Raw genomic sequence first — 143,012 nt, 5'->3', positions numbered from 1 at the left:
GTATCTTCTACAAAACACTGAATACCATTTCCTGGTTCTTCCCTCCCTCGCTCTAAGCAGGGATATAACCTCCAGAAACATTCTTAGAAAGAGAATGGTGAAGATGGGTTTAAAGTTGAAAAAAAGCAGTTATATTGATAAAGTTTCCTGAACTGGGGGGGGGCCTCCTCCTTGCTGTGCCCCATTTAAATGCTCCCTTTCTCTGCATAAACACCTGCATTGCACACAGAACTCGAATAACAAGAGTTGGAAGGGACCTTGTAGGTCATCTAGTCCAACACATGCATCCCGCCCAAGCAGGAGACCCTACATTTCTGACAGATGGCAGTCCAGTCTCTTCTTGAAAACTTCCAGTGATGAAACCCCAACATCTGAAGGCAATCTGTTCCATGGGTTGTTTTGTCAGAAACTTTCTCATTATTTCTAGGTTGAATCTTTCCTTGATCAGTTTCCATCCATTGTTCCTTGTCTGGCCTTCAGGTGCTTTGGAAAATAGGCTGATCCCTTCCTCTGTGACAGCCCCTGAAATACATGACTCCCCTGGTACTTGTCTTCACTATACTAGCAATGCCCAGTTCCTGCAACTGTTCTTCGTATATTTTAGCCTCCAGTCCCTTGATCATCTTTGTTGCTCTTCTCTGCACACTGCACAGCATCCACTTGGGTGAAGAAAAGGGAAGACCAGATGCTTCCAGTTGCCTTAAAATTCTATAATGATCTTAAGTTTCCAATTCATATTTCCCTATGAGGTAAATTCCATACTCAAAAGTAAAATAATTTTTGTTCTTTTTTCCCCTCATGGATTTGATGTTTATATTCCTTTTTCACTACTTGACCTCCTTCATTTTGAATTTCCACCTTTTCTCCAGTCACAGACCAGACGCCATTTGCCTTCTCTTCATTTCTCCAAGGAGCCTCTTTGTGAGGTAAAACTTCTGGAACATTCACCAGTTCCAGCTTTTCCCCCATTTTGGAACTGATTTTATTTTGATATTTGTTTTCCTTCAGCATTATTTCATCACAAGCTGCCATTCGGTCTTTCCAATTCTTCTTAGGCACAGAGCTGAGAATTGGACAACGGCAGCTGTATAATCAAGGCTATGGTCTTCCCATTTGCAATGTATAGCTGTGAAAGTTGGACCATAAGAAAGGCTGAGTGCCAAAGAATTGAGGCCTTTGAACTCTGGTGCTGGAGAAGAATCCTGTGAGTCTCTTGGACTGCAATGCGATCAAACCGGTCAATCCTAGAGATCAACCCTGACTGCTCTTTAGAAGGCCAGATCCTGAAGTTGAAACTCAAATACTTTGGCCACCTAATGAGAAAGAGGGACTCACTGGAGAAGAGCCTAATGTTGGGAAAGGTTGAGGGCAAGAGAAGAAAGGGACGACAGAGAATGAGGTGGCTGGATGGAGTCACTGAAGCAGTAGGCATGAGCCTAAATGGACTCCAGAAGATAGTAGAGGACAGGAAGTCCTGGAGGAACGTCGTCCATAGGGCCGCGATGGGCCGGACACGACTTCGCAGCTAACAACAGTTGTATATATTGAAGAAATAAAAACCGTCAGAAACCTTAATTTTCCTGATCGGAAATTTTTCCTCCCTCATGAGACACCGCAACCTTTCTCAGACAGGCAACCATTGAGAAATCTCTTTCTTCCCACTCTCATCATCCCTGCCCTGTCCCTTCCCCTCAGACGCTCTCCCCTTTCCCGCCCTTTCGGGGAATCTTGGAACCTTGCGCAGAATCCGACAGGCGGCTTCCTCTGCCAAAGAAAGGGAACACCAGGTGCTTCTCCATTGGGCAAGCAATTTTAAATGGCTTTCCCATTGGTCCACAGGAGGGCAAATGTCACAGGTACCCTGACAGAGGAGGCGTGGCCCCACAAACGCTTGCCTCTCTAGGACTCCGCACTCGCTCTCCTCAATCCCTGGAGCTCCACGGAAGGCGAAGAGGCTGCGAGACAGTCTCGCGGGGGAAGAGAGCCACACGTGTCTTAGGTGGGCGGGGGCTCTTCCCGAGCAAAGGGAGGCGGAGGAGGGTAGATCCGGGTCTGGCCCTCCTCCGGATCCGATCCCGGGCCCCATCTTCCCCAGCCGCCCCTTGCATAAAGCGGGGGAAGCGGAGCTCCAGAGCAGCAATAGCTGCAAAAGAAGAACCGGGGATCCCAGAAAGACAGCTAGGATCTGGGAGTTTCTTCCCGCCCCGTGTCCGGGGAAGAAGAACCCAAGTGAGAGGAGGGGAGAGTCCGCCTTGGGCAGGCCCAGCAGGAGAGGAGAAAGGCCGGGCGAGGAGGAGGCAACATTGTGTGAATCTGCCTGCCTCTCAGAAGGAGACTCGGATCTCCAAAGGCCACTCTGAAAAAGGGAAAGGGGGCAACTTCAGTCATTTCCTCAGTTTGTTCACCTGTTTAGTGTTCGGCAGGTTGTATGAATACTCTTCGGAAGTAAATGTAGATACACAAATACACACGTACATGCCCAAAAAAGGATCTATTTGCTCAACGCCATTGCAATCCTATTCCAGTTTAGAAAAATACTTCCTTCCGCAGAGATGACTTGTTCAATGGTTAAAGTCTCGGCTTTCTTATTCTTGGAGTTTATTTGCTTATTTTCTTTTCCATCTCATATAGAAACTGAAAGCCATTTGAACTTCTTGGCATGTAAAATTATCCCTTGAGAAAAGATAGCTGAATTTCCTTCTGTGGTTATTTCAGTGGCTATAGAAATGGTCCTATGAATGAAAAGGCATTTGCAGATCTACAAGATTCCTTGGGCACATTTGTTGTTGTGTTACAGGACAGAGAAAGAATGGAGACACAACCTTTAGGAAGTGAGAGAACTGGAAAAGGTCTTTCAGCTGCTCAGCCTAGGTGCTGTGAGAAGATCTGGGCAAGAACTGGGCAGAAGATCTTGGAGAAGGAAGCCATAATCTGTTCAGAATTTCAGCCCTGGAACTTCAGGAGCCTCCAATACCAGGAGGCTGAGGGTCCCCGAGGACTTTGCAGCCGACTCTACAAGTTTTGTAGACAATGGCTGAGACCAGAAAGACACACGAAAGCGCAGATGCTGGACTTGCTAGTTTTGGAGCAGATGCTGGTCCTTCTTTCCCCAGAGATGGAGAACTGGGTGCGAGAGTGTGGAGCAGAGACCAGCTCCCAGGCAGTGGCCCTGGCTGAAGGCTTCCTCTTGAGCCAGGTGGAAGAGCAGAAGGAGCAGGATGAGTTGCAGGTGAGAGAACTTCATCTTGGGAATGAATAAAGAATTGTTTGATTTCTCTTTCCATTCCAGACATCTCTTGCACTCATAAAATGTGGATATATCACACTAATTCATGAAGGACATAGTTCCATTATCTGTTGTACTAGATAAATTACCAATAAAGAAGAATATTTGTAGCTCAGGGTTGAAATGAGTCATTTGTGCTTCCTGAGCTTGCTTGTTTTCTTGCTGTTGTTTCATTACACAAACTAGATATCAATTGGGATAGCAGTTCCTTTCTTTACTGCCTCCTTGTTGATGTTGGGGACTTGTTGTGTTCAGAGAACAATAATCCACTTCATGGTGTGGCATGTCCATTAATTCTGCTTCTTTTCTCTTACCTCCTATTTCAAGTCCTTTGCGGTGGAGATCAGAGATCGTGAGAGAAGGAATCCATCAACTCCTTCTCAGGAGGTGCTTTTCAGCCGGATCCCTAAGGAAAATCCAAGTCAGGACATCTCAGGAGGTAATCCAAGGTCTTCCCGTTACCCAGAGACATTCCAGCTGTCTCATCTTCTTTATGTCTTCTATCATATAGAAGATCTCATCCTATTCCTTTAGTTAAATATTTTAAAATTCTGTATCTCTTACAGGGAAGAGTCAGATGAAGTTGTCTGCTTTTTATCATGGAGATGAAACAGTGGTTGAACCTCCAAATCAAGTAAGAGGGGAAAATTAATTTTTTAGATTTGTTTATTTATTTATTTTTGGGACTTATATGCCACCGTATCTCCCGAAGGACTCAGGGCGGCTAACAACAATAAAAACAAGAATACAAAAGTTAAAAGAAATTAAATAAACAGCCCCAAAATAAATTAACTAAACAATTAAAAATTAAAACATTTTAAAAACCTGTTGTCAATCCAGGTCAGCCTGATGAAAAAGGAAAGTTTTGAGGTCGTGGCGAAAGGACCGGAGATCCGGGGCCATCTGGAGCTCAAGGGGGAGTTGGTTCCACAGGGCTGGCGCTCCCACAGAGAAGGCTCTCCCCTGGGGGTTGCCAGCCGACATTGTCTAGCCGACGGCACCCTGAGGAGGCCCTCTCTGTGTGAGTGCACTAGGCGATGGGAAGTCGTCCCCGGCAGCAGACGGTCCTGCAAATATCCCGGGCCTAAGCCATGTAGGGCTTTAAAGGTAAGTACCAGCACCTTAAATCTCACCCGGAAGACAACCGGTAACCAATGCAGCTCACGCAGGAGGGGTGTAATATGGGAGTATCGGGATGCTCCCATCACTAGCTGTGCGGCCGCATTCTGCACCAGCTGGAGCCTCCGGGTGGTCTTCAAGGGCAGCCCCATGTAGAGAGCATTGCAGTAATCTATCCGAGAGGTAACAAGTGCATGAGTGACCGTACGTAGGGCATCTCGGTCCAGATAGGGGCGCAACTGGCACACCAGGCGAACCTGGGCAAATGCCCCCCTGGCCACGACTCCAATATGATCTTCAAAACAGTTGTGAGTCCAGGAGGACGCCTAAATTGCGTGCCCTATCTACGGGAGGTAACACCTCTCCTCCCATAACCAAAGATGGAACCTCTTGGACAAGTCGAGATGCCGGTACGTAAAGCCACTCAGTCTTGGCCGGGTTGAGCTAGAGCCTGTTCTTCCCCATCCAAATCTGTACTGCTTCCAGGCAACGGGACATCACATTGAGGGCATCACTGGGTTGGTTGGGGTGGAGATGAAAAGCTGGGTATCATCAGTATATTGATGATACCTCACCCCGAAACCATGGATGATCTCACCCAGCGGCTTCATATAGATGTTGAACAGGAGGGGAGAGAGTACCGACCCCTGAGGCACCCCACGACTAAGGGGCCTGCCCTCCTGCCAACACCGTCTGCGAACGGCCCGAGAGGTAGGAGGAGAACCAACATAAAACGGTGCCTCCCACTCCCAGCCCCTCAAGACGTCGCAGCAAGATACCATGGTCGATGGTATCAAAAGCCACTGAGAGGTCTAAAAGGACCAGGACAGAGGAATAACCCCTGTCTCGGGCCCGCCAGAGATCATCCACCAGTGCGACCAATGCCGTCTCCGTGCTGTACCCGGGCCTGAAACCCGATTGGTATGGATCCAGATACTCAGTTTCCTCCAGGACCAAAGGGAGCTGCCGTGCCACCATGCTCTCAACAACCTTCGCAAGGAAGCGAAGGTTGGAGACAGGACGAAAGTTATTTAAAATAGCTGGATCCAAGGCAGGTTTCTTGAGGAGGGGCCTTACCACCGCCTCTTTCAAGGCGGCAGGGAAGCACCCCTCACTCAAGGAAGCATTGATAACTGCCAGGAGCCAGCCTCGTGTAACCTCCCGAGCCGCATAAACCAGCCAGGAGGGACACGGGTCCAACAAACACGTGGCGGCACTTAATTTCCCCATGATCCTGTCCACTTCATCCGGAGTCACAGGATCAAACTCTTCCCAAATATTATCGGCCAAACCCATCGTTTCCCCTTCTTCAGATACTGCCCAGTCGGAGTCCAAGCCAGCCTCAATCTGAGCGATTTTATCCACCAGATACTCACTAAACTCCTCGGTCCGTCCCTGCAAGGGGTCCTCTCCCGTCCCCTGATTTAAAAGGGAACGGGTCACCCTAAACAGGGCGGCTGGGCGGTTATCTGCAGATGCAATGAGGGTGGCGAAGTGAGCACGCTTCGCCACCTCCATTGCCACAAGATAAGATCTAGAAAAGGATCTTAACTGTGTTCGGTCAGACTCGGACCGACTGGACCTCCAAATACTCTCTAGGCCCCTTATCCAGCGCTTCATCTCCCGCAGGTCCGCAGAGAACCAAGGAGCGAGCCGGGATCTGCGTCGGGTCAGAGGCCGCAAAGGCACAACACGGTCGAGAGCCTTCCCTTTTTTTCAGGAAGTGAAAGTGATGTACAAAGCATTTTCTCCTTACAGTTGTCCCTCTTGTTCGGTCTGGATTATTTTTGTTTTCCTGAGCAAATGGAAAGGGGAATAGAAGATTTAAGTTGCTATCAGTCAGCTTAGTTTTCTTTGAAGTTGTTTGTTTGGATCTGGTGGTTTGAAATTTCTATTCTTAGATTATTACTAGGAAATATTTTTAAAGGCTAGCTCTTAAATATCATTTTTCTAGTTACTCTTTCTACTATTAAAATTTATAATAATTTAATATATAATTTTATTATAGCCGTACATCTACTGAATAGAGTCCTTTTTGTTCTTTAGTTTGATATTGGTCAAGATTTCTGAGAAATAACTACAATTTTTAAAAAGCCTTTTTTATCACCAGTGAGACCAAAAATAAGTGCATCAAACTGAAAAATAAAGCAGACTATTAAAAATCTATAAAGGTGGCCAGGTGGAATTGAAGTAGAAAAATTAACAGAGACCAGGCCAAGCTCTTCAGTGTAGGAAGTTTATTTGTGCAGGTTCAAAGTGCACTTAGCATGAAAGAGTCTGAACCCCGAAAGGTCCAAATCAACATACATTTATACAGTTACGTTCATCTGGTATTCATTCGTCATATTATAGGTGTCACAAAGGGAGGAATAATATATGGTAATGTAAGTAACATCATATAGAGAAGTGAAATATGCCTAGTACAGATTAGCAACAGAAGAAAAGGAGTTGTCAGCAAAAGGGAGTATACATATGATAAATGTCAGCCTTGGAAGAACACAACAGGATGCATATGTCTGGGTCAAGATAAAAATACTAACGGCTTAGCACAGCTGTTTAATTGCTTGCTTGTGAGCTAAGGGGAAGTAGGACATAGGTCAGAGGCCTTAGCTTTGAGAGCTCTGCCTCAGCCTGAACCAAAGTTACAATCCTTCAGGCCATCAGACCTTCGGTCCCACCCTTGGGTTGCCTGGATTTGAAGGCCAAACAATCCAGCTTTGCAAAGCCTGAAAATTATCCTTTCCACAAAATTTTCCCCACTATCTTATCTCCCATTCAGCTGTGATGGCTTAGACTAGTAGTAATGGCTTCCTTATAATAAACGAGGAGAAGAATATAGAATTGTGTGGCTCTAAATATTGAAGAAACCCTACTTAAAAAACTGGCTAAGTTTTCCCAGCACTTTCATGAAGGTGTTGAGCATGGACAAGATTGTTCCTTCTGGAGACACCATAAGCCTTTTTCTGAAATTCTAGAAAGTATCTTGCTAATATATCAGTTTGAAAGCATGCAAATGCAAGTAGATAAATAGTGGGAAGGTAACAGTGTTCTATGTGCTTTGGCATATAGTCACACTGCCCACTTGACTATCTCTTTATGAATTTGCTGGTCTCCAGTGTTGTGGTATGTGTTAACGAAATGCCAAAGAGCAAAAACAGCAGTTATCTTAGAAGAGAAATTGTTGCTGCCCATCAATCTGGGAAGGGTTGTAAGGCTATTTCCAAACAATTTAAAGTCCATCATACTACAGTGAGGGAGGTTATTCATCAATATAAAACTTTCAAGACATTTGCCAATCTTCCCAGGAGTGGACATCTCAGCAAATTCACCCCAAGGTCAGACCGTGCAATGCTCAGAGAAATTTGGGCTTGTTTTGCAGCCTTGCAGTCATTGAGTTGCCTATGAACTCCTCTGTATGCCAAAGTATTCTAGAGTCAAATGGGAGGCCATCTATTTGACAGCTAAAGCTTGGTTGACATTGGGTCATGCAACAGGACAACGATCGCAAGTCCACCAGCAAATCTAAAGCAGAATGGCTGAAAAAGAATCAAGGTGTTGCAATGGCCCAGTTAAAGTCCAGACCACAACTAAATTGAAATGCTGTGGCAGAACCTCAAGAGAGCTGTGCAGAAACAGATGCCCATAAACCTCAATGAACTGTAACAGTATTGTAAAGAAGAGTGGGCCAAAATTCCTCCACTATGGTGTGAGAGACTGATAAAGTCATACAGAAAATGATTACTTGGGGCAAGAACTCAGCAGAATAGGCTGTAGGCTCACTTTTTCAGAGGTCTTACCAGTGTATAAGGAGCAAAATGGAAAAGGCCAGCGTATAGCTCAGGGGTGTCAAACTCAATTTCATTGAGGGCCGCATCAGCATTGCGGTTGCCCTCAGGGGGCCGGGTGGGTATGGCCTGGGTGGGCGTGGCCTACTGGGTGGGTGTGGCTAGAGTGTGTATGGCCTGCTGGGTGGGCGTGGCCAGCTCTACATCGTTCGCATCAAAGGTGCCTATGGGGGCCTGGGCAGGAGTGGGACAGATCTGAGGGTCTCTGGCAGGAGGAGGGTCTCTGGGCCAGGGCCAAGGCAGTGGGGGCCGTTCCCTCACTGTTTCCAGGATGGCTTCATGGGCCGCATGAAACCACTTCACGGGCCGGATCCGGCCCCCGGGCCTTGTGTTTGACATGTCTGGTATAGCTGAATTTAATATGTGGCTAAAGGAGTGGTGTAAAGGAGAAGGCTTTGGTTATATTAGTCACGATGTCTGTAGCTGGTGCAATGAAAAAATGTACAAAAGAGATGGTCTGCATCCATCCAAGAAAGGGACTGAGTTACTTAGCAATAAATTCACAGCTTTTCTGAAGGAATATTTAAACTAAACAACGGGGAAAATGAGTTAATTGATACAGAACATCACTGTATCCGGCAATCTAAGAAGATAGGGGAACTTAGGCACCACACAAGTTATGTACCAAGTAAACACAGGGTCAGTCATAAAGGACTCAAATGTCTGTACACCAATGCGCAGAGTATGAACAGTAAGCAGGGTGAACTAGAAATTCAGGTAAATGAGGGCGGATATGATATTGTTGCCATTACAGAAACATGGTGGGACGAAACCCACAAATGGAACACACAGCTAGAGGGATTTAAATTATTTAAAAGAAATAGACTAAACAAAAGAGGAGGTGGAGTTGCTCTATATATAAGAAATAACTTTATCTCTACAGAAATAGAGCACAACAATGATGAAAACTATAAACTTGAATGTATTTGGGTCAATATAAAAGGGGAAAAATGACATTGCCATAGGTGTATACTATAGGCCGCCCAACCAAACAGAGGAAATAGATGAACTTTTTGCTAGTCAGTTAACTAAGGTATGTAGGAAGCGCATCACAATAGTAATGGGGGACTTTAATTACCCTGATATCAACTGGGAGACAAATTCTGCACCAAGTGGAAGATCTAACAGATTCCTGACAAACCTAGCAGACAACTTTCTCTCCCAAAAAGTAGAGAAGGGAACTAGGGGATTAGCCATATTGGATTTAATTCTCACTAACAGAGATGAAATGATAGAAAGTGTCAAAGCCACAGGAACCTTGGGGGGAAGTGATCATGCAATATTGAAGGGAGGAATAATATATGGTAATGTAAGTAACATCATATAGAGAAGTGAAATATGCCTAGTACAGATTAGCAACAGAAGAAAAGGAGTTGTCAGCAAAAGGGAGTATACATGTGATAAATGTCAGCCTTGGAAGAACACAACAGGATGCATATGTCTGGGTCAAGATAAAAATACTAACGGCTTACCACAGCTGTTGCTTGCTTGCTTGTGAGCTAAGGGGAAGTAGGACATAGGTCAGAGGCCTTAGCTTTGAGAGCTCTGCCTCAGCCTGAACCAAAGTTACAATCCTTCAGGCCATCAGACCTTCGGTCCCACCCTTGGGTTGACAGGTCACACCTGAGTTAGTCCCTGATTCTGCATTGTCTCATAATTGGAATTCAACATTATGGAAGCACAAGCAATAGAATACAGCCAAACTAGAGTCTTGGACTTTAAAAGAGCTAATTTCAATAAACTTAGAGAGACCTTGGGAAGAATTCCATGGATAAGAATCCTAAAGGGGAAAACAACTCAAGAAGCTTGGGAAATTCTGAAAAGTGAGATAATAAAGGCCCAGTCTACCAACAAAGAAGAAAAATAACAGCTTTCAAAGGAAACCAGCATGGCTGCATAAAGAACTCTGATAAACTGAAAGATAAAAAGGACAAGTATAGGAAGTGGAAAGAGGGGCACATAACTAAGGCAGAATATCACCAAACAGCCCATGCCTGCAAAGATGAAGTGAGGGAAGCTAAGGCTCAAAATGAACTAAGGCTTGCGACCAAAATGAAAAATAACCAAAAAAGTTTCTTTCAACATATAAGAAACAAGAAAAAAGTTAAGGAAATGATTGGTCCATTAGTGGGGGAAAGTGGCAAGAAGGTGACAAGCAACAGGGAGAAAGCAGAACTATTTAACTCATTTTTTGCATCTGTCTTTACACAAAGGGAAAAAACAGTTCAACCTACCAAAACCAGTGCCATAAAAAACAGAATAGAAACACAAGTTAAGATAGGCAAGAAAATGGTAAGTGAGCACCTGTCCAGCCTAGACGAGTTCAAATCACCAGGACCAGATGGATTACACCCCAAGGTTCTCAAGGAACTGGCAGACGTGATCTCAGAACCACTGAACTATATTTTTCAAAGATCCTGGAGCACTGGGGAACTACCAGAGGACTGGAAGAGAGCTGATGTAGTTCCCATCTTCAAAAAAGGGAAAAAAACATCCAGGAAACTACAGACCTATCAGCCTGACCTCAATACCTGGGAAGATTCTGGAAAAGATAATCAAACAGCGAACACCTTGATGAGAACAAAGTTATCGCTAAAAGCCAACATGGGTTTGTCAAAAACAGATCATGCCAGACAAGCCTTATTGCATTCTTTGACCAAGTGACAAAACTACTGGACCAGAGGAATGCTGTAGATTTAATTTACTTGGATTTCAGTAAGGCATTTGATAAAGTAGATCACAACCTACTACTTGATAAGATAGAAAAATGTGGGTTAGATAGCATCACCACCAGATGGATTCGTAGCTGGCTGACAGGCCATACTCAGCGTGTGGTCCTCAATGGAACTGCATCTACATGGAAGGAAGTGTGTAGTGGGGTGCCCCAGGGCTCTGTCCTGGGCCCAGTGCTCTTCAACATCTTCATCAACGATTTGGATGAGGGGATAGATGGGGAACTCATCAAATTTGCAGATGACACCAAGCTGGCAGGAATAGCCAATACTCCAGAAGATAGGCTTAAGATACAGGAGGATCTGGACAGACTCGAACACTGGGCACTATCTAACAAAATGAAATTCGATTGTGAAAAAAGTAAGGTTCTGCATTTAGGCAGGAAAAATCAAATGCACAGGTATAGCATAGGTAGTACCTTGCTCGGTAGTAGTAACTGAGAGGGATCTCGGAGTCCTAGTGGACAATCACTTAAATATGAGCCAGCAGTGTGCTGCAGCTGCCAAAAAAGCCAACACAGTGCTAGGCTGCATTAACAGAGGAATAGAATCAAGATCACGTGAAGTACTAATACCACTTTACAATGCCTTGGTAAGGCCACACCTGGAATACTGCATCCAGTTTTGGTCACCACGATGTAAAAAAGATGTCGAGATTCTAGAAAGAGTACAGAGAAGAGCAACAAAGATGATTGGGGGACTGGAGGCTAAAACATATAGGGAACGGTTGCTGGAATTGGGTATGTGTAGTTTAATGAAGAGAAGGTTGAGGGGTGACATGATAGTAGTGTTCCAATATCTCAGGGGCCGCCACAAAGAAGAGGGAGCCAAGCTATTCTCCAAAGCACCTGAAAGCAGGACAAGAAGCAATGGATGGAAACTAGTCAAGGAGAGAAGCAACCTAGAACTAAGGAGAAACTTCCTGACAGTTAGAACAATTAACCAGTGGAACAACCTGCCTCCAGAAGTGGTGAATGCTCCAACGCTGGAGGTTTTTAAGAAGAGACTGGACAGCCATTTGTCTGAAATGGTATAGGGTTTCCTGCCTTAGCAGGGGTTGGACTACATGACCTCCAAGGTCCCTTCCAACTTTTATTATTATTATTATTATTATTATTATTATTATTATTATTATTATTATTATTTTTATTTTTATTTTTATTATTATTATTATTACTTCAGGTTATTGCTGCTAAAGGTGGTTCTACATTCTATTGAATCATAGAATGTACTTTTTTCACACATGATTTCTCCGTTTTGGCTTTTTTGTGTGTGTAAAATAAATGATGGCATGGTGTAATATGCCATGTGATATTCATCTGAGACTATTTAACTACTTTTAAGAACTGCTTAGGACCAGATGATTTTTATTATGTCCTGGTAGGTAAAAGCAGGATTCATACATAGAAATAATAATAATAATAATAATAATAATAATAATAATAATAATAATAATAATAATAATAATAATAATAAGTTGGAAGGGACCTTGGAGGTCATCTAGTCCAACCCCCTGCTCAGGCAGGAAACCCTATACCATTTCAGACAAGTGGCTGGCCAGTCTTCTTAAAAACTTCCAGTGTTGGAGCATTCACCACTTCTGGAGGCAGGTTGTTCCACTGGTTAATTGTTCTAACTGTCAGGAAGTTTCTCCTTAGTTCTAGGTTGCTTCTCTCCTTGGTTAGTTTCCATCCGTTGCTTCTTGTCCTGCTTTCAGGTGCTCTGGAGAATAGCTTGGCTCCCTCTTCTTTGTGGCAGCCCCTGAGATATTGAAACACTGCTATCACGTCACCCCTCACCCTTCTCTTCGTTAAACTACACATACCCAATTCCAGCAACCGTTCCCTATATATTTTAGCCTCCAGTCCCCCAATCATCTTTGTTGATAGATAGATGACAGACAGACAGATTGACAGATAGATACAGAAGGAAACTAGGCAATAGATTGGTATTAAAAATCCTGCAGAATCTATATTATGTTGATAAAATCTTTGTTACCTTTGCTTTAGGAATTTCTACAAAATAGGGCAGGTCTTGTAAATCTTCCTGGGTCTTTTTTGTTCTTTTTGTCTTTGTTCAGGAGGGTCTAGTGTCCTATGAAGAGGTGGCTGTGTATTTCTCCGAGGAGGAGTGGTCTCGGCTGGATGCTCACCAAAAAGTTCTGCATTGGGAAGTCATGCTGGAAAATCAAAGGAATGTGGCCTCTCTGTGTATGGGTTTGCTATTCTCCTATCATAGAGATTAAGAATACATTTTGAAGTCCCATCAGATATTGTTTATTAAAACTCTCCAACCATATATTATCTCTTGTGAGGGAGAAGTAAAAAGATCTGGTATAAGACTGCCGACGGATAACACCCAGGGGGAGGGCCTTCTCAGTGGGTGCACCTGCCTTTTGGAACCAACTGCCCGTGGACCTTAGGACTGCCCCCGACCTTCGGTCATTCCGCCGGGACCTGAAGACCTGGCTCTTTGAGCTTTCCGGCCCAGGCTGAGAGTTTTTAATTGGGGTTTTATATTTTTCAGGGATCAAATTTAATTATTTTTAATTGTTTTTAACTTTTGTATTGTATTGACGTTTTTAAATTCCTTGTAAACCGCCCTGAGTCCTACGGGAAAAGGGCGGTATATAAATTCAATAAACTTAAACTTAACTTAAACTTCTTCTCCGAGGAAGGGAAAAGGTCAGTGGCTTCTGGCTTAGCTGAATTCTGTACCATTTCTCATCTGGTGATTTGTTTTCACTTCTATTTCAGCATGTCAGTAAGAAACTAACCTTTGGGTTTAGATGATGTTCCACTCCATCACTTGACAAATGGGCAGCAAATGAATCTATAAATAAAAATCACACCTATATTATGAAGGATTATCATTTCTTTAGGCTCTTGGTATCTAGAGAGATTCTCAGTCATCCAGGTAATGGTTGTCCCAAAGGTTCTTTTTCAAGAGGCAACTGGACTTTCTTTGTTTTTCCTTGAAGACATTTCATTTCTCATCCAAGAAGCTTCTGACTGAATGGTGGGGAATAAAAAGATTTGTATTCCTTGCAGTCATCTGATCGTTAGCACTCTCTCTGAGAGTTGTTGAGCCTCTTGGAAGTTTATCTGGGCCCCCAGGGTCACCTGAATGGTGCAAATGGGTGTTCTTTTTGAACTGCTGAAAGGACTGTGTTGTAAACAGGAGATAGGTAATTATTATTATTATTATTATTATTATTAATTTGATTTCTATACCGCCCTTCTCCCGAAGGACTCAGGGCGGTGAACAGGGCAATACACAGTAAAAATCGAATACAAAAATTAAAAAGCCATTAAACATCATGCCCATAAAATCAATCCATATTAAAATTAAAACTAGTTTTAAAAACCCAACCCCATCCCGTCAGACCAGGCCAGCTTGTTCAAAAAAGAATGTTTTGAGATCGCGCCGGAAGGCGCGAAGGTCGGGGGCCATCCGGAGCTCAACCGGTAAGCGGTTCCAAAGGTCTGGCGCGCCCACAGAGAACGCTCTCCCCCTGGGGGTCACCAATCGGCATTCTTTGATCGGCGGCACCCTGAGGAGGCCCTCTCTGTGGGAGCGCACTGGACGGAGGGAAGTTGACGCCGGCCGCAGGTGTTGCCGTTTAGGCTCTTCCAATTTATCCTGAGCCTTGGGATTAAGGGCGAAATGGGCCAGTTTTCTATTGCAAATGTGCTTCTTAGGGTTAATTGAAGAACTTTTTTTTTCTGCAACCATATGATTTTGCTCAGAGAAAAATGAATAGTAAAGGCAAAGTAGTTTTTACAACTCCCTGCTGAAATTGGCTTCCCTCCAGTAAGTGTTACATTTTCTAATACTTGGTTGGATGTTTCCCCTGAGTCTTGCTTCATTCAAAGCTAACTCACTTTGATAATTACAGAGAGGTTTGACAATAAAAGATTGGATACCCGTTTATCCGGAATGGCTTAAGGTTCCTGCCACAGGATAAGAAGACTTCCAAGGTCCCTTCCAGCCCTATTCTATATTCTGTGTGACTTTTTATAATTCGATATTTTTCTCATCTTTCATTGCCATTTCTCTTTTCCTTTGAAGGTAATAATGGGGAGGAGAATAAAGATTTTGGGGAACCATTCCAAATGGTGAGCTCTGGAGACAGCACACAGAAGCCTGCGATACAAATGCAACTAGAAAGCCATGAGAAAAAACAACTAAAGAATTGGAAACATGAAAGCTTATCTTCGATTGAGACTCTGATGAGAGACTTTCTTGCCCAACAAGGGAAAATGAAGAAAAAATATTTTGAGAAACATATACAATTCAATAACGAGTTAGATGTAAATGAATACTATCCAATCCAAACCAAAGGAGAAGATCATATGTATAGGGACAATGGGGAAAAAATCACTTGGACTTGGAGTTTTTGTCATAAAAATAGATCTGGTACATCTCAAAAAAATATTTACCCAGGAGAGAAGCCATATAAATGCATGGACTGTGGGAAAAGCTTCTGTGAAAATGGGTCTCTTACTATCCATAAAAGGATCCACACAGGAGAGAAGCCATATAAATGTATGGAATGTGGGAAGAGTTTCAGAAGAAGCAGTCAATTTATTTCCCATAAGTGGATCCATACAGGGGAAAAGCCATATAAATGCAGTGGGTGTGGAAAGGGCTTCTGTGAAAATGCATCTCTTCTGAAACATGAAAGGATCCACACAGGGGAAAAGCCATATAAATGCAGAGAGTGTGGAAAGACGTTCATTCAGAGCAGTCATCTTACTTCCCATAAAAGGATCCACACAGGGGAGAAGCCATATAAATGTAGTGTGTGTGGAGTGAGTTTCAGTAGGTGTGGTTCCCTTACGTTCCATAAAAGGATCCACACAGGGGAGAAGCCATATAAATGCATGGAGTGTGGAAAGAACTTTACTAAAAAGAGTGTACTTATTTCCCATAAAAGGATTCATACAGGAGAGAAGCCATATCAATGTGTGGAGTGTGGAAAGGCCTTCAGCCAACAGGGTAATCTTACTTCTCATGAAAGGATGCACAGTGGGGAGAGGCCTTACAAATGTCGAGAGTGTGGAAAGAGCTTCTCTGAAAATGCATCGCTTACAAAGCACAAAAGGACCCACACAGGAGAAAAACCATATAATTGTTTTGAGTGTGGAAAAGGCTTTGGTACTAGTAGTAATCTTAATTCCCATAAAAGAATCCATGCGGGGGAAAAGCCATATAAATGCATGGAGTGTGGAAAGAGCTTCACTAATAGCAGCCAACTTACTTCCCATAACTGGATCCACACGGGAGAGAAGCCATATAAATGTGTGAAGTGTGGAAAGGCCTTCAGTCAACAGGGTAATCTTACCTCCCATGAAAGGATGCACAGTGGGGAGAGACCTTATAAATGCCCAGACTGTGGAAAGAGCTTTTCCGAAAATGCATCCCTTAGAAAACATATAAGGATCCACACTGGGGAAAAACCATATAACTGCCTGGAGTGCGGAAAGGGTTTTAGTACTAGTAGTAATCTTAATTCCCATAAAAGAATCCATGCAGGGGAGAAGCCATATAAATGCATGGAATGTGGAAAGACTTTTACTCAAAGCAGTAATCTTACTTCCCATAAAAGAATCCACACAGCCGATAAACCATATAAATGCATGGAGTGTGGAAAGGGCTTCTGTGAAAATGCACCTCTTATGAGACATAAAAGGATCCATACAGAAGAGAAGCCATATAAATGCATGGAGTGTGAAAAGGGTTTCTGTCAAAAGTCATCTCTTATGAGACATAAAAGGATTCACACGGAGGACAAGCAATATAAATGTGAAGCGTGTGGAAAGAGTTTCACGTCAAGAAATGACCTAATTTCCCATACACAGATCCATTTGGGTGAGAATCTATGCAAAGTTTTGATTTGATTAAATCTGCATTTCAAATTGGTGTATTCTGAACTAATGAAGCTATGGTTTTAAGTCTGACCTTCACAGCTGATGGTACCAGGGAGATGAATTAACAAATGGGAAAAAATGCAAGGGTGTGTCTGTTTTAATTATGTTAACTTTTAAATAATTATGCTTAGTTGAGTGTATCCAACCCTCTTTATGCTAGTCTTTGTAAGAAAGAGTTGATTTCCTAATTATGAACAGTGGATTTTTGAAAGTACTGCCATTGGAAAGTGGCTGTTGCTATTGAACATCAATTTTTTAAAAGTTTACATTTATCCTAGTTTCCGGTTGATCAAGGTTCTTGAGAGATAGATTTATAATAGGTGCTGCTTCCTCAGGCAGCAGAAGGAACTGCATTTCTTGGATGCATCTCTTGAAGACAAAGCTCAATTAGTCCTTCTGCCACTATAGCAGATACGCAGGTAGAAATTCAACTGATCCACAGACACTTCCCATGGTTTAAACTTTCCTTCTTTTTCATAATCTTACAATTCTTTCCTTTTTTTGTTTTTCTTTTGTTCCCAAGCTAGGGATACTCAAGAGGATGAGAATGAAAACAACTCCAGTGTGCTGACATTACAAGTGATCAAGGAAGAAGAAAGATCTTTGGAAATCTGTGGGGACCAAGATAAAACAGTATGAAAATAATAAAAATTACTTCAGTCCTTCCTGACCAAAGAATAATGGATGGAAATGGATCAAGAAGAGATTCAGCCTAGAAATAAGAAATGTTCTGACAGAACAATCAACCAGTGGAACAGATTGCCTACAGAAGTTGTGGGAGCTTCATCACTGGAAGCTTCCAAGAAGAGACTGGACAGCCATCTGTCAGAAATGGTGTAGAGTCTCCTGCTTGGGCGGGGGTTGAACTAGATCAGTGGCCCCCAACCTTTTGGGCACCAGGGATCGGTTCCATGGAGAGACTTTCTCCACGGACTGGAGGGGGCATGGTTTCATGTGCTGCTTGCATCCCACGGATGGGGCTTCACTTGTTTGCATACCCCAGTTGCTTACATGCAGCAGACCGGTGCCAGTCCACAGACCAGGGGTTGGGGACTCCTGGACTAGCTGACCTACAAAGTCCCAACTCTTGTTATTCTATTCTAAGATACAATAAACTAGTCCAACTTGCTTCTGTGAAGAACTGAGACCTGAGTCAACCAGTATGAATGCAGAATCAGGGAAACTTTCTTGGTCAAAGGACTCTCATGAAGTTAAGACAATAATCAAATGGAAGTCAATGTCGTATGTGAAAAGTTTCAGGATGAAAATTCCTCTCTCAAAAAAGGAGCCAGAATGATGAAAAGCCCCTGAAATAGATGTGCAAAAGAATTTTTTTTTCTCAAGCGTTGGGGCTCATTTTCCTTTCTGTGGTGTGACAAGGGCTAAGAAAAAGTCTACATTTGATGCTGTGGGTAAATAAACATAACCTTATCTTTCTCTTGGTTGTCTTAAAAATTGACACAATATGTTTGAAAGTTTTGATTGGGAGGCATACTTTAGACTTTCAGAGGCTCCTGCTGGGTTGAAAATGTCTATTCAAATATTGCTCATTAATGGTTCCACGTCAAACTGAAGAACAAAATAATAAAGATAATAAAATAATTTAACTAAAAAAAATTAACTCCATTCTTTCAAAACTGCTTTTTAAACACTTCCCCTCCATTTAGTTTTTCACTCATTATGATTAATCTCCCTCGCCACACGTTGTGAGCTCCAAATGCAAACAAATCTTTTCAACTAGTATCTTCAAGTCTTATACCTAAAATCAGTTTTTGTTTTTTAATTTTTTTCCTGCTTACTCATGATCTAAATATTTTCCCCTTGCTTTAAATTCTTACGCTTCTTTGTCACATTTCCTGAGGTGAATTCCCTACTCAGCCCATGAATAAAACAATTTCTTTTTTCCCCCTCAGTATTTGAGCTTTATGTTCCTTTTCATTTTTTTCCCTCCTTCATTTTGCGATTCCACTTTCTGCTGTCACAGATGAGGCACCATTCCCTACCCCTCTTCATTTGTCCTCCAAGGATCTTTGTTATAAGGTAAAATTTCTGCAACATCCACCAGTTTGAGCTTTTTCTCTTTTTGGAACTGGTTTTCTTTCTTTTTTTTTCAGGATTAATTTCTTGGTCACAACCTGCCACTCGGTCTTTCCAATTATTCTTAGGTCCCCAGAGCCAAGAATTTGAGAAAGGCAGCTGTATATATATTGAAAGAAAGAAAGAAAAATCACTAGAAATCTCCCATTTTCCTGGTTGTGGCTTCCCTGCCTCTGTCCCATCTTCCTCCACTTCAGGCCAGAGTTTGCAACAACTGTAAAGCACAAATTGTGTTTCCACAGAGAGGCTCCTGGTCCTCGTTTTCTGACCGCCTGGCCGTTTCTGACAGGATTTAGCCTCTTTTGAGGTTTCCTCCAATCTGTGGAGCTGTCAGGGCAGCTGTTCTTGACCGAAACAAGTTCAAATCCTCCAGAGAAATCTCTCCCATCTCCCTTCTTCCCCCGTTGTGGCACGCCAAAGCTTTTGCGAGAGGCGCAGGAAGCCTTGCGGCGATGCGGACGCTGATGAAACTCCCGAGTTCCGTGAGTGGCGGGTGGCGTGCAAAGAGGTCCCGCGCTGGAGCCGATCCTGGAGACGGGCCAAGTCTTCCCCCGGGGTGGGAGACCGGATCCCATGTTCCCTTGCCGCCCTTTTCCATGCAGGGGCCAGGCAAAGGGGTGGAATGGAGCCAAGGAGAGAAATGGGGGTCACCCGAAGGGTGGGTGCGTTTCTCCCATTTCCTGGGGGAGCCTCTGCGTATTGGGGGAGGGGAGGCTGGCCAGAAGTCCTCCTGCCGGCTCTGGGTGCAAGGTCGGGACCACGTATGCGAGGACCGGGACTGGGGTGCTGCTTCCCAACCTTTCCCCCCAACCGCAAAATGCCTCTGCCGGCAGACAAAAGAGGGAGAGGCTGCAGGGACGAAAGTGTAAATGGGGCTGATTTCGCAGCATTTGCACCCTGTGCCCGATTATGCCGGTGTTTCTCAAACTTGGCTATTTTCAAGTCTGGGAGTTGAAGTCCAAGCCTCTTTATTGGTCTATGTTTGAAAAATTGTGGATTAAGCTAAGATGTGGGAAATTGTTTATTTTATTTATTTTTTTATTTTAATTCCATTTATATCCCGCCCTTCTCCGAAGACTCAGGGCGGCTTACAAGCTTAGTAGTAGCCTTCATTCTATGTATATGCCTGCTTATAGGAGTTGCATGAATCACAAGGTAACGTTAGGGTTACAACAGGGGTAGGGTTCATGGACTTCAACTTCCAGAATTCCTGAGTCAGTAAGCTGCCCTGAGTCTTTGGAGAAGGTGGGATATAAATGGGATTAAAAAAAAACCTCCCATAATTCCTGAGTCAGCATAGCATAGCATAGCATAGCATAGCATAGCATAGCATAGCACAGCACAGCATAGCATAGCACAGCACAGCACAGCACAGCACAGCACAGCACAGCACAGCAGACTCAGGAATTATGGGAGTTTTTTTTTAATCACAAATCAATGTGCTTAGCAATAGCCTTCATTCTATGTATATGCCTGCTTATTAGGGCTTTTGCCCCCCCCCCCAAGCAGCACTATTACAAAGTCAGCTTATTGCCCCCAACAATCTGGGTCCTCATTTTACCTACCTCGGAAGGATGGAAGGCTGAGTCAACCTTGAGCCTGGTGGGATGCGAACCTGCACTAATTGCAGGCAGCTGGTGTTACTTAAGGAGGCATTAGCCCACTGCTCCACCAAGGCTCTTGAGGAGGGGATGGTACATTACACCTAATGCTACCACCTGAATCACTCCATTGAGGAGGAGATAATACAGGAGGTGAAATGTCCGTCTTTCCTGTAGACACAGCTCCACGTGAGTCTTTGTGTTGAGCTGCTGTGTTAAACATACCTTGGTGATGGTAATGAAGCAGGCACACTGGATTCAGGGTAGTTGAAGCTGGGGTCATTGTTCGTCCAGGCATGGCGACTTATGAGCCTGCAAAAATATGAGAATGGGGGGAAGGAAAAGAGTAGATCGAGTTCCTCTCTGATGTTGAAGTTACTTAAGGAGGCATTAGCCCACTGCTCCACCAAGCAGCAGTTGCAGTCCATGAGTCAAGAGCCGAGGTTGCCTGCCCCGGGTCAGAAGATCATTAGGTTAATTCATTAGGGTGTTAGCCCTATATGATTGGATGGCAGCTTGAGTTCTTGACAGAAGTTCATTGAGGCTTCTCCTGAATATCCCCCGGTGCAGAGAAGTCAACCTACCTAATAAGATCCTCCACTTTCTTCCCTGACCTTCGTGTTTTCATGAGATTTTCTTCTTGATATTTTTTTTTCCTTTCGGAATGGATTCTCAGTTAAATTAGTCACTCTGTTTTTCTGGATCTTTCTTTGGGTTTTTTAAATTATTATTTTTGATATATAAGTTGCAAATCTTTTGTGTTTCCTTTGGAGACAAAGACAAAACTAGGGTCAGATCCTCCCCAGTTCAACCTGCCTTAGGAAAGTGAGTTAACCAGGTCATCATCTTAAAGGTGCATTCTTTGCCCGTATGGTTGGGCATCAGGGCAAATTGTGTGGAGCTGCCTTTGTGTTATCCTGTTCCTCAAAAGCAAACCTTGAAAAACAGAAAGTCAACATCCTAGGCTAGGTTCATTTCATTAGCATTTCATTTGATGTGAACTCAACCTTTAGGACACAATTAAAATGTTCCTTTCCAGGATCATTTCACTCAGTATTATTTCATGTTGGGCTCTTCTTCCTTTTCATCATTAAGACCCCTAACAAAAAGTAAACTTTTCTTTCTTGGGATATGCCATTTTTGGAACTTCCTCCTTTTCTCTTCCCTATGGCTCCAGTTACTTACACACGAGTAAGGAACATCCTTAATATTCAAGGAAACCCAAAATATGTTAAACTGTCCTTCTGTTTCTTTCCTTCCCAAAAATTGTGTTAATGAGTCCTCTCTAAGCTCTGCTGATCAGCTTGTCCTGGATTGCTTTGCCACAAAACGGAACGGTTTGCAAGTTACAGTTGTGAGATTTAAAAACCCAAAATTTGATACTCACAACTCGAAGACAAGTCTGGTTAACAAAAACAAAGATTTATTGAAAAGAAATTGAAAATAATAAAGCAAGTGTTTGCAAACGCAGCCTCTTAGACCCTTCCCAAATTGGATTGGGTTCAAAGAGCGCACTGAGCAAGTTTCAAACCAGGCATTTATACTTTTTTTTCTCGATACATGCCCCCCTAAGAAACTTAAGTTAGTCTTTGAAGTCATTTACATTTCTAAAAGATCTTCTTTGAACTTTTACATCCAAAAGACTTATTGTAGCAACTTCCTTACATCCCTCTCTACACTATCTTGTTTTACTGGCAACCTTGAGATGTTCCTATCCTTTTTAACATTTCAAAAGAACTTTGTTGATTACCATTTGTGAGTTCTCTGTCTAAGCAGGAAATAGATAGCCCCACATCTTGGGGAGCCTTGGTGGAGCAGTGGGCTAATGCCCCCTTAAGTAACACCAGCTGCCTGCAATTAGTGCAGGTTCGCATCCCACCCGGCTCAAGGTTGACTCAGCCTTCCATCCTTCCGAGGTAGGCAAAATGAGGACCCAGATTGTTGGGGGCAATAAGCTGACTTTGTAATAATGCCGCTTTGGGGGGGGCGAAAGCCCTAATAAGCAGGCATATACATAGAATGAAGGCTATTGCTAAACACATTGATTTGTGTTTTAGATTGTAAGCCGCCCTGAGTCTTCGGAGAAGGGCGGGATATAAATGGGATTAAAATAATAATAAAAAAAATCTTAGTGTTACATTTGATACAATTCATTGGTGTTACATTTTATACAATTTATAAAAGAATAACCTTTATTTATTTTCCTTTAATTCCATCCTTTTTCTCTTCTACCTGAATTATTCTTTTGCACTTTTAGGAATTCATCATTCCCTAAATTTTCTTTAAATTCCTGTGGAAGCAAGTTATTATATTCTGAGTCTTCTTTCCCCAACCCGTTTTCCTACCTTCATTGTCAACATTGTTTCTTTCTTCCCACTCTTTTGTTGTTATTAAAGTCATGCTCTTTTCATATAAGCAATCAGCTGTACCTAAAGCATGAAACATTTGCTTTTATATAACTAATTTCCCAATATAAAGCACCTACAAAGTTGCTTGCACATAAACAAAGATACATATACATGATTACAAGCTTTCACATTTCTGACAGTGACTTCTTTGACATATTCCTTATATGTAATATCGGACTGGGGTCTAATATACAGTTTAGGGCCACAATGACAAAATAGAGAACCCATTTGGTTGGACAGTCCTTTTCTTTCTAAGTCAAAGTAAAATAAGAAGTGATGTTCTCTCAAACTTCACATTTGAAAATGAAACAATTGTTTGGGCCAGATCAATAAAAAAAAATGTCTTTGATACTGAAGGAATCTCAAATGTGCTTTCCAGTTCAGGAAGATCAACTTGAACACATATTTGTATCTGGTTCAATTGATAGCAAGTTCAAATGATACTGAAAAATCCATTGGTCTGGTTATCTTGAACCACACTGGGTTTTAGGAATCCTTTGATTATGCCAGGTTGGGTAGGATGTGCAAACATATTTGGCATTTAATGAGTATGCCTGTCTCCACACTTAGTCCATTTAGCTTGATTACAGTCAATAGCTTTACATGCATCTCGGCCTATTTGAAAGATCATTCGCAAGAACGCTATATTATGGAGTGGAGAAAATGGATTGAGTATATCCAGAACAAATACGGGACTAAGAAGTTTCATGTAGCATTTGAATAAGTCTTCCTTTCTTTTTCCCTTTCTTTTTATATATATTTTTATATATTCTATATTAATAGTGCTTGTAGTTATCCTATATGAGCTAGAGAGTGATAGATTTTAGAGTTTGCGGTTGTTAGCATATGGTTGTTTATGATTCTTTTTTTGTTTTTTATACCTTGTACTTAGCTCTGGGAAGTCGGGGGGGGGAGGGGGGGAGGGGTAAGGAGGGAGGGATAGGGGAGGGGTAGGGGGGTTTGTTAAAGATAAAATGTATGATAAAAATAGCTTTACATGCATCAAAAAAAGTTTCTGGCACTTTTCCATAAGTCTAGTGCAGGGTAGGCAACCTTGGCTCTTTTATGACTCAAGGACTTCAACTCTCAGAATTCCTGAGCCAGCATGGCTCAGCTTGGAAATCTCTCTCTTTACCCTCAGCCTGGCTGGCTCAGGATTTCTGGGAGTTGAAGTCCATGAGTCATAAAAAAGAGCCAAGATTGCCTACCACTGCAATAGCCTTTCGAAAGCCAATAGAGCAGGGGTGTGAAGCTGCCAGCCCGCAGGCCGGAGCGTCACGGAGAAACCGCGCCCATCCCATTGCCGGCAATGGGAAAAAGTTCCGATACGTTGCGCGACGTCACGTGACGTCGCGAGTTTGACATGTCTGCAATAGAGGGAGCTTTTTTTTCCAAAAAAAGGTGCCAGAACACCATTCTGAGTGTTCTATGAGAAAAAAGCCCTGATCTCACTGGATGCCACAGGTCCAGGTGCAGCCATGGGTCCTGTTTTCTTGTAACCCATTTGCATAGGCATAAGAATGTTCAAACTATCGCACTATTGCACTCATTTCTCATGCTAGTAAAGTTATGCTTAAAATCCTACAAGCTAGACTTCAGCAGTATGTGGATCGAGAACTATCAGAAATACTGGCAGGATTTCGCAGAGGCAGAGGCACTAGAGATCAAATTGCCAACATACGCTGGATCATGGAGAAAGCTAGAGAGTTCCAGAAAAAACATCTACTTCTGCTCAGAGCTCATAAGTTACATTTCTGTGTTTTGCTACTTTTGGAGACTATATATGCAGAGCTTTTTTTCTCATAGAACGCTCAGAACGGAGTTCCGGCACCTTTTTTGGATGGAACCTTGTAGGGGAGGCAAGGCGGGTTGTATGACATGTGTAAGTTCCGGCACCTTTTTCTTTTACAAAAAAAACACTGTATATATGTACTTGCTTTTCCATGACAAGGTGTTCAGACATTGCCTTTGCTTTCTAATCTGAACCTTTTGCGCACAAAATAAAACAAACTTCTTTTGATTCTGAGGTTTGAGTCTCTTGATTCTGCAACAATAGAAGAAGGGGACGACAGAGAATGAGGTGGCTGGATGGAGTCACTGAAGCAGTAGGCGTGAGCTTTAATGGACTCCAGAAGATGGTAGAGGTCAGGAAGGCCTGGAGGAACGTTGTCCATAGGGTCGCAATAGGTCGGACACGACTTCGCAACTAACAACAACAAGAAACTGAAATAAGCATTTAGTTTCTTTATCGTGTGCAAACTTGTTTGGTTAAAACTGTCAGCTAGCTTGCTTCTATAAACTGTCTTGGCTTTAGTGAGGCAGGCCATAAAGAAAGATACAAAGAATACATAAGAATGCTGCATGTCATAAATGTGAGGTAGGACACAAAAGTGAGAAGATACGTGTGTTAGTTAGAAGAAAAACAAGGAAATGGAAAATATCAAACCACAAGTTCACCTGTGGGTCACATCTAGTAAGCTGGCACAGAATTTAGTTGCAGCTAACCACATATGTCTCACTTGTAGCTAACCACAAACTTGGTACAGGAAACATAGATGCTAGCAAAAAGAGAAAGTTGCAAGACATTTAGCTACAATTTAGCAATGCAAAGGGGGGCTAGAAATGAGCTAGAAGGGGGCCTAGAACTCATGTAACCAATCAGAGTTCATAAGTTACATTTCCGTGTTTTGCTACTTTTGGAGACCATATATGTACTTGCTTTTTCATGACAAGGTGTTCAGACATTGACATTGCTTTTTGTTCTGAACCTTTTGCGCAAAATAAACCAAACTTCTTTTGATTCCGGGGTCTGAGTCTTTTGATTCTGCAACATTAGAACTGCAGACACTTACTGTTTTTCTTGCCTTTGCTTTTTCTTGTTATTCTAAATCACACTCATTTTGCAAGTATTTTCTCTTAAAAGGGGTTAAACATGGGCTGACGCAGAAACAATATTTTAAGCTTCCTAGTCACATTGCACAAGGTGAATCCCCGATCCCGCTTATAAAAAAATAAATTGCATTTTGAGCTTTGTCTTCCCTTTCCGCTGCTTCCTTTCCATCCTTTTGCAGTTTCGCCTTTTCTGCAGTCGCGGGTTTCCCCCATTTCTTCATTTCTCCACCCAGGAGCCTCGTTGTGAGGTAAAATTTCTGGAACACCCACCCGTTTCACCTTGTACTGCATTTTGGAATGGGTTTTCCATTCATATTTCTTTTCCTTCAGCATTATTTTCTTCATCATGAGCTGTCCCTTGGTGTTTCAAGTGGTTCTTAGGCATCTAAAGCCAAGAGATTTGAGAGGGACAGCTGAATGCATAAAACTGCCATCTGTGGAGACGCGGAAACCTTTCTTGGACAGAGAACCAGTGAAAGGGGCCTTCCCTCCTACTCCCATAACCATCACCCCTGCCTTCCCATTCCCCTCAGACGCTCTTTCTCTTTCCCGCCCTTTCGGAGAATCCAGGCACTTTCGTGCACAGTCCACCAGGGGGTTGCTCTCAATCTTAGAAAGGGACTGAGCATGCGCCGGATCTTCTGCTAGAATGCTAGATTAGAGCAAGGCACGTGTTGGCCGGGGCGTCCGTGGGAAGAGGCTGCTCTTTCTTTTCCTCATCTCCCTCCGCTGTGAGCCTAGATCGGGAGGCGCAGAGGCTGCCGGAAAGCCTTGCGGGGACGCGGATCCCGACGAGACTTCCGAGTTCCGTGAGTGGCGTCTGTCTCTACCCGTGCAAAGGGGTCCGACGTTGGAGGCATGCGTGGAGAAGGGGAGTCCGGGGTCCCATGTTCCCCTGCCGCCCTTTCCCATGCAGGGGCCAGGCAAGGGGACGAGGGGAGCAAAGGAGAGAAATAGGGGTCGCCCAAAGGAAGGGGCCGTTTCCCACCATTTCCTGGGGAAAGCCTCTGCATGGTGGGGGGAGGAGGAGGAGGCTGGCCCGAAGTCCCCCTGCCGGCTCTGGGTGCAAGTGCGGGGCTCCGGGTGCGAGGACTGGGACTGGGGTGCTGCTTCCCCGCCTTTCCCCACGACCTCAAAGTGCCTCTGCCGGCAGAGAAAGGAGGGAGAGGCTGTAGGGAAGGAGAGGTAAGTGGGGCTGAGACGCAGCATTCGCACCCAGTGCCCGATTGGGCCGGTGTTTCCCAAACCACTTTGAAGCCTGGGTGTTGAAGTCCATGTTTGTCTTCATTTGTCCATCTTTGGAAAAAGCGTGGATTAGGCTAAGAAGTGGGGGGACGTGTTTGTCGGAGTTGCAGGAATGGGAAGCTGATGTTAGTTAGGCTGTCAATGGTTCATTCATTCGGGTGCTCGTCCTCTGGTGTTAGATTCTGGCTAGTTAAATTAGTTACCCTGTTTTCCTGATTATATATGGATATATATTTGGATATGTAAGCTGCAAATCACTGTATTCAAGAAGAATAGAGCTGGAAGATCCCCAAACAAGCAAACTCAATTGGGATTCCAGAAGCAAAGCTTTATTTGAAAAGAAGCATTTGCAAAGCCTTGGTGGGGTGAAGCTCACAAAGGAGTCATCAAGCCACCACATCAAAGAGATGTCAGACACACTTTTTAAAAATATCGTACACCCCCTCCAGTTTTCCTCCTCCCCTAATCTGTCTCAACACCCCTTGTTTAAACATCCGATAAACAAACTCGAAGCGCCCATTCCCCCCCCTTCCATGTTCCCAGAAACCTTTGTGCACGTATCTATCACCATCTACTTTTCTGTTAACAAAGTTCAATTCTTATAATTATTCCTATATTTACTCTGTTTGAGGTTATACCTTTGCTAGCTTAAGCTCTAAGCGTTATCTTCAGGTTTTTTTTATGTTTCCTCTGTTTGCGGTTTCAGTTAGCCAGCAGCTTCTGCTTTTCTCTATTTCTATATGGTTAACTTGCCTGAGTTTATGGCTGCTCCTACGGAACCTTAAAGGGACGCGGTGGCTCAGTGGGTTAGAACCCTGAGCTTGTGGATCAGATGGTCGGCAGTTTGGCGGGTCGAATCCCGAGTGCCGCGTAACAGAGTGAGCGCCTGTTACTCATCCCAGCTTCTGCCAACCTAGCAGTTCGAAAGCACGTAAAAATGCAAGTCGAAAAATAGGGACCACTACAGTGGGAAGGGAACAGCGTTCCGTGCGCCTTTGGCGTCTAGTCATGCCGGCCACATGACCATGGAGACGTCCTCGGACAAGCGCTGGCTCTTCGGCTTTGAAACGGAGATGAGCACCGGCCCCTAGAGTTGGAAACGACTAGCACGCACATGTGGGGGAACCTTTACCTTTCAGAACCTTAAGAGTCATTAGCAATTTCTGATTAATAATCTCCTGTCAGGCTGTCAGTGGTTCATTCATTCGGGTGTTAGATTCTTGCTAGTTTAATTAGTCACCCTGTTTTCCTGATATTTTGGGGGGGGGTGTTTTTTTTTTCATTTTGGGTATGTAAGCTGCAAATTGTTCCTGTTTCTTCTGGAGACAAAGAATAAAGTAGAATCAGATCCTCCAAGCTTAAGAGGGTGGGTGAGCATCATTTTAAGGTGTGTTCTTGCAACCCTGTATTTCATGTGCCTGTAGGGTTGGTTAACCAGCTTAGGGTCAGGGCAAATGGTGTGAAGCAGCCTTCGTGTTGTAGTATCACTTTGTTCCCAAAAAGAATCAGAATCAAAAAGAATAGAGCTGGAGGAGACCTCTAGTCCAGCCCTCTGCTCAGGCAGGAGATCCTGTACCATTTCAGACAAGCAAGAGGCTGTCCAGTCTCTTCTTAAAAACCTCCAGTGATGAAATGCCCACAACGTCTGAAGGCAAGCTGTTCCAGTGGTTAATTGTCCTCACTGTTAGGAAGTCTCTCCTTAATTCCAGGTTGCTTCTCTGCTTGATTAGCTTCCATCTACTGTTTCTTGTCTTGCCTTCTGGTGCTTTGGGAAATAAATTGATCCCCTCCTCCTTGTGGCAGCCTCTTAAATACTAGATTACTGCTATCAAGTCCCCCACGAGTCCTAGACTGACCATTCCCAAATCCTGCAACTGTTCTTCATATGTTTTAGTCTCCAGCCTTTATTCATCTTAGTTGCTCTTCTGTGCACTTTTTCCAAAGTCTCAGTATCTTTTTTTGTAATGTGGTGACCAAAACTGGATGCAGTATTCCAGGTGTGGCCTTACTAAGGCTTTATAAAGCAGTACTAATACTTCACGTGATTTTAATTCTATGAGTCTGTTTATACAACCAAGGATTGTATTAGCTTTTTTGGCTGCTGCAGCGCATTGGTCACTCATGTTTAAGTGATCGTTCACTTGGACTCCAAGATCCCTTCACAGTGACTGTTTTTTTTAGATAGATAGATAGATAGATAGATAGATAGATAGATAGATAGATAGATAGATAGATTGATTTTATTAGTTTTTATAGAGTTAGGGATAAGGTGGGCTTGGGATTTGGGTTAGGTTTGGGGTTTTTCCAAATAACATTTTCAATATTTAGCAAACAGCATAATGTCTGGGTACATGTATTTAACTAACAATAATAGATATAGTTAATTATTATAAACAACATGTTAATCATTCAATAGCCTTCTTGCTAATATATATTCAAATTACATATTACGCCCCTTTCTCTCTGACTCGTTTTTTCTAGCCATTGATAGAAATTATCCGATGTTCTAAAGTACCGAGACTTCTTTCTCTTTAATCTTTAAAGTCAATCTATCCATTCCTGCACACTCTAGAATTTTCTTAATTAGTACTTCTTCAGTTGGTAAGTTTTCATTTTTCCAATGTTGGGCAAATGCAGTTCTTGCTGCCGTTAATACATGTAGTATTGGATATCTGCAATCTCTCTCATAATTAGCTCCTATTATTCCTAACAAAAATAATTCTGGTTTAAAGTCTATTGATGACCCGAACTTAGGGGACAGTATCAATTGTGAAAACGTGCAGATGGCCGCTCTCTGTCTCTGGCCACTTGCAGGCCCATGAATGCAGGATCATGAAAGGACAGCAAAGGAAACACCCAAAATTCTAACCCACCTGGGAACATCTGGTATCTTGGGGAAAAACCCAAAAGTGAACATCTGGTGACTTGGAGGAAACACCCCTAACGGAACATTTTAGCTACTTCTGCTTTCTTCTTATCTTATGCAGAATTGACTTGGGAGACTGGTGTGTGGTGTAGTTGGTTCACATGGTGTGGTAGGATGGAGGGTTTGTTGTCACTGTGTGTTGGGGGGAGAGAGCAGGGGGGAGGCTCAGTTAATCTCAATGTACACATGTTGTACTTTGACAATAAAGGTTTTATTATTTTTTATTATTTATTATCTACAGTGTCCCAGCCTTAAAAAGCGAAGTCTTTATCTTATGTGTGTCAGCTTCGCTGGTCGAATTGCTTATGTAATCAAAGTGATATGCAGGTTCTGAGGTTTTTGCTTGATAAAAAATAAAGGAAACCAGAAGTTGCCTTTTAAGTTTTTACATTTTTATTCGGCTGAACAAAGACGGGCTCCTCTAAACGAGAGAAACCCCGAATGACAAAAAATTCTTGTATTTATTCTTTCTGGTTACATTAAAGTGGAAAAATACTAGGGTGTCTGCGAAATGAGAAAAACAAGCTGGACACTTGAAAATGCTGAATGTGCATAAGATATTCCTGTCCTTCAGACAGATGCTGAGCCAGATAACTATATCCTGTATTTCCAAATGCATGTACTCCTCTGTAACCATTGTGTAACTATATCCTGTTTTTCAACCGTGGTTTGTGCACTGTATATATAGGATATAACCAAATGTTTCTCATTTCTTTCCTGTTACCTTTGATTTCATTGTAGAGATGTTAACATAGGAAATAGATTATTTTGTTATCTAATTTTACCTTCCAAAAGACAGAAGCAGATGAAAACTGTGAGGTTCTTTCCTCTTGGCTTTTCTGAATTAGCTCTTTTAGATTCTAAAAGTTTAGTTCCTAAAGAGGTAATCCTGTAAATAATTTTAATGTCCTCCTCTAGTGCAGGCTCTTTTATGACTCAAGGACTTCAATTCCCATAATTCCTGAGCCTTGGTGGAGCAGTGGGCTAATGCCTCCTTAAGTAACACCAGCTGCCTGCAATTAGTGCAGGTTCGCATCCCACCAGGCTCAAGGTTGACTCAGCCTTCCATCCTTCCCAGGTAGGTAAAATGAGGACCCAGATTGTTGAGGGCAATAAGCTGACTTTGTAATAATGCCGCTTGGGGGGGCAAAAGCCCTACTAAGCAGGCATATACATAGAATGAAGGCTATTGCTAAGCACATTGATTTGTGCTTAGAATGTAAGCTGCCCTGAGTCTTCAGAGAAGGGCGGGATATAGATGGGATTAAAATAATAAAAAAAGGAACAATGTAGAGCCAGGACATGAGGGGTATAAATATGCAGGGCTTTTTTTTCTCATAGAACGCTCAGAACGGTGTTCCGGAACCTTTTTTTTTTGCAAAACAAAGAAACAAAAACAACCCAGCTCCCTTATTGGTTTTCCTAAGGCTATTGCAGGGCTAGCAGTCTTGGCTCTTTTTTATGACTCGTGGACTTCAACTCCCAGAAATCCTGAGCCAGCCATGCTGAGGGGAAAGGGAGAGGTTTCCAAGCTGAGCCATGCTGGCTCAGGAATTCTGGGAATTGAAGTCCTTGAGTCATAAAAGAGCCTGCACTAGAGGAGGACATTAAAATTATTTACAGGATTACCTCTTTAGGAACTAAACTTTTAGAATCTAAAACAGCTAATTCAGAAAAGCCAAGAGGAAAGAACCTCACAGTTTTCATCTGCTTCTGTCTTTTGGAAGGTAAAATTAGATAACAAAATAATCTATTTCCTATGTTAACATCTCTACAATGAAATCAAAGGTAACAGGAAAGAAATGAGAAACATTTTTCTCAATGTAATATGTCTAATTTAGCTGATTCTAGAAAAAATAGTATCTTTTGTACACTCTTGAAAACTATTTTGAATCTAAACAATTCTTAAGAATGAAATATTCTTAATTTGGACTGTTGTGTGTTTTGAAAAATAGATTATTTAGAATCTAGTTATGTTGCACTTCAGTCTTTAAATAATTAACCTAGTATATACATAACAATATATGATGTTTTCCCTGGTGAGCTTAACATCAATAACAACAGTTATTAAAAAGGCTAAAATAATTTCTGGGGGTATTATCTGTATAGTAAACTTTTGGACAAGCAGTGATCATGTTACATATGTGCATAAGCGTAGTCAGTAGCCTTTTTAAAAATATCAAACATGCAAAGAAACAAAAATAAGTCCCAAATATCTGTATTACGTCCAGAAATGCCAACTTTGCAAACAATATTTCTCATCCATAATTATGGCACCCTAAGGATACCTGCATACATGCAAATGTTTTTCTGGGATCAGTAACGCAACAGGGATTGCTTTTTCCTTCCAGTAACATATACCTAAAACCAGTTTATTGCATTTGGCAATTGTACTAAAAAAAATCTCATTCATTTAATTTGAAATCAAGTGAAAAATTGATTAAAATTATTTTATTAAAACAAATTAATGGCAATTCTTTTATAAAAAGTTGCCTCAAACAAAATGAGTTTGACATGCCTGCTCTAGATAGTTGAATGCTCCAAAATAAATTCTAGACCAGGCCTGTACATGCAGCCTACCAAGCACCCTTGGACAGAGCACAGACTTTTGTTTTAAAGTAATAAAATCACCACCACTGCCCTGAAAGTCATGTTGCCTAGTGCCTCCATGGCTTACCATGACCACAAGCTCCAAAACTGTAGATGCTCCTCTAGTCACCAAATCATTGATTAGCCCACCAGCATTCCTTTGTAGACCACAAAGATTTTTAATTTATCAGTGTGGGCCTTTCCCTTCTACAAGTTGCACAGATCTCTTCTAGATTTTCCTCTTACCTTTCCAAGTTAACTGCTTGGTCTGTCATTGAGCAAGAATTGACTTTGTAGGGAAGCATATTATCATTTGATGTATATTTAACATATGTTCTACCTTTATTTACCAATTATATATTTGTATGCAATCCACATGGTGAGGTATAATAACAACAACAACAGTAATAATAATAATAATAATAATAATAATAATAATAATAATAATAATAATAATAATAATAATAATAATAAGTTGGAAGGGACCTTGGAGGTCATCTAGTCCAACCCCCTGCTCAGGCAGGAAACCCTATACCATTTCAGACAAATGGCCGGCCAGTCTCTTCTTAAAAACTTCCAGTGTTGGAGCATTCACCACTTCTGGAGGCAGATTGTTCCACTGGTTAGTTGTTCTAACTGTCAGGAAATTTCTCCTTAGTTCTAGGTTGCTTCTCTCCTTGATTAATTTCCATCCATTGCTTCTTGTCCTGCTTTCACGTGCTTTGGAGAATAGCTTGACTCCCTCTTCTTTGTGGCAGCCGCTGAGATATTGGAACACTGCTATCATGTCACCCCTCATCCTTATCTTCATTAAACTACACATACCCAATTCCAGCAACCGTTCCCTATATGTTTTAGCCTCCAGTCCCCCAATCATCTTTGTTGCTCTTCTCTGTACTCTTTTTAGAGTCTCGACATCTTTTTTACATCGTGGTGACCAAAACTGGATGCAGTATTCCAGGTGTGGCCTTACCAAGGCATTGTAAAGTGGTATTAGTACTTCACGTGATCTTGTTTCTATCCCTCTGTTAATGCAGCCTAGCACTGTGTTGGCTTTTTTGGCAGCTGCAGCACACTGCTGGCTCATATTTAAGTGATTGTCCACTAGGACTCCGAGATCTCTCTCACAGTTACTACTATTGAGCAAGGCACCACCTATACCAGGGGTCAGCAACCTGAAACAGTGAAAGAGCCACTCGGAACCGGTTCCCTCACAAAAGGAAAAACTGGGAGCCGCAAAAAATGTGTGCGCATGCGCGTACATGCGCACATGCGCAGAACAGGGTTTCACTGAAGAGTGGAGCCAAGGCGAGATATGCACCTACCCTGCATATTTGAATTGATTGGTAGAAATTTTTTAGTCCCACTTTTTTTTTGGGGGGGGGACTGCACATGGCAGAGGACTGGGAGCTGCAGGAGATGGCTGAAAGAGCCGCATGCGCCTCCACAGCCGCGGGTTGCAGACCTGTGACCTATACTATACCTGTGCATTTGATTTTTCCTGCCTAAATGTAGAATCTTTCTTTCTTTCTTTCTTTCTTTCTTTCTTTCTTTCTTTCTTTCTTTCTTTCTTTCTTTCTTTCTTTCTTTCTTTCTTTCTTTCGAGACTTTTATGCCGCCCTATCTCCCGAAGGACTCAGGGCGGCTAACAACAATAAAATACAAATGAATACAAATATTAAAAAGAATTAAATTGTGTCAAAGTCCCACTAAAACCAATAAAAACATTTAAAATCATAATTAAAAACCCCATTATCATCAGTCCAGGTCGGCCTGTTGGAAAAGATATGTCTTAAGGTCACGGCAAAAGGACCGAAGGTCTGGGGCCATCCGGAGCTCCAGGGGGAGTTGATTCCACCAAGCAGGTGCCCCAACAGAGAAGGCCCTCCCCCTGGGGGTCGCCAGCCGACATTGTCTGGCCGACGGCACCCTGAGGAGGCCCTCTCTGTGTGAGCGCACAGGGCGATGGGAAAACGTTCCTGGCAGCAGACGGTCCTGCAAATATCCCGGGCCTAAGCCATGTAGGGCTTTATAGGTAAGAACGAGAACCTTACTTTTTCACAACTGAATTTCATTTTGTTAGATATTGCCCAGTGTTCAAGTCTGTCCAGATCCTCCTGTATCTTAAGCCTATCTTCTGGAGTATTGGCTATTCCTGCCAGCTTGGTGTTGTCTGCAAATTTGATGAGTTCCCCATCTATCCCCTCATCCAAATCATTGATGAAGATGTTGAAGAGCTGCACAGACCTCTTCTAGATTTTCCTCTTGCCTTTCCGAGTTAACTTCTTGGTCTGTCATTGAGCAAGAATTGACTTTGTAGGGAAGCATATTATCATTTGATGTATATTTAACATATGTTCTACCTTTATTTACCAATTATATAATATTTGTATGCAATCCACATGGCGAGGTTTGGGGAAACTTACAATAGGAAAAATATATTTTTAAAATCATAAGATTAAAACATTGCCTGGCCCACACCGCCTCCGCTGCCCGCATTGCGCAGCCCTGCCATATATTTATTTTTTATTTATTTTATTTTTATTACATTTATATCCCGCCCTTCTCCGAAGACTCAAGGCGGCTTACAAGCTTAGTGGGCTCTGCTGCTCCCACAGCACCAGCCGCCCCGGCCCCAGGGAGGGGAGCCCGCCGCCAACACCCTTCGCACCTGTGGCTGCAGCAGCACCGCCCCCCACCCCCCCGCCTCCTGCGCCCGCCAAGATGAGAGTTCCGGCACCTTTTTTTTTTTTTTTTAGAAAAAAAGCACTGTAAATATGTATGGTCACGAGCCCCTCGGGGTTCAGACCCTTGTACTCACTTTGTTACTCTCTGAACCTGCGCATTAAACTTTCCTTCTCTGAAGAGCTGGCATGAGTCTCTTCTTTCCACAACAGTTTCATGGCGACCATGAAGGGACTACATTGCGAGGCGATGTTTCGCTGAGGGCAGCCTGACCCCTTGGACCCGATGAGAGGCCACTCCTGAAACATTCTCCAGGTGCCACGGGGGTAATACCTCCGGGAGACAGCAGTGACACCTCTGCGGGGCCGACGGTGCTGACGGCTAGTCCAAGATCCCTTGAGAGAAGGAAAGGAGGTCTGAACTGAATCCTGGCCAGGACGTGGGTGAAGACGCCTCAGGCGAGTATGTGTTAAGAGTGGAAAGTACCTATCTCGCTTGAAGATAGAAGAGGGGGCCTGATCACCCTCCTGGACTCGGGACGTTGGTCCTAAAGCAGTCCGTGTTAGGCTGTGTGGGAGGTTAAGCCATTGCACTTCCTATTGGTGACCGTTGGAACGTCCGGCATCGTAGGTCAGTGGCAGTGTTCTAGAATGGGGGGGCGTAGTAGTGTTCCCAGCATACCGCTGGAATGCATGTTGAAAGGTTTTGATGAATATTTCAATCATACCCAGTACACGATCCCCTATCCTAGGGTAACAAAGGAAAGGTTGAGGTATCTGTGTGAGGAACAGTGGCCACATATGGGTGTCGGGTGGCCACCAGAGGGGACCTTTAAAAACCAGATCATCAATGACCTTTTTGCTGTGGTAGCTGCAAATGGGGAAAAGTACCCTAACCAATACCAGTATATAGATCAGTGGGGAGATGCTGTGGCTGAACAGGCAGATGATTTGTTACAATGCCAGGCTGAAATGGTTCGTCTTTGCGTAGCCAGGCCTCCGGGGAAAAAGCTGAGGGTTGTGTCAAAACATTTTAAGGATGTGAAAATATCTGAGACCAAGTTGTCTGATACCAAGAAAGAGGTGTTGGTTGCAGAGGAGGAAGTAGTGCTTAGACCCCATCCCTATGTACCGCATCCACCCCCACTGCCTCAACCAGCAGCTGCGGCTGCAGCGCCTGGAGAGACACAGCCTATGGTAAGGAGAAAGCAGAAAGGAAAGGTGCCGACGGCTCCCAAGGATGAGGAGGAGTGTTCAGAAACTGAAAGTGGCGAACCGAGCGAAGGTGAGGAGTTAGCGGCTGGGGTAGATGTTTCAGTAGGAGTAATGACAAGGTCGGCCACAGCTAAGGCAGAGGCTGCAAAGCGGGAGTTTTTGGCTCCCCTACAACAAACTGACCAACAAGTAATAGATCAACATGGTCAGGCAGAGTTTCTACCTATGTTCCAGTATGTTCCCTTTACCACCACGGATCTTTTCAACTGGAAGCAGCATTATGGTCCTATATCTACTAAACCAACGGAAATGGCAGACTTGTTCCAGACCATTATGCAAACCCACAACCCCACTTGGCAGGATGTTCAGCAGTTATCAAACACTTTATTGACTCCTGAGGAGAAGGAAAAGTGGAGGGCTGCTGTGAGAAAGTGTGTCAGAGATAGATATCCTACTGTACAGGACATCCAGGCAGAATTGTTGATTAGGGCACCGGAGCAGGATCCAGGTTGGGATATCAGGAATGCAGCACAAATGACATTGTTGAGGGAATACCAGAATTTGACAGTAGAGGCCCTTCGGAAGGCAGGTAAACCCCCGGTGAATATGTCCAAGCCATCTTTGGTGGAACTCAGATCCAACATGAGTTTCTTTATATCCCTGAGTGCCCGATACCTTTGCTGGGCAGGGATCTGCTTAGCAAACTGGGGGCCACCATCACTTTTGATGAAGGCCAGCAAAGGATCAAAGTAAAGCATCAACCAGAGGTAATGTGGAGACTTATGGTAGCTAGGACCTCGGTGAGGGAGGATCAGGAGGAGAAATGGAGGGAATTTGGGGTACCAGGCATATGGGCAGAGGACAGCGGTCATGCTCCACTGAAGCGATAGTATCAATATATGACAGTATCCAGCGATACTTGAGAGCAGGGATTTTGGTGCCTATTCAATCACCCTGGAATACACCGATACTGCCAATTAAAAAGCCAGATGGTTCCTACCACCCCGTGGAAGATTTTAGGGTTATTAATTCAATGACGGTGACTATTCACCCTGTGGTACCAAACCCATATACGCTTCTAAGTTTAATTCCACCTACTGCTAAATGGTTTTCTGTGATAGACTTGAAGAATGCCTTTTTCACAATCCCAGTGCACCAAGTCAGCCAGCCACTGTTTGCCTTTGAGTGGGAAAGCCCAGAGACAGGACAGAAAAGGCAATACACATGGACTCGGCTTCCCCAGGGGTTTAAAAATTCACCTACTTTGTTTGGTACTGCTTTAGGCAAGGACTTGCAATATTATGTACCTCAACAGCCTGGAGATACTATATTGCAATATGTGGATGATGTCTTGATAGCAGGCAGGATGGAAGACGCCTGTTGGAACAACACTAGGGCTCTTTTGCATCTGCTTTTAAGATGTGGTTATCGAGTGTCTAGAAAGAAGGCACAGCTGGTGAAACAGAGGGTGAGATATTTAGGATATGATGTTGAGCATGGTTGTAGGACTCTGGGGCATGAAAGGAAGCAAGCAGTTCTGGCCATCATGGAACCGACAAATAGAAGACAATTGAGAGGGTTTTTAGGATTGGCAAGTTTTTGTAGGATCTGGATTCCTAATTTTGCACTGTTGGCTGCCCCACTCTATAAAGCTACAAAGGGGGGTGATACTGAGCCCTTTCTGTGGGAAGGGGAGCAGAAGAGGGCCTTTAAGGATGTCAAACTTGCTCTTACGGCAGCCCCAGCGTTGGCTTTACCCAACCTAGAAAAAGCCTTTAATTTGTATGTGGATACAAAAAAGAACATCGCATTAGGAGTGTTGACCCAGCAATTGGGACAGTGGCAACGACCGATGGCGTATCTTTCGAAGCAGTTGGATGGAGTGGCACAAGGGTGGCCGCATTGCTTGAAGGTTTTAGCTGCTATAGCACTCCTGTTGCAGGACTGTGACAAATTAACCTTCTCATGTCCCATAAAGGTGCACAGTCCGCATGCAGTTCAATCAATCCTAGGCAGCAAGGGACATCTGTGGCTTAGCAATCAAAGGCTCTTTAAATACCAGGCAATGATGATTGAAAATCCACAGGTTAAATTGGTGGTGTCTAACCGACTGAACCCAGCCACCCGTATGCCAACAGATAATGAACTAGAACATAACTGTCTGCAAGTTTTAGATAGTGTATATGCTAGTCGGCCAGACCTGTCTGACATACCTCTTCATGAGGCTGAACTCAGTTGGTATACTGATGGTTCAAGTTACGTGCATGGGGGACAGCGAGTGGCAGGCTATGCTATTGTAGATGATGATGGGATCGTGGAAAGTGGACCGTTAGGGGCTGGGCATAGTGCACAGGTGGCAGAATTATGGGCACTTATTTAGGGCATTGGAATTGGCAGAGGAAAGGATGTTGAACGTGTGGACAGACAGCAAGTATGCCTTTTTGACGTTGCATGCGCATGGTGCAGTGTATAAAGAAAGAGGGTTCAGAGACTCAGCTGGTAAATATGTGCAACATGGGCATCTGATTCAGTGTCTCATAGATGCAGTTCAAAAACCAAGTAAGGTGTCAGTAATGCATTGCAAGGGACACCAGAAGGGAAGTGATAAGGTGTCAACTGGAAATAGAAGGGCAGATTTGGAAGCCAAACGTGCGGCTAGAAGGACGGGAGTCACACCTGACTTATCAATACATATAACTATGGATCTGGGAGTATTGCCCACAGGTGTAAAACCAACATATTCCCAGCAGGAATGTATAAAGGCAGGGAATGACCTCAAAGCCACTGTGAGTGAGGGTTGGTATTTGTTACCAGACAAACGCATCTTCGTGCCAGCCTCTGTGGCATGGACGTTGGTTCAGGCATCTCATGAAGCCACACATATGGGAAAAACAGGGTTGGAAGCTGCATTGGGAAGAGAGTATTTTATCGATGGGCTTGCAGGCATAGCAACACGCGTCGTGTCTCAGTGTATGACTTGTGCAAAGGTTAATCCCCGGCAGGGGCCCCTTGTGCCTCCAGGGACTCTACCTATGTCATATTTCCCAATGGACTCTGTAATGATAGATTTCACGGATATGCCTCGGTGCAGTTTATATAAGGCTATGTTGGTAATAGTGGACATGTATACGGGGTGGCCTGAAGCATTTCCTACAAAGACCAAGCAAGCGAGAGAGGTTGTAAGAATACTCCTGAAAGAATTAATTCCCAGGTTTGGGAATCCTTCCATCTCATCAGATAATGGTCCTGAATTTGTTCAGCAAATCAATCAAACTTTGGCCCAAGTGGTGGGGTCTAAATGGAAGTTTCACAGTGCGTTCCATCCTCTGGGGGCAAGGTGGAACGGATGAACCGTACCTTAAAAGAGAAAATCACTAAGATATGCGCTGAGAGTCACCTGAAGTGGCCAGATGCTCTCCCCTTGGCCTTGTACGCTGTAAGGTGTGCCCCACGGAGGCAATATAAGCTGTCCCCTTTTGAGTTGATGTTTGGCCGTCCCCCTACTTTAGTGAGATGAAACCTGTCAGGATGGCCAGACCTCGGACATAAGGGGGGAGTTTAGAATCTTGAAATGCTACAAGAGCTAAACAAACAGGTCGAGAGGCTGCGAAATTATGTGATTGAGCAAACTCCTCCTAGGTTGGTGACAAAATGCCATCCCTTCAAACCAGGAGACAGGGTTTGGGTAAAACATTGGAAGCGGGAGCCATTGAAGGGCAGATGGAAAGGGCCGTATGTTGTTATTATGTCTTCCCCTCTTGCTATTAAGATTGCAGAATCTAACTCGTGGATCCACTGGACACGAATCAAAGCAGCAGCCGAACCTGCATGGGTGGCATCTATTGATCCAGTGGTTCCCACAAAAGTAACCCTCAAATACCAGAAACCAGTGCCTTCATAGAGTAAAATATGGCTTATTCTTACATAAATGCTTATTATGCTTGCTAAAGGATTTAAAAGGCTACTCTGCTGGAACCTTACCGGCAATAGGCTCCTCTACGCACAGTAGTGAAGACCCCTGCTAAGCCACTCCGGACGCTGGCTTTCTACGCACGGGAGAAAAATGGAAAGGCGGTTTTTGCTTTGCTGGCTTTGTATTGCTTTTATTTCATGTAATGGTAATAATGTGTGTATCTATAACCATGGGCAATGGAGCAGACCAGAGGAGGCACCCCGTATCATCCAGTCATATGCTATAGGTAATGGCGATTGTAATGGTAGCCGCCCCCTCAGTTTTACACCGGAATGTTGGAATGGTATATTACCCCATCCTTGTCAATACCCACAAGGGTTTGACAGGATAGTCAAGGAGGCATGCCAGGCCAGGCAACCAGCTAACCCTGAGGCATGTAAGTATGTGGGCTATGCGTACAGAAAAGGAATGTGTATGAAAGCATTATACAAAGGAACACCCCCTCCGGTGACCCTAGATTGTGGAAACCCTTTGTTCTGGGGATGGGAACGTATACGAACAATCCAACAACTGAAACCTGGATGGCGGGGGACCTGCATCCTACACATGAACCCAGTAGAGTTTGGGGTGACAACCAGGAGGAAGCAAGGATGGAAAAAAAGAGTGAGGCGCTTTGTGGGGGAATATACTTTGACTGTTGGTTTGGGTCGGGGAAAACGAGCCATAAGTCACCATGGGTGTGAACCCTGTGTACAAGGGCAATCTCTGACAGTTAGTAGGTCAGTGCCAGTAACCTGTACCCAATTCGGCCTATCAAACTGTATCTTTAATCAGGTACCATATAAGAAATGTAATGGGACAAAAGGAATCAAATGTTACAGAGATAGCTACAAGCCTCAACAGGCAAGGCCACAAACCCCTCCAGTCACAACGCACAGACAGAAGAGGGTCACAAGTAGCCAAAAGAATAGAGCTCCAACAGATGCTTGTGAAGCTTGTATAACCAAAGCAAGGCATGGTACCCATATAATGAATACTTTAGTATATCACACACAGCTACCAAAAGGATGTGTCCCCACGGGAAGGACTTGTTTGTCCAACCATACCATGTATAGCTTGTGTAATCAGATTGAAAAAGGAAAAATCAATCAGATTTGTTATAAGCCTGAGATACCCATACGCTTGAACTATACTGTTTATGCAGGGTTTTTTAAAAACCCTACTCCATATTCACACCAGCGATATATTTTAAACTCTACCATAATGTTGGCTACAGGAGAAAGGGATAAGGCTGACATAGTAATAGACGGATGTCAAGCTATTGATAAGAGCCCCAATATCAAGGGGAGGGTATCATGTGGATCAGAGGCTTGGAAGAATGCATATAAGAACAATCATAAGTACCTGTGTGACGCCCAAAAGCATAAAGGTTGTAGGGCTTGGGTTACGGAAAATTCATATCACCCCTGTGCCATGTATGCCAAAACTGATGGAACAGGAAGCAAAGATTGCTGTTCAGGATGGGATTGTGTATGTGATCATACCGGAGGAGGATATAGTGGATGTGACTATATCACACAACTTACCCGAGTACATGGAACCAATAGAATACGGTTTGAAATAAGCCGACAGATACCAAGTGTACACAGCCTAGCCCTTGGGATAGATGGCACAGGTGGTGATCCGCTTTCTTATATTACAATCACCAAGGAAAAAGTTTATGATGGAAAGGTAAAGAGCCTTGGATGGTCGGTATATGATAATTTGAGGGAATTAGAACGAACCTTGCCCATCAACTTAAAGGCTAAAAATCTGTTCATAGAAATGGCTGAGGAAATAGCTAAAACATTAACCGTTAAAAATTGTTTTGTGTGTGGAGGGACTAACATGGGAGAACGATGGCCATGGGAAGCTCTGGAAGCTGACCCGGAAGTTTTTAACAATATGTCTCGTAGTGGAAATATTACCAGCCAGAAGAAGAATATGGGAATAACGTGGACCCTATCCACTAATTTAGTAGGGAAGAACTGTTTTGTTAGGAAAGGTACTGTCAATGTAGGAGATCTAATCTGCTTAGGAACCTGGGATGAGACCTATAACAACTGGACCTCACCAGGAAACTTTCCAGAACCAGAAAAACTTAATATGACTATCCTTGCATATCTCAACCAGTCCAGTGGTTCTAGCTGGAAGGCCCCTGAAAACATGTATTGGATCTGTGGCAGACTAGCATATGAGGAACTACCAGCGAATTGGTCTGGCTCATGTGTGCTGGGGTGGATAAAACCATCCTTTTTCCTTTTACCAATACAGACTAAGCAAGTCCTTGGGGTCCCAGTGTATGACCCACTTGGATCCGCAAGGCGAAAGAGAAGTGTGGATAATGCTTTCTCCAATTTTCCTTGTAAGGAATTGGCAGAATATGAGAAGACAAATGTATGGGATTCTGAAAGGATAGTGTGTACGTATGGGAGTGCTACATGGGCAGAAGATAGTTCCTATGGATATCCAACGCCAATATACATGTTGAATAGGATTATAAGATTACAGGCAGTGTTGGATTTGGCAGGACAACAGACTGATAAGGCTCTGAATATATTAGCCAAAACGGCAGACAAAATCCGAACAACCGTATATCAAAACCAGTTGGCTTTGGACTACATTCTAGCAAAAGAAGGAGGGGTGTGTGGAAAATTTAATCTTACTAACTGTTGCCTCCAAATAGATGAAACTGGGCAGGTAATCAACTAACAATTGAAATGAGGCAACTGACCCATAATGCAGACCAGACTTGGAAAGGGCTCAACTTCCAGGAAATTTTTAGTGGATGGTTTCCTAAACTCCCTGGGTTACAGGCCATTGTAGCCCTCATAGGACTAATTGCTGCGGGTTGTGTAATCCTACCTTGTGTCCTACCTATTTTTCATACGTACAATTTCCAATGCCGCTGGGGTGTGTGTGAAAGCCCTAATAAGCAGGCATGTACATAGAATGAAGGCTACTGCTAAGCTTGTAAGCCGCCCTGAGTCTCCGGAGGAGGGAGGGATATAAATGGAATAAAAATAAAAATAAAATAAATAGCTTGGCTTTGCTTGCTGAAAGAAAGGCTACAGCACAAGTAATGGCAATGTGGGAATATGAAGAGTTACAAACCAAAGAAAAAGAATATGAATCCTTACAAACCGAAGAAACTCAATGTTGAGACCCATCGTCATAAATTGAGATGAGTCTCAAAAGGGGGGAATAAAGTGGGAAAATACTAGGGTGTCTGCAAAATGAGAAAAACAAGCTGGACACTTGAAAATGTGCTGAATGTGCATAAGATATTCCTGTCCTTCAGACAGATGCTGAGCCAGATAACTATATCCTGTTTTTCCAAATGCATGTACTCCTCTGCAACCATTGTGTAACTATATCCTGTTTTTCAACCATGGTCTGTGCACTGTATAGGATATAACCAAATAAGGAACAATGTACAGCCAGGACATGAGGGGTATAAATATGTATGGTCACGAGCCCCTCGGGGTTCAGACCCTTGTACTCATTTTGTTACTCTCTGAACCTGCGCATTAAACTTTCCTTCTCTGAAGAGCTGGCGTGAGTCTCTTCTTTCCACAACACTTCCATGTAGATGCAGTTCCATTGAGGACCACACGCTGAGTATGGCCTGTCAGCCAGCTACGAATCCATCTGGTGGTGATGCTATCTAACCCACATTTTTCTATCTTATCAAGTAGTAGGTTGTGATCTACTTTATCAAATGCCTTACTGAAGTCCAAGTAAATTATATCTACAGCATTACTCTGGTCCACTAGTTTTGTCACTTGGTCAAAGAATGCAATAAGATTTGTCTGGCATGATCTGTTTTTGACAAACCCATGTTGGCTTCTAGTGATAACTTTGTTCGCATCAAGGTGTTCGCTGATTTGTTGTTTGATTATCTTTTCCAGAATCTTCCCAGGTATTGAGGTCAGGCTGATAGGTCTGTAGTTTCCTGGATCTATTTTTTCCCCTTTTTTGAAGATGGGAAGTACATGAGCTCTCTTCCGGTCCTCTGGTAGTTCCCCAGTGCTCCAGGATCTTTGAAAAATATAGTTCAGTGGTTCTGAGATCACGTTTGCCAGTTCCTTGAGAACCTTGGAGAGTAATCCGTCTGGTCCTGGTCATTTGAACTCGTCTAGGATGGACAGGTGCTCACCATTTTCTTGCCTATCTTAACTTGTGTTTCTATTCTGTTTTTTATGGCACTGTTTTTGGTAGGTTGGACTGGACTAGAGCCTTCTCTATGACTGCAGGTATTTACAAACATACAAACTTAAAGACAGGAGTGAGGAACATCCTGAATGAATACCTAATGCCTAAATGTCTCAATAGGAAGCACAAAAAACGTGTCAAAATTTTTATTCCATTCTAATTTCTTAAGCTCCTTGAGTTTTGGCATCTTGTGTCAAAGCTAAGGGTAGGGTAAATGTAGATCTTAAATTTGAAAAAAAAATTAGTCTTCCCTTTGAGGAAAAAAGAAATAGAAAATCCTCTAAATGTAAAACATTTGGTTTTTTTATTCCAAGTTCGATGGAAACTAGGACCATATTTAGCAACACACTTGATGAACAGACAGACAAGCAAACACCCATAGGATCCATTGGTCTGATGCCACTGCAATCCTTTACCAGCTCAGGAAAAGACTCTTCCATGAGGATGAATAATTTTTTAGTGGTTTACTCCAACACCTTCTCATTCTTTCATTTTATTTTATTTTCCATTTCAGAGGCAGAAACTAGAGTCATCTCAACAACCTTCCTAACAATGAAAAATTAGCTCTTAAGTGAAGAGGCATGGATAGCCTTTGAGGTCAATCCTGCAGCTACAAGAATAGTCCTATGAACTGAAGGCTGTTTGGAGATCCACAAGATTTTTTCCAACCTATCTGGAATTTCCTTCCAGGACAAAGGATGCAGAAACAACCATTAACAAGTGGGAGAACTGGAAAAGGACCCCCTGCTGTTGAGCCTGGCTGCTATGGCAAGAACTGGGCAAGAACTGGGCAGAAGATGCTGGAGAACAAAACCTTCATCGGTTCAGAGATTCAGCCCTGGAACTTCAGAGACATCCAATACCAGGAGACTGAAGGTCCCCGAGGACTTTGCAGCCGACTCTACAACTTTTATAGTCAGTGGCTGAGGTTAGAAAAGCACACTAAAGCCCAAATGTTGGACCTGGTTGTTCTGGAGCAGCTCCTGGCCCTTCTGCCCCCACAGGTGGAAAACTGGTTGCGGGAGTGTGGAGCAGAGACCAGCTGCCAAGCGGTGGCCCTGGCGGAAGGCTTCCTCCTGAGTCAGGCAGTGGACCAGGTTGAATTGCAGGTGAGAGACCTTCATCTTGGAAGTCCAGAAGGGAATAAAGAATGCGCTCGAATTCTTTACCTCTACTTTCTATACTTCTCTCGTCTTCATAATGTTTGGAGATGTTTCGCTAGTTTTTGCAGGACATCGTTCCATTATCCATTCTAGAATATGCAGGTGATCCTCGGCTTATTCCAGTTCATTTAGTGACTGTTCAAAGTTACTACAGCGCTGCAAAAAAAAGTGAATTATGGCTATTTTTCACATTTGCAACCGTTGGTCACATGATCAGAATTCAGATGCTTGGCACCTGGTTCATATTTATGACGGTTGCACTGTCCTTTGGCCATCTCAGCTTTTGTGACCTGACAAGCAAAGTCAATAGGGAAGTTGTATGACTAACTTAACAATTGAAATGATTCACTTAAAAACTGTTGGTAGAGAGGTCATAAAATGAGGGAAAGCTCATTTAACAAATGTCTCGCTTAACAACATAAATTTTAGGCTCAATTGTGGTCGTAAATGAGTGAAGACAGATGTTCCTTTCTTACATTCTAGGCTCACTGAGAGATATTGGGGCAACGAAAATGTTTTTAGAGAACAAGAATCCACCTCATGTTGTGTGATATATCTTATTTATTTTTCTTTCTCCTGCCTCCTATTTCAAGTACTTCACTCTGGAGACAGATCCTATGAGAATCAGGAATCCATCAAATCTCCCTCCGGAGCTTCTTTTCAGGAGGATCTCTCAGGAAGCCGCAAGTCAGGACACCTCAGATGGTAATCAAAGGTTCTCCCATTCCCAAAAGAGGTCCCAGGTGTCTTACTTTCTCCATGTCTTCTCTTCTCTAGAATGCCTCCTTCCATTTTGTTTATTATTCACTGAAAAATTCTGTCCCCCTCACAGGGAAGAATAGAACGAATTTGACGCCTTTTTATGGTGGTGCTGAAAGGGTGCTCGGAGCTCCAACTCAAGTAAGAGATGATGATAAAAAGTAAAGTTTTCAGTCTTAGTGTTTGCTGAGTAACGATCCTGAACAGTAGAATTGTGCAAGGCTACTCAATAATAACTGAAGGAATCACATTGGCACCTTACAGCTTCTAAAACGCCTTGTTTATAGCCAGCGATAAGAAAAATAATGTTGTTGTTGTTAGTTGCGAAGTCGTGTCCGACCCATCGCGACCCTATGGACAATGTTCCTCCAGGCTTTCCTGTCCTCTGTCATCTTCTGGGCTCCATTTAAGCTCACGCCTACTGCTTCAGTGACTCCATCCAGCCACCTCATTCTCTGTCGTCCCCTTCTTCTATTGCCCTCAATCTTTCCCAGCATTAGGCTCTTCTCCAGTGAGTCCTTCCTCCTCATTAGGTGGCCAAAGTATTTGAGTTTTAGCTTCAGGATCTGGCCTTCTAAAGAGCAGTCAGGGTTGATCTCCTCTAGGACTGACCGGTTTGATCGCCTTGCAGTCCAAGGGACTCGCAGGAGTCTTCTCCAGCACCAGAGTTCAAAGGCCTCAATTCTTTTGCGCTCAGCCTTTCTTATGGTCCAACTTTCACTGCCATACATTGCAACTGGGAAGACCATAGCCTTGACTATACGCACTTTTGTTGACAGGGTGATGTCTCTGCTTTTTAGTGTGCTGTCTAGATTTGCCATGGCTTTCCTCCCCAGGAGCAAGCGTCTTTTAATTTCTTGGCTGCAGTCCCCATCTGCAGTGATCTTGGAGCCCAGGAAAATAAAATCTGTCACTACCTCCATTTCTTCCCCATCTATTTGCCAGGAATTGAGAGGGCCGGATGCCATGATCTTGGTTTTCTTAATGTTTAGTTTCAACCCAACTTTTGCACTCTCCTTCTTCACTCGCAACAAGAGACTCTTCAGTTCCTCTTCACTTTCTGCCATTAGAGTGGTATCATCTGCGTATCTTAGGTTGTTGATATTTCTTCCAGCAATCTTAATTCCATCTTTTGATTCATCTAGCCCTGCCTTTCTCATGATGTGCTCTGCATATAAGTTAAATAGGCAAGGCGACAGTATACAGCCTTGCCGGACTCCTTTCCCAATTTGGAACCAATCAGTGGTTCCGTGTCCAGTTCTCACTGTTGCTTCTTGGCCCGCATATAGGTTTCTCAAGAGACAAATAAGATGTTCTGGTACTCCCATCTCTTTAAGAACTTGCCACAGTTTGTTATGATCCACACAATCAAAGGCTTTAGCATAGTCAATGAAGCAGAAGTAGATGTTTTTCTGGAACTCTCTAGCTTTCTCCATGATCCAGCGTATGTTGGCTATTTGATCTCTAGTTCCTCTGCCTCTTCGAAATCCTGCCTGTACTTCTGGTAGTTCTCGATCCACATACTGCTGGAGTCTAGCTTGTAGGATTTTAAGCATAACTTTACTAGCATGAGAAATGAGTGCAATGGTGCGATAGTTTGAACATTCTTTGGCACTGCCTTTCTTTGGAATTGGAATGTAAACTGATCTTTTCCAATCCTGTGGCCACTGTTGAGTTTTCCAAATTTGCTGGCAAATTGAGTGTAGCACTTTTACTGCATCGTCTTTTAAGATTTTGAATAGCTCAGCTGGAATACTGTCACCTCCACTAGCTTTGTTGTTGCTCAGCTTTTCTAAGGCCCACTTCACTTCACATTCTAGGATGTCTGGCTCGAGGTCAGTGACCACCTCATTGTGATTATCAGGGACGTTAAGCTCATTCTTGTATAGTTCTTCTGTGTAATTTTGCCATCTCTTCTTAATCTCTTCTGCCTCTGTTAGGTCCCTGCCATTTTGGTCCTTTATCATGCCCATTTTTGCATTGAACGTTCCCTTCATCTCTCCAATTTTCTTGAAAAGATCTCTGGTCCTCCCTATTCTATTGTTTTCTTCTATTTCTTTGCACTGTTCATTTAAGAAGGCATTCTTATCTCTTCTAGCTATTCTCTGGAATTCTGCATTTAATTGGGCGTATCTTTCTTTTTCTCCCTTGCCTTTTGCTTCCCTCCTTTCCTCAGCTATTTGCAAAGCTTCAAGAAAAATAATGGCACCAGGTTAAAAGATGAAGCAGACTGTTACAATCCAAAGAGAGTGGGCAGATCAAGGCCCTTCAGACTTTAAAGGAATTTCTAATACTCCGATTTGTGCCTGAAATTTGGGGCCAAACAATCCAGCTTTAGAAAGGATGAGAAATGTTCTTCCCAAGCAGGTTTGTCTTCTTCAACCATTGGGTCGGGGTACAAGCAGTGGATTCCTTCTAATCTGAGGAGCAGCAGAAACAGGGCTTGTGTGCCTTTGTCTATTGATGACACCCATGTAAATCCTTGGGTGCCTCTCAAACAATTTCAATGAAGGTTTTGAGCATGGATAAGATTGTTTGTTCTGGAGACAACACAAGCCTTTCACTTACATGGTAAAAAGAACCCCTCCACCTGTATTTTCTTCTTCAAATTCTGGGTGTATGGGAGCGAGTGAGAGATGGAGTTTCCAAGATGTGGAAAGTCTTGTTGAAGGATGAGGATAGATAGACAGACAGATCCAGCCGAAAAGTGGGATTTCTTTCAATGAATGGCCTGAAATGTATATCTTTGTTTGGAATCACTTAAACAATAGGACAGATCTTGAAAATCCTCCTGATTTTTGTTCTGTTTTCTTCTCGTTCAGGAGAGTCTTGTGTCCTTTAAGGAGGTGGCTGTGTATTTCTCCGAGGAGGAGTGGTCTCTGCTGGATGCTGACCAAAAAGCACTGCACCGGGAAGTCATGCTGGAAAATCATAGGAACGTGGCCTCTTTGGGTAAGAATGAGCAAGACATTTTATTAGAATAAAAACTACAAATTTTGAAGACATAAAGAAGATAGAATAAAGTGATCAATGAATAAGAAAAAAGTATGGTAAGATTAAAAGAAAAGACAAAGTAGTAAATAAGTTATAATTGGTCTCATCTTTTCTGCTTTACATAATTTATCCTTTCTAATATTCAAACACAAGTTTGATTACAAGTTCATTTTTTCTTTTTTCCAGCAAAAAGTCCGTCGGGGTTTTCAATCGCTAATAAATATAGATACTATCCTTTGCCTAATCAGTGTCAATTTAGTCATCATTGAGAATTCTATCATCTTCCCCAACCATTCCACCATTCTAGTTATGTAGAGCCGTTCCAACTTTTTGTGTATAACAGTCTCACTACTGTTATCATATTTGGAAACAATCTTCTATGACTGTTGATTAGTGCCAAAATAAAGTGTTCTGATTTCAGTTGGATATTAATGTTTAAAGTTCTCTGTACCACTGAATATCTTTGAATTCGAACTTTTCTAGCTTTTTTACAAGTCCACCAGAGCACAACAAAATGATCCTTTATCTTGTCTATATTTCCAATATTAGTTTGATGTACATTTATTCACTTTTGAATATTTTTCTGTTCATGTTCCTCAGCCTGTTTAGAGGTTTTTAACAATTACATATCTTTTGTACACAACTGAGATTCAAATTCTGCTTCATGTTGTTGAGCACTATTGTTCCCTTTATCTACCTGGAATCTTTCTGACAATATGAAAACTACTGACAGTTATATCCTTTAGCCATTCTTGACTTAATTTGGTATTCCCGCAGCTCAAATTATAATGGCTCTTGACATGTGATCCATTGTCTTTTCCTGCTGTTTTTTTTCTGCTGAGAGTCATTAAGATGTTTTGGGGCACAGCCAGATTTTATATCTGTTTCATATTCTCAACTTGGTACTCCTAACATTATGGTTTTAAACTCTAGATCAGGGGGGGTCAAACTCGCAACATCACGTGACGTGTCTTATTTTGACTTATTTGCTGTTGCCGGCAATGGAGTGGGTGCGGTTTTGCCATGACGCATCTGGCCTATGGGCTGGCAGTTTGACACCCCTGCTGTAGATTGAGCTTAAATTAATCGTATCACAAAAATCGATGACAGGCAAACCTCTGTCATGCCCTTCTAGTTATAACATTCTCTTAATTCTGAGCAAGTCCTGTTCCTCATCCAAACGACACAGCAGACTACAAAGTCTAATTTCAAATTGGGCAAAACAAATCTTCCCCTTTCCTTCAAATTTTGGAGAATTTGATATTTAATCTATGGTTTTGCCCTTGCCATACAAATCTAGATTTATCTTCCAAAATTTTAAGCAGGAAAGTCCAGATCAAATTCTTCTGCATCTAAGAAGACTGAAGCAGTTTGTTTTTTCATTATATTCAAACTTTCTAAAACTTGCTCTTTTCCCCTCAAGTTATTTTTATTTTTATTTCCCTGTGAAGGTAATGGGGAGGAATATGAAGATTCCTGGAAACTATTCCAAATGATCACTCGTGGGTACAGTACGAAGAACCCTGCAGTTCTAATGGAAGAAGAAAGCCATGAGAGAAACCAGGCAAATAATTGTAATCGGGAAAATTCATCTTCTGTTGATGCACCAACTAAAGCCTGTGTGGCCCAACAAGGAAAAATAAAAAGCAAATATATTGGAAAACATATAAAGCTATTCACAAACAAATTAGATGTAAATAAATGCTATAAAACTCAAAACAAAGGAGAAGATTATACATCTAGAGACAGTGGAAAAAATTACAAATGGACTGTGTCTCCTCCTCGTAAAAATGGGTCTGGTACATCTCAGAAAAGGACCCATGTAGGACAGAAGCCCTATAAATGCATGGAGTGTGGAAAGAGCTTCACTTGTAGTAATTCTCTTACTTCGCATTACCGGATCCATACAGGGGAGAAGCCCTATAAATGCATCGAATGTGGAAAGACCTTTACTCACAGCAACCGTCTTACTTCTCATAAAAGGATCCACACAGGGGAGAAACCCTATAAATGCACTCAGTGTGGAAAAAACTTTACTCAGAGGAGCCATCTTAATTCCCATAAAGGGATCCACACAAGGGAGAAGCCCTATAAATGCATGGAGTGTGGAAAGAGCTTTATTTCTAGAAGTTCTCTTAGGTCACATGCAAAGATCCACACAGGAAAGAAGCCCTATAAATGCATGGAGTGTGGAAAGAGTTTCGCTCGTAGTAATTCTCTTACTTCGCATTACCGGATCCATACAGGGGAGAAGCCCTATAAATGCATCGAATGTGGAAAGACCTTTACTCACAGCAAACGTCTTACTTATCATAAAAGGATCCACACAGGGGAGAAACCCTATAAATGCATGGAGTGTGGAAAGAACTTCCTTTTTAGATATAGGCTTACTTCACATTACCGGATTCATACAGGGGAGAAGCCCTACAAATGCATGGAGTGTGGAAAGAGCTTCTTACATGGCAATTCCCTTGCCTCCCATTTCTGGATCCATACAGGGGAGAAGCCATATAAGTGCACAGAGTGTGGAAAGAGCTTCTGTGAAAATTCTTCTCTTACTGTTCATAAACGAATCCACACAGGAGAGAAGCCGTATAAATGCATGGAATGTGGAAAGAGCTTCCCTAAGAGCAGTGAACTTCTTTTCCATAGAAAGATCCACACAGGGGAGAAGCCATATAAATGCATGGAGTGTGGAAAGAGCTTTATTAAGAACTGCCAACTTATTTACCATAGTCGGATACATACAGGGGAGAAGCCTTATAAATGCATGGAGTGTGGAAAGAATTTTTCGACGAACAGTTCTCTTTACACCCATAAAAAGATCCACACAGGGGAGAAGCCATATAAATGTATGGTGTGTGGAAAAGATTTTGCTACAAACAGTTATCTTAACACCCATAAAAGGACCCACACAGTGTAGAAACCCTATAAATCTATGAAATAAAGAAAAGGCTTCAAGAGGACCAATGGCTGAATGTTCCATATACATACACATTTGGGTGAGAATCTGTGCAACTGTTAGGTTTCATTGTTGAAATATATGCATTTCCTAATTCCATTTACTGAATTAGGAAAGGGGTTTTTGAGTCTAACCTTCACAACTGGAAGCCCCAGAGAGATGAATTTACTAATGGAAACCAAACGCTAGGCATGTGGTGTTTAAATTAATAACAGTATAGCTACTGTCATTTGAAGGCCACCAATGTAGCAAAGTAGCTGAGCCCCTGCTGATTGGACCTCCATTGCATTTAAATTGCCTAGAGGTTCTTCGGAAGAGCTACAATCTGTGGGTTGATAAGGAGGGTGGAGCAGCAAAGTAGGGGTCCGTGCATCTGAGATTTCTTTTATCTCAGAATGTCTGGCTTAGTTTAGTGCAAAACATGTTTTGCGGCTGTCTTTCGCAGTACTCTTTTCAAACTTGGAAACTGTCCTATCTGTAAACAAATCACTAGAATACAAGGACAGATTATTTATCTAGGGTCTGTAATATGTGCTCTTCAGGCAGAAATTAGGTGTCCAGCTATCAGCCCTCTCTACCACAAAGATTCTGCAGGAGAAGGGCAGTGTGGACAACCATGGGATCTGGCAGGGTGAGAGCTGTGAACCATAAACACAAAACTTTCACTGTGTCCCTGCATGACAGATACAGTGCCCTTGCTGACCTCAGTAGGGACATTAAGGAGACATTAAGGTAGTTGTGATGATAACTCAAATAAGCAGGGGATCGTGGTCTGAGATGAAGAACTTGTTTTTGACAGGGAGAAGTGCAAATCAGGTATTACACATCAGTCATGGAAGAACAGAAAGGCATCCAAAAAGAGAAGCCACCTTCTAGTTTGTGATTCAATTATAAGGGATGTAAATTTAGGAAAGGACACAGAGGTTTCGAAAGAGGTCAGGTATCTTCCAGGTGCTACTGCCAGTATGGACAAGAAACGTATTTCTAAAATAATCAAGAATGCCAGCAAGGACTATGATGGAAGTGTGTAGTGAGGTGCCCCAGGGCTCTGTTCTAGGCCCAGAGGTCTTCAACATCTTCATCAACGATTTGGATGAGGGGATAGATGGGGAACTCATCAAATGTGCAGACGACACCATGCTGGCAGGAATAGCCAACACTCCAGAAGATAGGCTTAAGATACAGGAGGATCTGGACAGACTTGAACACTGGGCGCTATGTAACAAAATGAAATTCAATGGTGAAAAAGTAAGGTTCTACACTTAGGAAAGAAAAACCAAATACACAGGTATAGTATAGGTCAGGGGTCGGCAAGCTGAAACAGTGAAAGAGCCACTTGGAACCGGTTCCCTCGCAAAAGAAAAAACTGGGAGCCACAAAAAAGAGTGCGCATGCACATGCATGCACAAAACAAGGGGCTGATCAGCGGCTGGGTGTATGCATCCTCCCAGGAGCTCTGAAAACTCCGTAAGGTCAGCCCCGAACTTCACAAGTGGAAATTGAGGGAGATTGCCAGGAACACGAGATCAGCGTCTCTCAGCCTGCACTGATCTCGCCCTTCTTGCACTCTCCTTCTCTCTGTTTCAGCTTGCTTTCGGCTACTTTTCTTTCGGGGGATCCAGCCTCTGCCGCCCCCTTCTCTGAACAGCTGGATGCCCCGAAAGAAAAGCAGCTGAAGGTAGCAGCTCTGCAAGTCTCCGCCAAGAGAATGGGGCGGCGTAGGCTGGATCCCCCGAAAGAAGTCTCTGCTGAGATGAGAGAACGGGGTGGCAAGCTGCCGAGAGAATGGGGCAGTGGAGTGCTCCGCCAAGAGAATGGGGCAGTGGAGGCTTGCCGCCCATTGTCTTCTTTCAGGAGATCCAGCCTCTGCCGTGCCGCACCAAGAGAACAGCAAGCTGACCCATTCTCTCGGAGACATCTTTTGGGGGATCCAGCCTCTGTCGCCCCCTTCTCTCAGCTGGGCTCTGCCGAGATGAGAGAATGGGGTGGCAAACCGCCGAGAGAATGGGGCGGTGGAGCGCTCCGCTGAGAAAATGGGGCGGTGGAGCGCTCCACCGAGAGAATGGGGCGGTGGACGCTTGCTGCCCATTCTCTCGGCAGAGACTTCTTTTGGGGGATCCAGCCTCTGCCGCGCTGAGAGAACAACAAGCCGCCCCATTCTCGGCGGAGTGCTCCACCGCCCCATTCTCTCGGCGGCTTGCCGCCCCGAAAGAAGTCTCCGCCAAGAAGAGAGAATGGGGCGGTGGAGTGCTCCGCCAAGAGAATGGGGTGGCTTGCTGTTCTCTCGACACGGCAGAGGTTGGATCCCCCAAAAGAAGTCTCTGCCGAAAGAATGGGCAGCAAGCGTCCACCACCCCATTCTCTCGTTTCGGCGGAGACTTCTTTCGGGGGATCCAGACTCTGCCACCCCCTAGCTGAGAGAAGGGGGCAGCAGAGGCTGGATCTCTGCCGAAAGAATGGGCGGCAAGCCTCCACCGCCCCATTCTCTCAGTGGAGCGCTCCACCGGCCCATTCTCTCGGCGGCTTGCCGCCCCATTGTCTTGTCTCGGCAGAGCCCAACTGAGAGAAGGGGGCGGCAGAGGCTGGATCCCCCGAAAGAAGTCTCCGCCGAGAGAATGGGCAGCAAGCCTCCACCGCCCCATTCTCTTGGTGGAGGCTTGCAGAGGTGGCAGCAGAGCTGCGCGCGCAGCTCTCCAAACCGCTGCCGACCGTTTGGAGAGCTGCTGCCTTGTCAAACATGGACGAAGGCAGGAGTTATGCAAATGGGGCGGTGGAGGTTTGGAGAGCTGCGCGCACAGCTCTCCAAAGTGCCACCGCCCGTTTGGAGAGCTGCTGCCTTCGTCAAACATGGACGAAGGCAGCAGCTCTCCAAACAGGGTGGTGGAGGTTTGGAGAGCTGCGCACGCAGCGCCCCAAACCTCCACCACCCCATTCTCTCAATGGGACTTTTTTACTTCCACTTTTTTCCAGAATGGCAGAGGAGGACTGGGAGTCGCAGGAGATGGCTAAAAGAGCCACATGCGGCTCCGGAGCCGCGGGTTGCTAACCCGTGGTATAGGTGGTATGTAGCTCAATAGTGGACAATCACTTAAATATGAGCCAGCAATGTGCTGCAGCTGCCAAAAAAGCCAACACAGTGTTAGGCTGCATTAACAGAGGGATAGAATCAAGATCATGTGAGGTATTAATACCACTTTACTATGCCTTGGTAAGGCCACACCTGGAATACTGCATCCAGTTTTGGTCACCACGATGTGAAAAAGATATTGAGACTCTAGAAAGGGTACAGAGAAGAGCAACAAAGATGATTGGGGGACTGGAGGCTAAAATATATAAGAACGGTTGCTGGAATTGGGTATGTGTAGTTTAACGAAGAGAAGGGTGAGGGGTGACGTGATAGCAGTGTTTCAATATCTCAGGGGCTGCCACAAAGAAGAGGGAGCCAAGCTATTCTCCAGAGCGCCTGAAAGCAGGACAAGAAGCAACGGATAGAAACTAATCAAGGAGAGAAGCAACCAGGAACTAAGGAGAAACTTCCTGACTTTTAAAATAGTTAACCAGTGGAACAATCTGCCTCCAGAAGTGGTGAATGCTCGAATACTGGAAGTTTTTAAGAAGAGACTGTCCAGCCACTTGTCTGAAATGGTATAGGGTTTCCTGCCTGAGCAGGGGGTTGGACTAGATGACCTCCAAGGTCCCTTCCAACTTTTTTATTATGCCATTTCACATAAAAAAGAGACCATCTTTTTTTCTTCGTGTTTATCCCATTTCCAATTGGATCATAATAAAGAAAGACCAAATCCCCAATAAAAGTTCTATAAAAGTTTAAGTTTTAAGAGCAAGGATGGGGCTTAGGTAGCAAAATGTCATGTCATTCCAGGAATGGCATGGAAAATGCATAAATCAGGAAAGATTCAAATTCCTATCTTGCTTTCTTTGAAGCTCGCTATAACTGCCATAATTAGGGGGAAGGGGATATTTTGCAGGGGAAGAGCAGTCAAGGTGTGAAAGAATGAGAATTTGAGGAGTATGGACATTAACAGGAACCAGAGATGCCAAACCAAGCCTTCTGACTGCCCTCAAGGAAGCTGGCCCTGCGAAAGGAATTTATAACCGCTCCTGATGCACCAGGTTCCCAAAACATTGGACCAGGATTCGATTGGACTGTTCTGCCAGGGGTTTTGGACATTGGGGATTGCTTTCAATATACAGTTTTCACGCCGTTTTTCTTCAGAGCTTGCTTCGCTCACGCTGCACTCAGTATCTCTAGTAAAAGTACCTTTTCTCTAACATCCGTGGAGTCAAGGGTCATTCATCATCAAATGCCTTTTGAGCATCTATAAATATTAATGCCATTTGTTTCCCTGGATGCAGTTCATAGTATTCCAGTACATCTATTATCATTCTTAAGTTGTTTTTAATTTGTCTCTTTGGTAAAAAAAACATTTTTATCCAGGTGTATAAATTCAACCAAATATTTTTTCAGTCTCTCCATTATTGAAATAAAAATTTTATAATCCACATTAAGCAATGAGATTGGTCTATAATTCTTAATCTGGGTCAAATCTGAGGCATCTTTTAGTATTAAGGTAATACTTGCTTCAATCCACGTCATCGGCATTTTAGCTTCTAATAAAAGTCCATTACAAACATCTTTCAATGGGTCACTTAATATCTCTTGTAAACTTTTGTATAACTGCCGGAAGTCCATCTGGACCAGGAGTTTTACCATTTTTTTGTCTCTTTATAGCCTCTGTTATTTCCATCATTGTAACTCCATCTAACATATTTTAAAATGTCTCTGAGATCTTTGGAAGGTTACTATCTTTCAAGTATTTTAGTTTTCTCTCTTGAAGTCTCCTTTTTATCATACAGTTCCTTATAAAATTCTTTAACCAGCTTTTTAATTTCTTCATTTTTATATTGTAAATAACTTTTCCCATCCAGTAGATTATATATCATTTGTTTTCTTTCTGTTTTTTAAGTTTATAAGCTAACCATCTTCCCGGTTTGTTGGCATTTTCAAAAAAATTCTGTTTTGCTCTTTTTATCTGTTCTGCCATTTTTTCTGAATCTAACAAATTTAATTTATGTTTTATCATATCCATATCTCTTTTTAAGGTCTTTCTTTGCGGGTTCCTTTGCAATTCTGATTCTAATTTTCCAAATTCTTTTTTTAATAATACACATTGTTGTTTTCTCTGTTTATTTTTCCTTGCCATATACGATATAGCTATACCTCTAAAGTATGCTTTAGCTGTATCCCATAGATTTTGTATCGTAGTATCTTCTTTCTTGTTTTCTTTAAAAAAAGTTCCTATGGCCAGAGATGTAAAACAGCCTTTTCCATCGTTTTCCAGAGGGTCCTACAGTTCGCTCTGATTGGGTGCCCCCTGATCTGAGCTCCTGAAGTATCCCTCCTCCTTCATTGCCCCTCCAGGGAAACTTCCCGAGCCTTTAAGGGTCGCTAGCCGAAGAAAAACCAAGCTGGAAAGCCGAGCACTGACTTTCCCAACTTGTCTCGACGGCTGCCAAACAGGAAGTCGTGTTTTCTCTTTTCTGTGGTGCAGTCTCTTGGACTGCAAGGTGATCAAACTGGTCAGTCCTAGAGGAGATCAACCCTGAGTGCTCTTTAGAAGGCCAGATCCTGAAGTTGAAACTCAAATACTTTGGCCACCTAATGAGAAGGAAAGACTCACTGGAGAAGAGCCTAATGCTGGGAAAGGTTGAGGGCAAGAGGAGAAGGGGACGACAGAGAATGAGGTGGCTGGATGGAGTCACTGAAGCAGTAGGCATGAGCTTAAATGGACTCCAGAAGATAGTAGAGGACAGGAAGGCCTGGAGGAACGTTATCCATAGGGTCGCGATGGGTCAGACACGACTTCACAGCTAACAATAACGGTGCAATGAGGGCTAAGAAAAAGTTTACATTTAACATAAAGGAAAATGTGTATCAATGGGGTTGTATACAACAGCTGCCACTCCTCCTTTAGTGGAGAATTTGTACAGAAGGGGAAAGCTGGCAATTGAGGGAAAAATGCAATTTGTGGGGCTCCAAGAGTGGCTAAGAGAACTGAAAGAACTGCAAGTAAAGAATGAAACCTCCCCATCTGAAAATCTAGGGAAACGCCCTTCATGCAGCCGGCCTGGTTGCAGAATTCCCCAAAGCAGCTCCAGTAATAGAGGATTATGCATGGGGAAGGGTGAGGAAAACCCCTTGACAAATGTCTGTGGAGATTCTCAGTCATCCAGGTCATCCCAAAGGTACTAGACTTTTTCCGCATTTTCTTGAAAACGTTTAGTTTCTCATCTAAGAAGCAACTTTTGTTCCAAAGAAGCTTCTTGGAAATGTCAAGAAAATTGAAAAAGTCTAGGTGCCTTTTAAAAATGTACGTTTGGAACCGCCTGACAAATGTACAGAGAGCGATAAGGGTTTTCATATGCAAACAGAGAAAGAAGATATAGAAATAGATATTTCAAGTAAGATAAAATTAGTTGCTAACCCATGGTGATAGGAAGAGAATAAAATAAGAAAGTTAAGGTTAGATTCAGTTTGCAAGTAAGGAGTTGGAGTTTAAGTGTGTCTAATAATTTTTTTGTGGGGAAAAATGCTGCCTTTACATCTGCTTATTATACCATAATAAGAAAAGCCCTAACAAAACTAGTGGACCAGAGGAATGCTGTAGATATAATTTACTTGGACTTCAGTACGGCATTTGATAAAGTAGATCACAACCTACTATTTGATAAGATAGAAAAATGTGGGTTAGATAGCATCACCACCAGATGGATTCGTAGCTGGCTGACAGGCCGTACTCAGCATGTGGTCCTCAATGGAACTGCATCTACATGGAAGGAAGTGTGTAGTGGGGTGCCCCAGGGCTCTGTTCTGGGCCCAGTGCTCTTCAGCATCTTCATCAACGATTTGGATGAGGGGATAGATGGGGAACTCATTAAATTTCCAGATGACACCAAGCTGGCAGCAATAGCCAATACTCCAGAAGATAGGCTTAAGATACAGGAGGATCTGGACAGACTCAAACATTGGGCACTATCTAACAAAATGAAATTTAACTTTTGTATTTTTGTATTTTATACATTTGCCCTGTTCACCGCCCTGAGTCCTTCGGGAGAAGGGTGGTATATAAATAAAATTATTATTATTATTATTATTAATATTATTATTATTATTATTATTATTATTATTATTATTATTATTATTATTATTATTATTATTATTATTAGCAACTGTGAGAGACATCTTGGAGTCCTAGTGGACAATCACTTAAATATGAGCCAGCAGTGTGCTGCAGCTGCCAAAAAAGCCAACACAGTGCTAGGCTGCAATAACAGAGGGATAGAATCAAGATCATGTGAAGTACTAATACCACTTTACAATGCCTTCGTAAGGCCACACCTGGAATACTGCATCCAGTTTTTGTCACCACGATGTAAAAAAATGTCGAGACTCTAGAAAGAGTACAGAGAAGAGCAACAAAGATGATTGGGGGACTGGAGGCTAAAACATATAGGGAACGGTTGCTGGAATTGGGTATGTGTAGTTTAATGAAGAGAAGGGTGAGGGGTGACATGATAGCAGTGTTCCAATATCTCAGGGGCTGCCCCAAAGAAGAGGGAGTCAAGCTATTCTCCAAAGTACCTGAAAACAGGACAAGAAGCAACGGATGGAAACTAGTCAAGGAGAGAAGCAACCTAGAACTAAGGAGAAACTTCCTGACAGTTAGAACAATTAACCAATGGAACAACCTGCTTCCAGAAGCGGTGAATGCTCCAACACTGGAAGTTTTTAAGAAGAAACTGTCCAGCCACTTGTCTGAAATGGTATAGGGTTTCCTGCCTGAGCAGGGGGTTGGACTAGATGACCTCCAAGGTCCCTTCCAACTTCTTCTTCTTCTTCTTCTTTCTTCTTCTTCTTCTTCTTCTTCTTCTTCTTCTTCTTCTTCTTCTTCTTCTTCTTCTTCTTCTTCTTCTTCTTCTTCTTATTATTATTATTATTATTATTATTATTATTATTATTATTATTGCAAATAGACAAAAAAAATTGGGAGGATTTGAATGAGAAACAAACTTCTGAGTTTCAGAGGCTCCTGCTGGGTTGAAGCTGTTTATTCAAATAGTACCCCTGGATGATTCAAAATGGAGAAAAGGCACCAATTCCTTTTTCTGCCAGTTATTGTCCAATTTTTCATTAGATAAAGTGCAATCATAAAAAATTAGAGAATTGTACTTTTCTTTTTATTCATCATCTAGAGATATCCCAGTTGTCTTAAATTCTACAAAGGTCTTAAGTTTCCTACTCGTATTTCCTGAGGTGTTTGGTATTCAACCCCTAAATAAAAATAATTTTTCCTCTTAGTTTCCCCCCCATGTTGTTTTAATTTTGTATTCTCTCTTCCATAGTTGCTTTTCATCCTTTTGCAATTCCACCTTTTCTTCATTCACAGATGAGATGCCCTTTCCTCCCCGCCCCCTCTCTTCATTTCTCCTCCAAGGAGCCTCTATCAACACTGCTAACATTGGATGTTCTTGCTTTGACAACAGATGAAAATGCAGCCATTTTCTCTATTGCTTTTAGAATTAGTTGCTGCTGGGAGTGATATGCAGGTTCTGAGGTTTTGCTTGTAAAAAATACAGGAAACCAGAAGTTTCCTTCAAGCTTTATGTTTTTATTCAGCTGAACGAAAAGATGGGCTCCTCTAAATGAGAGCAGCCCTGAAAGAAAGAAATCCTTGTATTTATTCTTTCTGGTTACATAAGCAAGCCATTCAGCAAAGCTGACACGCATACGATAAAGATTTTACCCAGTAAATCTGACATACTGTAGATAAGAAGGGAGAAAGAAGAAGTAGCTAAACGTTCCCTTTTGGGTGTTTCCCTAAAGATATCATATGTTCTTGGGTGGGTTAGGACATTGGGTATTTTACTTGCTGGCCTTTCATGACCCTGCATCTAGGACTTTGCAAGAGCCCAAAGACAGTAGGGCCATCTGCACATTCACAATTGATATTTCCTATACTGTCCCCTAGTTCCAGGTCAACATAATGGGGAATAGAGATGAGAGTCCTGATAGTCATAACAATAATAACTTAATCGTGGGAACCCAAGGACATTGGGCCCACAGCTGATAGTGTTTTGGTGGACTGGAGAGAAAGCCATGCTTCAAGCTAATTGGGGAATGTGATTTATGACCATTTATTGAAGGAGGGAATTGCACTTTGTTATTTTGTAGGGGAGGGAATTTAGTTTCTGGTTTCAACTACTTTGTTTCTCGAATTAAAGATTCTTTAAGGTAAACAATGCCTCAAGTTCTTTTGAAGAGTTTCATCTATCGGAACCATGACAGCCTCATTGTGAGGTAAAATTTCTGGAACATCCATTAGTTTCAGTTTCCCCCCCCCCCTTTGGAGCAGATTTTTCTTTCCCTTCACCATCCTTTCCTTGGTCACAAGCAGCTGCTTGGCCTTCCTGGTGATTCTGAGCCAAGAATTGGACAAGGGCAGCTGCGGATGCAGAACCAGAGCAATAGAAACACGGGAGAAATCTCCATTTTCCCGATTGTGGCTTTCCTGCCAGCATCCCATCTTCTTCCCCTTCAGGCTGGAGTTCGCAACAACTGCAAGACACAAGTTGTGTTTCCCAGAGAGGCTCCTGGTCCTCGTCTTCTGACCGCCTGGCTGTTTCTGATAGGATTGGGCCTTTTTGAGGCCTCTTCCAATTTCTGCGGAGCCTTCATGCCGGCTGTTCATGAGGGAAGTGGGCTCAAATCCTCCTGGGAGATTTTTTTCATCTTCAAAGACAGTACCTGGACAGGACGATAGAGAAACTGTTATGTCCGGATCGACGAGCAGAGACAGCGAGGTTTAGCAAAGAACATTTATTGAACTCACATATGTCAACTGACTAACAACGGTTAAACACTACCTTATATACTAACTGTTATTCAAAACGTAACCAATCCCCGGCCTTGAATCTCCCGCCGAGAAGTAACAGCCAATGGCTGCACTGGGTTTTCCCGCCAAAGGAGAACCCTCCCGTAACTAAGGACACAACACCCCTTCCCCCCTGGATGAAATTTACCATTGGATATAGTCCTTCAAGTACCCAGGAGGCTTATGCTTCCTGACTGGGTATCTGCTGACCATACTAGCTGCTGAAGGGGTTTCAGTTCCACCATTGCCAATTGCCTCTGACACAGGTGTGTGTATTGGTGTTTCAGATGGTGAATCCCACTCGGGCTGTTGTTGTTGATGCTGTTGTTGGGGTTCACTGGACTGACTGGACGACTCTGTTGGGCTGTCAGGGAACGCAATTTCTGTTTCAGCATTGCGAAACTGGGGGGTTGCTTCTATTGACCTGAATTGTATTTCCCTCCCATTACCCCCTGGTGCTGTGTTTACCCTGGCTGGGGAAGGAACAGTGTCTGCTGTGGTGTTCTCACCTACTTTGTTGGCTAGTACACATTCTGGGGCCCTTTTCCTTAACTGATCAATGTGTCTCCTAAGCAGTTGCCTCCCTTCCCCCTCAATTAAATACGACAGTGGTCCAGTTTTGTCAATTACTACCCCAGGAACCCATTTGTCCCCTTGTCCATAATTCCTAGCCCACACCATATCCCCAATGTTCAGAGACCGGGTTGAAGCGTCCAGCTCTTGTTCAGCAGGTAGCCTGTCAGGGTGCAGCCTGTCCAGTTTTGTTGTTAAACGTCTGCCCCACCTCATTTCGGCTGGGCTCTTTCCTGTGGCCGTGCAGGGTGTGGTATGTTGGGCCAACAGGAACTGAGCCAGTCTCTGATGCCAGTTGCCATGGATGAGTCTTCGAAGGGCGTCCTTGGCTGTCCTGACGTTTCGTTCTGCCAATCTGTTGGAGGAGGGGTGGAAGGGTGCCGATGTCGCGTGCCTAATCCAGTTGGCCTTGAGGAAGTCCTGAAATTCATTAGATGTGAATTGGGGCCCATTGTCAGAAACAATCACGTCAGGTAGCCCATGAGTGGCAAAGAGTCCCCTTAAGACCTGTATGGTTTTGGCTGATGTCATGGACTTAACAGGCACGACCTCCAACCAGCAGGAGTAGCTGTCCACTACTACAAGGAATGTGAGGCCCTGGAATGGGCCAGCAAAGCCAATATGGATCCTAGACCACGGGTTTCTTGCCTCTTCCCATTTATGTACTGTTGTGTGTGCTTGCTCTGGTCTGGATCTCTGGCACTGATAGCACCCCGCAACCATGACCTCAATGGCGTTGTCCAACCCTGGCCACCATAAATGGCTTCTAGCAAGAGCTTTCATACGCACAATACCTGGGTGCCCTTCATGAAGTTCCCCAATCACTGTGTTCCTATGATACTCTGGAATCACAACCCTGTTTCCCCATAAGATACACCCTAAGTGAGATGACAATTCATCCTTCCTTCTAAAGTACGGTGTGAACTTGGGGTCAGGATTTTTGTTGGGCCATCCCCCTTGTACCCATGCTGCTATCCTGCTGAGTATGGGGTCTCTTCTGGTAGCTGCTGCAATGTCTCTAGCCGTCAGGGGGCACTCAGGAAGTTCTTGTAGGGACATGATCTGTCCCACAGGTGCAGGGTCTGTGTCACTGTCCTCTAATGGTAGCCTGCTGAGGGCATCAGCGTGCCCCATCTCTTTGCCTGGCCTGTGTTTAATTGAGAATGTGTAAGCCGATAGGAAGATTGACCATCTGAGCATCCTTGGAGACATAATTTGTGGTGTTTGTCTATCAGTAGTGAATAATCCTAGCAGAGGTTTATGGTCAGTGTAAATGGTGAAGTCCCTACCGTACAGGTAATCGTGGAACTTTTTTACGCCTGCCACGATGGCCAATGCTTCCCGGTCAATCTGTGCATAATTCCGTTCTGCCTTTGTTAAGGTTCGGGAATAGTAATGGCTGCACTGGGTTTTCCCGCCAAAGGAGAACCCTCCCGTAACTAAGGACACAACAGAAACTGCCATCCCTGAAGATGACTCCTTTATAACTGTGGTTTAGAACTGCAACCAAACAAGACAGACATAGACTTCAAAAATAGTTAGAACTGCAGAAAAAACAATTGCTACCTGCCTTCCATTGAGAACCTGTATATTTCACAAGCAAGAAAGAGAGCTGTGAAAATATCTACAGGCCCCTCACATCCTGCACATAAACTATTTCAACTTCTTCCATCAAGATGACGCTATAATGCATTGCACACCAGAACTACTACATAAGGAGTTTTTTTCCCCATGCAGTCCCTCTGCTTAACAACTAATTCCTGCAACGCTGTGAAAATACTTAATAAAGCTATATTACTACGATACTCATCTTTCTATTACCTATCCTTATCTTTTTATGACTGTAACTTTGCTGCTTGCATCTTACAATTTATATATATATATTTGTACCCTAGCATGATTTATGTTGTTTGCTTAGCTAGTACTCTATGATGATCAGTGAGTGTTGCATCTTATGATTTATGATGAAGTGTTGTATTTCACGACTTAGGATGAATGTATTTTCACGTTGTATATGATCGTGATTATTGCTATTACTTGTATGCGACCGGTGTCAACTTCCCTCCGTCCAGTGCGCTCCCACAGAGAGGGCCTCCTCAGGGTGCTGCTGATCAAAGAATGCCGATTGGTGACCCCCAGGGGGAGAGCGTTCTCTGTGGGCGCGCCAGACCTCTGGAACCACTTACCGGTTGAGCTCCGGACGGCCCCCGACCTTCGCTCCTTCCTGCACGATCTTAAAACATTCTTTTTTGAACAAGCTGGCCTGGTCTGATGGGATGGGGTTGGGTTTTTAAAATTAGTTTTTAACTTAATATGTATTGATTTTATGGGCATGATGTTTAATGGTTTTTTAATGGCTTTTTAATTTTTGTATTTGATTTTTATTGTGTATTGCCCTGTTCACCGCCCTGAGTCCTTCGGGAGAAGGGCGGTATAGAAATCAAATTATTAAATTAAATTAAATTAAATGTACACTGAGAGCTTATGCACCGGCAGCCAGTTCCTGGTGTGCCCAACTACACTTCGCCAATAAAGAATTCTATTCTATTCTATTCCATTTCTTGGGCAGGGAACCTTTCCTCCTATTCCCATGCCCATCATCCTTGCCCTCCCCATCCCCTCAGAAACGCTTTCCCTTTCCCGCCATTTCGGGGAATCCTGGCATCTCGGGCGCCGTCCACCAGGGGACGCCGTCAGCCTAAGGAGGAAACTGAGTATGCGCCGCGTTCCTCCTCTGGCCCAAGGAACGATCCTAGCAAGAGGCTACTCCGCTGTGAGGCGAGGGCGGGGGGGCGGGGGGGCTGTGCGGGAGGCGCAGAGGCTGCCGGGAAGTCTTGAGCGGACAAGGCTTCCGGGTTCGGGGAGTGGCGGCTCTGCCCTTGCAAAGGAGTCCCGGGCTGGAGGGGAGCGTGGAGACGGGGCAAGTCATCCCCCCGGGGTGAGATTCCCGGGTCCCATGTTCCACTGCCGCCCTTTCCCATGCAGGGGCCAGGCTGGAGGGAGGGGCCGTTTCTCCCCATTTCCTGGGGGAGCCTCTGCACGTGGGGGAGGGGGAAAGCTGGCTGAAAGCCCCCCCCCTGCCGGCTCTGGGTGCAAGTCCGGGGCCCCGGGTGGGAGAACCGGGACTGGGGTGCTGCTTGACCTCCTTTCCCACCCACCCCGTCCTGAAAGGCTCTCTGCCGGCAGACAAAGGAGGAAAACGCTGCAGGGAGGGAGGCGCAGCATTCGCACCCGGTGCCCAAACCTCTTGAAGTCCGGGGGGGGGGGTTTGAAGTCCATTGTTTGTCTTCATTTGTCCGTATTTGGAAAAGCGTGGATTGAGGCTAAGAAGTGGGGAAGGCGTTTGGCGGAGTGGCAGGAATCAAAAAAGGTCATGTTAGGCTCTCAGTGGTTCATTCATTGGGATGGTGGCTTGTTAATTCAGGCATCTCAAGTTTAATAATTTAATAATAATTTAATAATTTGATTTCTATACCGCCCTTCTCCCGAGGGACTCAGGGCGGTGAACAGGGCAATACACAATAAAAATCGAATACAAAAATTAAAAAGCCATTAAACATCATGCCCATAAAATCAATCAATATTAAAGTTAAAACTAGTTTTAAAAACCCAACCCCATCCCATCAGACCAGGCCAGCTTGTTCGAAAAAGAATGTTTTGAGATCGCGCCGGAAGGAGCGAAGGTCGGGGGGCCATCTGGAGCTCAACCGGTAGGAGGTTCCAAAGGTCTGGCGCGCCCACAGAGAACGCTCTCCCCCTGGGGGGTCACCAATCGGCATTCTTTGATTGGCGGCACCCTGAGGAGGCCCTCTCTGTGGGAGCGCACTGGAGTTCCCAAAGGAGTTCTGGGCCAGAACGATTAATGGGGGTTCTGCTGTCTAAAGTGTTACTATAAGTTCTAAGGTTGATGTATTTTCTCATGAAATCGATTCGTAGAGATCTCATCTCTATGAGGCCGCGCGAGTTGTGATGGGGGTCTCCCGATACTCCCATGTAACACCTCTTCTCCGCGAGCTGCATTGGCTTCCAGTTGCCCTCCGGGTGAGATTCAAGGTGCTGGTGATGACCTATAAAGCCCTAAATGGCATGGGTCCGGATTACTTACTGGAGCACCTAGTTCCCATCGCCCTGTGCGCTCCCACAGAGAAGGCCTCCTCAGGGTGCCGTCGTCGGTCAGAGAGTGTGGGCTGGCGGCCCCCAGGGGGAGAGCATTCTTTGTGGGCGCGCCAGCCCTTCGGAATCAATTACCGGTTGAGCTCCGGATGGCTCCCTACCTTCGCTCTGAAAACCTATTTATTTGAACAGGCCGGCCTGGTTTAAGGGTTTGGGATATTTTTTATTATTTATTGTTAGGGCTTAATTAATTTAATCTTACTTTTAACTTTTGTATGTAGTGCTTTTATTGCCCTGTACACCGCCCTGAGTCCTTCGGGAGAAGGGCGGTATAGAAATTCAAACAAACAAACAAACAAATCAATCAATCAATCTCAATTGCTGCTGTTTTCTGACCTGGGACATTTATTGTTTGTAGGATTGTTCTTAGCTCTCTTGAAATTATTTTAGAATAAATAACTAGGAAATAGAAATCCAAAACATGTTTTAAATGTAATTTGTCCAGCCTTTTGAGTCTTGGATAGAAGTTGATCAAGAAGGATTTGTCGGAATATGCCCCACCTGCAGAGAAGTGAAATTACCTAATAGGATTCCCCACTTTCTTCCCTGACTTTAGTGGATATATAAGATTTTCTTGTTATTTTCTCTTTAGGAAAGGATTTTTTGCTAGTTGAATTAGACATCCCGATTGCCTGGTACTTTCTTTGGTTTTCCATTTTGGAATTGCAAGCTGCAAATCTTTCCTGCTGCTTCTGGAGACAAAGAATAAACCACGATTAGATCCACCACACTTAAGAGGATGGGTAAACAACATTTTAAGGTGTGTTTCATGTGAACTTTGCCTTTATTGTTAGTTAGCCAGTATGGGGTCAGGGCAAATTGTGTGAAGCAGACTTTGTGTTATAGTAAGACTTTGTTCACCAAAATCAAGCACTGAAAAATAGAAAGTGAGCATCCTACGCCAGGGTCATTTCCTTGACATTTCATTTGCTGTAAACTCAACGTTCCTGCCATTGTTAGAACATTATTCCTTCCTAGGATCATTTCACTCAGTATTATTCCATGTTAGGGGTCTTCTTCCTTTTCCTCACTAAGACCCCTGACAAAAAGTAAACTTTTTTTCTTCGGATGAGCCATTTTTGGAACTTCCTCCTTCTCTCTTCTCTATGGCTCCAGTTATTTACAACCACACAAAATTAAAAACAAAAGTGGGGAACATCCTTAATGACTGTCTAATGACTAAATAACATGAAGCACAAGAAACGTCAAAATTTTGCATTCCATTTCAGTTTCTTAACTGCCTTGAGTTCTGGCATCTTTATGAACCATCAGTGTAGAGTACAGTGAGAGAGAAAAGTATTTGATCCCCATCTGATTTTGTATATTTGCCCACTGACAAAGAAATGATCAGTCTGGTATGTTTATTTTAACAGTGAGAGACAGAATAACAAAACAAAAAAAATATATCCAGAAAAATGCATTTCAAAAAAGTTATATACATTGATTTGCATTTTAATGAGTGAAATAAGTATTTGATCCCTTCACAAAAGATGACTTAGTGCCTGGTGGCCAACCCATTATTATTTATTTATTTATTTTATTGCATTTATATACCGCCCTTTCCCTGAGGACTCAGGGCGGTTTACAGGGAGTTATTATTATTATTGTTATTAGTGATGATGATGATGATGATGATGTTGCAAGGGAGCTTGGAGGTCATCTAGTAGCCCAATCCCTTGCTCAGGCAGGAAATCTATATCATTTCAGACAAATGGCTGTCCAGTCTCTTCTTAAAAACTTCCAGTGTTGAAGCCATTCACAACTTCTGGAGGCAGGTTGTTCCACTGGTTAATTGTTCTATCAAGAAACGTTCCCTTAGTTCTAGGTTGCTTCTCTCTCTGATTAGTTTCTATCCATATCTTCTTGACCTTTCTTGAGTGCTTTGGAGAATAGCTTGACTCCCTCTTCACTTTACAATGTCTTGGTAAGGCCACACTTGGAATACTACATCTAGTTTTGGTCACCATGATGTAAAAAAGACGTTGAGACTCTAGAAAGAGTACAGAGAAGAGCAACAAATATGATTAGGGGACTGGAGGCTAAAACAAGGAACGGTTGCTGGAATTGGGTGTGCCTAGTTTAATGAAGAGAAGGGCGAGGAGTGACATGATTGCAGACTTCCAACAAAGAAGAGGGAGTCAAGCTATTCTCCAAAGCACCTGAAGACAGGACAAGAAGCAACAGATGAAAACTAGTGAAGGAGAAAAGCAACCTAGAACTAAGGAGAAACTTCCTGACAGTTAGAACAGACATGTCAAACACAAGGCCCGGGGGCCAGATCCGGCCCGCGAGGCCATCCTGGAAACAGTGAGGGAGCGGCCCCCACTACCTTGGCCCTGGCCCAGAGACCCTCAGATCTGTCCCACTCCTGCCCAGGCCCCCATAGGCACCCTTGATGAGAACAATGTAGAGCTGGCCACGCCCACCCAGTAGGCCATATGCACTCTAGCCATGCCCACCCAGTAGACCATGCCCACCCAGGCCACACCCACCCGGCCCCCTGAGGGCAACCACAATGCTGATGCGGCCCTCAATGAAATTGAGTTTGACACCCCTGAGTTAGAATAATTAACCAGTGGAACAACCTGCCTCCAGAAATTGTGAATGTTCCAACACTGGATATTTTTAAGAAGAGACTGGCCAGCCATTTGTCCAAGGCCCCTTCCATCATCATCATCATCATTATTATTGGCAGCCCCTGAGATATTGGAACCCTGCTATCATGACACCCCTAGTCCTTCTCTTCATTAAACTAAACATACCTTTAATGTGCTTCTTCTTGAGCCACTCCTTTGTTGCCTTGGCTGTGTGTTTTGGGTCGTTGTCATGCTCGAATATCCATCCATGATCCATTTTTATTTATTTATTTAGTTAGTTTTCTATACCGCCCTATTCCCGAAGGACTCAGGGCGGTTTACAGGGCAATATTTAAAAGACAGTATAAAATTAAGATAAAAAATAGAATTAAAAAGAATTAAATTAATTAATAGCCCAACAATAAAACAATGTTAAAATCTTGAAACTAAAAACCCCCTCAGTCCAGGCCAGATAGATCGAAAAGCCAGGTTTTCAGGTCCCGGCGAAACGAGCACAGGTTGGGGGCAGTCCGGAGTTCCACAGGTAAATCATTCCAAAGGGTAGGCACGCCCACAGAGAATGCCCTCCCTCTGGGGATCACCCGCCGGCATTCCCTGACTGGCGGCACCCTAAGGAGGCCCTCCCTATGGGAGCGCACAGGACGATGGGAAATTGATGCTGGCAGCAGGTGCTCCCTAAGATATTCCGGGCCCATGCCAGGGCATTTTCAATGCCCTGGCTGAGGGAAGGAAGTTCTCACCGACGATTTGATGGTACATGGCCCTGTCCATCGTCCCTTTGATGCCATGAAGTTGTCCTGTCCCCTTAGCAAAAAGACACCCCCAAAACAGAATCTTTCCACCTCCATGTTTGACTATGGGGATGGTGTTCTTCGGGTGAGTTGAGTTGATGTCAAAGAGCTCGATTTTGGTCTCACCAGACCACAACACTTTTACCCAGTTGTCCTCTGAATCATTCAGATGTTCATTGGCAAACTTCAGATGGGCCTGTACATGTGCTTTCTTGAGCAGGGGGACCTTGTATTACCAGTTGTTTTCTTGGTGACTATGGTCCCAGCTGCCTTGAGATCATTGACAAGATCTTGCCGTGTAGTTCTCGGCTGATTCCTGACCGTTCTTATGATCATTGAAACTCCACGAAGTGAGATCTTGCATGGAGCCCCAGACCGAGGGAGAACGTCAGTTATTTTGTGTTTCTTCCATTTATGAATAATCGCACCAACTGTTGTCACCTTTTCATCAGGCTGCTTGGCGATAGTCTTGTAGCCCATTCCAGCCTCGTGTAGGCCTACAGTCTTGTCCCTGACATTCTTGGACAGCTCTTTGGTCTTGGCCATGGGGGAGAGTTTGGAATCTGATTGATTGATTGCTTCTCTGGACAGGTGTCTGTTATACAGGTAAAAAGCTGAGATTAGGAGCACTCCATTTAAGAGAGTGCTTCTAATCTCAGCTTGTTATCTGTATAAAAGACACCTGGGAGCCAAGAATCTTGCTGATTGATAGGGGATCAAATACTTATTTCACTCATTAAAATGAAAATTATCACTTTTTTGAAATGCATTATTCTGGATTTTTTGTTCTTATTCTGTCTCTCACGGTTACAATAAACCTACCATTAAAATCATAGACTGATCATTTCTTTGTCAGTGGACAAACATACAGAAATCAGCAGGGGATCAAATACCATTTTTCCTCACTGTATGGACTTGTGCAAGGCTGCTCAATAATAATAGAAAGAACCACATTGGCACTTTACAATTTCTAAAACACCTTGTTTATGATCAGCGATAAGAAAAATAACAGCACCAGGTTAAAGATGAAGCAGACTGTTCAAATCCAAAGAGGGTGGGCAGATTAATGTCCTTCACCCTTTAGGGCAGGCATGTCAAACTCGCGACATCGCGTGACGTATCAGAACTTTTTCCCATTGCCGAAAATGGAATGGGCGTGGTTTCTCCATGATGCTCCGGCCCGTGGGCCGGCAATTTGACATCCCTGCTTTAGAGGAATTTCTAATACTTCGATTTGTGCCTGGAATTTGGGGCCAAACAATCCAGCTTTGCAAAGGATGAGAAATGCTCTTCCCAAGGAGCTTTCTCTTCTTCAGCCATTGGCTTGGGGTACAAGCAGTGGATTCCTTGTAATCTGTGGAGCAGCCAAAACAGGGCTTGTGTGCCTTTGTCTATTGATGACACCCATGTAAGTCCCTGGATGCCTCTCAAACAACTTTAATGAAGGTTTGGGGCATGGATAGGATTGTTTGCTCTGGGGACACCACAAGCCTTTTACTTAAATTGTAAAAAGAACCCCTCCACCTGTATTTTCTTCTGCAAACGCTGGGTGTATGGGAGCGAGTGATAGATGGGATTTCCAAGGCCCATTCCAGTTGATGCTCTCCAGATGCTGAAAGTCTTGCTGAGGGATGGGGATGGATAGTTAGACAGATCCAGATGAAAAGTGGGATAGCTTTTCCTGAATGGCCTGAAATGTATGTCTTTGCTTGGAATCACTTAAATAATAGGACAGTTTTTGAAAATCCTCTGTTTTCTTCTCATTCCGGAGGGTCTCGTGTCCTTTAAGGAGGTGGCTGTGTTTTTCTCTCTTTTTTTTTATTGAAAAGTTTTAAAATACAGTTTTCCTTTAAAAAGCCCCCCTTCCCCCTCCCCCCTCCCCCCCACCTCTCCCCCTCCCCCCTACCTCCTCCCCCTCCTACCTCCCCCCCTCCCCCCCTCCCCCCCTCCCCCCCCGACTTCCCAGAGCTAAATACAAGGTATATATATATAAAAAAGCAATCATAAACAACCATATACTAACAACTATAAATTCTAAAATCCATCACTCTCTAACTTATATAGGATAAAACAAACCTTAGCAATATTAAATATATATAAAAAACTAAAATAGAAAAAGAAAAAAGAAAACGAAAGAAGACTTATTCGAATGCTACATAAAACTTCTTAACCCTATACTTGTTCTGGATAAACTCAATCCATTTTCTCCATTCCATAATGTAACGTTCTTGCGAATGATCTTTCAAATAGGCCGAAATCTTCGCCATCTCTGCCAGGTCGGAAACCTTTAAAGTCCACTCTTCTATAGTCGGCAGTTCCTCTTTCTTCCAATATTGACCTATCAAAAGTCTTGCTGCCGTAACTAAGTTCAACATCAATTTGGTGTCCACAACTGTAGCGTCTGCAATTATTCCCAACAAAAAAAATTCCGGACAAAACTTTATCCTCCGTTTAAAAATCTTCTGCATATTCCACCAGACTTTTATCCAAAAAACCTTAACCATCTTACATGTCCACCATATATGAAAATATGTTGCATCTTCATCACCGCACCTCCAACATTTAGGCTGGTAATTCGGATACATACTTGCAAGCTTTTTAGGATCTAAATGCCATCTATAAAACATTTTGTAAAAGTTCTCTCTTAGATTTTGAGCTTGAGTAAATTTTACGTTCCTCACCCAAATCTTTTCCCACGTGTCCATTGTAATAACTTCCTGAATGTTTTGGGCCCATTTTATCATACAATCCTTAACAAGCTCTGTTTCTGAATCGATCTCTATCAATGCAAGATATATCCGTTTAATATGTGCTGGTCCCTGATTTCTAATTTGCTTTATCAAATTTTCATCAGTCATTGCAAATCCATTTTTCTGGTCTTCTTTCCACCTGGCCCGTAACTGAATATATTGAAACCAAGTTTGAACAACCTTCTCTTCTCGCAAGAGGCTATATGATTTCAAACACCAAACATTCCTTTCCAAGCTTAAAATTTCCTTGTATGTAGTCACATCATGTTTGAAACCAGCATGTATATTTTCTATTGCGTGTTTTGGAATTGCCCACAATGGTATCTTGCAGCTTAACTTATGTCTATACTTCTTCCAAACTCTCAGCAATGCCTGTCTTAAAATATGCATCCTAAACACAGTATCTACCTTCTTATCATACAACAAATATGCATGCCAGCCAAACAACAAATCATGGCCCTCAAGATTTAATAACCTCGGTTGCATCAAATTAATCCAATCACTTATTCCTACTAATGCAGCAGCTTCATAATATAATTTAAAATTAGGCAATTTAAGGCCACCTCTCTCACGAGTATCCTGCATAATCTTAAGTTTAACTCGTGGCTTTTTCCCTGCCCACACAAATTTATTGATACCACGCTGCCATTCCTCCAAGTTAGAAGCTTTCTTAAGAATCGGTATCATTTGAAATAAAAATAAAAATTTGGGCAGGACATTCATTTTCACTGCTGCAATCCGTCCCAACAAAGACAATTGCAATTTTTCCCAACTCTCCAATTCTTTTCGAATTTTCCCCCATAATTTTTCATAATTATTTTTATATAACTTTGTATTAGAGGGTGATAAAATCACCCCCAAATATTTAACCCTTTTAACAATCTCAAATCCAGTTAATCCTTCTAAAAGAACCTTCTGTGAAACTGTCATATTTCTAGCCAAAATTTTGGTTTTCTGTATATTTACTTTAAATCCAGAAACCTTCCCATATTGTGTTATTATCTCCATCAGGTCCACAACAGAGTTCTCTGGCTGGGTCACTTTAACAACCAGATCATCTGCAAATGCTCTCAATCTATAGTCCTGATCTCCAACTTGTATCCCCTTAATTTTTTCCGAATTCCGAATTTTAACCAATAATATCTCTAAAGTTAACACAAATAACAAGGGCGATAACGGACACCCTTGCCTTGTGCCCTTCTCAATATTACATGCTGCTGTCAGGCTATTATTAACTATAATTCGGGCAGTTTGTTTTTGATATAATGCCCTAATCGGTTGTAAAAATTTTTCCCCAAAATCCATTTTGTCTAAAACTTTCAACAAAAATTGCCAATTCAATTGATCAAAAGCCTTTTCAGCATCTAAAAAGATTAGCGCTGCAGAGATCTGGTTGTTCCTTTCCAAAAACTCTAACACATCAACTATATGTCTCACATTATTTTTCATTTGCCTACCACTAATAAACCCCGTTTGATCCCCATGAATCACCTGTTGCAGAACCCTCATCAGTCTATTAGCCAAAACCTTAGCAAATATCTTATAATCTGTATTTAAAAGCGATATCGGTCTGTAATTTTTAACTTGAGTAGCATCCTGGTCTTCCTTCGGAATCAAAGAGATAAAAGCTGTTCTCCAAGACGGTGGCACCTTTCCCCCCCTCTGGATTGTCTGGAACAGTTCCTTTAACGGTTTTATCATCTCTAATTGCTCGGGGGTCGCATAACTAGCCTTTGTCTATTGATGACACCCATGTAAGTCCCTGGATGCCTCTCAAACAACTTTAATGAAGGTTTGGGGCATGGATAGGATTGTTTGCTCTGGGGACACCACAAGCCTTTTACTTAAATTGTAAAAAGAACCCCTCCACCTGTATTTTCTTCTGCAAACGCTGGGTGTATGGGAGCGAGTGATAGATGGGATTTCCAAGGCCCATTCCAGTTGATGCTCTCCAGATGCTGAAAGTCTTGCTGAGGGATGGGGATGGATAGTTAGACAGATCCAGATGAAAAGTGGGATAGCTTTTCCTGAATGGCCTGAAATGTATGTCTTTGCTTGGAATCACTTAAATAATAGGACAGTTTTTGAAAATCCTCTGTTTTCTTCTCATTCCGGAGGGTCTCGTGTCCTTTAAGGAGGTGGCTGTGTTTTTCTCTGATGAGGAGTGGTCTCTGTTGGATGCTGACCAAAAAGCATTACATCGGGAAGTCATGCTGGAAAATCATCGGAACGTGGCCTCTTTGGGTAAGAATATGCAAGAAATTTTATCAAAATAAAAACTACAAATTTTGAAGAGGAAATAAAGAAGATAGAATAATGTGATTAATGAATAAGAAAAAAGTATTAAAAAAATGAAAGAGGAGACAAAGTAATAAGTTATAATTGCTCTCCACTTTCTAAGGTTACATTGTTGTTGCTTCTTTACATAAATTATCCTTTCTAATCTTCAAACACAAGTTTGATCACAAGTTCATTTTTTCTTTTTTCCAGCAAAAAGTCCATTGGGTTTACAATCACTAATAAAGATAAATATGATCCCTTGCCTAATCAGAGTCAATTTAGTCATCATTGAGAATTCTATCATCTTCCCTAGCCATTCCACCATTCTAGAGCAGGGGTGTCAAATTCACAACATCACGTGGCGTGTCGCAACGTATCATGACTTTTTTTGCCAATGGCGGCAATGGGATGGGTGCAGTTCCACTATGATGCATCCGGCCTGCGGCCTGGCAGTTTGACACCCCTGTTGTAGAGCCTTTCCAGCTCTTTGTGTATAATAGTCTCACTACGGTTATCATACTTGGAAACAATCTTCTGACTGTTGATTAGTGGCAAAAGAGTGCTGTGATTTTAGTTGGATGTTAATCTTTAAATTCTCTGTATCACTGAATGTCTTTGAATCCAAGTTTTTCTAACTTTTTTACATGTGCACCAAAGCATGACAAAAGGCTCCTTTATGAGTTTTTATTGATGTTTTGGTACAATTAAACAGTGCTTATTCAACAAACATGTTGTCTGAATTTATCATTCGCTAATACAAATTAAATTCCTAATCTCTCGCTCGTTTCTCCAGCCATTGATAAAACAAGTCCATTTCTGCACTTAGTATTTTAAAAGATATTTCTTCCTCCTTTGGGAGATAGGGTGGCATATAAGTCCCATAATAAATAAAATAATAAATACATTTCTTCATTTTTCCAATGTTGTGCAAATATAAGTCTTGCTGCTGTTGTCACATTCAAAATGGTTTGTCAAGCTCTTCTGGGATTATTTATTTATTTATTTATTTTATTAAATTTATATACCGCCCTAGGACTCAGGGCGGTTTACAGGGAAAATTAAAAGCATAACATACAAAAATTAAAATCAGTTAAAACAATTAATTCAAGTCCCTGAAATTTAAAACTAAAACCCAATTAAAAATTAAAAACCCTCAGTCTGGCTAGACAGCTCAAAGAGCCAAGTTTTCAGGTCCCGGCAAAATGAACGAAGGTCAGGGGCAGTCCTAAGTTCCGTGGGAAGTTGGTTCCATAGGGCCGGTGCACCCACAGAGAACGCTCTTCCCCTGGGAATAACCCACCGGCATTCCTTAACCGGCGGTACCCTGAGAAGGCCCTCCCTGTGGGAGCGCACAGGACGATGGGAAGTTGATGCCGGCAGCAGGTGTTCCCTTAGATAATCCGGACCCAAGCCATTTAGGGCTTTATAGGTCATTACCAGCACCTTGAATCTCACCCGGAGGGCAACCGGAAGCCAATGCAGCTCACGGAGAAGAGATGTTACACGGGAGTATCGGGAAACTCCCATCACAACTTGCGCGGCTGCATTCTGCACCAGTTGAAGCCTCCAAGTGGTCCTCAAGGGCAGCCCCATGTAGAGAGCATTTTTTATTATACCTAGTAAAAAAAAGTTTAGGTTTAAAATCTACATGTTTCCCCAGCATCTTTTCTAGCCAAGTATGTATTTTTGTCCAAAATCTATTTGCTTTAACACATCTCCACCATACATGATAATAAGTACTTGGTTTATGATTACATTTCCAACATTTATCCAACATACCTTTAAACATTTTTCCTAATCTTTCTGGTGGCAAGTGCCATCTATAAAACATTTTGTGTAAGTTTTCTTTATAAAAGGTTGACATTGTCAATTTATGATTTCTTTCACACAAGCTTTGCCATTTCTCTAAATCAGGGGTGTCAAACTCAATTTCATTGAGGGCCGCATCAGCATTGCGGTTGCTCTCAAGGGGCCGGGTGGGTATGGCCAGGGTGGGTGTGGCCTACTGGGTGGGAGTGGCTAGAGTGTGTATGGCCTACTGGGTGGGCGTGGCCAGCTCTACATCGTTCCCATCAAGGGTGCCTATGGGGGCCTGGACAGGAGTGGGACAGTTCTGAGGGTCTGTGGCACAAAGAGGGTCTCTGGGCCAGGGCCAAGGCAGTGGGGGCCGTTCCCTCACTGTTTCCAGGATGGCTTTGCGGGCCACATGAAACCACTTTGCGGGCCGGATCTGCCCCCCCCCCCCCAGGCCTTGTGTTTGACATGTCTGCTCTAAATCTATATCCAAAATTCTTTGCCCTTGTTATCAAGCACATAGACATATATCTTTATATGTCTATATTTTCTTAATGTACAAATACTTCCATTGCTGAAAGCCATCCTGGAATTTTCAAATATATTTTGCATTTTAGTTTTTCCCACCTTAGTAATAATGTATTTCTAATATAGAGGTTTGAAAATATTTATAAATTTTATTTTTCCCATGCCACAAAAAAGCATGCCAACCAAGTTGAAAGACATGTCCTCATAACAGTCTTTTATTTCTGAGGGTTATCCATTCTTTTACCCATGTTAACACCGACACTTGATAATGTAAAACCCAATCTGGCAAACCAAAACCTCCATTTCCCTTAGCTTCTTGTAGCATTTTCAATTTAATTCTAGCTTTCTTTCCTTGCCAGAGAAATTTTAAAATTAAGAAATTCAGATCCTTTATCTTGTCCCAGGGTGGATTTGTTCCACCCTGATTTAAATCATTAGTAAAAAGACTTTAAGAAAACCAAGATCATGGCATCCGGCCCTCTCATTTCCTGGCAAATAGATGGGGAAGAAATGGAGGTAGTGACAGATTTTATTTCCCTGGGCTCCAAGATCACTGCAGATGGGGATTGTAGCCAAGAAATTAAAAGACACTTGCTCCTCTGGAGGAAAGCCATGGCAAATCTAGACAGCACACTAAACAGCAGAGACATCACCCTGTCAACAAAAGTGCGTATAGTCAAGGCTATGGTCTTCCCAGTTGCAATGTATGGCAGTGAAAGCTGGACCATAAAAAAGGCTGAGCGCCAAAGAATTGAGGCCTTTGAACTCTGGTGCTGGAGAAGACTCCTGCGAGTCCCTTGGACTGCAAGGCGATCAAACTGGTCAGTCCTAGAGGAGATCAACCCTGACTGCTCTTTAGAAGGCCAGATCTTGAAGCTAAAACTCAAATACTTTGGCCACCTAATGAGAAGGAAAGACTCACCGGAGAAGAGCCTAATGTTGGGAAAGATTGAGGGCAATAGAAGAAGGGGACGACAGAGAATGAGGTGGCTGGATGGGAGTCACTGAAGCAGTAGGTGTGAGCTTAAACGGACTCCAGAAGATGGTAGAGGGCAGGAAGGCCTGGAGGAACGTTGTCCATAGGGTCGTGATGGGTCGGATACGACTTCGCAGCTAACAACAACCAAAAGACTTCATTTAAATCAACTTGTTTTAAATCATATTTTTAAAGCAACTGTCATCTCTGTCCAACAGTGGCTCTTCCTCTGACCCGCTGTTAACTCACCGACAGTCCCATTCACTTTAATGGGACAGCTGGTGATGCGGCAGTGACACAAGGTGAGGGACATGGCTGGCAGCAGGTGAATGGATGCCCGCTATCAGGCGTTGCCCTGATGGGTCTGAAAGGACAGGTGCTCTTTAAATGTAAGGACTCATTTTTGCTGGTAGTTAGAATCTTTAATATTATTTGCAAACAAAATGAAGGTTTCCTATTTAGAATAATAAGATGTCAGGTTAGTAAACCAGCGATATCAGAACTGATTTTAGGTGAATAGGTTAATCACAGATAGTTGGAAAAATGCTCAAATTCTTTTATTTAATTAAAACACTTAGACCCTAGTACAGATACATTTCTCTTCAAACAATCATAGAGTTTCTAGTGTGCATAGATTTGCAAAACAATGGGATAAAGGAATAGTCCTGAACTTTGTTTTATGATTTATCTCATGGTTACTGTGAAATTGTGTGAATGCGTCAATGCAGTGCAAGTTATCTCAGCTTGAATGAGTTTGCCAACAATGTAAATATTGCAGAATATGCAGCCTCATGCCAAATAACTAAGGTCCATTTTATGCTGAGCAAACTAAATTATTAATGTGTCTTAAATGGGAAACTATATTTAGATAGATTTTTACTCCGAAAGCCCTTTATTAAAATAAGTTTGAGAAAAATAAAAAATCCAATATACATAAAAAAATCCGATTTACATTAAAAAAATCATTTTTTGATTTTTTTTAAAAAATCAATTATTATCCACCCTGTCTTGTCCACATTTCCAATATACGTTTGAGGTACATTTGTATACTTTTATTTATTATTTATTATTTGGATTTATATACCGCCCCTCTCCGAAGGGACTCCGGGTGGTGTACAGGGCAACCAAAACACTATAAAGAACACATAATGTATAAAAATTAAAATGAGATTAAATCAAATAGCCCTAAACAATAAACACATTCTAAAATTTAAAATTTTTAAAAATTTAAGATCTAAAATCCCAATCCCTCAGTCCAGGCCGGCAAGTTCAAATAGCCAAGTCTTCAGGTTGCGGCGAAACGAGCGAAGGTCGGGAGCCATCCGGAGCTCAACCAGAAGCTGATTCCAGAGGGCAGGCGCGCCCAAAGAGAATGCTCTCCCCCTGGGAGCCACCAGTCGACATTCCCTGACCGACGGCACCCTGAGGAGGCCCTCTCTGTGGGAGCGCACAGGGCGATGGGAAGTTAACGCCGGCAAGAGGTGCTCCTGTAAATAACCCGTAAATGAGTCTTTTTCTGTTGATTTCATATTCTTCAGCCTGTTTAGAGCTTTTAGCAATTGCATATTCATCTTTTCTACGCAGGTAAGGGTCAAATTCTTCTTTCTGCTGTTGAATACTGTAGTTCCCTTTATCAGGCTCAAGTTCTAATGGCTCTCGACATCTTATCCGTTGTCTTTCCTTGCTGCCCTTTTTCTGCTGAGAGCCATTAGAATTATTTGGGGCAGAGCCTGAGTTTATATCTCTATCATATTCTCAACACGGCATTTCTAACATTCTGCTTTTAAAATCTAGATTGATCCTAAATTTACTGTACCACAAACACCCATGACCTCCAGACCACTGTCATGCCTTTCTTGTTCTAAATTATTCTTATTTTTGATCAACTCCCATTTCTTATCCAAACCGCAGAGTAGACTACAAAGTCAGTTTCAAATTGGGCAAAGCAAATCTTCCCGTTTCCTTGGAAACTTGAAGAATGTGATATTTAATCCATGTTTTTCCCTTGCTATACAAACCTATATTTATCTTCCAAAATTTGAATCAAATTCTTGAATGTCTTCTCTACATCTTAGAAGATTGAAGAAGTTTGCTTTTCATTATATTCATGCTTACTATGGTTTCCTGTTTTTCCTTAAAGTTATTTTCATTTTTCTTTCTTCTAAAGGTAATAATGGGGAAGAATATGAAAATTCCTGGAAACTATTCCAAATGATCACTCATGGATACAATATGAAGAACCCTACAATTCAAATGGAAGTAGAAAGCCATGAGAAAAACCAGTCAAATTGCAATCAGGAAAGTTCATCTTTTGTTCATGCACCAATGAAAGGCTCTGTGGCCCAACAAGGAAAAATAGAAAACAAATACACTGTGAAATGTATAAAACTATTCACAAAGAAATTAGATGTAAATAAACACGATCAAATCCAAATCAAAGATTTTGTATGTAGAGATGATGGAAAAAATTACAAAAGGACCTTATCTCTTCCTCATAAAAATGGCTCCCGTACATCTCAAAAGAGGACCCCCGAAGGAGAGAAGCCACATAAATGCATGGAGCGTGGAAAGAACTTTATTAAGAACAGTCAACTTATCTACCATAAAATGATCCACAAAGCAGAGAAAACGTATAAATGCACAGAGTGTGGGAAATGCTTTACTAAGAACAGTCAACTTACATGTCATAAAATGATCCACATAGGAGAAAAGCCCTATAAATGTACAGAATGTCGAAAGAGTTTCAGTGAAAAGAGAAAACTTACTATTCATGAAAGGATCCACACAGGAGAAAGGCCTTATAAATGCCTGGAGTGTGGAAAGACCTTTATTAGTACAAGTCATCTTAGTTCACATACAAGGATCCACACAGGAGAGAAGCCCTATAAATGCATGGAGTGTGGAAAGAGCTTTATTTCTTGTAGTTCCCTTACTTTGCATTACCGGATCCATATGGGGAAGAAGCCATATAAATGCATGGAGTGTGGAAAGAGCTTTACTCGGAGCCGCACTCTTACTTCCCATCAAAGGATCCACACAGGAGAGAAACCCTATAAATGCATGGAATGTGGAAAGAGATTCAGAGAACAGAGAAAGCTTACTTTCCATAAAATGGTCCACACAGGGGAAAGGCCTTATAAATGCGTGGACTGCGGAAAGACTTTTATTCAGAGAACTCATCTTAATTTACATAAAAGGATCCACACAGGAGAGAAGCTGTATAAATGCATGGAGTGTGGAAAGAGCTTCTTACATGGTAATTCTCTTGCTTCCCATTTCTGGATCCATACAGGGGAGAAGCCATATAAGTGCACAGAGTGTGGAAAGAGCTTCTGTGAAAATTCTTCTCTTACTGTTCATAAACGAATCCACACAGGAGAGAAGCCGTATAAATGCATGGAATGTGGAAAGAGCTTCCCTAAGAGCGGTGAACTTGTTTTCCATAGAAAGATCCACACAGGGGAGAAGCCATATAAATGTATGGAGTGTGGAAAGAGCTTTATTAAGAACTGCCTACTTATTTACCATAGTCGGATACATACAGGAGAGAAGCCTTATAAATGCATGGAGTGTGGAAGATGCTTTTCTCTCTCTGGTAACCTTAGCCACCATAAAAGGACCCACACAGGGGAGAAGCCTTATAAATGCACTGAATGTGGAAAGAGTTTTTCTACGAACAGTTATCTTAACACCCATAAAAGGACCCACACAATGTCAGAAGCCTTATAAATGTATGGTGTGCAGAAAAGGTTTTATGCGGAGCAGTTATCTTAACTCCCATGAAAGGACCCACAGTGTAGAAGCCCTATAAGTGTGAAATAAGGAAAAGGCTTAAAGAGGACCAGTGGCCGAATGTTTCATATACATCTGTTTAAATGTTAGGTTAATTGTTGAAATATATGCATTTCCTAATTACATTTACTGAATTAGGAAAGGGTTTTTCTGAGTCTGACCTTCACAACAGGAAGCCCCAGACAGATGAATTTACTAATGGAAACCAAATGCTAGGTATGTGGCGTTGTAATTATGAACAATGGATTTTTGTAGGTACTGTCATTCAAATGTCACCAATACCAATACACATGAATAAGAACATTTTTTGACGCGGTGGCTCATTGGGTTAGGACGCTGAGCTTGTTGATCAGAAGGTCGGTAGTTTGGCAGGTCGAATTCTGAGTGCCGTATAACAGTGAGCGCCTGTTACTCGTCCCAGCTTCTGCCAACCTAGCAGTTCGAAAGCACGTAAAAATGCAAGTAGAAAAATAGGGACCACTACGGTGGGAAAGTAACAGCGTTTCTTGCGCCTATGGCGTTTAGTGATGCCGGCCACATGACCACGGAGACGTTCTCGGACAAGTGCTGTCTCTTCGGCTTTGAAACGGAGATGAGCACCAGCCCCTAGAGTTGGAAACGACTAGCACGCATGTGCGGGGGAACTTTTACCTTTACCTTTATCCCATTTTTGATTGGATCCTAATAAAGCCCAAATCCACAATAAACGTAGGGCTTTGTTAGCAAAATGTCATTCCAGGCGTACTATGGGAAAGGCATAAATCAGGAAAAACTTGCAGAATTTATAGCTAAATATAAATGACCAAATTAAGTGTAATGCTAATGAAGATACCTTATGAATAGAATAGTTGTAAGCAGTGCTTTTTTTGTAAAAGAAAAAGGTGCCGGAACTCACACGTCATACAGCCCGCCTTGCCTATCCTACAAGGTTCCATCCAAAAAAGGTGCCGGAACTCCGTTCTGAGCGTTCTATTAGAAAAAAAGCCCTGGTTGTAAGTAGCAATTATTTTGCAGTTATGTTTTGTATAGGTGTCAATAGAAGTTATATCATGAATCACAAGATGTTGAAACTGGAAACATCTTGGGATATTGTGCTAAATTAAAAGAATGTTCAAAAAGGCAACATATGCTGACAGTGTAACATCAGATCCTCTATACTACAAAAGCTTCACTGGATTTACAGTCTACTTTGGTGTATTCAATTTGGGCAAGGGGCTGACTTGAGAATGTATCCCAATATTGAGCTGGAAAATGATTGCTTTAAGAGGGATGTAATCAGGCAGACATTTAAAAGGTGTTGCTTCTGCAAGAAGTAGAAGGAGCTGCATCTCCCTGATGCATCTCTTCAAGACAAAAACTTTTTAAATCTATCTTCCTCTGTAGCAGAAATGAGAATGGGAACTTCCTGTGGAGTGAGAGGAGGAATATGGAAAGATAATCCAACTCTTCTATTGAAAAACAGACCTAAGTCAGCCGGTATGAATGCAGAAGGAGGGAACTTTTTTCGGTCACTCACGATGTCAGAGAATAATCACATAAATATTGGATGTGAAGAAAGTTTCAGGATGAAGAGTTCCTCTCACAGAAAATGGAGCCAGAATAACGAGAAGCCTCTGAAATGCATGTGCAAAAGACTTTCCTAGGATTAGACCATATTTTACCTTTCTGTGGTAAGATAAGGACTAATAAAAGCTCTACATTTAATGGAAATGAAAATGTATATCAATGGGGCTGTATACAACAGTTGCAGCCCCTCCTTCACTGGAGAGTTTGTTGTACAGAAGGGGACAGCTGGATGAACCGTAAGAAAAAAAATGAGATCTCCTGGTCAGAAAATCCAGGGAAGTCTGCTTCATGCAGCCAGCCATGGAGCAGAATTCCCTAAAGCAGCTCCAGTATTAGAGAATTATGCATTGGGAAGAAGGAAAGCCCCTTGACAAATGCCTATTGAGATTCTCAAACATCTCAGATAATGGTTTTCCAAAAGATTCTTTTCCAAAAGGCAACTGGACTTTTGTGTTTTCTTGAAAAAGTTTCGCTTCTCATGCCAAAAGTATCTTCTCTTCTGAAGAAGCATCTTTAGAAGTGAAGATACTTCCTGGATAAGAAGCAAAACATCTTCAAGAAAATAGTCCAGTTGCTTTTGAAGAAGTACCTTTGGACCCTTTGTCAAATCTAGAGGAGCGAAAAGGGTTTTCATATACAAAGAAAGAAGACAGAGATGGAAATAGATCGAATAACAGAAATAGTTGCTAACCTGTGGTAATAGGAAGAGAGTAAAATAAGCAAGGTAAGGTTAGATTCAGTTTACAAGTAAGGAGTGGGAGTTTTAAGTTTGTCTAATAAAAGTTCTGCTAACTATACCATAATATGAAAAGCCCTAAGAATTGCTAAAAGGCAAATTTTGGGAGGAGGATTTGGGTGAGGGAGAAACTTCTGAAATTCAGAGGCTCCTGCTGGGTTGCAGCTCTTTATTCAAATATCACAGCTGGATGATTCTCAAAATGGAGAAAAGGCACCAACAGCCTCTTGGCCTTCCAGGTGATTCTGAGGCACCGGGAGCTAAGATTTGCAGAAGGGCAGCTGCGGATACAGAAACAGAACCAGAAACACAGGAGAAATCTCCCATTTTCCCAGTTGCGGCTTCCCAGGCACAAATTGTGTTTCCCATAGAGGTTCCTGGTCCTCGTCTTCTGACCGCCTGGCCATTTTTGACAGGATTTGGCCCTTTTTGAGGCTTTTCCAATCTGCAGAGCCTTCAGAGCAGTTGTTCTTGAGGTAAAATGGATTCAGATCCTCCAGGGAGATTTCTCTCCATCTCCACAGACGGTTCCTGGACAGGGAGATGGAGAAGCTGCCGCCTCTGTAAACGCCGACGCCTTTCTAGGGCAGGGAACCTTTCCTCCTACTCCCGTACCCAACCCCTTCCCTCAGGCGCTCTCCTCTTCCCGCCCTTTCGGATAATTGCGCCAGTTCGCACAGAGTGATCTCAGCCTCATGAAGTAACTGAGCATGCGCGGGGCTCTTTCCCGGGAACAAGGCACCCATAGGAAGAGGCTGCTCTTCCTGTTCACCCCCTCCCTCCGCTTTGAGGCGGGGTCGGGGCCTTTGCGGGAGGCGCAGAGGCTGCCGGGAAGCCTTGCGGGAACCCGGACATCGACGGGACTCCCGAGTTCCGGGAGCGGCGGCGCTGCTCGTGCAAAGGGGTCAGTCGCTGGAGGCGAGCGTGGAGACGGATCCAGTCTTCCCCCGGGGTGGGAGTCCGGGGTCCCATGTTCCACGGCCGCCCTTTCCCATGCAGGGTCCAAGGGGAGGCAAAGGAGAGAAATTGGGGTCGCCAGAAGGGAGGGGCCGTTTCCCCCCATTTCCCGGGGGAGGCTGACCGGAAGCCCCCCTGCCGGCCCTGGGTGCAAGTACGGGGTCCCGGGTGCGAGGACCAGGACTGGGGTTGCTGCTTTCCCCGCCTCTCCCCTCGACCTGAAAGGGGCTCTGCCGGCAGACAAAGGAGGGAAGCGCTGCAGGGAGGGAGGCGCAAGTGGGGCTGAGAGGCAGCATTCGCACCCTGTGCCCGATTGGGCCGTTGTTTCCCAAACCTCTTGGAAGTCTGGGAATTGAAGTACATATTGGTCTTCATTTGTCCGTATTTGGAAAAATGTGGATTAAGGCTAAGAAGTGGGGAAAGTGTCGGAGTGGGATGAATCAAAAGGTCATGTTAGGCTCTCAGTGGTTCATTCATTCGGGGGGTTCGTCCTCTGTATCGGATGATTAATGGGGTTCTCCTGCCTAAAGTTTCACTATAAGTTCAAATGTTGATTTATTTTGTCATGAATCGATTTATATAGCTCTCATCTCAATTGCTGCTGTTTTCTGACCTGAGACATTTATTGTTTGTAGGATTGTTCTTAGCTCACTTTTTTGAAATCATTGGAATAACTAGGAAATAGAAATCCAAAAGGTGTTTTTTAATTGTGCTTCTCAAGTATTTTGAGGCTTTGGTAGAAGTTGATCAAGGATTTATCAGAAGATGCCCCAGCTGAAGAGAAATTAAAGTACCTAATAGGATTCTTCATTTTCTTGCCTGACACTAGTGGTTTTGTAAGATTTGATTCTAATTATATTTGGGGGGGGGATGGATTGACGCTTGTTAACTTAGTCTCCCAGATTTCCTTGTACATACTTTGGTTTTCCATTTTGATATAGAAGCTGCAAACATTTAGTGTAGTATAGATACAATATAAGTCATATCTTGCTCAATAGTAGTAACTGAGAGGGATCCTAGTGCTAGTGGACAATCACTTAAATATGAGCCAGCAGTGTGCTGCAGCTGCCAAAACAGACAGCACAGTGCTAGGCTATATTAACAGAGGGATAGAATCAAGATCATTTACAGTGTTAATATCACTTGGTAAGGCCACACTTGGAATACTTCATTCAGTTTTGGTCACCACTATGTAAAACAGCTTCTGCCAACCTAGCAGTTCGAAAGCACGTAAAAATGCAAGTAGAAAAATAGGAACCACTACGGTGGGAAGGTAACAGCGTTCCGTGCGCCTTTGGCATCTAGTCATGCCAGCCACATGACCACGGAGACGTCCTCGGACAAGGGCTGGCTCTTCGGCTTTGAAATGGAGATGAGCACCGGCCCCTAGAGTTGGAAACGACTAGCACGCATGTGCGGGGGAACCTTTACCTTTTACCTCATGTAAAACAGATGTTGAAGCTCTAGAAAGAGTATAGAGAAGAGCAACAAAGATGATCAGGGGACTGGAGGCTAACATTTAAAGAACAGTTGCTGGAATTTGGTATATCTAGTTTAAAGAAGAGAAGGAGTAGGGGTGACATAATAGCAGTGTTCCAATATTTCAGGGGTTGCCACAAAGAAGGAATCAAGCTATTCTCAATAGGACCTGAGGCAGGACAAGAAGCAATGGATGGAAACTAATCAAAGAGAGAAGCAACCTAGAACTAAGGAGAAATTTCCTGACAGAACAATTAATCAGTGGAACAACTTGCCTCCAGAAGTTGTGAATGCTCCAAAACTGGAAATTTTTAACAAGACACTGGACTACCATTTGTCCAAAATGGTGTAGGGCACAGGTCGGCAACCTGCGGCTCCAGAGCCGCATGCGGCTCTTTGAGCCGTCTCTTGCAGCTCCCAGCCGCCCGGTGCGCGCGCACCTCTTCCAACGGGCAGTGGTGCGCGCGCACCTCTCCAAATGGAGAGTGGCACCGCCCGTTTGGAGAGGTGCACGCGCACCTCCCTGAATGGGCGGAGGTGCGCGCGCACCTCCCCAAACCTTTGGAGAGGTGCGCGCGTACCTCCGCGCGAATGGGCAGCGGTGCCGCTCTTTGAGGAAGCTGCCGCGGCCCGTCTGTGAAGCTGCCGAAAGCGGCAGCTTAGCAGACGGGCCGCGGCAGCTTCCGCAAAGAGCGACGCCCCTGCCCATTCCGAGAGGTGCGCGCGCACCTCTCTGAACGACCGGAGGTGCGCGCGTACCTCCGCGCGAATGGGCAGCGGTGCCGCTCTTTCAGGAAGCCCGCCGCGGCCCGTCTGTGAAGCTGCCGAAAGCGGCAGCTTAGCAGACGGGCCGCGGCAGCTTCCGCAAAGAGCGGCGCCCCTGCCCATTCCGAGAGGTGCGCGTGCACCTCTCCGAACGACCGGAGGTGCGCGCGTACCTCCGCGCGAATGGGCAGCGGTGCCGCTCTTTCAGGAAGCCCGCCGCGGCCCGTCTGTGAAGCTGCCGAAAGCGGCAGCTTAGCAGACGGGCCGCGGCAGCTTCCGCAAAGAGCGGCGCCCCTGCCCATTCCGAGAGGTGCGCGCGCACCTCTCCGAACGACCGGAGGTGCGCGCGCACCTCCCCAAACCTTTGGGGAGGTGCGCGCGTACCTCCGCGCGAAGGGGCAACGGCGCCGCTCTTTGAGGAAGCGGCAGCTTCCTGAAAGAGCGGCACCGCTGCCCGTTCGCGCGGAGGTACGCGCGCACCTCCGGTCGTTCGGAGAGGTGCGCGCGCACCTCTCGGAATGGGCAGGGGCGCCGCTCTTTGCGGAAGCTGCCGCGGCCCGTCTGCTAAGCTGCCGAAAGCGGCAGCTTTGCAGACGGGCCGTCGCCATCGGGCAACCAGGAACCGGTTCCATCTCATTTTTAAAAAAATGGCAGCCGCGTGCGTCCGCGCATGCGCAAAAAACCTTTTTGCGCATGCGCGTGCATGGACACACGCACGCGGGTCCCTCTTTTTTTAATTTGTGATGGAACCGGTTCCCAGTGGCTCTTTTTCTTTTTTAGGTTGCCGACCCCTGGTGTAGGGTTTGCTGCCTGAGCAGGAAGTTGGAGTAGAAGACCTCCAAGGTCCATTCCAACTCTATTATTATTGTTGTTAAGAGGGTGGGTGAACATCAGTTTAAGCTGTGTTGTTTCAAGCGCTGTGTGCAATGTGAACTTTACCCTTATGGTCGGTTAAGTTTGGGGGTCAGGGCAAATTGTGTGAAGCAGCCTTCCTGTTATAGCAGACATGTAAAACTCATGATGTTGTGTGACGTATCGGAGGTTTTTCCACACTGCCAGCAATAGGTTGGGCGCGGTTTCCTGGTGATGCATCTGACATCTTGTATGATCCCTAAATGTATGGTATATATGATCTTAAATGTGAAATAAGTAACTTGCCCTTCGGAGGAAAAAGATATTGAAAATCCACCAAATATAAAACATTTGTTTTATAATCCAATATAAAATATTCCATGTCTTGATGTAATCTAGGACAATATTTTACACCACACTTGTTGGACAGACGGACACACAAATACCCAGAATATCCATGTGCTCAACCATTGCAATCCTTTACCAGCTTCCCTTTCATGAGGAGCAATGTGGTTCAGTGGTTAAATACCACCACCTCATTCTTTGAATTTTTCTTTTCCATCTCAAATGCAGAAACTAGAGTCCTCTCAACAACTTTCCTAACAGCAAAAAGTCAACTCTTGGGTAAAGAGCTTGGATAGCCTTTGTGGTCAGTTCTGCAGCTACCAGAATAGTCCTATGAATTGAAAGGTTCTTGGAGATCCACAAGATTCCTTCGGCCTGTATGGAATTTCCTTACAGGACAGACAAAGGATGCAGAAACTACCATTAGCAAGTGAGGGAACTGGAAAAGGCCCCTCTGCTGTTGAGCCTGGCATCTATGGAAAGATCTGGGCAAGACCTGGGTAGAAAGTCCGGGAGAAGAAAACCATCATCCGTTCAGTCAGCCCTGGAACTTCAGAAACATCCAATACCAGGAGACTGAAGGTCCCCAAGGACTCTGTAGCTGACTGCACAACATTTATAGTCAATGGCTGAGATTAGAAAACCATAGTAATTCCCAAATGTTGGACCTGGTTGTTCTGGAGCAGCTGCTGGTCCTTCTGCCCCCACAGATGACAAACTGGTTACGGGAGTATGGAGCAGAGACCAGCTCCCAAGTGGCCCTGGCCGAAAGCTTCCTCATGAGTCAGGCAGAGGAGCAAAAGGAGCAAGTCGAATTGCAGGTAAAAAAACCTTCCCTACTTCTTTGGTCTTCATAATATGTGGAAATGTTTCACTAGTTCTTGAAGGACATTGTTCCATTATCCATTCTAGAAGATAGAGTGGAGACAGCTGTTCCTTTGTTACATTCTAGGCTCATTGATTGATATTGTGGGATTGAAGTTGTTTTTAGAGAACAAGAATTCACTTCGTGTTGTGTGATGTCTTATTCAAGTCTTTCCCTCTGCAGACCAGAGATCCTATGAGAACCAGGAATTCTTCAAATCCCCCTCAAGAGCTGTTTTCCAGGAGAGTCTATCAGCAATCCGCAAGTCAGGATATCTCAGATGGTAATGAAAACCCACCCATTCCTAAGAGAGCTCCCAGCTATCTTACCTTCTCTACATCTCTTCTGTAGAATGCCTCCTGCCATTTTATTAATTTTCGTTTTAAAAATTCTGTCTCCCTCACAGGGAAGAACAGAATGAATTTGACTCCTTTTTATGATGGTGCTGAAAGAGTGATTGAAGCTGCAACTCAAGTAAGAGAGGTATAATAAAACCAAAAAATGTTCTTAATGTCAGCATTTACTGAATAGCGATCCTATTAGTAATTCTTTGAAGGCTTCTCAATAGTAACTCAAATAATCACATTAACAGTTTCTAAACTGCCTTATTTATAAGAAAAATAATGTCAACAGGTTAAAAGATGAAGCAGACTGTTAAAATCCAAAGAGGATGCTCAGATCAAGGCCCTTCAACCTTTAAAGGAATTTCTAATACTCCCAATTTGTGCCTGGAATTTGGGGCCAATAATTCCAGCTTTGGAAAGGATGAGAAATGCTCTTCCCAGGTAGCTTTCTCTTCTTCAGCCATTGGATTGGAATACAAGCAGTGGGTTCCTTGTAGTCTGAGGAGCAGCCGAAACAGGGTTTGTCTTTGTCTATTGATGACACCCATGAAAATCCCTGGGCGCCTCCTCATACAATTTTAATGAAGGTTTTGGGCATGGATAGGATTGTTTGCTCTGGGGACACCACAAGCCTTTTACTTAAATTGTTGAAAGCACCATCACCACAATCCCCGCATTTTCTTCTGCAAACACTGGTTTGATTGTAATGAGAGATAGGTGGGGATTCCAGTAGATGCTCTCCAGATGCCGAAAGCCTTTCTGATGAATGGGAATAGAGAGGCAGACTGTTCTGTTCCAGCCTATGACCGGCCCTGTTGGAATGTCAGGGACAACCCCTTTTTATAAACAATAGGCTGGAACTATTCCAACCAAATTTATTTGCAAAAACTAAACAAAAAAGTTCAAACAAAAGTTAAACAAATACAGACCAAGACTTTATCAGACACTCTTCAAATTGTTGCCTTCAGCAACCAGCACCTCCCATACATTCCCCTTTTAAACAGCAGTCTCAAGGTGTGACTTCTCAATTGCCTACTCCTGAGTTGCCTCATTGCTTTCCTTTGCTCAGTTCTGCTGGATTGCCTCCTGCTCCTAGCGTCCTTGAACAGAGTCAGTTGTGGATCGGCTTCTTCCAATCTCAGGCTCGCACAGCTGGGTCTAGGAGGAACAAGATGGGAGGGGCCTGGCTGAGAGTTCTGCGGTGCATCTGAACCTTCCTCTGACACCAAAGGCTCTCCAAACCCCTCCTCCTCCTCTTCAGAATTGTCCGACTCAGCTGCCAAATCCACAGGCTGACGCTGAATCACAACACAGACAGACCCAGATGAAAAGTGGGGTTCCTTTCACTGAATGGCCTGAAATGTACATCTTTGCTTATAATCACTTAAAGAATAGGACAGATCTTGAAAATTTTATTGATTTTTCTTCTGTTTTCTTCTCATTCAGGAGGGTCTTGTGTCCTTTAAGGAGGTGGCTGTGTATTTCTCCAATGAGGAGTGGTCTCTGCTGGATGCTGACCAAAAAGCACTATATTGGGAAGTCATGCTGGAAAATCATCGGAACGTGGCCTCTTTGGGTAAGAATATGCTACTCCCCAGTCAGTGTGTTTGGGACGTCTTTCTGTAATCAGACATATTAGCTTGTTTTATTATTATTTTATAAAAGGAATTTTATCAGAATAAAAACAATACAAACTTTGAAGTGTAAGTAAAGAAAATAATTGAGTAATAAGAAAAAAATACGATAAAATTAAGAGAAGAAAGAGAAAAGACGAAGGGATAAGTTAAAATTTGTCCCGTTTCTAAGGTTACATCATTGTTTCCCTTATCCATTCTAACCTTTGAACACACGTTTGATGATAAGATCATTTTTTTCTATTTTTCAGCAAAGTCCATTGGGGGTTTCCAATCACTAATAAATATAGACACTATCCTTATCTTAATCAGAGTCAATTTAGTCATCACTGAGAATTCTATCATCTTCCTCAACCATTCCACAATTCTACTTATTGTAGAACCCTTGTGTATAATAATCTCACTGTGGCTGTCATACTCAGAAACTATCTTCTAGGACTTTTCATTAGTCCCAGTTGGATATTAATCTTTAAAGTTCTCTGTATCACTGAATGTCTTTGAATTCAAAGTTTTCTAGCTTTTTTACAAGTCCACTAAAGCATGACAAAACGATCCTTTGTCTTGTGTACATTTCCAGTATAAGTTTGAGTTACATTTATACATTTTTGAATATTTTTCTGCTAAGTTTTTTATTTTTTGTATTCTTAATTTTATCTTTGGGGTTTTATAATTGGATAGTAATTGTTTTAAACTTGGGCAATTATTTAATTTCTTTTTAATGTTTGTATTTTGTATTCTACTTTTGCCCTGTGAACCGCCCTGAGTCCTCAGGGAGAAGGGCGGTATAGAAATATTATTAAATTAAATTAAATTAAAATTAAGTTTCAAATTTCTCAGCCTGTTTAGACTTTTAGCAATTACATATTCATCATTTCTATGCAATTGAGATTCAAATTCTGCTTTATGTTGTTAAATACTATAGTTCCCTTTATCTACCTAGAGTCTTTTTGATATGAAAAATACTGACAGTTACATATCTATGGAGATTCTCAGTCATCCAGGTCATAGTTGTCCCATAGGTACTTTTTCAAGAGGTAACTGGACTTTCTTGTGAACAGAACAGAATAGAATAGAATATGGAAGGGACCTTGGAAGTCAGTAAAATGTTTTGGGGCACAGCCTAAGTTTATATCTGTTTCACAATCTCAATGTGGCATTTCTGACATTACAGTTTTCAAATCTAGATTGATCCTAAATTTATCGTACCACAAATATACACGACACCCAAACCTTTATAAAGCCTTTCTAGTTCTAATATTCTCTTATATCTGAGCAACTACCATTTCTTATCCAAACCACACAGCACACTACAAAGTACCATTTGAAATCAGGCAAACCAAATCTTCCCCTTTCTTTTGAACCTTGGAGAATTTGATACTTAAATTTATGGTTTTTCCCTTCCTGTACAATTCTACATTCATCTTTCAAAACTTTCATTTTTCTTTTCTGTGAAGGTAATAATGGGGAGGAAAATGAAGATTCCAGGAAACTGTTCCAACTGATCAGTCATGGATACAATACGAAGAACCCTACAATTCTAATGGAAGTAGAAAGCCATGAGAGAAACCAGTCAAATAATTGGAATCGGAAAAGTTCATCATCTGTTCATCCATCAATAAAAGCCTCTGTGACCCAACAAGAAAAAATAAAGAAGAAATATATTGGAAAATGTATAAAACTATTCAAAGACAAATTTGATGTAAATGAACACTGTCAAATCGAAATGAAAGGAGAAGATTATATATCTAGAGACAATGGGAAAAATTACAAATGGACCTTCTCCCATACATCTCAAAAAAGAACCCAGGCAGAAGAGAAGCCACACAAATGCATGGAATGCGGAAAGAGCTTTAATAAGAACAATCAACTTATTTACCATAAAAGGATCCACAAGGCAGAGAAAACATGTGGGAAAAACTTCACTAGTAAGAGTCATCTTACATGTCATCAAATGATCTACAAAGGGGAAAGGCCTTATAAATGCATGGAGTGTGGAAACAGCTTTACTAACAGTAGAGAACTTACTTCACATAAAAGGATCCACACAAGAGAGAAGCCCTACAAATGCACAGAGTGTGGAAAGTGCTTGAGCTCACTCAAAAATCTTTCTGTACATGAAACGATCCACACAGGGGAAAGGCCTTATAAATGCATGGTGTGTGGAAAGACCTTTATTCATACCACTCATCTTATTTCACATACAAGGACCCACACAGGAGAGAAGCCCTATAAATGCATTCAGTGTGGAAAGAGCTTTAGTCAGAGCAGCAATCTTACTTCCCATAAAAGGATCCACACAGGAGAGAAGCCCTATAAATGCACGGAGTGTGGAAAGAGCTTCACTTGTAGTACTTCTCTTACTTTGCATTATCGGATCCATACAGGTGAGAAACCATATAAATGTATGGAGTGTGGAAAGAGCTTTACTCACAGGAGCAGTCTTGCTTGCCACAAAAAGATCCACACAAGGGAGAAGGCCTATAAATGCCTGGAGTGTGGAAAGAGCTTCCCTAAGAGCACTGACCTTATTTTCCATAAAAGGATCCATGCAGGGGAAAAACCATATAGATGCCTGGAGTGTGGAAAGAGCTTTGTTAAGAACTCTCAACTTATTTACCATAGTAGGACACATACAGGGGAGAAGCCATATAAATGCATGGAGTGTGGTAAGGCTTTTATTACAAACAGTTATCTTAACTTCCACAAAAAAACCCACACAGGGGAGAAGCCATATAAATGTATGGAATGTGGAAAAGGTTTTTCTACAAACAGTTATCTTAACACCCATAAAAGGACCCACACAGGAGAGAAGCCCTATAAATGCATGGAGTGTGGAAAAAGCTTCACTTGTAGTACTTCTCTTAATTTCCATTACCAGATACATAAAGGACAGACACATAAATGTATGGAATGTGGGAAGAGTTTTTCTACAAACAGTTATCTTAACATCCATAAAAGGACCCACACAGGGGAGAAAGCATATAAATGCATGGAATGTGGAAAGATTTTTTCTACAAACAATTATCTTAACAAACATAAAAGGACCCATACAGGGGACAAGCCTTATAAATGTATGGTGTGTGGAAAAGGTTTTATGATGAGCAGTCATGTTAAATACCATAAAAGGATCCACACAGGGGAGAAGCCATATAAATGCATGGAGTGTGGAAAGAGTTTTATTAAGAACTACCAACTTATGTACCATAGTAGGACACATACTGGGGAGAAGCCATATAAATGCATGGAGTGTGGAAAATGCTTTTCTGTCTCTAGTAGTCTTACCCGCCATATAAAAGTTCACACAGGGGAGAAGCCTTATAAATGCATTGAATGTGGAAAGTGTTTTTCTACGAAGAATTATCTTAACACCCATAAAAGGATCCACACAGGGGAGAAGCCGTATAAATGTATGGTGTGTGGAAAAGGTTTTATTATGAATAGTTATCTTAACTCCCATAAAAGAACCACACAGTGTAAAAGTCCTATAAATCTCTGAAATATGGAAAAAGCTACAAGAGGACCAATGGCCAAATGTTCCATATACAGATACATTTGGGTGAGAATCTGTTTAACTTAGGTTTAGTTGTTGAAATATATGCATTTCCTAATTACGTCTGCTAAGTTTTTTCACTAACCTTCACAACTGGAAGCCCCATAGTGATGAATTTACTAATGGAAACCAAATGCTGCACATGTGTTTTAATTATGAACAGTGGATTTTTGTAGCTCCTGTCATGAAGGCCACCAATGCCATTCGAAAGTATGTAAAAATGCAATTAGAAAAATAGGGACCAGTACGGAGGGAAGGTAACAGCATTCCATGTGCCTTTGGCATCTAGTCATGCCGGCCAGATGACCACGGAGACTTCCTCGGACAAACGCTGGCTCTTCGGCTTTGAAACGGAGATGAGCACCGGCCCCTAGAGTTGGAAATGACTAGCACACATGTGCGGGGGAACCTTTACCTTTAATGCCATTTCACATAAATAAGAGAATATCTTTTTTTCTTCATGTTTATCCCATTTCCAATTGGATCATAATAAAAAGAAAGTCCAAATCCCCAATGAAACTCTATAAAAAAGTTTAATTTTTTAGAGCAAGCATAGGGCTTAGCTAGCAAAATGTCATCCCAGCCAAACTATGGGAAAGGCATTAATCAGGAATGAAGTCAGATGCCTATCTTCGCGTTCTTTGAAGCTCGCTAGCAGCTGCCATAACTAGGGGGTAGGAGACATTTGGTAGAGGAAGAGTAAAGAATCCTGTGAGAATTTGGTAAGTATGGGCATTAACAGGAACTAAAGGTACCAAACTGAGCCATCTGCCTGCCCTCAGAGACACCAGCCCTGGGAAATGAATTCATAGCTCCTCCTGAGGCATCAGGTTGCTAAAACATTGGACCAAGATTGGATTGGACTGAGGGCTTTGAACATTGGAGATTGCTTTCAATATATGGTTTTTGCTTGTCTTGCTTATGCTGTGCTCAATATCTCTAGTAAAAGTACCTTTTCTTTAACATCCATGGAATCAAGGGTCTTTCTTCCTAGGGAGTAAACTGTCTGACAAAAGAATTGCGGAAATAATCACTAAATATGAAGTATCTGACAGTTTGTGCAGAATATCTCCTGAGCCAACAAGAAAAATGCACAGGAGAAGTGGTACTGAGAGTAGTCAGGTTTTGCACAACAAAATTTTGACCACGCCTCCAGAGAAGATGGCCGCTCATATCTGAGCGCGGAGAACGAGGGGAGCGAGTTTGGCGTTTGGGCCTGCATGGGGCTGTTGTTCTGTAGCCCGGATGGGTGACAGGACCCTCCGAGGCTTCGGTGGAAGACTTATGGTTCTGGGAGATTTTAATCTGCCTTCCCTGGGCGGTGCGTCGGAGGTGGCCCGAGAGTTCATGGCTTCCATGATGGCCATGGACCTGACCCAGATTATTCAGGACCCGACTCAAGGGGGGAAACACACCCGACCTTATTTTTATCTCTGGGCAGTGGCTTAATGGTCTGGGGGGGGTTACTCCAACATCTCAGCCCCTTTCATGGACAGACCATTATCTCCTGCGGTTGGGCCTCCGTCACACCACCCCCCGCTGCTGGGAGGCGGAACTGACCAGATGGTTCCGCCCCAGGCGCCTGATGGACCTAGATAGATTCCAGACGGCGCTTGGATTGATTCCTACCTCGCTCTCCCACAGCCCGGTCTAGACCTTAGTTGATGCCTGGCAATGGGCTGCTTCGGAAGCTCGACCGCGTTGTGCCTTTGCGGCCTCTGACCCGGCGCAGGTCCCGGCTCGCTCCTTGGTTTTCCATGGACCTGCGGGAGATGAAGCACCGGGGAAGGGGCCTAGAGAGCATTTGGAGAACCAGTCGGTCCGAGTCTGACCGAACACAGTTAAGATCCTTTTCTAGATCTTATCTTGTGCTTCTCCACCCTCATTGCGTCTGCAAATAACCGCCTGGCCGCCATGTTTAGTGATCCGCTCCCTTTTAAATCAAGGGACGGGAGAGGACCCCTTACGGGGACGGGCCGAGGAATTTAGTAAATATTTGGTGGACAAAATTGATCAGATTCGGGCTGGTCTGGACTCTGATTGGGCAGTGTCTGACGAGGGAAAAGCGATGGGTTTGGCTGAGAACATTTGGGAAGAGTTTGACCCTGTGACTCCGGATGAAATGGACAGGATCATGGGGAAATTAAGTGCTGCCACATGTCTGTTGGACCCGTGTCCCTCCTGGCTGGTTTATGTGGCTCGGGAGGTTACACGAGGCTGGCTCCTGGCAGTTATCAATGCTTCACTGAGTGAGGGATGCTTCCCTGCCGCCTTGAAAGAGGCGGTGGTAAGGCCCCTCCTCAAGAAACCTGCACTGGATCCAGCCATTTTAAATAACTTTCGTCCTGTCTGCAACCTTCGCTTTCTTGCGAAGGTTGTTGAGAGCGTGGTGGCACAGCAGCTCCCTTTGGTCCTGGAAGAAACTGAGTATCTGGATCCATACCAATCGGGTTTCAGGCCCGGGTATAGCACGGAGATGGCATTGGTCGCGCTGGTGGATGATCTCTGGCGGGCCCGAGATAGGGGCTATTCCTCTGTCCTGGTCCTACTAGATCTCTCAGCAGCTTTTGATACCATCGACCATGGTATCTTGCTGTGACGTATTGAGGGGTTGGGAGTGGGAGGCACCGTTTTACGGTGCTTCTCCTCTTACCTCTTGGGCCGTTCGCAGATGGTGTTGGCAGGGGGGCAGAGGTCAACCCCTAGGCTCCTTAGTTGTGGGGTGCCTCAGGGGTTGGTACTCTCGCCTCTCCTGTTCAACATCTATATGAAGCCGCTGGGTGAGATCATCCGTGGTTTCGGGGTGGGGTATCATCAATATGCTGATGATATCCAGCTTTTCATCTCCACCCCGAACCAACCCAGTGATGCCCTCAATGTGATGTCCCATTGCCTGGAAGCGGTACAGATTTGGATGGGGAAGAACAGACTCCGGCTCAACCCGGCCAAGACTGAGTGGCTTTACGTACCGGCATCTCGTTTAGTCCAAGAAGTTCTATCTTTGGTTATGGGAGGAGAGATGTTACCTCCCGTTGATAGGGCACGCAATCTGGGCGTCCTCCTGGATTCATGACTCAGTTTTGAAGATCATATTGGAGTCATGGCCAGGGGGGCATTTGCCCAGGTTCGCCTGGTGCGCCAGTTGCGCCCCTATCTGGACCGAGATGCCCTACGTACAGTCACCCACGCACTCGTTACCTCCCGTATAGATTACTGCAATGCTCTCTACATGGGGCTGCCCTTGAAGACCACCCGGAGGCTTCAGCTGGTGCAGAATGCGGCCGCGCAGGTAGTAATGGGAGCACCCCGATACTCCCGTATTACACCCCTTCTGCGTGAGCTGCATTGGTTACCGGTTGCCCTCCGGGTGAGATTTAAGGTGCTGGTACTTACCTTTAAAGCCCTACATGGCTTAGGCCCAGGATACTTGCAGGACCATCTGCTGCCGGGAACGACTTCCCATCGCCCAGTGCGCTCAGACAGAGAGGGCCTCCTCAGGGTACCGTTGGCTAGACAATGTCGGCTGGCGACCCCCAGGGGGAGGGCCTTCTCTGTGGGAGCGCCAGCTCTATGGAACCTAAGTCAGCCGGTATGAATGGAAAAGGTAGTAACTTTTTTCAGTCAAAGTCCTGTCATGATGAGATAGAATAATAGATAATTGGATAATTAGATAATTAGAGTGAAAAAAGTTTCTGGATGAAGAGATCCTCTGGCACAAAAAGGAAGCAGAATGACAAGAAGCCCCTGAAATGCATGTGCAAAAGACTTTCCAAGCAGTAGGACCATATATTACCTTTCTATGGTGAGATGAGGGCTAAGAAAGAGTACATTTAATGTAAATTTGTATCAGTGGTGCTGTATACAACAGCTGCAATCTCTTATACACTGAGAGCTTGTTGTATAGAAGGGGAAAGCTCGCAATGAGGGAAAAATACAGTTTGTGGAGTTCCAAGAATTAGTAAGAGACAGAGCTGAAATAACTGCAAGGGAAGAATGAGACTCCTATGGAAGCACGCTTCATGCAGTTGGCCAAGGTTCAGAATTCCCCAAAGCAGCTCATGTATGCAGACATGTGAAACTTGTGACGTCACGTGATGACGCGAGATGTCTCGGGATTATTTTGCCATTTCTGGCAATGGGGTGGGCATGGCTTCCGGATGACGTGTCCAGCCTGCGGGCTGGCAGTTTGACACCCCTGTAATTAGAGGATTATGCATGGGAAGGGGAGAGGAAAGCCCTTGACAAATGCCTAAGGAGATTCTCAGACATTTAGGTCATGAATGTGTGAAAGGCAACTGGACTTTTGTATTTTCTTTAAGACATTTCGTTTCTCATCCAAGAAGTATCTTCTGAAGAAGCATCTTTAGAAATGAAGATGTTCCTTGAAGTGAAACCTTCAGGAAAATAAAAAGTCAGGTTGCCTTAGAAAAATTCCTTTGGGATCCCTTGAGAAATCTCCAATGGAGTGGAAAGATTTTCATATATAAACATAGAGAAGATAAGAGATAAAAATAGATTCTGTGTTTTCCCCCAAATAAGACTAGGTGTTATAATTTTTAGGGGGAACCAAAAGATCCATTAGATCTTATTTTCGGGAAATTTCTTATGTACAGCAGGCGAGCACGCATAAGCGGGACGATGTTCAGTATAAACAGCAGGCGTTGCCTACACATGGGGTGGAAACGCAGAGCTTCAACGTGCAGTGGCAATTGATCCAACCTCAGAGCGTGGGGGTGGACCATCTACTGGTTCTGAGAGAGTTCAGGGAAAGGGGGTGTGCATGCCATTCATGTGCCAACCCAGCCCCTGTGGCCCTTGGGCAGCAAGAGGAAGGGAGCGGGGGTACCCAGGCAGATGCTCCTCTGGGTGGAGCTGTGGTTCTTTGCCCCAGGGACACTAGGGGGCTGTCTTCCTGGCACCACTGGCCAGCTGCTCTCACTTCTCCCAAGCATTTCTTTGCTTTAATTGCTTTCAAGCTCCATCATGTATCTCTGCTTCCGTCACATTTCTCTGCCTCCACGTGCAGAGAAAGGTTTGTGGGGCTAAAAAAAAATAGATGGTCCAACTTTGCAAGATCCTTTTTTCACGAGAAACTGGAAGATCTGATTGAACTTTTTTAGTTCCACAAACTTCTTTTGTTTCTTCATGTTTTAGTCTCCAGGCCTTTGATTATCTGTATTTAATATTTCTTTTAATTTTTATATATTGTATTTTATTGTATTGCCCTGTACACCGCCCTGAGTCCTTCGGGAGAAGGGCGGTATAAAAATTAAATTAAATTAAATTATTATTATTATTATTATTATTATTATTATTATTATTATTATTATTATCTTAGTTGCTCTTCTCTGAACTTTTTCCAAGGTCTCAACATCTTTTTTGTAATATGGTGACCAAAATTGGATGCAGTATTCCATGTGGTCTCACTAGGTTTTTATAATGCGGTACTAATACTTTGCGTGATCTTGATTCTATGGCTGTTTAATCAACCCAGGATTGTATTACTTTTTTTGGCAGCTGCTGCACATTACTAGCTCATAATCAAGTGATCGTCTACTAGGACTCTAAGGTCCTTCTCACAGTTACTATTTTTGAGCCAGGTCTCACCTAATCTGTACTTATATCTCTCATTTTTCCTGCCTAAATGTAAAACTTTGCTTTTCTCCACATTAAAACTTATTTTGTTGGATAGAGCCCATTGTTCAACTTTGTCAAGATCTTTTTGAATCCTGAACTTGTCTTTTGGGGTGTTGACTATTCCTGCCAGTTTACTGCCATCTGCAAATTTGATGAGTTCCCCTTCTATTCCCTCATCTAAGTCATTGATGAAGATATAAGAGCACTGAGCCTAAGGCAGAGCTTTGTGGTACCTCACTGCTTACTTCTCTCTGTGTGTATGTAGTACCATTGAGGTCTATTCGTTGAGTACAATTTGTCAGCCAGCTACAAATCCATCTGGTGGTGATGTTGTCTATTCCACCTTTTCCTACCTTACCAAGCAGTAGATTGTGGTTTACTTTGTCAAATGCGTTACTGAAATGTAAGTATACTATGTCCACAGCGTTTCGCTGGTCTGCTAATTTGGCCACTTTATCAAAGAAATAAGATTGGTTTGGTATGATCTGTTTTTAACAAACCCATGCTGGCTACCAGTTATAACTTCGTTTGTTTCTAGTTGTTCGCAGATCTGTTTTTTTCAGTATTTTCCCAGGATCTTCCCAGATATTGATGTTAGACTGATTGGTTTCCTGGGTCTGTTTTTTTCCCTTTCTTGAAGATGGGAACCATATCAGCCTTTTTCCAATCCTCAGGTACTTCCCCAGTGCTCCAGGATTTTTGAAACATATGCTGCAATGGTTCTGTGATAATATCTGCCAGCTCCTTCAGACCTCTGGGATGTAATCTGTCAGGTCCTGGTGATTTATATTCGTCAAGGTCAGATAGGCGTTCCCTTACCATTTTCTTGCTTAACAGGAAGAGAGAAAAATAAGCAAGGTCAAGTTAGCATTCAGTTTACAAGTAAGGAGTGGGTGTTTAAGTGTGTCTAATAGGTTTTTGTGGGGAAAAACAATTGCTGTCTTTGCATCTGCTTACTGTACAAAAATAAGAAAAGCCCTAATAATCATTAATAAGCAAATATAATTGGGAGGATTTGGGTGGGAGACAAACTTCTGAGTTTAGAGGCTGCTGTGGGGTTGCAGCGGTTTATTCAAATATTATTCCTGGATGATTCTGTCAAAATGGAGAGATGGCACCAATTCCAGTTTTCTGCCAGTTATTGTCCAATGTTTCATTACAAAAATGGAACAGAGTGGCAGTCAAAGAATAATAGACGATAATTGTACTTTTCTTTTTATTCATGATCTAGCAGCATCCCAGTTTCGTTAAATCAGGGGTCTTCAAATTGGCCTTTATCTGATTCCCAGAATTCCTTAGCCAGCGTGCCTGGCTGAGGAATTCTAGGAGTTAAAGTACACAAGTCATAAAATAGCCACGTTTGAAGACCCCTGCCTTAAATTCTACAGAGCTTTCCTACTGATATTTTCTGAGGGTGTTTACCATTCAGTCCCTAAATAAAACACATTTCTCCTCTTCTTTTTCTCTCCTCATAGTATTTTAATGATATATTCTCTTTTCCATAGTTGCTTCCCATCCTTCTGCAATTCCAATTTTTTTCCAGTCATAGATAAGACGCTGCTTCGCCCTTTTCATTTCTCCTCCAAGGCGCCTTCTTTGTGAAGTAAAATATCTGGAACATCCTCTAGTTTCAGCTTTTTCTACACTTTGGAGTGTTTTTTTTCTTTCTCTTCAGCGTCCTTTCCTGGGTCCAAAGCAGCTGCTTGGCTTTCCCAGTGATTCTGAGACACCCAGAGCCAAGAATTGGACAAGGGCAGCTGCAGATACAGAACCAGAGAAACAGAAATACATTTTCCCAGTTGTGGCTTCCCTGCCCATGTCCCATCTTCCTCCCCTTCAGGCTGGAGTTTGCAACAACCTCAAGACACAAATAGTGTTTCTCAAAGAGCTTCCTGGTCCTCGTCTTCATCAGTTTCTGAGTGGATTTGGGCCCATTTTGAGGCCTTCTCCAATCTCTGGGGATCTTTCAGGTCGAGTGTTCTTGAGGGAAGCGAGTTGAAATCCACCACAGAGATTTTTTTTCTCCATGTCCACAAACGGTGCCTGGATAGGAAGATGGAAAAGACACCGCCTCTGGAGACACCGAAGCCATTGAGACTGTCCTTTCCTTCTCCCATACCCATCATCCCTGCCCTCCTCCTCGCCTCAGACGCGCTCCTCTTTCCCGCCCTTTCGGGTAATGCTGACATTACGCGCAGAGTCCACCAGAGGGCGCTCTCAGCCTCAGCAGGGAACCGGGCATGCGCAGGACTCCTCCGCTGGGGCAGAGCACCCATGTTGCCCGGAGAAATCGTAGCAAGCGGCATCCAGAGGAGACTCCCGGTTTACACGAGTGGCGGTTCTGCCCGTGCAAAGGGATCCTGTGCTGGAGGCGAGCGTGGAGAAGGGCCAAGTCTTCCCCCGAGGTGGGAGTCCGGAGTCCCATCTTCCGCTGCCTCCTTTTCCATGTAGGGGGCGGGGGAAGCAAAGGAGAGAAATGGGAGTCGCCAGAAGGGAGGGGCGGTTTCCCCCCATTTACTGGGGCAGCCTCTGCATAGCGGGGGGAAGCCGCGGCTGGCCGGAAGTCCCGCTGCCTGCTCATGGTGCAAATGCGGGGTGGAGGACCGGGACCGTGGGGTGCCTCTCCCCACTACCTGAAAGTGGCTCTGCCGGCAGACAACGGACGCAAGTGGGACTCAGATGCAACATTCGCGCCCTGTGCCCGATTGAACCGGTGTTTCCCAAACCTCTTGAAGTCTCGGAATAGATGTCCATGTTTATCTTCATTTGTCCGTATTTAGAAAAGCGTGGATTAAGGCTAAGAAGTGGGGAAGGTGTTTGTCGGAGTGGCATGAATCAAAAGGTCAGGTTAGGCTGTCAATGGCTCATTTATTCGCGTGTTTGTCCTCTGTGTATCGGACGGTGGCTTGTTCAAGCTTCCCAAGTTCCCAAAGGGGTTTGGGCCAGAATGATTAATGGGGTTCTGCTGTATGACATTTGCCTATAAGTTCAAATGTTGATTTTTTGTCCCATGAAATCGATTTATATAGCTCTCATCGCAATTGCTGCTGTTTTGTGACCTGAGACATTTATTGTTTGTAGGATTGTTCTTAACTCTAATTCTCCTTTGAAATCAGTAGAACAAATAACCAGGAAATTGAAATTGAAATTAAGGCTAAGAAGTGGGGAAGGTGTTTGTCGGAGTGGCATGAATCAAAAGGTCAGGTTAGGCCAGGGGTAGGCAACCTCGGCTCTTTTATGACTCGTGGACTTCAACTCCCAGAATTCCTGAGTAAGCTATGCTATGCTGACTCAGGAATTCTGGGAGTTGAAGTCCACGAGTCATAAAAGAGCCGAGGTTGCCTACCCCTGGGTTAGGCTGTCAATGGCTCATTCATTCGGGGGGTTCGTCCTCTGTGTATCCGATGGTGGCTTGTTAATTCAGGCATCTCAAGTTCCCAAAGGGGTTTGGGCCAGAATAATTAATGGCGTTTGAGTTTTTGATAAAAGTTGATCAAGAAGGATTCATCAGGGTATGCCCCAGCTGTTAAAGGTCAAATACCTAATAGGATTCCAAACTTTCTTCCCTGATATTATTATTTTTGTAAGATATTCTTGTTATATATTTTTTCGGGGGAGGGGGTGCATGGATTGACGCTTGTTAACTTAGTCACCCTGGTTTCCTGGTACTTGCTTTGGTTTTCCATTTTGGAAATAGAGGCTGCAAATCTTTAGTGCACTTTTGTTGTTAGTTGCAAAGTCGTGTCCGACCCATCGCGACCCTATGGACAACGTTCCTCCAGGCCTTCCTGTCCTCTACCATCTTCTGGAGTCCATTTAAGATCACGCCTACTGCTTCAGTGACTCCATCCAGCCACCTCATTCTCTGTTGTCCCCTTCTTCTATTGCCCTCAATCTTTCCCAGCATTAGGCTCTTCTCCAGTGAGTCTTTCCTTCTCATGAGGTGGCCAAAGTATTTGAGTTTTAGCTTCAGGATCTGGCCTTCTAAAGAGCAGTCAGGGTTGATCTCCTCTAGGACTGACCGGTTTGATCGCCTTGCAGTCCAAGAGGCTCGCAGGAGTCTTCTCCAGCACCATAGTGCACTTTAGGTACAGTATATAGGTGGTACCTTGCTCAATAGTAGTAACAGAGTGAATCGTGGATGATCAGTTAAATATGAGTTAGCAGTGTGTTGCAGCTGCCAAAACAGGCAACACAGTGCTAGGCTGTATTAAGGGATAGAGGGATAGATTCAAGATCACATGAAGTGTTAATATCACTTTACAATGCCTTGGTAAGGCCACACCTGGAATACTGCATCTGGTTTTGGTCACCACAATGTAAGAAAGATGTTGAGACTCTAGAAAGAGTACAGAGGAGAGCAACAAAGATGTTTAGGGGACTGGAGGCTAACGTTTAAAGAACAGTTGCTGGAATTGGGTATATTTCGTTTAAAGAAGAGAAGGACTAGGGGTGACATGATAGCAGTGTTCCGATATTTCAGGGGTTTCCACAAAGAAGAGGGAGTCAAGCTATTCTCCAAAGCACCTGAGGTAGGACAAGAAGCAATGGATGGAAACTTAGAGAGAAGCAACCTAGAACTAAGGAGAAATTTCCTGACAGAACAATTAATCAGTGGAACCACTTGCCTCCAGAAGTTGTGAAAGCTCCAACACTGGAAATTTTTAACAAGACACTGGACAACCATTTGTCCAAAATGGTGTAGGGTTTCCTGCCTGAGCAGGAAGTTTGAGTCGAAGACCTCCAAGGTCCCTTTCAACTTTATTATTATTATTATTGTTGTTGTTGTTGTTGTTATAGTTAAGAGGGTGGATGAACATCACTTTAAGGTGTTCTTTCAAGCCCTGTGTTTCATGTGAGCCTTATGACTGGTAAACCAGTTTGGGGTCAAGGCAAATTGTGTGAAGCAGCCTTCGTGTTGTAGTATGTTCCCAAAAAGCAAGCACTGAAATACAGGAATTGAGCAACCTAAGCCAAGGTCATTTCCTTGGCATTTTATTTGATGTGAACTCAGCATTCATGACATCGTTAGAATGTTGTTCCTTTCCAGGATTATTTCATTCAATATTATTCTATGTTAGGATCGTCTTCCTTTTCCTCATTAAGATCCTTCTCTTTCTTGGGATGAGTGGTTTTTGGAACTTTCTCCTTTTCTCTTCTCTATGGCTCCAGTTACTTACAAACATACAAATCTAAAAACAAGAAATGTCTAATGCCTAAATGTCTCAATATGAAGCACAAGAAACGTGTCAAAATTCTGTATTTCATTCCAGTTTCTTAAGCACTTTGAGTTCTGGCATCTTGTATGCCCTACGCACAGTCACTCATGCGCTCGTGACCTCCCGGTTAGACTACTGCAACGCTCTCTACATGGGGCTGCCCTTGAGGACCACTCGGAGGCTTCAGCTGGTGCAGAATGCAGCCGCGCGAGTTGTGATGGGAGTCTCCCGATACTCCCGTGTAACACCTCTTCTCCGCGAGCTGCATTGGCTTCCATTTGCCCTCCGGGTGAGATTCAAGGTGCTGGTGATGACCTATAAAGCCCTACATGGCATGGGTCCGGATTATCTTAGGGAGCACCTGCTGCCAGCATCAACTTCCCATTGTCCTGTGCGCTCCCATAGAGAGGGCCTCCTTAGGGAACCGCCAGTTAGGGAGTGCCGGTGGGTGATCCCCAGAGGGAGAGCATTTTCTGTGGGCATGCCTGCCCTTTGGAATGATTTACCTGTGGAACTCCGGACCGCCCCCGATCTGCGTTCATTTCGCCGGGACCTAAAAACCTGGCTTTTCGATCTATCAGGCCTGGACTGAAGGGGTTTTAGCTTTTTAATATTGTTTTAATTGTTGGGCTTTAATTAATTTAATTCATTTTAATTTTATATTATCTTTTTATATTGTCTTTTATATGCTGCCCTGTAAACCGCCCTGAGTCCTTCGGGAATAGGGCGGTATAGAAAACTAATTAAATAAATAAAATGTGCAGCCTCCTGAGGATGTGCAGCCTCCTGAGCTCCGGCTGGTGTACCTGAATGCCAGGTCCGTGGTTAACAAAGCTCCACTCGTTAGGGATTTTTGTTGAGGGTGAGCATGTGGACCTGGCTTGCATCACGGAGACTTGGTTGGGCCCAGAGGGTGGGGTCCCTTTGGTTGACCTCTGCCCACCAGGCTTCCGGGTGCTACATCGGCCACGAGCTCATGGTAGGGGTGGGGGTGTGGCGGTGACTATTAGGGAGACCTTATGTCCGCGGGAGACCACCGTTCCTCAGATAGTCGGGTGTGAGTCTCTCTTTGTGAGATTTGGTTCTGGGGCGCAGTTGGGCTTGCTGCTGCCCGAGCTGCTCGATATCCTCTCGGGGTTGGTGGTTGAGTTTCCCAAACTTATAGTTTTGGGAGACTTCAATCTACCATCCCTGGGAGGTTCATCTGAGCTAGCTCGGGAGTTCATGGCTTCCATGACGGCCATGGACCTGACGCAAGTAATTTTTGAACCAACTCATGAGGGAGGCCACACCCTTGACCTGATTTTTTTATCTGGACGGTGGTTGGATGATCTTGGTGGGGGCTCTCCATTTATTATGCCCCTGTCATGGACCGATCATCACCTCCTGCGGATGGTCTTCCGTTTTGCCACCCCCCGCCGTGGGGGTACGGAGCCAATCAGATGGTACCGCCCCAGACGCTTAATGGATTCTGATAGATTCCAAGCAGCGCTGGGGTCCCCACATGCCTCCATCGCTCACAACTCGGCAGATGCCTTAGTGGAAGCCTGGGAAAGGGCAGCCACTGAGGCACTTGACTGGGTTGTACCCTTGCGACCCCTGACCCGGTGCAGATCCCAGCGAGCTCCATGGTTCTCCGCGGAGCTCCGGGAGATGAAGCGTCGGAAACGGGGCCTAGAGAGCTGCTGGAGGTCTAGCCGTTCTGAATCCGACCGGTTGCGGTTAAGAACCTATATTAGGTCTTATCTCGCAGCGATGAGGGTGGCGAGGTGTAATTACTTCTCCACCCTCATCACGTCCGCAGATAATCGCCCGGCCGCCCTGTTTAGGGTGACTCGCTCCCTTCTTAATCAGGAGGTGAGGGAGGATCCCTTGCAGGGTCGTGCCAAGGAATTTAGTCAACATCTGTCGGATAAAATCGCTCGGATTCGGACCGGTTTGGTCTCCAGCTGGGCAGAGTCTGGCGATCAGGACACGGGCGGTCTTGTCAATGTTATCTGGGAGGAGTTTTATTCTGTGACCCCTGATGAAGTGGACAGGATTATGGGGAGGCTGAGCTCCACCACATGTTTATTGGATCCGTGCCCTTCCTGGCTGGTTTATGCAGCTAGGGAGAGGACACGAGGCTGGCTCCAGGTGGTCATATCTGCTTCTTTGAGTGAGGGTTATTTCCCCACCGTCTTGAAGGAGGCGGTGGTGAGACCTCTCCTCAAGAAGCCTGCCTTGGACCCAGCTGTATTGAACAACTTTCGTCCAGTCTCCAACCTTCGCTTTCTTGCGAAGGTTGTTGAGAGTGTGGTGGCGCATCAGCTCCCTCTGGTCCTGGAGAGAGCGGATTATCTGGACCCTTACCAATCGGGTTTCAGGCCCGGGTACAACACGGAGACGGCATTGGTCGCTCTGGTGAATGATCTCTGGAGGGCTCGGGATAGGGGATATTCCTCTGTCCTAGTCCTATTAGACCTCTCGGCGGCTTTCGATACCATCGACCATGGTATCTTGCTGCGGCGTCTCAGGGGATTGGGAGTGGGAGGCATGGTTCTTCAGTGGTTCTCCTCCTATCTCCTGGGACTCTCGCAGTCGGTGTTGGCAGGGGGGCAGAGATCGGCCCCTAGGTCTCTCGTTTGTGGAGTTCCTCAGGGGTCGGTTCTCTCGCCTCTCCTGTTCAACATCTACATGAAACCGCTGGGTGAGATCATTCGTGGTTTTGGAGTTGGGTATCATCAATATGCTGATGATACCCAACTTTTCATTTCGACCCCAAACCACCCCAGTGATGCCCTCGCTGTGATGTCCCGTTGCCTGGAGGCGGTTCGGGTCTGGATGGGGAGGAACAGACTTCAACTCAACCCTGACAAGACTGAGTGGCTGTACATTCCGGCATCCCGGGACATTCAAAATGTTCCATCCCTTTCTATGGGGGGTGAGCTTTTACCCCCCGTGGACAGGGCTCGCAACTTGGGAGTCCTCCTAGATTCACAACTTACCCTAGAAGACCATATAGTAGCCGTGACTAGGGGGGCTTTCGCCCAGGTTCGCCTGGTGCGCCAGTTGCGGCCCTATCTGGACCGGGATGCCTTGTGTACGGTCACTCATGCGCTCGTGACCTCTCGCCTAGACTATTGTAATGCTCTCTACATGGGGCTTCCCTTGAAGACCACTCGGAGGCTCCAACTGGTACAGAATGCGGCCGCGAGAGTTGTCCTGGGAGTTTCCTGGTACTCCCATGTTACACCTTTGCTCCGCGAGCTGCATTGGTTACCAGTTGTCTTCCGGGTGAGGTTCAAGGTCTTGGTTATGATCTTTAAGTCCTTACATGGCATGGGTCCGGGATACCTCGAGGACCACCTGCTGCCGGCGTCAACCCCCCTCCGCCCTGTGCGTGCCCACAGAGAGGGCCTCCTCAGGGTGCCTCCAGTCAGGGAATGTTGACTGGTGGCCCCCAGGGGGAGGGCCTTCTCTGTGGGTGCCCCGGCACTTTGGAACCAACTGCCGGTTGAGCTCCGGATGGCATCGGACCTCCGATCCTTCCGTCGCGGGTTGAAGACCCACTTGTTTGAGTTAGCTGGTCTGGCCTGAAGGGGAATTTGGGTTTTTAATTGGTTTTATTATTTCATTATTGTTATATTTTAATTGGGCATGGTTTAATTTTCTTTTAATTTTTGTATACCTATTTATATATGCCCTGTGAACCGCCCTGAGTCCCTAGGGAGAAGGGCGGTATAGAAATCCAATAAAACTAAACTAAACTAAACTAAAATAAATAAATATATGTTCGTAAATGTGGACAAAAAGCTAACTTGCCCTTCACAGGAAAAAGAAATTGAAAATCCACCAAATATAAAACATTTGTTTTATAATCCAGTATAAAATATTCCATGTCTTGATGTAATCTAGGACCATATTTTACAGCTCACTTGATGGACAGATAGACACACAAATACCCAGAAGATCCATGTGCTCAATACTATTGCAATCCTTTACCAGCTTTCTTTTCATGAGGAGTGGTTAAGTCTACCACCTTCTCATTCTTTGAATTTATTTTCTTTTCCATCTCAAATGCAGAAACTAGAGTCCTCTCAACAACTTTCCTAACCACAAAAAATCAACTCTTGGGTGAAGAGCGTGGATACCCTTTGTAGTCATTTCTGCAGCTACTGAAATAGTCCTATCTATTGAAAGGTGTATGGAGATACACAAGATTCCTTCGGCCTATATGGAATTTCCTTACAGGACAGACAAAGGATGCAGAAACAACCATTAGCAAGTGAGGGAACTGGAAAAGTTGCCTCTGCTGTTGTCCCTGGCATCTATGGAAAGATCTAGAAGATCCTGGAGAAGAAAATCATCATCTTTTCAGAGATTCATCTCTGGAATTTCAGAAACATCCAATACCAGGAGACTGAAGATCCCCGAGGACTTTGCAGCCGACTTCACAACTTTTATACCAAGTGGCTGAGGTTAGAAAAGCACAGTAAAACCCAAATGTTGGACTTGGCTGTACTGGAGCAGCTGCTGGCCCTTCTGCCCCCACAGATGGCAAACGGGTTGCGGGAGTATGGAGCAGAGACCAGCTCCCAAGCGGTGGCCCTGGCGGAAGGCTTCCTCATGGGTCAGGCAGAGGAGCAGAAGGAGCAAGTCGAACTGCAGGTAAGAAACCTTCCCTACTTCTTTTGGTCTTCATAATATGTGGAAATGTTTCACTAGTTCTTGAAGGACATTGTTCCATTATCCATTCTAGAAGACAGAGTGGAGACAGGTGTTCCTTTGTTACATTCTAGGCTCATTGATTGATATTGTGGGATTGAAGTTGGTTTTAGAGAACAAGAATCCACTTCATATTGTGTGATGTCTTATTCAAGTCTTTCCCTCTGCAGACCAGAGATCCTATGAGAATCGGGAATTCTTCAAATCCCCCTCAAGAGCTGTTTTCCAGGAGGGTCTATCAGCAATCCGCAAGTCAGGATATCTCAGATGGTAATCAAAAACCCATCCATTCCTAAGAGAGGTCCCAGCTATCTTACCTTCTCTACATCTCCTCTTCTGTAGAATGCCTCCTGCCATTTTATTAATTTTCCTTTTTAAAAATTCTGTCATCATCACAGGGAAGAATAAAATAAATTTGACTCCTCTCTATGGTTCTGCTGAAAGAGTGGTTGAATCTGCAACTCAAGTAAGAGAGGTATAATAAAACATAAAATGTTTTCAATGTTAGCATTTGCTGAATAGTGATCCTATTAGTAATTCTTTGAAGGCTTCTCAATAATAACTGAAATAATCACATTAACATCTAAATTGCCTTGTTTATAAGAAAAATAGGGTCACCAGTTTATATGATTCTTTGGCATGGAATTGTGCAATAGTAACGGAAAGAATGACATTGACACTTTATACCTTCTAAAACGCCTTGTTTATAGCCAGTGATAAGAAAAATAATGGCACCAGGTTAAAAGATGAAGCAGACTGTTAAAATCCAAAGGGGGTGGGCAGATCAAGGTCCTTCAGCCTTTAAAGGAATTTCTAATGCTCCAATTTGTGCCTGGAATTTGGGGCCAATAATTCCAGCTTTGGAAAGGATGAGAAATGCTCTTCCCAGGCAGATTTCTCTTCTTAAGCCATTGGTTTCGAATACAAGCAGTGGGTTCCTTTTAGTCTGAGGAGCAGCCGAAACAGGGTTTGTCTCTGACACCCATGAAAATCCCTGGGCGCCTCCTCATACAACTTTAATGAAGGTTTTGGGCATGGGTAGGATTGTTTGCTTTGGGGACACCACAAGCCTTTTACTTAAATTGTTGAAAGCACCATCACCACAATCCCCACATTTTCTTCTGCAAACCCTGGTTTGATTGTAATGAGAGATAGGTGGGGATTCCAGTAGATGCTCTCCAGATGCCGAAAGCCTTGCTGATGGATGGGAATAGAGAGACAGACAGACCCAGATGAAAAGTGGGGTTCCTTTCACTGAATGGCCTGAAATGTATATCTTTGCTTATAATCACTTAAAGAATAGGACAGATCTTGAAAATCTTACTGATTTTTCTTCTGTTTTCTTCTTATTCAGGAGGGTCTCGTGTCCTTTAAGGAGGTGGCTGTGTATTTCTCCGGTGAGGAGTGGTCTCTGCTGGATGCTGACCAAAAAGCACTATATTGGGAAGTCATGCTGGAAAATCATTGGAACGTGGCCTCTTTGGGTAAGAATATGCTACTCCCCAGTCAGTGTGTTTGGGACGTCTTTCTGTAATCAGATATATTAGCTTGTTTTATTATTATTTTATTAAAGGAATTTTATCAGAATAAAAACAATACAAACTTTGAAGTGTAAGTAAAGAAAATAATTGTGTAATAAGAAAGAAATACGATAAAATTAAGAGAAGAAAGAGAAAAGATGAAGGGATAAGTTAAAATTTGTCCCGTTTCTAAGGTTACATCATTGTTTCCCTTATCCATTCTAACCTTTGAACACACGTTTGATGATAAAATCATTTTTTTCTATTTTTCAGCAAAGTCCATTGGGGGTTTCCAATTACTAATAAATATAGACACTATCCTTATCTTAATCAGAGTCAATTTAGTCATCACTGAGAATTCTATCATCTTCCTCAACCATTCCACAATTCTACTTATTGTAGAACCCTTGTGTATAATAATCTCACTGTGGCTGTCATACTCAGAAACTACTAGGACTTTTCATTAGTCCCAGTTGGATATTAATCTTTAAACTTCTCTGTATCACTGAATGTCTTTGAATCGAAAGTTTTCTAGCTTTTTTACAAGTCCACTAAAGCATGACAAAACGATCTTTTGTCCTGTCCACATTTCCAGTGTAAGTTTGAGGTACATTTATACACTTTTGAATGTTTTTCTGCTGGTTTTCACATTCCTCAGCCTATTGAGAGGTTTTAGCAATTACATATTCATCATTTCTATGCAATTGAGATTCAAATTCTGCTTTATGTTGTTGAATACTGTAGTTCCCTTTATCTATCTAGAGTCTTTCTGATATGAAAAATACTGACAGTTACATGTCTATGGCAGGGTTTTTCAACCAGTGGTACGGGTACCACCTGTGGTACATTGGCACCTGGCAGGTGGTACGCGACCATCCTAGAGAAGTGGTAGCCGGGGAGGGGAATGAGCTGAACTGGTGGCAGCACCGCACAAGCATGAGTGAGAGATGGCTGGAGCTGCAGGGCTGTCAGGGCTCAGCGGAGGTGCCAGGATCAGCGCCAGGCTCCAGCTGGAGCTCAGCGCTGATCCCCGTACTTCTGAGCCTAGAAAGAAGCGCCGATCAGCTGGAATGTTGCAGCATCTCCAGGGTCTTGTGATTTACATTCAGATGCTTGGCAACGGATTCATATTTATGACGGTCACAGTGCCCCAGGGTCATGTGAAGATACCAAAACCTGCTGCAACCACCCAGCAGATGGGGGGAATAAAAACCAAACACCCTCCACCTCACCCCCGCTGCCAGTCCTCAACAGAAATGCTCACAACAATGAAAACCTCAGACAGGAGGAAAAGCGTCTCCAGGCGGACAGGCAGATGTCTTGCTCAGCTGTGGTTTCGGGGGGCACTTTTTTCAATGCCATTGTAACTTTGAACAGTCACTAAGCGAACTGTTGTAAGTCGAGGACTACCTGTACTTCACTTTTTTCCCCTTTTTTTGGTCATCAAGTTTTTGACACCTTGCTAGGCGACTGGTGGTACTCAATTGTTGCCATATCCTAAAAGTTGTACAATGGGTGAAAAGGTGGTCCGTGGAGATTCTCAGTCATCCAGGTCATAGTTGTCCCACAGGTAGTTTTTCAAGAGATAACTGGACTTTCTTGTGAACAGAATAGAACAGAATGGAATAGAATCTGGAAGGGACAATGGAGGTCTTATAGTTCAGGCTCCCGCTCAAGCAGGAGAACCTATAACATATAAGACAAGTGACTAGTCTCTTCTTAAAAATCTCCAGCGATGGAGTGCCCATATTTCTGAAGGCAAGCTGTTCCACTGGTTAATTGTCCCACTGTTAGGAAGTTTCTGTTTAATTCCAGGTTGCTTCTCTCTTTGGTCAGTTTCCAATAATTGTTTCTTGTCCTGCCCTCTGTTGCTTTGGAGAATAGTTCAACCCCCTCTTCTTTTTTGCAGCCCGTCAAATACTGGAATACTGCTATCATGTCACCCCTATTCTTTTCTTTAGATTAGCCAAACACAAGTCCTGCAGTCAAAGAATGTTTTAGTCTCCAGGCCTTTGATCATTTTAGTTGCTCTTCTCTGAACTTTTTCCAAGGTCTCAACATCTTTTTAGTAGTATGGTGATCAAAATTGGTTGCAGTATTCCAGGTGTGGTCTCAGGGTTTTATAAAGCAGTACTAATACTTTGTTTGATCTTGATTCTATGCCACTGTTTATTCAACTCAGGATTGTATTAGCTTTTTTGGCTGTTGCTGCACACTGCTGGCTCATTTTCAAGTGATCATCCACTGGGACTCCAAGGTTCCTCTCTCACAGTTACTGTTTTTGAGCCAGGTCTTGCCTAATCTGTATTTATATCTCTGATTTTTTTCTTCAAAGACATTTTGTTTCTTATCCAAGAAATTTCTTCAGCTCTGACTGGATGGTTGGGAATGGAAGGCTTTATATTCCTTGCAGACAGATAACTTTTCATCTGTGACAGGCCGCAGTTCCCATCACCTTCAGGAAGCCTGGGCAATGGAAACTTTACGCTAGGCTCCTCGCAGCTGAAGCAGTCCGGCTGGCGCAGGGTCAGGTTGGCCATTGCATGAGACGTGGCCGATCCCCATCCTCCAGGTCTGCCACACATTGCGGGACCAGCTGTCTGCAATGGCCAACCTCATCCCGGGCGAGCCGGATTGCTTACAATGAGAGGCTGCATGTTACTGGAGGACAACTGCAAATGGCACCTGTGGATCCCTGCAGCTCCTGGAGGCTCTGAGCACTGTTTTTGGCTCTGCTCGGTTTCCCACCCTACCCCCCGCCAACCCAATCTGGTGGACAGGATTGCCTTCCGCCTTTCTCGCTGCTGCATTGTCAGTAGAATTTGTGTGTGTCAGCCTTACTGTTTTTGGCTACATTTCAGTGCCTGGCCGGCCGTCTCGGATTAACTGCAGTGCGCCATGGAAAGAATGGCTGAGGTTTGGGGGATGGTGTATCCCCATTTGTATCATGGCCCCGTCCAATTGCCGTGCCGGCTCTCAGGAGGGCAACATCACCTGCCAATGCAGCGGCAGGAAAGGCAAAAAGTAATCCTGGCCACCAGATCATCCTGGCTTGGGTGGTGTGGGAAACCTAGTAGCACCAAAAACAGCGCTCAGAGTCTCTTGGAGCTGCAGGGATCCATGCGCGCCCTTTCCAGTCGTCGTCCTGCAACATGCAGCCTCTCCCTGTAAGCAATCTGGCTCGCCCAGGGTCATCTTGGCCGTCGCTGGAGGCTCATCCCATATGTGTGGCGGACCTCAAGGATGGGGATGGGCCACGCCTCCCGCGACAGCCAACCTAATCTTGGGCGAACCGTATTGTGAGGAGCCTGGTGTAAGGTTTCCATTGCCCAGGCTTCCTGAAAGTGATGGGAACTGCGGCCCACCACAGCTGAAGAGTTTGGCTGAGCCGCCAAGTTGAATGCACCTGCAAAGCACTAGTGTGCCCCGAGCGAGGAACCATGAGGTTTGAGGGTGCAGGTGTATTTCCACGTGCGCAGAATTCAGGCCACGCCTTCCCATTGGCTATCCTGGAGGCTAATTGTAAATACAAAACATTTTTTTTTGAAAAATAAAGGGACAGGTAACAATGTTGATGAAAGTAAATGAAAAGGCAGTTTCCAAAGCCTTCCTCCCCCACCGAGGGAAACCTGAGTTGCCTACGTGGGGGCGCCAGCTGGGGCCTTGTGATAAAAAAATAAGATATCCCCAGAAAATAATCCCTAACGGGTCTTTTGGACCAAAATAAATATAAGATCAGGGCTTATTTTCCAGGAAACACGGTAGCCCTTCCCCTCTGTTGAAGGTGCTTCAAGATGGCGGACGTGCTTGTTCGAGCTCCGTGAGCTCCGTGAGTCCCAGTTATGAGGCGTCCCTTTGGAGCCCCTCAGGAGCCTCGGCTGCCTGGGATGTGGATTGGGGGACGAGGTAGTTAGTGGCTGACGAAAACGGGCAGAGAACAGTTGGTAACCTGCGAGCTCTTTCATCTGTTTGCCTTTGTTTGCCTTCTGCCTTCTGCCGCTTGCCGCTTGCCGCTTGTCTTTTTTGGGCCGCCCTCAGCTGTTCGGGGCCGCCTTCTCCGGACCGCCTCTCAGCTGTTCGTGGCCGCCTCCGGCGTTCCCTATTGTTCCCTGCTGTGCCGGACCGGTTGGGCTGCTTGCTGTTCTCAGGCTGTTCCTGGTCGGCGAGGAGGACGAGGAGGACGCTTGCGGGTTCGTTTGGGGTGGCAGTGATGGCGGCGGCGGCGTGGGCGGCGGCCTCGGCGCTGGCGGCGGTAGTTTCTCGGGCTGCGCTTGGTGGTGGCGTTTCTTGCTTCCCCGGGCCGTTTCGGGCCGCCCTTAACATCTTCGGGCTGCCTCTGGTTGCCGAGAGAGACGCCTGTGGGTCCGACTTGGCGGCGGCGACGGCGTGGGCGTTGGCGTTGCCGCTGGCAGCGGCGTCTCCTGGGGCCGCATTCGACGGCAGAGATGGCCTGCATCCGGCGACGACGACGACAGCAGCAGTGGGCTCTGGCCGTTCTCAGCGACCAGCACTCAGCGGTGGCATTCCTGGGGCCTCCTGGCCCGAGTGGCAACACTTGACCTGTTTTTGGGCCACCTCGGCGGCATCAGTGTTTTCTGGCCTATTTGGGCCGCTTGTGGAGGCCAGTGACTGGCTGCGATGTTTCTCGGGCTCTCGGCCCCTCTCGCCGGCAGTGGTGCTTCCATCTTACCCCAGACTGCATCAGGCTGCTTTTAGTGACGCTATCGTCCTCGGGCCGTTTTGGCGGCGGAGAGGGCGACTGAGAGTTATCCTAGCGGCGATGATGTTTCCTGTGCTGCCTCGGACTGCTTGTGTTGGCAACGGCGTCTTTGGACCGCTTCAATGGAGCAACAGGCGGTCTTTATACCACCTTTGGACCGTTCTAACGGCGGTGACGCTTTTAGACCATTTCGCCCATTTTGGCCCGTCTACTCTTCTGCCTGAATATATAATTTTGTCTGCCTCCCCCTCTCCCCTTTGGATTTGGTCGGTCCTGGGTATCAGCCACGGTGGGAGAGTGGCTGACTTTTACATCTGCAGCCCCATAGAGGTGGGAGCTCTATGGGGCATGCCTACCCAGAGTATATCTTTGACCATCCCCAGGTACAGAGTTGCAACTTGCCGTGAGAGGGCGGGGGTGACCTGTTTACTGGGGCACCCAGCTAAGTGGCAGTGCAGCTGGGTGTGGATCCAGATATTTTCTTTTCCGGCCTTCGACCCTCCTATGGACTTGATCATCTCCAGGACTACCTATTCTGGACTTGCTGGACTAACATGCGACAATATACTAGCACGGACTTGCTCGCCCTCAGGGGTGCCCCCCTCGCCTGGGTGCGACCCGCCTCTTTAAATTCTAACCTCGATGAAGGGCCCGAGTTTTGGGTCTCTGAGAGATGGCTGGGCAGGGGTAGGGGCCGTCAACATAAATGTAATAAGAGGCCCCTGATTATGTTTTTATCAAAATTTTTTACGGGGTTGGGGAGGGGGGTGGGAGATAGGGGTTGTCTGGCTTTGGGGGGCGGCCAATCAACCATAGTTCAGGCCAGACTTGGGTCTGACCGCGCGGGGGGAGAACGAGGGGTCGTTGTCTCCGGGGCTCATGAGCGGGTCGTGGGATTACCAATTCCCACGACGGGGAATGGCAGCAGGCGGATAGACAGGGGGCCATATCGTTACCGGGAGCACCGTCTCCGCTATTTGCAAGCGGTGGGGCGCTCTGACCCTCTGCTTCTTTCCCGAGGTTCCGGGAGCGAGGATGTGCAGCCTCCTGAGCTCCGGCTGGTGTACCTGAATGCCAGGTCCGTGGTCAACAAAGCTCCCCTTATTAGGGATTTAGTTGAGGGTGAGCATGCGGACCTGGCTTGCATCACGGAGACTTGGTTGGGCCCAGAGGGTGGGGTCCCTTTGGTTGATCTTTGCCCACCAGGCTTCCGGGTGCTACACCAGCCTCGAGCTCAGGGTAGGGGTGGGGGTGTGGCGGTGATCGTTAGGGAGACCTTATGTCCGCGGGAGACCACCGTTCCTCAGATAGTCGGGTGTGAGTCTCTCTTTATGAGATTTGGCTCTGGGGCGCAGTTGGGCTTGCTGCTCGTGTACATTTCGCCTAGTCGCGTAGCGGCAGCCCTGCCCGAGCTGCTCGATGTCCTCTCAGGGTTGGTGGTTGAGTTCCCCAAACTTATAGTTTTGGGAGACGTCAACCTACCATCCCTGGGAGGTTCATCTGAGCTTGCTCGGGAGTTCATGGCTTCCATGACGGCCATGGACCTGACGCAGGTAATTTCTGAGCCAACTCATGAGGGAGGCCACACCCTTGACCTGATTTTCTTATCTGGACGGTGGTTGGATGATCTTGGTGGGGGCTTTTCATTTATTATGCCCCTGTCATGGACCGATCATCACCTCCTGCGGCTGGTCTTCCATTTTGCCACCCCTCGCCGTGGAGGTACGGAGCCAACTAGATGGTACCGCCCCAGACGCCTAATGGATCCTGAGAGATTCCAAGCGGCGCTGGGGTCTCCACCTGCCTCCATTGCTCACAGCTCGGCGGATGCCTTAGTGGAAGCCTGGGAAAGGGCAGCCACTGAGGCACTCGACCGGGTTGTACCCTTGCGGCCCCTGACCCGGCGCAGATCCCAGCGAGCTCCATGGTTCTCCGCGGAGCTCCGGGAGATGAAGCGTCGGAAACGGGGCCTAGAGAGCTGCTGGAGGTCCAGCCGATCTGAACCCGACCGATTGCGGTTAAGAACCTATATTAGGTCTTATCTCGCTGCGATGAGGGAGGCGAGGTGTAATTACTTCTCCACCCTCATCGCGTCCGCAGATAATCGCCCGGCCGCCTTGTTTAGGGTGACTCGCTCCCTTCTTAATCAGGAGGTGAGGGAGGATCCCTTGCAGGGTCGTGCCAAGGAGTTTGGTCAACATCTGTCGGATAAAATCGCTCGGATTCGGACCGGTTTGGACTCCAGCTGGGCAGAGTCTGACGATCAGGACACGGGCGGTCTTGTCAATGTTATCTGGGAGGAGTTTGATTCTGTGACCCCTGATGAAGTGGACAGGATTATGGGGAAGCTGAGTTCCACCACATGTTTATTGGACCCGTGCCCTTCTTGGCTGGTTTATGCAGCTAGGGAGAGGACACGAGGCTGGCTCCAGGCGGTTATATCTGCTTCTTTGAGTGAGGGTTATTTCCCCACCATCTTGAAGGAGGCGGTGGTGAGACCTCTCCTCAAGAAGCCTGCCTTGGACCCAGCTGTATTGAACAACTTTCGTCCAGTCTCCAACCTTCGCTTTCTTGCGAAGGTTGTTGAGAGTGTGGTGGCGCATCAGCTCCCTCTGGTCCTGGATGAAGCGGATTATCTGGACCCTTACCAATCGGGTTTCAGGCCCGGGCACAGCACGGAGACGGCATTGGTCGCTCTGGTGAATGATCTCTGGAGGGCTCGGGATAGGGGGTATTCCTCTGTCCTAGTCCTATTAGACCTCTCGGCGGCTTTCGATACCATCGACCATGGTATCCTGCTGCAGCGTCTCAGGGGATTGGGAGTGGGAGGCACGGTTTTTCAGTGGTTCTCCTCCTATCTCCTGGGACGCTCGCAGTCGGTGTTGGCAGGGGGGCAGAGGTCGACCCCTAGGACTCTCGCTTGTGGAGTTCCTCAGGGGTCGGTCCTCTCGCCTCTCCTGTTCAACATCTATATGAAACCGCTGGGTGAGATCATTCGTGGTTTTGGAGTTGGGTATCATCAATATGCTGATGATACCCAACTTTTTATTTCGACCCCAAACCACCCCAGTGATGCCCTCGCTGTGATGTCCCATTGCCTGGAGGCGGTTCGGGTCTGGATGGGGAGGAACAGACTTCAACTCAACCCTGACAAGACTGAGTGGCTGTACATTCCGGCTTCCCGAGACACCTGGGATGTTCCACCTCTTTCTATGGGGGGTGAGCTTTTACCCCCTGTGGATAGGGCTCGCAACTTGGGAGTCCTCCTAGATTCACGACTCACTTTGGAGGATCACATAGTGGCCGTGACTAGGGGGGCTTTTGCCCAGGTTCGCCTGGTGCGCCAGTTGCGGCCCTATCTGGACCGGGAGGCCTTGTGTACGGTCACTCATGTGCTCGTGACCTCTCGCCTAGACTACTGTAACGCTCTCTACATGGGACTTCCCTTGAAGACTACTCGGAGGCTCCAACTGGTACAGAATGCGGCCGCGAGAGTTGTCTTGGGAGTTTCCCGGTACTCCCATGTTACACCTTTGCTCCGTGAGCTGCATTGGTTACCAGTTGTCTTCCGGGTAAGGTTCAAGGTTTTGGTTATGATCTTTAAGTCCCTACATGGCATGGGTCCGCGATACCTCGAGGACCACCTGCTGCCGGCGTCGACTCCCCTCCGCCCTGTGCGCGCCCACAGAGAGGGTCTCCTCAGGGTGCCTCCTGTCAAGGAATGTCGACTGGTGGCCCCCAGGGGGAGGGCCTTCTCTGTGGGTGCTCCGGCGTTATGGAACCAACTGCCGGTTGAGCTCCGGATGGCATCAGACCTCCGATCCTTCCGTCGCGGGTTGAAGACCCATTTATTTGAACTAGCGGGTCTGGCCTGATGGGGGTACTTGGGTTTTTTATTGGTTTGTTTTATTATTCTGGTTTTAACTTGGGCATTAATTTAATTATCTTTTAATGTTTGTACTGTTGTTTATATTTATGCCCTGTGAACCGCCCTGAGTCCCTCTGGGAGAAGGGCGGTATAAAAATCTCAATAAATCTTAAATCTTAAATCTTAAATCTGTTGAGAGAGGGCTAACCCAGGTGGCCTCACTGCTCTCTAAAAGAACACAAATGGCCAGTTCTCCTCAAGGAGTATAAAACCTTCCATTCCCACCATCCATTCAGAGCTGAAGAAGCTTCTTGGATGAGAAGCGAAACCTCTTCAAAGAAAAAGAACAAAGCCCAGTTGCCTCTTCAAAAAACACCTTTGGAACTGACATTGACAGTGCATTCAGAAAGTATTCACACCTCTTTCATGTCTGTCAATTTTGACATGATGCAGACTGATTCTACAGTTCTTGAAATTCATTTTTTTCTCATTAATTTTTCTCATTAAGTACCCCGTAATGACAAAGTGAAAACAGAATTTTAGAGAGGTCTATAAAGTTATTTAAAAGAAAAAAAACCTGAAATATCACATTGGCATAAGAATTCAGACCCTTCACTCAATAGTGTGCAGCAACTACAACCTCGATTCTTTTTGGGTATGACACGAGTTTTGAACAACTGGATTGGGGGATTTTCTGCCATTCTTCCTTGCAAATCCTCTCAAGCTCAGTCAGATTGGATGGTGACCATCGGTGGACAGCCATTTTTCAGGTCCCTCCAGAGATGTTTAATAGGGTTCAAGTCAGGCCTCTAACCGGGCCACTCTAGGACATTCACAGAGTTGTCCCTAAGCCACTTCTGTTTTGTCTTTGCTATGTGTTTAGGATTGTTGTAAGGTTGGAAAGTGAACCTTTGGCCCACTGGAACAGGTTGTCTTTCAGGATGTCCCAAACCTGGTTCCATTCAGCTTTCCATCAACCTTGACCAGTCTCCCAGTTCCAGCTGCTGAAAAACACCCCCACAACATGATGCTGCACCGCTATGCTTTGCTATTGGGACTGAATTGGGCAAGCGATGAGCAGTGCCTGGTTTCCTTCAGACATAACGTTTAGAATCGTGGCCAATCAGTTCAATTTTGGTTTCATCAGACCACAGAATCTTGTTCCTCATAGTCTGAGACTCCTTGAGGTGCTTTTTTGCAAACTCCAAGCAGGCTTTCATGTGTTTTGCACTGAGGAGAGGCTTCCGTCTAACCACTCTGCCATAAAGCCCAGATCGGTTGAGGGCTGAAATGATGGTTGTCCTTCTGCAACTCTGTCCCATCTCCACACATGACCTCTGGAGCTCAGTGAGAATGCCCATCGGGTTCTCGGTCACCTATCTTACTAGGGCCCTTCTCTCCCGATTGCTCAGTTTGACCAGGTAACCAGCTCTTAGAAGAGTTCTGGTTGTGCCAGGCTTCTTGCATTTGAGAATTATGGAGGCCACTGTGCTCTTAGGAACCTCCATTGCAGCAGAAATTTTACTGTAGCCTTTCTCAGATCTTGCAAAAATCCTTCTCTGAGCTCTGCAGACCTCATGGCTTTTGCTCTGCTACAGTATGCATTGTCAGCTGTGATGCCTTCTATAGTGTGTGTGCCTTTCCAAATCATGTCCTGTCAATTTGATTTTCCACAGGTGGACTCCAATCTAGGTGTAGAAGCATGTCAGCAATGATCAAAGAGAAATAGGCATAAATTTCACATGTTATTGGAAAGGGTCAAGTGTGTGAAGACTCAAAAGGTCTCAAGGCTGTAAATGCTGCCAAAGGTGCTTCCCTAAAGTACTGAATGAAGTGTCTGAATACTTAAGCCAATGTGATATTTCAGGTTTTTTTCAAATAAATTTACAGATATTTCTAAAAAAAAATTCACTATGTCTGTAATGGGTATAGGTAGTCCTTGAGTTATGAGTGTAATGAGCCTGCCCATTCCACTTGTAACATGAAAACTCGTAGAGTTAAGTGAACTTGAGGTATCTCAGGGTGGGGAAGGTCATGGGGGGCTTAGTGTTGGAACAGGCCCCCAAGGCCTCCCCAACTCACTAAGATACCGCATGCTTCCCCCTCCCTTCCTGCCATGCCAGAGTTACCCAGAAAAGATCCATCTTCTATCTGCTGGGGTTCCTGCTGCCACCTGGTGTCAACGCTGCTAACACCGGATGTTCTTGCTTTGACAACAGATGGAAATGCAGCTATTGCTTTTAGAGTTAGTTGATGCTGGGAGGGGGAATGTGGATGAGTCTAGCTAATCGTAACAATACTAACTTAGCTGTGGAATCCCAAGGTCATTGGGCCCTGAGTTATTAGAGTTTTGATGGGCTGGAGAGCTGGGGAGAAAGCCCACGCTTCAAACTAATTGGGGAATGTGTTTTATGACTGTTAATTGGAGGAGGGAACTGTGCTTTGTAACATTGTACCAAAGTGAGGGGAATTTAGTTTTTGATTTCAGCTATGTAGTGCTGATATTAGATTTCTCAAATAAAAGATTCTTTAAGGTAAATATACCTTGAAGTTCTTTTGAAGAGTTTCATCTGTTGGAATCATGAAACTCAGATTTAAGGCTGGGGAATGCTTCCGTGCACCACCCGTGGTCTGAATCGGGCTCCAGAGGCCTTTTCCAGGTTGCTGCTGCCCAGATTTGAGGCTGGGGAACACTTCCGTGACCCGCCCACAGACCAGGACTCCAGAGATGTTTTCCAAGCTGCTGCTGCCCGGATCTGAGGCCATCGAATGTTTCTGCAGCCTCCCCGCGGCCCGGTCAGGCCTGGAAAATGCTTACGAAGCCCAGATCGGAACGGGGTGTGGGGGGGTGGAAGCGTCCTCCTGCCTTAGATCTGGGTGGCAGCGGCCTGGAAAATGCCTCTGGAGCCTGGATCGCCTTGCGGCGGGGAGTTGAAGCGTCCTACAACCTTAGGTCTGGGAGGCAGCCGCCTGGAAAACGTCTCTGGAGCCTGAATTGGGCCACACGAGGGGTGCGGAAGCGTCCCCTGGCTTTAGATCCGGGCGGCAGCAGTGTGGAAATTTGAAATCAGGCAAACTAAATCTTCCCCTTTCTTTTGAACCTTGGAGAATTTGATATTTATATGTTTTTCCTTTTCCTGTACAACCCCTATATTCATCTTCCAAAACTTTCATTTTTCTTTTCTGTGAAGGTAATAATGTGGAGGAACATGAAGATTGTGGGAAACTATTCCAACTGATCAGTCGTGGATACAATAAGAAGAACCCTACAATTCTAATGGAAGTAGAAAGCCATGAGATAAACCAGTCAAATAATTGGAATCGGGAAAGGCCTTATAAATGCATGGAGTGTGGAAACAGCTTTACTAACAGTAGAGAACTTACTTCACATAAAAGGATCCACACAAGAGAGAAGCCCTACAAATGCACAGAGTGTGGAAAGTGCTTGAGCTCACTCAAAAATCTTTCTGTACATAAAACGATCCACACAGGGGAAAGGCCTTATAAATGCATGGTGTGTGGAAAGACCTTTATTCATACCACTCATCTTAGTTCACATACAAGGATCCACACAGGAGAGAAGCCCTATAAATGCATTCAGTGTGGAAAGAGCTTTAGTCAGAGCTGCAATCTTACTTCCCATAAAAGGATCCACACAGGAGAGAAGCCCTATAAATGCACGGAGTGTGGAAAGAGCTTCACTTGTAGTACTTCTCTTACTTCCCATTACTGGATCCATACAGGTGAGAAACCACATAAATGTATGGAGTGTGGAAAGAGCTTCACTTGTAGTACTTCTCTTACTTTGCATTATCGGATCCATACAGGTGAGAAGCCATATAAATGTATAGAGTGTGGAAAGAGCTTTGCTCGTAGGAGCAGTTTTGCTCACCACAAAAGGATCCACACAGGGGAGAAGGCCTATAAATGCCTAGAGTGTGGAAAGAGCTTCACTAAGAGCACTGAACTTATTTTCCATAAAAGGAACCATGCAGGGGGAAAACCATATAGATGCCTGGAGTGTGGAAAGAGCTTTGTTAAGAACTCTCAACTTATTTACCATAGTAGGACACATACAGGGGAGAAGCCATATAAATGCATGGAGTGTGGTAAGGCTTTTATTACAAACAGTTATCTTAACTTCCACAAAAAAATCCACAAAGGGGAGAGGCCTTATAAATGCATGGAATGTGGAAAGAGTTTTTCTAAAAACAGTTATTTTAACACTCATAAAAGGACCCACACAGGGGAGAAGCCCTATAAATGCATGGAGTGTGGAGAGGGTTTCATTTGTAGCACTTCTCTAACTTTCCATTACCAGATACACAAAGGGCTGACACATAAATGCATGGAATGTGGGAAGAGTTTTTTTACGAACAATTATCTTAAGAGACATAAAAGGATTCACAGTAGGGAGAAGCCATATAAATGCATGCAGTGTGGAAAGAGCTTTATTAATAACTGCCACCTTGTTTACCATAGTAGGACACATACCGGGGAGAAGCCATATGAATGCATAGAGTGTGGAAAATGCTTTTTTGTCTCTAGTAGTCTTAACCGCCATAAAAAAATTCACACAGGGGAGAAGCCTTATAAATGCATTGAATGTGGAAAGTGTTTTTCTACGAAGAATTATCTTAACACCCATAAAAGGATCCACACGGGGGAGAAGCCGTATAAATGTATGGTGTGTGGAAAAGGTTTTATTGGAAACAATTTTCTTAAGTCCCATAAAAGGACCCACACAGTGTAAAAACCCTATAAATCTGTGAAATATGGAAAAGGCTTCAAGAGGACCAATGGCCGAATGTTCCATAAACATATACATTTGGATGAGACTCTGTTTAACTGTTAGGTTTAGTTGTTGAAATATATCCATTTCCTAATTACATCTACTGAATTTTTTGACTCTCACAATTGGATGCCTCAGAGTGATGTGTTTATTAATGGAAACCAAACACTGCGCATGTAGTGTTTTAATTATGAACAGTGGATTTTTGTAGCTACTGTCATTTGAAGGCCACCAATGCATTTCACATAAATAAGAGAACATCTTTTTTTATTCATGTTTATCCTATTTCCAATTGGATTATAACAAAGAAAGCCCAAATTCCCAATCAAACTTTATAAAACTTTAATTTTTGAAAGCAAGCATAGGGCTTAGCTAGCAAAATGTCAATCCAGCCAAGCTATGGGAAAGGCATTAATCAGGAATGAAGTCAGATGCCTATCTTTGCTTTCTTTGAAGCTCTCAAGCAACTGCCATAACTAGGGGGTAGGGGACATTTGGTAGAGGAAGAGTAAAGAATTGTGTGAGAATTTGGGGAGTATGGGCATTAACAGAAACTAAAGGTACCAAATTGAGCCATCTGCCTGCCTTCAAAGACACCAGCCCTAGGAAACGAATAGATACCAGGTTGCTAAAACATTGGACCAAGATTGGATTGGACTGATCTAGCCAAGGGAAGGTCTTTGGACATTGGAGATTGCTTTCAATATATGGTTTTTGCTTGCTTTGCTTATGCTGCACTCAGTATCTCTAGTAAAAGTATTTTTCTCTTAACATCCATGGAATCAAGGGTCATTCTTCCTAGGGAGTAAACTGGCCAGTCTGACAAAAGAGTTGCAGAAATAATCACTACATATGAATTATCAAAGTAAGTGTAATGCTAAAGAAGATAAGGGACACGGTGGCTCAGTGGGTTAGGACGCTGAGCTTGTTGATCAGAAGGTCGGCAGTTTGGCGGGTCAAATCCCGAGTGCCACGTAACAGAGTGAGCACCTGTTACTCATCCCAGCTTCTGCCAACCTAGCAGTTCGAAAGCATGTAAAAATGCAAGTAGAAAAATAGGGACCACTATGGTGGGAAGGTAACAGCATTCCGTGCGCCTTTGGTGTCTAGTCATGCTGGCCACATGACCACGGAGACGTCCTCGGACAAGCTCTGGCTCTTCGGCTTTGAAACAGAGATGAGCACCGGCCCCTAGAGTCGGAAACGACTAGCACGCATATGCGGGGGAACCTTTACCTTTACCTTAAAGAATATAACTTATGAATAGAATGGTTTAAGTAGCTGTTGTTTTACAGTTAAGCTTTTTATAGCTGTTGGTTGTTGTTGTTAGCTGAGAAGTGTCCGGCCCATCGTGACCCCATGAACAATGCACCTCCAGGCGTTCCTGTCCTCTACCATCTTCTGGAGTCCATTTAAGCTCACACCTACTGCTTCAGTGACTCCATTCAGCCACCTCATTCTCTGTCATCCCTTTCTTCTCTTGCCTTCAATCTTTCCCAGCATTAGGCTCTTCTCCAGTGAGTCCTTCCTTCTCGTTAGGTGGTCAAAGTATTTGAGTTTCAACTTCATGATCTGGCCTTCTAAAGAGCAGTCAGGGTTGATCTCTAGGATTGACTGGTTTGATCACCTTGCAGTGCAAGGGACTCACAGGAGTATTCTCCGGCACCATAGTTCAAAGGCCTCAATTCTTTGGCACTCAGTCCAACTATAGCTGTTGGTAGAAGTTATATAATGAATTGGAAGATGTTGAAATGAAAAAGGTCTTGGGATATTGTGCTAAAAATGTTCAAAAAGGAAAGTGATGTCACAGTGTAACATCAGATCTTCTGTGACTTATGCTTAATCCTACAAAAGCTCCACTGGATTTACACTCTCCACCTCAGTGTATTTAGTTTGGACAAGTGGCTCAGCTGAGAAGTATCCCAGTGTTGAGTTGGAAAATGATTGGTCTAGGATTGTAGATTGTGGTCTACTTTGTCAAATGCCTTACTGAAATGTAAGTATACTATGTCCACAGCATTTTGCTGGTCTACTAATTTGGGAGGATTTGGGTGGGGGACAAACTTCTGAGTTTAGAAGCTGCTGTGGGGTTGCAGCTGTTTATTCAAATATTACTCCTGGATGATTCTGTGTCAAAATGGAAAGAAGGCACCAATTCCAGTTTTCTGCCAGTTATTGTCCAATGTTTCATTACAAAAATGGAACAGAGTGGCAGTCAAAGAATAATAGACGATAATTATACTTTTCTTTTTATTCATGATCTAGCAGCATCCCAGTTTCGTTAAATCAGGGGTCTTCAAGTTGGCCTTTTTCTGATTCCCAGAATTCCTTAGCCAGCGTGCCTGGCTGAGGAATTCTAGGAGTTAAAGTACACAAGTCATAAAACAGCCAAGTTTGAAGACCCCTGCCTTAAATTCTACAGAGAGCTTTCCTACTGATATTTTCTGAGGGTGTTTACCATTCAGTCCCTAAATAAAACAGATTTCTCCTCTTCTTTTTCTCTCGTAGTATTTTAATGATATATTCTGTTTTCCATAGTTGCTTCCCATCCTTCTGCAGTTCCAACTTTTTTCCAGTCATAGATAAGACGCTGCTTCCCCCTTTTCATTTCTCCTCCAAGGAGCCTTCTTGTGAAGTAAAATTTCTGGAACATCCTCCAGTTTCAGCTTTTTCTACACTTTGGAGTGTTTTTTTCTTTCCCTTCAGCATCCTTTCCTGGGTCCAAAGCAGCTGCTTGGATTTCCCGGTGATTCTGAGACACCCAGAGCCAAGAATTGGACAAGGGCAGCTGCAGATACAGAACCAGAGAAACAGAAATACATTTTCCCAGTTGTGGCTTCCCTGCCCATGTCCCATCTTCCTCCCCTTCAGGCTGGAGTTTGCAACAACCTCAAGACACAAATAGTGTTTCTCAAAGAGCTTCCTGGTCCTCGTCTTCATCAGTTTCTGAGTGGATTTGGGCCCATTTTGAGGCCTTCTCCAATCTCTGGGGATCTTTCAGGTCGAGTGTTCTTGAAGGAAGCGAGTTGAAATCCACCACAGAGATTTTTTTCTCCATGTCCACAAACGGTGCCTGGATAGGAAGATGGAAAAGACGCCGCTTCTGGAGACACTAAAGCCATTGAGACTGTCCTTTCCTTCCTTCTCCCATACCCATCATCCCTGCCCTCCTCCTCGCCTCAGACGCGCTCCTCTTTCCCGCCCTTTCGGGTAATGCCGACATTAACGCGCAGAGTCCACCAGAGGGCGCGCTCAGCCTCAAAAGGGAATTGGGCATGCGCAGGACTCCTCCGCTAGAGCAGAGCACCCGTGTTGCCCGGAGAAATCGTTAGAAGAGGCTGCTCTTTCTCTTCCTCCCACCGGGGCGTAGACGGGAAGCGCAGAGGCTGCCGGGAATCCTTGCGGGAAGGTGCATCTAGACAAGAGTCCCGATTTACGCGAGTGGCTGTTTTGCCCGTGCAAAGGGGTTCCGCGCTGGAGCGAGCGTGGAGAAGGGCCAAGTCTTCCCCCGAGGTGGGAGTCCGGAGTCCCATCTTACGCTGCCTCCTTTTCCATGTAGGATGAATGTTGTTCAGTGGTTAAATCCACCACCTTCTCATTTTCTGAATTTATTTTCTTTTCCATTTCAGATGCAGAAACTAGAGTAATCTCAACAACCTTCCTAACAAAACCTTAACTCTTGGGCGAAGACCTTGGATAGCCTTTGTGGTCAGTTCTGCAGCTACCAGAATAGTCCTATGAATTGAAAGGTGTTTGGAGATGCACAAGATTCCTCTGACCTGTCTGGAATTTCCTTACAGGACAGACAAAGGATGCAGAAACAACCGTTAGCAAGTGAGGGAACTGTAGAAGGCCCCTCTGCTGTTGAGTATGGCAGCTGTGGGAAGATCTGGGCAAAAACTGAGAAGTTCCTGGAGGAGAAAACCATCATCCATTCAGAGAGTCAGCCCTGCAACTTCAGAAACATCCAATATCAGGAGATTGATGGTCCCCGAGGACTTTGCAGCCGACTTCACAACCATTATATTCAATGGCTGAGACCAGAAAAGCACACCAAAGCCCAGATGTTGGACCTAGTAGTTCTTGAGCAACTGCTCGCCCTTCTGCCCCTTCTGATGGCAAACTGGTTGCGTGAGTGTGGAGCAGAGACCAGCTCCCAAGCGGTGGCCCTGGCGGAAGGCTTCCTCATGAGTCAGGCAGAGGAACAGAAAGAGCAAGTTGAATTGCAGGTAAGAAACCTTTCCTACTTCTTTAGTCGTCATAATATGTGGAAATTTTTCACTAGTTCTTGCAGGACATTGTTCTATTATCCATTCTAGAAGACAGACTGGAGACAGCTGTTCCTTTCTTAAATTCTAGGCTCATTGATTGATATTGTGGGATTGAAGTTGTTTTTTAAGAGAACAAGAATCCACTTCATGTTGTGCAATGTCTTATTCAAATCTTTCTCTCTACAGACTAGAGACCCTATGAGAATCAGGAATTCATCAAATCCCTCTGAGGAGCTGTTTTTCAGGAAGGTCTATCAGGAATCCACAAGTCAGTACATCTCAGATGGTAATCAAAAATCCGCCCATTCCCAAGAGAGGTCTTACCGTCTCTATATGTCCTCTTCTGTAGAATGCCTCCTGCCATTTTATTATCCATTTACAAATTCTGTCTCCTTCACAGGGAAGAATAGAATGAATTTGACTCCTTTCTATGGAGGTGCTGAAAGAGCATTTGAAGTTCCAACTCAAGTAACAGAGGTATAATAAAACAAAATGTTCTCAATAGTAATCCAAGTAGTAATTCTTTGGCATGGAATTGTGCAATAATAAGGGAAAGAATCACATTGGCACCTTACACCTTCTAAAACACCTTGTTTATAGCCAGTGATAAGAAAAATAATGGCACCAGGTTAAAAAATAAAGGAGACTGTTAAGATCCAAAGAGGGCGGTCAGCGTTTAGAGGAATTTCTAATACTCCGATTTGTGCCTGGAATTTGGGGCCAAACAATCCAGCTTTGGAAAGGATGAGAAATGCTCTTCCCAAGCAGCTTTCTCTTCTTCAACCATTGGGTTGGGGTACAAGCAGTGGATTCCTTGTAATCTGAGGAGCAGCAGAAACAGGGCTTGTGTGCCTTTGTCTATTCATGACACCCATGTAAATCCCTGGGTGCCTCTCAAACAACTTCAGTGAAGGTTTTGAGCATGAATAGGACTGTTTGTTCTGGAGACACCACAAGCCTTTTATTTAAATGGTAAAAAGAACCCCTCCACCTGTATTTTCTTCTGCAAACGCTGGGTGTATGGGAGCGAGTGATAGGTGGAGTTTCCAAGGCCCATTCCAGTTGATTCTCTCCAGATGCTGAAAGTCTTGCTGATGGATGGGGGTGGATAGACAAACAGACAGATCCAGACGAAAAGTGTGATTTATTTCACTGAATGACCTGAAATGTATATCTTTGCTTATAATCACTTAAACAATAGGATAGATCTTGAAAATCCTCCTGATTATTCTTCTGTTTTCTTCTCATTCAGGAGGGTCTTGTGTCCTTTAAGGAGGTGGCTGTGTATTTCTCCGATGAGGAGTGGTCTCAGCTGGATGCTGACCAAAAAGCACTGTATCGGGAAGTCATGCTGGAAAATCAGAGGAACGTGGCCTCTTTGGGTAAGAATATGCTACTCCCCTGTCAGAGTGTTTTGCAATATGTTCTGTAATTAGATGCATTAGTTCTTATTGTTTTATTAAAGGAATTTTATCAGAATAAAAACAATAAAAATGTTGAAGTGTAAATGAAAATAATTGATAAATAAGAAAAAAAGTATTATAAAATTAAGAAAAAGAAAAGACAAAGTAATAAAGAAGTTAGAATTTGTCCCCTGTTTCTAAGGTACATCACTGTTTCCCCTTTGCATAATTTATCCATTCTAATATTGAAACACAAGTTGATGACAAGTTTTATTTTCTTCAGCAAAGTACATGGGGGGTTCCAATCACTAATTAATAATAATAATAATAATAATAATAATAATAATAATAATAATAATAAAAAAGTTGGAAGGGACCTTGGAGGTCATCTAGTCCAACCCCCTGCTCAGGCAGGAAACCTTATACCATTTCAGGCAAATGGCTGTCCAGTCTCTTCTTAAAAACTTCCAGTGTTGGAGCATTCACCACCTCTGGAGGCAGGTTATTCCACTGGTTAATTGTTCTGTCAGGAAGTTTCTCCTTAGTTCTAGGTTGCTTCTCTCCTTGACTAGTTTCCATCCGTTGCTTCTTGTCCTGCTTTCAGGTGCTTTGGAGAATAGCTTGACTCCCTCTTCTTTGTGGTAGCCCCTGAGATATTGGAACACTGCTATCATGTCACCCCTCACCCTTCTCTTCATTAAACTACACATACCCAATTCCAGCAACTGTTCCCTATATGTTTTAGCCTCCAGCCCCCTAATCATCTTTGTTGCTCTCCTCTGTACCCTTTCTAGAGTCTCGACATCTTTTTTACATCGTGGTGACCAAAACTGGATGCAGTATTCCAGGTGTGGCCTTACAAAAGCATTGTAAAGTGGTATTAGTACTTCGCTTGATCTTGATAGTGTATCCCCATTCGTAGTGTGGCCGCTGTTCAATTGCCACACCACCTCTCAGGAGGGCAGCGTCAGCTCCCAATGAAATGGCGGGAAAGGTGGAAGACAATCCCTTCGGCCCAGTGGAACAGGTTTTCTTAGAGGATATCCCTATATCTGGCTCCATACAGCTTTCCCTCACCCTTGACCAGTCTTCCAGTCCCTGCTGCTGAAAAACATCCCCACAGCATGATGCTACACCACCATGCTTTGTTGTTGGGATGGTATTGGGCAGGCGATAAGCAGTGCCTGGTTTCCTTCAGACATAATGTTTACAATCATGGCCAAACAGTTCAATCTTGGTTTCATGAGTCTATAGAATCTTGTTCCTCACAGTCTGAGAGTCTTTGAGGGTTTTTTTTGCAAACTATAAGCAGGCTTTCATGTGTTTAGCACTGAGGAGAGGCTTCTGTCTAGCCACTGCCATAAAGCCCAAATCGGTGGAGGGCTGCAATGATGGTTGTCCTTCTGGAATGCTGTCTCATCTCCACACGGGATCTCTGGAGCTCAGTCAGAGTGCCCATCGGGTTCTTGGTCATCTATCTTACTACGGCCCTTCTCTCCAGATTGCTTAGTCTGACCAGGCGACCAGCTGTTAGAAGAGTTCTGGTTGTGCCAAGCTTCTGGCATTTGAGAATTGTGGAGGCCACTGTGCTCTTAGGAAACTTCAGTGCAGCAGAAATTTTATTGTAGCCTTTCCCAGACCTGTGCCTTGCAAAAATCTTGTCTCTGAGCTCCGCAGGCAGTTCCTTTGACCTCATGGCTTTTGCTCTGCTACAGTATGCATTGTCAGCAGTGAAGCCTTCGATAGAGAGCTGTGTGCCTTTCCAAATCACAACCCGTCAATTTAATTTACCACAGGTGGCCTCCAATCTAGGTGTTCTAGCCTGTCAGCAATGATCAAGAGAAATAGGAGGCATAAATTTCACATGTTATTGCAAAGGGCCCGGTGTGCAGAGCTTGTCACATCATACCCCAAAAGACTCAAGGCTATAAATGCTGCCAAAAGTGCTTCAACAAAGTACTGAATGAAGTGTCTAAATGCTTATGCCAATGTGATATTTCAGTTTTTTCATTTTAATAAATTTAAAGACATTTCTAAAATTCTTTTCACTTTGTCTTTATGGGGTACTGAATGTACCTTAATGAGAGAAAATGATTTTCAACAACTGTAGAATCAAGGTGCAGTATAACATTTTGACAGAAATTAAGGTCTGAATACTTTATGAATGCACTTTTTGCATTCTTGACTTAATTTGGTATTTGCACAGGTCAGCTGCTAATGGCTCTCAAAATGTTATCCATGTCATTTCCTGCTGCTTTTTTTTCTGAGAGCAATTTAGATGTTTTAGGGGTACAGCCTAAGTTTATATCTGTTTTGTATTCTCAGTGTGGCATTTATAACATTACAGTTTTCAAATCTAATTTGATCCTAAATTTATCGTACCACAAATATACATGACACCCAAACCTTTATAAAGCCATTCTAGTTCTAAAATTCTCTTAATTCTGAGCAACTCCCATTTCTTATCCAAACCACACAGCAGACTACAAAGTACCATTTAAAATCAGGCAAACCAAATCTTGCCCTTTCGAACTTCGGAGAATTGGATACTTAATTTATGGTTTTTTCCTTGCTGTTCAACTCTACATTCATCTTCCAAAACTTTCATTTTTCTTTTCTGTGAAGGTAATAATGGAGAGGAAAATGAAGATTCCGGGAAACTATTCCGACTGATCAGTCGTGGATACAATACGAAAAACCCTACAATTCTAATGGAAGTAGAAAGCCATGAGATAAACCAGTCAAATAATTGGAATCGGGAAAGTTCATCATCTGTTCATCCATCAATAAAAGCCTCTGTGACCCAACAAGAAAAAATAAAGAAGAAATATATTGGAAAATGTATAAAACTATTCAAAGACCAATTTGATGTAAATGAACACTGTCAAATCGAAACGAAAGGAGAAGATTATGTAACTAGAGACTATGGGAAAAATTACAAATGGACCTTCTCCCATACATCTCAAAAAAGAACCCAGGCAGAAGAGAAACCACACAAATGCATGGAGTGTGGAAAGAGCTTTAATAAGAACAATCAACTTATCTACCATAAAAGGATCCACAAGGCAGAGAAAACATGTGGGGGAAACTTCACTAGTAAGAGTCATCTTACATGTCATCAAATGATCCACACAGGGGAAAGGCCTTATAAATGCATCAAGTATGGAAACAGCTTTACTAACAGTAGAGAACTTACTTCACATAAAAGGATCCACACAAGAGAGAAGCCCTACAAATGCATAGAGTGTGGAAAGTGCTTGAGCTCACTCAAAAATCTTTCTGTACATGAAACGATCCACACAGGGGAAAGGCCTTATAAATGCATGGTGTGTGGAAAGACCTTTATTCATACCACTCATCTTATTTCACATACAAGGACCCACACAGGAGAGAAGCCCTATAAATGCATTCAGTGTGGAAAGAGCTTTAATCAGAGCAGCAATCTCACTTCCCATAAAAGGATCCACACAGGGGAGAAGGCCTATAAATGCATGGAGTGTGGAAAGAGTTTTTCTACAAGCAGTTATCTTAACATCCATAAAAGGACCCATACAGGGGACAAGCCTTATAAATGTATGGTGTGTGGAAAAGGTTTTATGATGAGCAGTCATGTTAAATACCATAAAAGGATCCACACAGGGGAGAAGCCATATAAATGCATGGAATGTGGAAAGAGTTTTTCTACAAGCAGTTATCTTAACATCCATAAAAAGACCCATACAGGGGACAAGCCTTATAAATGTATGGTGTGTGGAAAAGGTTTTATGATGAGCAGTCATGTTAAATACCATAAAAGGACCCACACAGGGGAGAAAGCATATAAATGCATGGAGTGTGGAAAGAGCTTTATTAAGAACTACCAACTTATTTACCATAGTAGGACACATACCGGGGAGAAGCCTTATAAATGCATTGAATGTGGAAAGTGCTTTTCTGCAAAGAATTATCTTAACATCCACAAAAGGATCCACACGGGGGAGAAGCCGTATAAATGTATGGTGTGTGGAAAAGGTTTTATTGGATACAATTTTCTTAAGTCCCATAAAAAAACCCACACAGGGGAGAAAGCATATAAATGCATGAAATGTGGAAAGAGTTTTTCTAGAAACAGTTATCTTAACATCCATAAAAGGACCCACACAGGGGAGAAGCCATATAAATGCATGGAATGTGGAAAGAGCTTTTCTACAAGCAGTTATCTTAACATCCATAAAAGGACCCACACAGGAGAGAAGCCCTATAAATGCATGGAGTGTGGAAAAAGCTTCACTTGTAGTACTTCTCTTAATTTCCATTACCAGATACATAAAGGACAGACACATAAATGCATGGAATGTGGGAAGAGTTTTTCTACAAACAGTTATCTTAACATCCATAAAAGGACCCACACAGTGTAAAAACCCTATAAATCTGTGAAATATGGAAAAGGCTTCAAGAGGACCAATGGCTGAATGTTCTATAAACATATACATTTTCTTCATGAATGCCAGATGAGCTAACATGTCCCCATCCTTCTGAAGACGAGCCCTAAACAGTTTGCGTGTAAGGTGTATATGTGCACCCACACTGTCACGGACATACAGTAGGTTCTTCGCAAAATGTCCCTGTTAGATGTTTTGTGCCAGCCATGGCAGTTCCCCAAAAAAGGTCATCAGATGGGAGCAAAGAGGCTTCTTTGCTCCCACTGGTGGGTCAGGGGTCCCCGGCCCCTGCAGCCCCATTGGCGAGAGTTTTATGGTAAGGGAGGGGCTGAGACCCCCCATAAAAACCTCTGCTCAGGGGATGCTCTCTGTTCTCTTTGTTCTCTCTTCTGCTTGCTTGCTCGCCTATCCATGAGCTCAACCCAGGCATGGATGCCTCCATGCCAGGGAACTCTTTCTATTTACTTTATCGTTAAATAAAGCTTTGAATGATTGCATTCCTGCGTGATGCCTTTTACTTGGAAGCACCTTAACCAATCATCGACCTCGTGAGACCATCTCACAGTCCCAACACCTAGCAGCAGACTTCTCACCATGGATATGGACAAGGTGCTGGTCATCCAGTGTTAGTCCAATTAGGCAAAGAGCTCTTTCGTTGTCTCGGTTAAATTTCTCTGTTTTCTTTGCATCGTCCTCATCTTCTGGATCCCAAGTGGTCACGTCTGGTGGGTCATGAAGTACAGCCCATAGTCCTTCCTTGTGCAGAAGCAAGCAGCATTTCGTGGACCAGGAAACATGGTTTGTCCCATCTAACCAGGTAATCCAGGAAATACCTGTTGCTTGTTCTTGTGCCATTTTTCCAGTTGAAGAGGTAACACAAAACTCAGCTATTATGATATGGTACTGTGTATGCTAGATCTCAGTACGTCTCTGGGCCCATAACCAATGGCAGGGTTTGTGCAGAATATATCCTGAGCCAACAAGAAAAATGCACAGGAGAATTGGTACTGAGAGTAGTCAGGTTTTGCACAGCAACCACACTGATACACTGAGGTGTGTAAAAAAGGAAAAAAACCTTTACTTTTAGGAGTAGCACAAGTCAAGAATAAACAGTCCAGGTCATACACGGGTACAGAGAAGATATCAACAGTTCAAGAGTTATCCAATACAAAATCGTCTTTCCAGTCCAAAAGTCAAAAACACAGTTCTTCCGGTTTAGCAAACAGTAGCAAAACCACAATCAACAATAATCAGCAAGCAATGTAACAAACTAACACACACACACACACAAACACACAAAAACACACACAAACACAGAAGCTATGTCTCCAGCTCCCTCTTATGGCTGTTGAAAGAACACAGCGTTGGCCAATCATTACACATTTAAAGGGATACAATACATTAAATATCATGGCTTATATATTGCCAACCCAACCAGTTAGGCTGTAATCATATGACTAACAGTATCAAAATAAGTGTGATGCTAAAGAAGATAACTTATGAATAGAATGGTTTAAGTAGCCGTTGTTTTACAGTTAAGCTTTTTATAACTGTCAGTAGAAGTTATGTAATGAATTGGAATATGTTGAAACGAAAAAGCTCTTGGGATATTGTGCTAAATTAAAAAATATTCAAAAATAAATTGATGTGACAGTGTAACATCAGATCTTCCGTGACTTATGCCTTATGCTTAATTCTACAAAAGCCCCACTGGATTTACAGTCTCCACCTCAGTGTATTTAGTTTGGACAAGGGGCTCAGCTGAGAATGTATCCTAGTGTTGAGTTGGAAAATTATTGGTCTGTGAGGGATAGGATCAGGCAGACATTTAATAGGTATTGCTTCCACAACAAGCAGAAGGAGCTGCATCTCCCTGATGCATCTCTTCAAGAGAAAACTTTTTAAATCTTTCTTCCTCTACAGCAGAACTGAGAATGGGAACCTCTGGACTGTGAGAAGGAATACAAAAAAATAATCCAACTCTTTAGTCCATTATGAAAAACACCTAAGTCAGCCGGTATGAATGGAGAAGGTAGTAACTTTTTTCAGTCAAAGTCCTGTCATGATGAGATAGAATAATCACATAGATAATTAGAGTGAAAAAAGTTTCTGGATGAAGAGATCCTCTGGCACAAAAAGGAAGCAGAATGACAAGAAGCCCCTGAAATGCATGTGCAAAAGACTTTCCAAGCAGTAGGACAATATATTACCTTTCTATGGTGAGATGAGGGCTAAGAAAGAGTACATTTAATGTAAATTTATATCAGTGATGCTGTATACAACAGCTGCAATCTCTTATACACTGAGAGCTTGTTGTATAGAAGGGGAAAGCTCGCAATGAGGGAAAAATGAAGTTTGTGGAGTTCCAAGAATTGGTAAGAGACAGAGCTGAAATAACTGCAAGGGAAGAATGAGACTCCTATGGAAGCACGCTTCATGCAGTTGGCCAAGGTTCAGAATTCCCCAAAGCAGCTCATGTATGCAGACATGTGAAACCTGCGACGTCACGTGACGATGCGAGATGTCTCAGGATTATTTTGCCATTTCTGGCAATGGGGTGGGCATGGCTTCCGGATGACGTGTCCAGCCTGCGGGCTGGCAGTTTGACACCCCTGTAATTAGAGGATTATGCATGGGAAGGGGAGAGGAAAGCCCTTGACAAATGCCTATGGAGATTCTCAAACATTTAGGTCATGAATGTGTGAAAGGCAACTGGACTTTTGTATTTTCTTTTTCTTTTTTTTATTGAAAAGTTTTTCAATACATTTTATCTTTAACAACCCCTCCCCACCCACCCCCTTCCCAACCCTACCCAACCCTCCCCCCTCCCCTTCAACCCTCCCCGTCCCTGACTTCCCAGAGCTAAATACAAGGTATAAAAATAAAATCAATCATAAACAACCATATGCTAACAACAATGAACTATTAAGTCTGTCGCACTTTAGCTCTTATAAAGTGACTACAAGCAATACAAATCTCACATCAATACTTATTCAATGCTAAATGAAACTTTTTAGTCCCATACTTATTTTGGATATAATCAATCCATTTTTTCCAATCCGTAATATAACGTTGCGAATGGTCTTTCAAATACGCCGAGATCTTTGCCATTTCCGCCAGGTTAGAAACTTTTAAAGTCCATTCTTCTATAGTCGGCAGTTCCTCCTTCTTCCAATATTGACCTACTAAAAGTCTTGCTGCCATAATTAAATTCAACATCAACTTAGTGTCCACAACAGTAGTATCAGTAATTATACCCAGTAAAAACAATTGCGGACCAAACTTTATCCTTTTCTTAAATATCTTCTGCATGTTCCACCAGATTTTAATCCAAAACGCTTTAACCTTTTTACAGGTCCACCATATTTTATTTATTTATTTATTTATTTATTTGTTCTTATATACCGCCCTTCTCCCAAGGGACTCGGGGCGGTGTACAGAGTAAGGTAGGTATACAGATTGAACAATAGTGAAAAAAATAGTAAAAACAACTGAGACCCCCAAGAGCTATCAGGCCAGGCCGGACTGCTGGAACAGGTAAGTTTTTAAATCACGCCGGAAGGTGCGGAGGTCGGGGGCCATCCGGATTTCGGTAGGCAAGCAGTTCCAGAGGGCTGGCGCACCCACTGAGAATGCCCTCCTCCTGGGGGCCACCAGCCGACATTCCTTGAGCGGTGGCACCCTGAGGAGGCCCTCTCTGTGGGAGCGCACAGGACGGAGGGGTGTTGACGTTGGCAGAAGGTGCTCCCGTGGGTAGTCCGGACCCATGCCATGTAGGGCTTTGTATGTCATTGTTAGCACCTTGAATTTCACTCGGAAGGCAACCGGAAGCCAGTGAAGCTCACGGAGGAGAGGTGTGATATGGGAGTATCAGGAGGCCCCCAAAAGTGTCCGTGCAGCTGCACTTTGCACCAGTTGAAGCTTCCGAGTGGCTCTCAAGGGCAGCCCCATGTAGAGAGCGTTACAGTAGTCTAGGCGAGAGGTCACAAGTGCATGGGTGACTGTACGCAAGGCATCCAGGTCCAGATAAGGTCGTAGTTGGCGCACTAGTCGAACCCGGGAGAAGGCCCCCTTGGTCACAGCTCCTATGTGATCTTCCAGGGATAGCTGCGAGTCTAGGAGGACACCCAGGTTGCGGGCCCTATCAACAGGGGGTAATAACTCATCCCCGATGTTAAGGGATGGAATGATCTGAGTATCCTGGCTTGCCGGTACGTACAGCCATTCAGTCTTGTCCGGGTTGAGTTGAAGCCTGTTCCTCCCCATCCATTCCTGGACCTTTTTCAGGCAGCGGGACATCACGTCGAGGGCATCACTGATACTGTTTGGAGTTGAGATGAAAAGTTGGGTGTCATCAGCATACTGATGGTACCCTACTCCAAAACCACGAATGATCTCACCCAGCGGTTTCATGTAGATGTTGAACAGGAGAGGCGAGAGGACCGACCCCTGAGGGACTCCGCAAACGAGAGGCCTCGGGGTCGACCTCTGTCCCCCTGCCAGCACCGACTGCGAGCGACCCTGGAGAAAGGAGGAGAACCAACGCAGAACCGTGCCTCCCACTCCCAGTCCCCTGAGGCGCCGCAGCAAGATACCATGGTCGATGGTATCGAAAGCCGCCGAAAGGTCTAATAAGACTAGGACAGAGGAATGGCCCCTGTCCAGGGCTCTCCAGAGATCATTCATCAGAGCGACCAATGCCGTCTCCGTGCTGTAGCCCAGCCTGAAGCCCGATTGGCACGGGTCTAGATAAACCGCTTCATCCAGGACCTGAGGAAGCTGATGCGCCACCACGCTCTCAACAACCTTCGCAAGGAAGCGAAGGTTGGAGACTGGACGAAAGTTATTCAGTGAGGTTGGGTCCAAGGTGGGCTTCTTGAGGAGAGGTCTCACCACCGCCTCCTTCAAGGCGGTGGGGAAGTGACCCTCACTCAGAGAAGCAGAGATGACCGCCAGAAACCAGCCTCGTGTCCCCTCTCGAGCTGCATAAGCCAGCCAGGAATGGCACGGGTCCAGTAAGCATGTGGAGGAGATCAACCTCCTCATAATCCTGTCCACTTCCTTCGGAGTCACAGGATCAAATTCCTCCCAGATGACGTCGACAAGACTGTCCATGTCCTGTTCCTCCAACTCTGCCCAGTTGGAGTCCAGGCCGGTTCGAATCTGAGCGATTTTATCCAACAGATATTGACCGAATTCCTCGGCTCGACCCTGTAAGGGTTCCTCTCTCACCTCTTGGTTCAGTAGGGAGCGAGTCACTCTGAACAAGGCAGCCGGGCGATTATCTGCGGACGCGATGAGGGTGGAAAAGTAGTTGGATTTCGCCACCCTTATCGCTGCGAGATAAGACCTGGTGAGGATTCTTAGTCGCAAATGTGACTAAGTATGTGAAAGTACGTTGCGTCTTCGCCACCACACCTCCAACATTTAGGCTGATAGTTCGGATACATACTTGCAAGCTTTTTGGGATCTAAATGCCACCTATAAAACATTTTATAAATGTTTTAACACAACCTTATTAAGGAAGTTTTTGTTGATTTTTATTCTAAATTATATGCCAGAGATAAGATTAATGAAGCAGATATTGATGCATATTTGAGGAATGCTAAAATTCCGGTTCTTACGCAAGAGCAAAAGGAAGAGATGAATCAATTGATAACTGAGGAAGAAATTCTTTTGGCAATTAAACAATTGAAAGTGGGCAAAGCGCCAGGCACGGATGGATTGACTGCGGTGTATTATAAAAATTTACAGTCGGAGATGATAAAGCCTTTAAGGGAATTGTTTCAGATAATTCAGAGGGGAGGAGGGGTGCCTCCGTCTTGGAAAACTGCTTTTATTTCTTTGATCCCGAAGGAAGATCAGGATGTTACTCAAGCAAGAAATTATAGACCAATATCACTTTTGAATATGGACTACAAGATATTTGCTAAGGTTTTAGCTAACAGATTAATGAGGGTACTGCAACAGATAATTCATGGTGATCAAACTGGGTTTATTAGTGGTAGACAAATGAAAAATAATGTGAGGCATATAGTTGACTTGTTGGAATTTTTGGAAAGGAACAACCAGATCCCTGCAGCGCTGATCTTTCTGGACGCTGAAAAAGCCTTTGACCAATTGGATTGGCAATTCTTGATGAAAGTATTAGATAAAATGAATTTTGGGGATAAATTTTTACAACCAATTAGGGCATTATATCAAAAGCAAACAGCCCGTATAATAGTAAATAACAGTTTGACTGAAGTATGTAATATTGAAAAGGGCACAAGGCAAGGGTGTCCGCTATCACCTCTATTATTTGTTTTAACATTGGAGATATTATTGATTAAAATACGGAATTCAGAAAAAATTAAGGGAATTCAAATAAGAGATCAGGATTATAGATTGAGGGCGTTTGCAGATGATCTGGTTGTTACGGTGACCCAGCCAGAAAATTCTTTTGTGGACCTGATGGAGATAATAATGCAATATGGGAAAGTTTCTGGATTCAAGGTTAACATACAAAAAACTAAAATATTGGCTAAAAACATGACAGTA

At 44.0% G+C, this 143,012-nt stretch overlaps 4 protein-coding genes and 1 long non-coding RNA gene across 20 annotated transcripts; all 5 read left to right on the top strand.

Annotated features, from left to right (window-relative positions):
* Positions 1-2,030: 2,030 nt before the first annotated feature.
* Positions 2,031-18,351, top strand: LOC310636466 (uncharacterized protein). Of its 3 annotated transcripts, XM_083356326.1 has the most exons (8): positions 2,798-3,229; positions 3,614-3,725; positions 3,853-3,920; positions 4,127-4,393; positions 6,035-6,139; positions 13,063-13,192; positions 15,054-16,856; positions 17,439-18,351. In XM_083356326.1, exons 1-8 carry the CDS (start codon positions 2,810-2,812, stop codon positions 17,552-17,554), a joined length of 3,021 nt encoding a protein of 1,006 aa, XP_083212452.1. In that variant the 5' UTR covers positions 2,798-2,809; the 3' UTR covers positions 17,555-18,351. The 3 variants fall into 3 exon arrangements, with proteins under 3 accessions (XP_083212453.1, XP_083212454.1, XP_083212452.1); XM_083356327.1 differs by lacking the exon at positions 6,035-6,139 and having other exon boundaries at positions 2,031-3,229; XM_083356328.1 differs by lacking the exons at positions 4,127-4,393; positions 6,035-6,139 and having other exon boundaries at positions 2,032-3,229.
* An 8,235-nt stretch (positions 18,352-26,586) lies between these two features.
* LOC310636486 (uncharacterized protein) lies at positions 26,587-83,122 on the top strand. Of its 9 annotated transcripts, none has more exons than XR_014491728.1 (7): positions 44,348-44,675; positions 45,254-45,848; positions 46,496-46,607; positions 46,735-46,802; positions 49,484-49,613; positions 75,569-75,695; positions 81,197-81,417. XR_014491728.1 is itself a non-coding variant. In XM_083356379.1 (6 exons), the coding sequence occupies exons 2-6, from the start codon at positions 45,438-45,440 to the stop codon at positions 52,576-52,578; spliced, it is 2,193 nt and encodes a 730-aa protein (XP_083212505.1). In that variant the 5' UTR covers positions 26,587-26,722; positions 45,254-45,437; the 3' UTR covers positions 52,579-54,685. The 9 variants fall into 9 exon arrangements, 7 of the variants coding, with proteins under 7 accessions (XP_083212505.1, XP_083212504.1, XP_083212506.1 ...); XR_014491729.1 differs by lacking the exon at positions 81,197-81,417 and adding an exon at positions 75,942-76,451; XM_083356379.1 differs by lacking the exons at positions 44,348-44,675; positions 75,569-75,695; positions 81,197-81,417 and adding exons at positions 26,587-26,722; positions 51,107-54,685.
* Positions 65,913-72,509, top strand: LOC310636544. Its single transcript, XR_014491739.1, has 3 exons — positions 65,913-66,060; positions 67,906-68,073; positions 72,473-72,509. It is a non-coding gene; the product is annotated as an uncharacterized lncRNA (long non-coding RNA).
* Positions 83,123-85,951: 2,829 nt separating the features above from the next.
* On the top strand, positions 85,952-127,109 carry LOC310636473 (uncharacterized protein). Of its 6 annotated transcripts, XR_014491727.1 has the most exons (7): positions 85,952-86,027; positions 89,750-90,342; positions 90,570-90,669; positions 90,793-90,869; positions 92,177-92,306; positions 93,819-96,311; positions 96,356-96,868. XR_014491727.1 is itself a non-coding variant. In XM_083356347.1 (6 exons), the coding sequence occupies exons 2-6, from the start codon at positions 90,181-90,183 to the stop codon at positions 126,336-126,338; spliced, it is 2,031 nt and encodes a 676-aa protein (XP_083212473.1). In that variant the 5' UTR covers positions 85,952-86,027; positions 89,750-90,180; the 3' UTR covers positions 126,339-127,109. The 6 variants fall into 6 exon arrangements, 5 of the variants coding, with proteins under 5 accessions (XP_083212473.1, XP_083212470.1, XP_083212469.1 ...); XM_083356347.1 differs by lacking the exons at positions 93,819-96,311; positions 96,356-96,868 and adding an exon at positions 124,777-127,109; XM_083356344.1 differs by having other exon boundaries at positions 90,793-90,860; positions 93,819-96,868.
* A 2,471-nt stretch (positions 127,110-129,580) lies between these two features.
* On the top strand, positions 129,581-136,448 carry LOC310633311 (uncharacterized protein; the record flags this gene model as incomplete). Its single annotated transcript, XM_083351012.1, has 7 exons — positions 129,581-129,890; positions 130,007-130,085; positions 130,178-130,606; positions 130,835-130,934; positions 131,049-131,125; positions 131,901-132,030; positions 134,677-136,448. The coding sequence occupies exons 3-7, from the start codon at positions 130,190-130,192 to the stop codon at positions 136,446-136,448; spliced, it is 2,496 nt and encodes an 831-aa protein (XP_083207138.1). The 5' UTR covers positions 129,581-129,890; positions 130,007-130,085; positions 130,178-130,189.
* Between the last annotated feature and the right edge of the window lie 6,564 nt (positions 136,449-143,012).

Source organism: Vipera ursinii, assembly GCF_947247035.1.
Source record: "Vipera ursinii genome assembly, chromosome: 2".
Taxonomy (NCBI): Eukaryota; Metazoa; Chordata; class Lepidosauria; order Squamata; family Viperidae; genus Vipera; species Vipera ursinii.
Note: the sequence above shows the minus strand (reverse complement) of the source record. Positions and strands in the feature narration are given on the sequence as shown.

Bases quoted from the DNA above. Each gene is read 5' to 3' on its own strand.
- LOC310636466 (XM_083356326.1), top strand. From the start codon at position 2,810: ATGGAGACACAACCTTTAGGAAGTGAGAGAACTGGAAAAGGTCTTTCA. The intron at 3,230-3,613 runs GTGAGAGAACTT...TCCTATTTCAAG, and splicing joins AGGAGCAGGATGAGTTGCAG to TCCTTTGCGGTGGAGATCAG. The intron at 13,193-15,053 runs GTATGGGTTTGC...TTTCCTTTGAAG, and splicing joins AAGGAATGTGGCCTCTCTGT to GTAATAATGGGGAGGAGAAT.
- LOC310636486 (XM_083356379.1), top strand. From the start codon at position 45,438: ATGCAGAAACAACCATTAACAAGTGGGAGAACTGGAAAAGGACCCCCT. The intron at 45,849-46,495 runs GTGAGAGACCTT...TCCTATTTCAAG, and splicing joins TGGACCAGGTTGAATTGCAG to TACTTCACTCTGGAGACAGA. The intron at 49,614-51,106 runs GTAAGAATGAGC...TTCCCTGTGAAG, and splicing joins TAGGAACGTGGCCTCTTTGG to GTAATGGGGAGGAATATGAA.
- LOC310636473 (XM_083356343.1), top strand. From the start codon at position 90,181: ATGTTGGACCTGGTTGTTCTGGAGCAGCTGCTGGTCCTTCTGCCCCCA. The intron at 90,670-90,792 runs GTAATGAAAACC...TCTCCCTCACAG, and splicing joins AAGTCAGGATATCTCAGATG to GGAAGAACAGAATGAATTTG. The intron at 92,307-93,818 runs GTAAGAATATGC...TTTTCTGTGAAG, and splicing joins TCGGAACGTGGCCTCTTTGG to GTAATAATGGGGAGGAAAAT.